The sequence below is a fragment of the Camelus ferus genome, chromosome 28, assembly GCF_009834535.1.
Source record: "Camelus ferus isolate YT-003-E chromosome 28, BCGSAC_Cfer_1.0, whole genome shotgun sequence".
Lineage (NCBI taxonomy): Eukaryota > Metazoa > Chordata > Mammalia > Artiodactyla > Camelidae > Camelus > Camelus ferus.
Window position 1 is genome coordinate 7,011,111 of NC_045723.1, and position 103,057 is coordinate 7,114,167.

The 103,057-nt window shown below is 47.4% G+C and overlaps 1 protein-coding gene and 2 long non-coding RNA genes across 9 annotated transcripts; all 3 read left to right on the top strand.

Moving 5' to 3' along the window:
• The first annotated feature begins 2,545 nt into the window (after positions 1–2,545).
• On the top strand, positions 2,546–15,491 carry LOC116660371. Of its 6 annotated transcripts, XR_004315846.1 has the most exons (6): positions 2,599–2,842; positions 10,734–10,813; positions 11,207–11,358; positions 11,528–11,609; positions 13,023–13,093; positions 13,211–15,491. It is a non-coding gene; the product is annotated as an uncharacterized LOC116660371 (long non-coding RNA). The 6 variants fall into 6 exon arrangements; XR_004315845.1 differs by having other exon boundaries at positions 2,546–2,618; positions 2,721–2,842; positions 11,207–13,093; XR_004315843.1 differs by having other exon boundaries at positions 11,528–13,093.
• A 16,826-nt stretch (positions 15,492–32,317) lies between these two features.
• ST3GAL5 (ST3 beta-galactoside alpha-2,3-sialyltransferase 5) lies at positions 32,318–75,989 on the top strand. Of its 2 annotated transcripts, none has more exons than XM_032469504.1 (8): positions 32,318–32,482; positions 50,772–50,895; positions 51,511–51,622; positions 60,789–61,132; positions 63,031–63,217; positions 64,372–64,530; positions 68,215–68,541; positions 74,895–75,989. In XM_032469504.1, the coding sequence occupies exons 1-7, from the start codon at positions 32,380–32,382 to the stop codon at positions 68,461–68,463; spliced, it is 1,278 nt and encodes a 425-aa protein (XP_032325395.1). In that variant the 5' UTR covers positions 32,318–32,379; the 3' UTR covers positions 68,464–68,541; positions 74,895–75,989. The 2 variants fall into 2 exon arrangements, with proteins under 2 accessions (XP_032325395.1, XP_032325396.1); XM_032469505.1 differs by lacking the exon at positions 32,318–32,482 and adding an exon at positions 32,687–33,045.
• A 15,596-nt stretch (positions 75,990–91,585) lies between these two features.
• On the top strand, positions 91,586–97,808 carry LOC116660396. The gene is made up of 2 exons (XR_004315900.1): positions 91,586–91,620; positions 97,716–97,808. It is a non-coding gene; the product is annotated as an uncharacterized LOC116660396 (long non-coding RNA).
• Positions 97,809–103,057: the final 5,249 nt, after the last annotated feature.

Consider the following 103,057-nt stretch of genomic DNA (forward strand, 5'->3'; position numbering starts at 1 on the left):
CAATGTGAATTGAGTCTAAGGAGAAAGGCAGGCTGGAAGGGGCCCTCAAATTTAAACAAAAGAAAAAATAATTTACACAGAGGACATTAATTATGGTGGCTCCAGGAAGTCTGAAAGCCAGAGCTTTATTCTAGGGTAAAGGGAGCCCTGGAATTTAACTTGGGGACAGTAATGAGGGTTACAATTCTACTTTAGACCTGAAATTATGTTGAAAAACCAGAACTTACCCTTCTGCAAGTCCTTCACTGTGTATAAATGGAACAATTGTTTACTTTGACTTTTTATTCTTCATGCACACGTTTGCTGGTTAATTAAACACTTCAGAACAGGAGTTCCATAAACTCCCCGCGGCAGGGATAGGGCACCCAGGCCCCACCACCCTGTTCCTCCGCTTTGCCCTGTGCCGGGAGTACCTCAGCCTCACTTCCGCCTCCCCTGCCTCTTTCCAGGATGGAGGATGGACAACTCGTACAGGGGCTGCCTTGAGTCTCCTTGCCGAGAGCTCAAGGCCAGTGAGTCTTGTGCCAGCAGGATGGCAAGCACGTGCTGATCTGTCCAGGAGGGAGGGAGAGGGGGCACCACTGGGAATGAGTGAGTGAGGAGAGAGCCCCAGACGTTCCCACCCCTGCTGACCCCGACGTGGTCCAGTCTGTGTGCAAAGAGCACTGGACCAGGAGCACAGAGGCCACTCCTGTGGTGTTGGACAAGCCCCCAGCCTCTCCAAACCCCTTTCTTCACTCTTAAAATGGTGGCCATGCTCTCTCAGGGGGCAGCCCTGGGAAGTGGGAGGAACCCTCTACGGACCTGCTGCGATCTACAGCACAGTGCCGCTGTGCGGCAGCCTCGTGAGGCTTGTAGATTTGAACCACCACTGGCAACTCTGATCTCAACCCTCACAGAGAACTCTCTGGAGAATATGCAGGGCATCTCCTTTAGATTTGACCAAGCCAGATGATCAAAGGCTGTACACTTGGACTCCTTTTTTTTCTGAACACTGACTTTCCCTCAAAGCATCCCCCTCGCTTTCAGGATCATTGCCCCTGGGTGCTGGGCCCTCAGCTGTGTATTTGCGATGATTGGGTTTGTCGTGGGCATGAGGTGATGGATGCCCTGAATGTGACTCAGTTTCCCTTACATGAGGATCTTACTGTAGAGCACAGGAAAATATATTCACTATCCTGTAGTAACTTACAATGAAAAAAAAATATGAAAAGAAATATATGTATGTACACGTATGGCTGAAACATTATGGTGTAAACCAGCAATTGATGTGACATTGTAAACTTACTACTTCAATTAAACCTTTTTTAAAGTAATACATACTTGCATAACTGAATCACTATGCTGTACACTAGAAACTAACACAACATTGTAAATCAGTTATACTTCAATGATATATGCTTAAAATAATTTAAATCTTTTAAAATTTGAGACTTCCTTTATGGCCTACCATGTAAGCTATCCTGAAGAATACTCCATACACACTTGAAATGAATGTGTTTTCTTTTGGCTTTAGTAGACTGTTCTTTGTATATATACCTATTAATTCTACTGGGCTAATTTGTCATTTAAGGCCGGTTATTCCTTATTGATTTTCTGTCTAGATGATCTGTGCATTGATTTAAGTGAGGTGCTTCGTTCCCTACTAGTATAGTTACTTTCAATTTCTCCCTTTATGTTTGTTAAACTTTATGTATTTAGGTGTTCCTATTTTCGGTGCATGTGTGTTTCCAATTGTTACATCTTCTGGTTGGATTAATCCCTTTAGCACATGTAGTGTTTTTCTTTGTCTTTCATTACAGTCTTTGTTTTAAGCTTAATTTTTTTTCTGATATAAATATCGTTCACCCAGGAGTAACTTCTCCTGTCCCCCTACTTTCAGTCTGTGTGTGTCTTTAGAGCTGAAGTGAGAATCTTGGAAGCAGCACGTATATGGGTCTTGTTTCTGTGTCAAATACAGAGACTGTGTCCTACCAGTCTCTGTGATTAGAGCATTTAGTCCATTTACACTCAAAATAATCCTTTGTACCTGTGTACTTACCACCATTTTGTTCATTGTTTTGGGTTTTTTAAATACTACTTTTTTGTTCCTTTCTTTTCTTTTTCTCCCTTCACTGTGATTTACTGACTGACTATAATATAATATTATGTTTGGATTCCTTTCTCTTTCCTGTGTGTGTGTCTATTATAGGCTCTGGGTTTGTAATTACAATGATGTTGTTATATACGATTATTTTAAGTTGATGATCCCTTTTTCTAAATTATTTTTTCTATTTTGAGGGGAGGAAGTAATTCGGTTTATTTATTTTTAGAGGAGGTACTGGGGATCGAACCTAGGACCTTGTGCCTGCTAAGCATGCGCTCTATACTGAGCAACACCCTCCCCCGGAAGCTGCAGGTCTGTTTGGGGGCAGGGAAGGGCAGTGTGGTAGGCCTTTCATCTGATTGGCTGTGCAGCCCAGGGGTTGTAGGAGGCTGCTGCCAGCCTGCTGGAGGGCAGGGCCAGGTACCTACGTGGCTGACAGCCCAGGCCAGAGGGCTAGGGTCTCCTGCCAGCCTGCTGGAGTTTTAAGTTTGCTGTTGCATAAGGCGTGTGAATTCCAGCCCCCAGAACAAGGGTAAATAGGCTTATGATTAGGAACTATTAGAAGAAATATTTTTCCATTTCACTCAGTCCCAAGGTCTGGACATAACTTTGAGGGTTAAATGTTACATTTCAGAGGCACTGGCTGGAGGTCTCTAATCCTACCTCCCAGCCCACGTGGATCCCAGAGTTTGCTCCTATTCCCAGGACATAAGCCTCATCACAGCACACAAGCTCGAAGCCCCCGGGGACTGGCAGGTAACTTCTGGGTGAATTCTGACTTCAGCGTTTGATTACTTCTGTGTTTAGGTTTTCTCATCTTGGAACTCTGAGGGTTTTCCTTACTTTTCCACTGCTTTAATCTTACTTTTAAAAAGGTGGTTTAAAAAGTATTGTATCCAGTGTTTGTGAGTGTTTTACCTTGGCAGGGCTTCTCTGGCACCTCTGCTGGGAACGACCACTTCTGGACGGCTGCCTGTTGACAGATTCAGCTCCAGGCTGAACTGTGCGTGTCCAAACCTATCGGGTGACCGGAGCGGAACAAAAAAGCATAACAGATTTTCTTCCCTATAAGGCAGTTGTGGTTAGTCATAGAATTTGTTTCCTTCTGTTATCGTTCATACAGAGGATTTGAAAATGATCAGTTTGCTCTTAACCAGGGTCAGTTTTGCACCTTCCTTCCCCACAGGGGACATTTGGCAGCATCTGAAGATATTTTTATTTATTTATTTTAATGGAGGCACTGGGGACTGAACCCAGGACCTTGTGCATGTGAAGTGTGCACTCTACCACTTGAGCTATACCCTCCTCCCGAAGACAGTTTTGGTTGTCACAACTGAGAAGGGGGTGCTACCATCATCTAGTGGGTAGAGGCTAGGGATTTTGCTAAACAACCTATGGTACCCAGGACGGCTCCCTGTCCCCTGCTCCACCCCGCAATAAAGACAATCGGGCCCCAAATGTCAATAGTTCCAAGATTAAGAAACTTTGGACAATAATTACAATGTCTTTTAAAAATCTTCCTACAGGAATCTCAAGTACAAGTGTGACTGCTAACTACTTCTTCTAACTCCTTTGGCGTAGATATAAAATTTGAAAATGTTTGTCAAAAAGAATAATGAAGGAGAATGGACATTGCTACCATCTGCTGACCACCTTTTCTGCTGCAGACATGGTGCTAAGTGTGTTAATAAAGATAGTACCATTCAGGGGGGCAGGCATAGCTCAAATGGTAGAGTGCATGGTTAGCATGCACAAGGTCCTGGGTTCAATCCCTGACATCTCCTCTAAAAATAAATAAAACCTACTTACCTGTCCCTACACACCAGCAAAATAAAATAAATAGTACAATAAATAAAATATTTTTTAAAAAGATAGTACCATTCATTTCATCATTTTCTCTAGAACTTCAGTACTCTGGGTCAAGGGTTAACATATGGCTTTTGGACCAAATGATAGGTAAACTGAAATTTTAAAGTAAATTATGCAATTCAAAGCAGAATCAATTTTGGCTGAGTTTCCAGGCATGAAAAACATGTGGCATTTCAAAGTTAAATTTTAGTCAGATCAACAGATCATAGTGTGATTGATAGTCCCACAGTGACTTTTCCTCTGAGTTTCAGAAAAGCTAGAGATGCGAACACAAGCCTGACATTTTCTTTGCAGCGCTGAGTCAGGCTGCGGGTAAGAAACTCTCCTAGGATCTCTCCCTTGACCTCCGTCACAGACTCCACCTGTCTCAGCCTGTGAGGGCATCCCTTTCAGGGAAGAGGGGGTTGAATAATGACTTAAAAACTTGCTCAGCAGCATCAGGTCCCTTGAATGATTGGAAAGAGGGAAAAAATAGGTAGTAAGTACCCTCACCAACATGGCGCCATTTGACTTGAGGAGTCCCACGCGATTGTCAAGGACCAGGGCCGTAGGCAGGGATGGAGCAAGCAGCTGCAAAGCAGAAATGGAATAAGGGTTTTATCTCGATTAAGTGCTGAGAATGATTCTGAGGCAGTGTCCGTGTCCAGGCCCAAGGGGAAGACTACAGCTATCAACTCACGAAGATCGGTTTACGCTGCGTTCGCTATGTCTGCTCTAATGTCCTGAGTTCATTGAGAAAGGCATGACTAATCAGGAAAAGTTACTGGCTGTCTCAGTTATGTCATTTATATGGGGTTAGAAGAGCGGTCGCCCCACTCTTGTCACTGTCCACAGTAGAAAGGGTACAAATTCTGCTGAGTGTTGACTTGAGTCATCAAGTCCATCCACACTTCCCCTTTGTCCTGGAACAGTGATGGCTCCCATCTTTCCTCGTTCTCCCATTCTGGTCGGCTCAGGAGGTCAGCTCCTCATTCTCCCTTGAAGTGCCCTGTATCATTTTCCTGAACACTTTGAGGTACAAGCTTCAGCTCTTTGGACATTCCCATTTGGACTTCACCCTGACAGTGAGCCATTGGTCCTGTACATGGGACTGAGGGTAAATGACAGTCAGTGTCCCTTATCCTGCCTCAGGGCAAGTCACACACTGACACTTCCGGTTGTCTTTTATCAGTCGGAGAAGTTTGTGTTGCATATTATCAAGATTCCTTGCTCTGACCTGGGACACAAGATCCAGTGGGAGCTAGGAGCTCCCAGGCCCTGAGCCGGACCACCTGGATTAGCCCTGGAGTCTAGAGGCAAGGAGAGGGCCCCTTCCTCTTCCCCCAGCCCGCTGGTCACTCAGCAGGAAGCCTGAGAGGGGTCAGGGCGGGCGGGGCCCACCCTCTGAAAGGGACTCTCCTGCCGCTGGGCCTCATCGTCTGCCCACGTGGCTGCTGAGTTTATTTCACCGACTTTATTACTGCAGCTGGAACGCGCACACCTAGTGTGTTGATCTTGGTTTCTAATCCCATTTTCTAGTGAAAGGAACTGAGGCTCCTTGGGGGAAAGACTGGTTCTAGGACTGGGGCAGGGAATTTATAAGATGAGCCTGGAGCATCTTGCAGTGCCAGAAAGTGCTTCAAAAAACAAACAAAAAGAGGGTACAGGTGCGCTCGAGGAGGATTTGTCCAAGGGGCTCCCACGGGGCCGTATCCTGCTGGCCCCTCAGGATGGCCCCATTCACAGAGAAGGGCTTACTCCTTATGAAGACAGCATGCTTGTTTGAATGAAGACAACATGTATGTTTGGCAATCATAAAAGACCTGAAAGCAGGCAAAGCTACCTTTCGCCCTTTCCCTGAGGACAGGAATGACAGTTAAAATACGAGTAACAGACACATCACGGACTCTAGCTGATCACAACCGAGGGACCAGGATCTGGGGCTCCCTTAATGCACAAAGCGTTAATGCTTTAGTTGCTGAGTCTGGGGAGGCCCAGGAGAGGGGCCAGAGCTGCCGAGGGCTTAGGACAGCAGGAGTTTACCGACTGGCACAGAATTACGTCACTGCTTAACAAGCAGTAATACCACCGTGGTGCGCTCTAGCTGTGCGCCTTGTTTATCCCACCAGTGACTTCCCTGAAGTGACCAGAGACCGCGGTCAAAGGCAGGATGGCACAGAACTGGAGGCACTGGGCTGAACGAGTGGAAAGACAGCTTGCTTGCTGTTGCCTAAAACAGCGTCATCCGTGGGTGTCAGCAAATTATTCATGGTCAAGATGGGGAGACGGGCAGTCAGCCCTTGGTGACGTTTCCCCGTGACCTGGGCTTTGAGAAGCACTGGAGGCTATGGGAGGACCGGTGCTGACTCAGGTCCTGTCCAGAACAATAGTTGACAATAGTTGAGTGTGTGTGTGTTTGGTGTCTAGATACGCACTGTGTGTGTATGATGTGTATTTAAGGGTGGTCTGTATGTGTGTGTGGTGAGTGGCGTGTTTGTGTCTCTATGCTGTGTGTCACAGACGTGATGTGGAGCTGTGGTTGTGTGTACATGCTTTTGTGTGTGCATGTATTATGAGGGTACTCAGGCAAGCGTTCTGGAGGAGACCAAGAAGACGGTGGCAGGGAGAGAAAAGAATGAAGGGCGCTCTCCCTTAGCCAAGCCCTTGAAGCTCATTATACGCCATCACCCCAGGAGGCTGAGTGAACAGGAGACTGGCTGCGACCACCTGGCAACCAACAGCGACCGTCCCCCTGACTGGGAGGGCTCCCTACCTCTGCAGGGCAGGAAGGGAAACACAGTCCAAAGACAATGTGACAAAAAAAAAAAAAAAAGAGAGCAAGGGCTTTCCAGCTTCCTTTGCAGCTTATACACTGGTTTTTCTTAGAATGTTGTTTTCTCAGTATAGCTCTGTGCTAAAGGAATTTGCCCTATTGAGCACATGGGAGAAAACTCCTGGCCTGAGTCAGTCTCAGGCCCCATCAAGCAAAGCAAGGCGCTCAGCCCAGGGGAGATTTGCGCCTTTCCTGGCAGTGACACTAGCATACGGATTATAAAGGATTTTGGTCAAGGGAGCGTCATAACGAACATCCTGTTCTAGGAGCCCGAGGCCTTGGAAAGATCGGAGGAGAGCTGACAAATGCTTTAGTCAAGGGCACAGCACTGTTTCTCTTCGATCGAGTGTCGACAGAGTCCCAGACGGATTTATTGGTCAGTGCAAGTTACTGGAAGAGAAAAGTCTCACTCCAGGCATCTTGACCCCCAATCCAGAGCTCTTTGCACCGCCCCAGCTGATGGGCCTCCAGCTCTGTGGCACCTTCAGAAACTCATGGTTCATGAGCAAGGCTGAAATAAATCCACAGATTAGGCACAAAACAAGAAAGAAAGAAAGAGAGGGAGGGAGGGAGGAAGGAAGGAAGGAAGAGAGAAAGAGAAAGAAAGAAAGAAAGAAAGAAAGAAAGAAAGAAAGAAAGAAAGAAAGAAAGAAAGAAAGAAAGAAAGAAAGAAAGAAAGAAAGAAAGAAAGAAAGAAAGAAGGAAGGAAAGGAAGAAGGAAAGAAAGGAAGAAAGAAGGAAAGGAAGAAAGAAGGAAAGGAAGAAAGAAGGAAAGGAAGAAAAGGCAGGAAGGCAGGCAGGCAGGCAGGAAGGAAGGAAGGAAGAAAGAAAGAAGCTCATGGTTCTCCCAGGGCTGTTTCTTCAGACCCCAGGTCTGAGTGGTCTTGGACAAGCCCCACTCCTCAGTAAGGGAGCATCAGGGAACCTTGACATAACAGTCAGCAGTAATGCCATTTTGAGTTTACCGAGCAGAACATGAGATCCTCTTGCAAAATTATTTTGAGAACCTAACTGGATGGGCCTCATCCCCATTTTCAGAAAATCCTTTCATAAAGGATTAACTGATGATCCAAAATGGAAATGTTGCCAGTTGGCTGCCGACCATGTGTTCCCAACCCACCTCTCTAGCTGGAAGATCATTGGTGTCCTCCAGGAACATTCAGGACGCAGATCTCCTAAGTTTGCTCTTAGACCATTTGAGGAAGTAGCTTGATTTTTAAGAAATGCTTTTATTGAAGCATAATTTATATACAGTAAAATGCTCACATCAAACCTATAGAGTTTGATGAGTTTTGACAAATATATACAAGGTGGAATCACTACACAATCAAGACATAAAACATCTCTCTCTCTTTCTATCACCTGGAAAGTGCCTTCTTGCTCTTTCCCAATCAGTCCCAGCTCTTCTGACTTCTATCGCTGTAGATTGGTTTTGTCTTGTTTCGAGTGTCTGTTATGGAGTGAATGTGTCCCTCCAAAATTTGTATGTTGAAACCTTAACCTCCTACCCTTCCCCAGTGTGATGGTATTAGGAGATGGGCATTTGGGAAGTGATCAGGTCATGAGGTTGGAGCCCTCGTGAATGGGATTAGTGCCCTTCTAAAAGGGATCCCAGAGAGTTCCCTCCCCCCTCCCTCTCAGTCCACAAGGTGAGACACAGTGAGGTGATGGCACTCCACAAACCAGGAAGGAAGCCCTCACCAGCCACTGAATCTGCTGGTGTCTTGATCTTGGACTTCCCAACCTCCAGAACTGAAAGAAATAAATTTCTGTTGTTTGTAAGTCTCCCAGTTATAACTGCCCAAATGAACTGAGATGGTCATATGAATGGATCATACAGTATATAGTTTTTTGTGTCTGTCTTCCTTCACTCAGCATAATATCTGTCTGTGAGATTCATCTGATGTGCTGTGTATTGGTAATCCCTTCCTTGTTACTGCAAAAGAGTTTTCCATTGTATGTATATTCCACAGTTTGTTTATCCTTTCATCTGTTGATGGACGGTTGGGTTCATCAACTCTTGGCTACTAAGAATAAAGCTGCTACAAATGTTTATGTAGATGTCTTTGTGGGGGTTGGATATAAGTTTGATTTGTCTAGGGTGAAAGTACTTAGGAGTAGAATTTCTGGGTCATAAAAATAAGTGGATGTTTAATTTTATAAGAAATGCGTGGCTTGTTTTTTATGTTACTTTCCTGAAAGGATGTTCAGAGATCAGCTTGCAAAGTCCACACCAAAATAACCTCCAAGGGGAGGAGATGGTAACAGAGAGGTCACAGCTCTTACTGAAAATGGTTGGTTCAGCCAGCTCCCAAGCAGGTGTTCTAACTGGTGCTAACCTCGGGCTGCACTCAAGAAAATGCTTATTCGCGTTACAAATGGCAATACTGAAATACACAGAAGGTCATTTATGCCAAAATGTTGACCAAATCTTTCGGGATTTTGCCTTAAGCGCAACCAATGACAATTTAGCAGGTTGATTTATTGAGAATGTAAACTCTGGAAAGGTCACCCTTTGAAAAGCGAATCTGCATGTTGAATTTTCATTTCTGTAGATTCCGTCTTACCCTAGGAAAGATAAACAGGCTTTTCTGTGATTTGAGGGCCTGGCTAACTGGGCCTTCACTCTCTGCCAGTTGTACCATCAACCCATACTGCATGAGAAAGCTTTTGTGTTTGGGGGACTGAACGGGAGAAAGGGATCTGACCTTGGCTGGACCCCTGGGAACTGGAGCAAAGGAAAATGGTGGCTGGTCTCACATGGAGGAGTCCTGAACCCTGTGGTGACCCTGCTTCTCTTGGCAAGACTTCAGAGGAAATGGCTGCAGGCCGGGAACTAGGGATTGTGGCCTAGAAAGCTTATGTGAGAGGCTGGACTAGCCTTGTTCCCCTGCCTGAAAAGGAAGGCCATTAGAGGTGAGACGCTTGAGCAAAAGGCTGCAGTCATAGAAATGGGAACATCGCGTGGTGCCAGGGAGGTCCCGGGGGACCCAAACCACGGATACTGCATTTCCTGGCAATGCTGACGGTCCTCTGTCATAGGCTGAATCACTGTTTACCATTTTTCAGACCCTGCCTGTATTAGAATTTTACACTCACACCCTTTGACAGGTGACTCACGCATTAGCATGAATGCAGTATGCCTCCACCTCTGATGTTGGTGTGGCCACGTGACTTGCTTTTTAATCAGTGATGTGTGAGCAGGAGGGACTCAAGAGGCCGCAAGAGGTACCACCTGTCTCTGCCCAACTTCTTAGGCTCCTGCCATTTGCCATGCAAAGAGCATGCCCTAGTAGGGCTGGTCCAAGGAAAATATGGAGGAAAGTAGATGTGAGCCAACTTGAAGCCTTAATCCTAGCCCAGGAGACTTGTAGCCTCAGACAGAGCTTCCCCAGCCAAACTACAGAACTGAGAGCAGGAAAAACCAATGCTCATTGTTGTATGCCGTTGAGTTTTGGTGTGGTTTGTTATGCAGAATTATTATAGCATTGGCTGACTGATACACACACTAATACTGTTCTCCTCTTCTTTCATAATAATGCAAATTCCAGTTTTCACTGGCTGCTTGGAATAAGGCTAAATACCCTAGCCTCCCTTGCAGCTAAATGTGGCCAGGTAACTGAGTTCTGGTCAATGAGATGTTAGTAGAAGTGTTGAGTCATAACTTCCGAGACTTTTCGTTAAAGGCCAACAGCATGCAAGAGTCATCACTTTCTGCATCCTGCTATCTGGAATAAGGATGTGATGGCTAGAGCTCTAGCTGACATTTTGTGTCCTGAGGAAGAAGGCCGTATTCCAGGGATGATGGACAGTGAGCTACCTGGAGCTACCTGGGCTGTTCTATGAGAGAGGAATAAACTGTGTTCTTTAAGCCTTTTTAGCTTTCAATTCCCCTGCTGAGTTTACTCCTGACACAGTTCTTAATGCAGTTTTTACTAAATCTTAAATATTTGTGATATTACCTAGAAGCAGACTATTGTGCAGCAAGGACCAACTGTTACTTCCAACCAACTTGGGAGAAAGCGTAGGGAGTGACTGATAACAAGGTATGGGTTCCTTAGGGGTGATAAACATGTTCTAAGATTAGATAGTGGTGATGGTTGCTCAATTCTGTGAATATACAAAAGACAATGAAAGCGTACATTTTCAAAGGGTGAATTTTATGCTACTTGAATTATAACTCCATAACCTGTTATGAAAATCACTCGCTTGTTCACTCTGCCCCTGTGAGGCACATACTGTCATTTCCTCGCATGACTCAGTACATGAAACTAAGGCTTGGAGAAGTTAAGTGACCCTCCCAATTTGTCCACTTCATAAATGTCACAGACAAGACCGGAAGTTAGGTTTCCGGACACCAGATTGGCGAGATAGAAACTCTCCTGCAAAACTAACATCACATAACATCACCTGTAATATGTTGCCTTCTTTCAAAAAAGGTTGTAGGTAGCTGGATCCTGGACCCTCTGCTTGCAATGAGGCCACTGCTGCCCTGGGTACCACCAATGCCACAAGACCCTGGATGCCTTAGCCATCAACCCCATCAGGAGGAATTCTAATAACATTGTTCAGTCTGGATTGAAATTCCCAGGTGAGGAGCTGATTGGCTGTACTTAGTTCATACGTCTGTGCTCCGGCAGCTGGAAGTCACGGGAGGACATTCACCTTCTCGTCCTCACTCAAGGGCAGGCTCCCCACAATCAGGAAGCAGGCTCAGAGGCCATATAAACTTTTAATTGCTGCTGTATAATTCTCTCCAGCACCAGATGTCTGGGACAAACCACCGAGGACAAATCACTGCCAGCTTCCCCTGCTGCGGGTGAGCCTTTGCAAAGCTCTGAGGTCAGTCCATTGAAAGCTGCCATCTTTTCCACATTTTTGTTTGCTAGGCTGGTTTGCACTTTATGTAACTGGTTTTAAATCAGCTTTTCCTGTTGCCTAGGAATAGTGGCAGAAGTAAGTGAGAAATCAAGTGAGGAGGTGCTGAAGATGGATGGGCTGGGAGCAAAACCAGTTCACCGGTCATGGTGGATTTGCCATGACAGAACCTGGCAGGAGACAAGCCTTTAATCTTCAGGTTTCCATTTATTCTTGGAACCAGACCCCACCTCCCACCCTGGCCCAGTGGTGAGGAAGGAAAGATTGGTTTTACGCTCAAAGATGTTAGAACTGGAAGGGACCATAGAATGACCTAGTCCAGTTGTTTTCAAGCATTTTTAAAGCCATGGAATCCAGGCTTTAAAGGAATCTTCACGAAAGCCCAAATTCTAAAAATAGATCAAACCAGAGCAGCTCTTACTAAACAGAGGCTGGGGGCCCTAGAGCAGTCTGCGAATCGCTGAGTCCAGCCCCTGGGCTCCAGGTGAGGAAACTAGGCCTGCAAAGAGAATGCCTGGTTCAAGGCACCTGGTCATTTAGTGGCAGAGCCAGCCCTCCCAGGACTCCTCCTCCAGCCTCACGCAGGTCAACCCAAAAGAGCTATTTCAACTCAAAATTCTCGAAGACGCTGGAGCACAGGCAGTGCAGCGCTGAGACCCCACTAACAGAGCGAAATGGAGCTGGGAGAGATGTTCCCTCCCCCCGCCACAGTCACCATGTCGGCACTGCATTGATGGGACCCGGTATAAACACTGGCGCTGCCTACGCCCTGGGTGTGGTGGCGCGAGGATGTGTATCCAGTGGAAACTGCAGTGGTGTCTGTGTGGTCAGGGTCCCAACAGGACGCAAGTGGCATCGCAAACTGAGTTTGAAGAAGGGTCATTTACAAAGATGTGGGGGGTGTGAAGGGCAACCTACAAAGGGGAGCATCGAGGGGCTAACGGCAGGGAGACTTCACCTCTTCCTAGATCTGAGGGCACAATCAAGGAAGTGGTTTGGATATGGGCCACATGATAAGAGCTGCAGCCTCTGTTAGCAGGATCAGCCAACTCACTGCAAGAGGGAGCAGGCAGTAAACACTCCACCCTCAGCTCCTACCAACAGCTGAACCTGACCCAGGAGCCAAGGGCAAAGTAGCCCGGGTGAGGCAATTCACAGCATTGCAGGACACAGGGCATGGCTGGGGGTGGAGAGGGAATCTGGAGGGGCAGACAGAAGATGTCTGCCACACCTTTTGTTTTGTTTAATTTTGGGTGGGAGGTAATTAAGTTTGTTCGTGTGTTTGTTTTTGAATGGAGGTACTGGGGATTGAACCCAGGACCTCGTGCATGCTAAGCATGTGCTCTACCACTGAGCTATACCCTCCCCATATCACAGTGCTGTTCGGCGGAAGCAGCAGTGTCCAGCAGACCTCGGAAACGGCGGACTCCACGTGTTCATGAGCACACGTGAGCCACCCCCAGCACTCTCAGAAATTCTCACGGGGCACAGGCACTTTGCAGAGGTGGAGGCAGGGAAGAACTGGAGAGACGAGGTCATGAATATGACGTTATTCATCCCTACAGGGCCTGGGGAAACTGGCGTCCTTCCTGACTGAAGCCCAGCTCCTCTGGTGCAGGCAGAAGGGAAGTGTCCCAGTTACAAGGACGGGTGAGGTCTGCGAAGGTCCCCTTTGCCCTTGGAGACTTCCCCATCTCCAGCACTTGCTACCATGGCAACCTCAAGGGGGTACGGCTTCCTCTTGGCCTTTCAGTTCTGCAGTCCCACAGTGCGTTCCTGATCCTAGCTGCCTAAGGTTCATGCAGACGCCACAGGTTAAGGTCAGAGTCTGCAACAAGACTGCCTTCGTACCACATGATGGCCACGAGTCCAAATGTCCCCAAGCCACCTAGACTTCTGACCAACTGGCTATAAATTGGGGAGTTTCCTGCTACCCTGCCATATTGGTGATTCACTGGAATGAGTAACAGAGCTCAGCAAAGCACTATACTTAACAGTTTTAGTTTTATTATAATGGATACCAATCAGGACCAGCCAAGCAAAGAGGACCATAGGGAAAATTCTGGGAGCTTCCATGTCCTCCGCACATGGAATCTCCCAGCACATTTATGTGTTCACCAGCCAGGAAATTCACCCAAGCCTCAGGGTCTGGAGTTTTTCTTGGGGTTTCATTACACCAGCTTGATTACTTGAATCGCTAGCCATGTGACTGAACTGAATCCACGGCCCTCCCCACCAACTCCCCCAGACTGTAGTCAGATGGTTGGTCTGTCTGGCACGGCCAGCCCCTATCCTGAAACTCTCTGGGGCCCACAGGGAGTCACCTTATTAGCATAAACTCAGGTGTGATGCCGGGGGCCCATTGTGAATGACAAAAACGCTCCTACCATTCAGGAAATCCCAAGGGTTTAGAAGCTCCATCCCAGGAATATAGGGTATGATGCAATATCCTGTAGCGTGGCTGTCACGGGCTGAAACATTTAAGCTGGTCCTGACTGCAGTGAGCACTGGGATGGCTAAGATTTTCCTTGGGTTCCAACCTACAGTGATTTTAGTGACTGCCCAGAGGGCTGTGTGGGGCATCCTGAGGTCACACGGACGATCCACTGGAAGGAGCGAGATGATTAACCAGCCATGACAGCCTTGGCTTAGAAGTGGATTAGAAGGGGCGCGTGAGAGCATGCGTGCTGGGTACTTGCTACCCCTGTGCCAAAGGGTACATTTTTAAAAAGGGAATAACCACAGAGTAATACAAATGATAATGCTGTTTGCAAATAAGTCTTGGTTTTTAGAACATGTAAGACCCATTCCACTTTTGTTCCTGCCCTAGTGCTATGTAGCGGGAACCATGTTTAACCCCCACCACTCAGGAAGTCAGGTCTTTTTATTTCTCTTGCTCAAAATCTAGACTTATGAAAAGGAGACTCAGAGAGCGATGGGAGTGCCTCACCTGCCCTCTGAAATCTGGTTTCTAAGCTAAGGAATCACTTCTACTCCAAATGATTGTCTTAGCGAATGTGGCCCTTTTTAGGGAATATCACATCAACCGACATCTGAGCTGATACCGACCAGTTGCTACATTAGAGGTTAAGTTAATTGAAACGCTTCATACTGGTTGGTAATAAATTGCTGCTCCCTATTTCTGGAATGTCCTTCTTCCATTCTGGCTTTCCTGGCCCCTCCCCTGGGACCAGAATAGCTACAGACAATAATTTTCAGAGCCTTGTGCAAAATAACAATGCAGGGTTCCTTGTTCAAAAATTATGAAGAATTTCAAGACGGTGACGACAGAGCATTAAATCAAGGACAGGACCCTTCTGAGCACACGAGCATCTGTACCAGTCACACAGCCGCGAAGCCACCACTGCCTGGGCTCCTCCACACCCCCTCACGGTCTAAGGAGAGGGCTGATCCTGGCACAGCCCGGGCCTCCAGGACCCCATCCAGCTCCCTGGCCAGTGTCCCTCTGATGAAGTGTGGTTGGCAGAACACTCCTCCTGCAGTACCACCAGTGCAGGAGGAGCGGGGAGTGCGAGCAAGAAAGAGGGAAAGCTGACTGTTACTGCAGCATAACTCGGTCCATCCTGAGTAATGCGCCCCAGGGCCCCACAAGTTCTCACACACTCTGACAGTCACCCTGCCGTGAGGTTGTCTCCCGGATGCCCAAGCAGGACGGGCAGAGTTGTTTTCTTGGATGGAACATGACTTGACTCTATTATCAGAAACCCTCAGAATTATACAAGGCACAAAAGGACTCAACACTGTTTTTCAAAATTATTATTTATTTAAAAAATTTTTAATTGAAGTGCAGTTACAATGTGTCAATCTCTGGTGTACAGCACAATGTCCCAGTCATGCATATACATACATATATTCATTTTCATGTTCTTTAATTTTTTTTAAAATATCTTACTTTCAGTAGTCATCTGTGACTCTGTTTTGTTTGTTTGTTTGTTTTGGGGAGGTGGGTAATTGGATTTATTTATTTATTTATTTTTAGAGGAGGTGCTGGGGATTGAACCCAGGACCTCGTGCATGCTAAGCATGTGCTCCACCGCTTGAGCTATACCCTCCCCGCCAACACTATTTTTAGCATGAAAACTTTTGTCAGTAAAGTGAAACAGGTGCTTTCTACCAAGGTTCTGAGAAAAGAGTACAATGTAGATGTATCAACTTGTTTTAATACGTTACTGCAAAATAAAAGGACTTATGTTTTCACTGGATGTTTATCTTAGCTGAGGGCCAACTTCCTCTCACTTCTGGATCTGAGGTGAAGCTGCTCAAGGAGGAGGAAGAGAAGACAGGGAGACAGGGGTGGCCTTTATGGATTTGTGGAGATAACCTCCGTCCTGGAGGGGTACTGGGTGAGCAGAGGAAAACAGCAAAGCACCAAGGAATGCTGGCCTCCCAGGGGGCTCCCGGCCCCTTCAACGCCCTCCCCACCCCGACTGCTCCCCAGTGAGGAGGAGCACTGAGATGGGTACCTCAGCTTTTGTGTTCATAGGCAGTGGAGCGTTCAGGATTTAAAACTAAACATAGCCAGAGGTTCAGGACACGAGAGGCAGGAAGGGATGACAGCTGGAGCACAGGGGATTTTTAGGGCGGTGAAACCATTCTGTAGGACACTATTACAGTGAATTTATATCATTACACACTTGTCAAAACCCATAGAATGTACAACACAAAGAGTGAGTCCTAATATAAACCATGGACTTTAATGAATAACAATGTAATAATATTGATTCATCAATTGTAACTAATGTACCACACTATTGCCAGATGTTGATAATGAGGGAAACTTGCTGGGGGTCAGGGTGTATATAGGACTGCTGTATTTTCCACTCAATTTTTCTGTAAACCTAAAGCTGCTAAAAAAAAAAGTCTATTAATTTAAAAAATAATAATAAATGTGTATTAAGAGAAAATGCTCTCATTCCTGCGTGTCTCTACCTGTTTCTACTTTTTCTCAGTCAGGCTTCTCCTAACCAACAGAATGGAAAGATAAAGAAAGAGAAGATTTTGTTGTGAGCTCAGGAGAAAGGCCAAAAGAGACCCTTGAACAGCTGTGACTTTGGATCCAAGGCCACCATGTACATCTGCTCAGGTGGTGCACTGCACAAGGGCACCACATCACAGAAGGAACATTGTCCTTGCAGACATCAGAGCTTTGTGTATTTATTATGCAAAATCCAAGAGCTACCTTTCCCAGATTTGCTCAAAGACTAGGGGTAGTCCTGCCTAGGTCCTAAGCCTTTCCAAGGTGAGGAGGTCTCTCTGGGGCCCAACCTTGTCTACCTACCTGCAGGTATCTTTGGGTTTGGGGTGGAAAAGACCGTCTCTGCATTTACCCTTCTTCAGAACCTTGAGGTGTGGCACACCTACTCATGGAAAAGCCCAGTAATGGACATAAGTGGAAAATCTGAAGCCCTGTCACCCAGGTGCAGAGGAGGAAAGATGGCCCAGGGCTGGCTCAGCCACAGGTTCAGGGCTCAGAATGCACACATGGAGCTGAGTAGTGTTGCTTCCTGAATGGCAGAACTATCAGATATGAGAGCAGAAGTGGTTTGGCTGATGAGGTTGCGGGTCTAAAAGGCTGAGAGCCTGCAGCTCTCGGCTCCTCCAACAGGGCTGCCAAGACCACTGAGGTCTGTGCCTGCCTACATGAGATACAAGGGGGAGTTGCATCTATCCATTCGTCACCACCTTTCACACTGATTATTTGCTGCTTCAAGAGCAAGCCCAGGTAGGTGCCCTGAACGCACACAAGCCCATTCTTGCATCTGGACCTGATTCATGGTGTGGCCTCGTGCAGGAGGCAGGCGTGGGGAGCTGGCTGTAGCAGATCCGGTGCTTGGATAGCACTCTCTCCGTATAGATTAACATCTCTTAGCCCGCTAGCACACTTACAGTGATGCTTTGTAAGAAAGAATTTTAGGAGGAGACAAGAACAATAACATTTTGGAAGAGGAAAGCAACCAAGGAGGAATAACTGGTCAAGCAGTCTTTTGAGCCCAACCCCAAGTTGGAAAAAGATAGGGCAAATGTTTCATATCATAGACTCTTCCAAAGGAGGCAGTGGGAGCCCCAGGAACTCCCGGACCTGGCAGGCAGGTGATGCATGGTTAGGTGGAGGAGACTAGGAGGATCACTGTTTAAGCAGCAGTCGGTGTATGTAAATATATGTTTATATATGCAAATAAACCTAGTGTTTGTAAATTACCTTGGACTTACAATAAGCAATGTTGCACTTGGTAAGCAATCAATGAGTGTCTGCTGTTACTCTCCGACTCCATTCCACTGGGAGCCTACCCATCTCTCGCCACACACACTCTGGAGAGGATAACAGAGTGGGCTTCTGGACTGAGGACCAAGGGACAGTGCAGTGAGAGGTGCAGAACAGAAGGAGCAAGGACTCTTGCCATTAGTTTCTAAACTCAGAGATTCCCAGTCCTTCTTGCCACTTGCAGTCCAGAACATGCCGGTAGCCTGGCCGTACCTTGCAGGAAGGAGCCCTGAAGATTTCTCTCTGAGGAGTCTGAGCAGTAAACGGCCCACCGAGGTCCCCTGCAGTATGATCAGGCTCCACGCACACATGCTTGAATGATGAGGAAGTGCCACCTGAGTTGGGCCTTGGGAGGCTTTAAGAAGGCAGTTAAAGACTTTCGGGTGGAACGGAGCAGGGCAGGGGGAAGGGGAGGTAGGAGATGAAGTTTGAAAGGGTGTCAGAGACCAACAGGTTTCTGACAAAGGCACTGGGTGAGCAGGCACAGACGGGCAACCTGCAGGTCAAATGCCCCTCTCTGAGCCGCACACCCTGACCTGGGGCTGCATCCGCCAGTGGAAACCCTGGGTCTGGCTTTGGGTCTGTGCTGGCTGTCACCCTGAGGACCAGATGGATGAAAGCCTCTAGGGCTGAGCTCAGAGATGGACGTTAATTCAGGAGATAATGAGGAGCCTGATGAGAGTTTGGAGATAGGAGAGTGACGTAGGGAATTGAGTTACACTTGAAGGCCGAATTAATTTACGAGCCAGACGCTGAGAAAGGCGATGCGGGGCTACTGGGAAACCGTCAGATGAACCAGGGTCCATATTGACAGGAAGAGGAGGAGATCAGAGACTAGAAAACAGAAATTGCTCACAAAGGAATTGAGCCCTTTGGATGGGAACCAAGAACTCCGATGGAATGCAGGAGGAAGGATTGAGCAAGAGAGAAATTGAGCAGCTGCCAGCCTATCTGAATGAAAGCAAATACCTTGAACTCGACAGGGGACATCAAACATTAGTGACCTTTTTGGCCAGTTTCTTCCCCATCACCAGCCTAAACACAAGAATGCAAATAAAGAATTCTTTCCCTATCCCACTGCTGTGGTGTTTTCAGCTTTCTAGCTGAAAACGGCCTCATGGAAGCATCAGCTTGCTAGTGAGCCAAGAGGCTGACAAGTGGAGGAAGTCTGGGGAGTTGGGCTTCCCAGCGAGTGTTTTGGCCTTGAAAAGTCTTTCCCTCACAGCCTTCTGCACAAGGACTTCCCTGACGCGGATAACAGGAGCCATCCTTCCATGAGAACAGATGGCAGTGCCAGCCAAGCAGCCAGGAAGGGAGCAGGAACTTTGACTCAGAAATCTCTCTTCCCCACCTGCCTGCAGACTCGGAATTGATCCCTTACTTTTTTCTCTGATAAAGGCATGGAAGGTCTTGCTTACAAGTGCGAAGGGTTGTCCAGAAAGGGAAACAAAAAGTCTACCACCAACCATTCATACCTTGGTTCATTTAGCAGGGCCCAAAGGAAAGAAGGGGTTCCAGGGTAAATGGTAATACACTATCACATTTTAGAGTAAATTGAAGAAGTTCACACTCATTATCCTGATCCTCAAAAGAACACCGAGGGCCTTCCAGGATTATTAGCTTCCTCCAAGAGCTGAGGGAGTCAAGGCCCAGAGAAGCTAAGTGACTTGCTCAACAATACACAGTAGTTAAATGATCAATAGACACATGAAAAAATGCTCAATATCACTAATTATCAGAGAAATGCAAATCAAAACTACAACGAGGTATCACCTCACACCAGTCAGAATGGCCGTCATTCAAAAATCCACAAATGACAAATGCTGGAGAGGCTGTGGAGAAAAGGGAACCCTCCTACACTGCTGGTGGGAATGCAGTTTGGTGCAGCCACTGTGGAAAACAGTATGGAGATTCCTCAAAAGACTAGGAATAGACTTACCATATGACCCAGGAATCCCACTCCTGGGCATATATCCAGAAGGAACCCTACTTCAGGATGACACCTGCATCCCAATGTTCATAGCAGCATTATTTACAATAGCCAAGACATGGAAACAGCCTAAATGTCCATCAACAGATGACTGGATAAAGAAGATGTGGTATATTTATACAATGGAATACTACTCAGCCTTAAAAACTGACAACATAACGCCATTTGCAGCAACATGGATGCTCCTGGAGAATGTCATTCTAAGTGAAGTAAGCCAGAAAGAGAAAGAAAAATACCATATGAGATTGCTCATATGTGGAATCTAAAAACAAGCAAACTAAAAAAACAAAAACAAACAAACAAACAAACAAAGCATAAATACAAAACAGAAATAGACTCACAGACATAGAATACAAACTTGCAGTTGCCAAGGGAGCAGGGGGTGGGAAGAGATAGATGGGATTTCAAAATTGTAGAATAGATAAACAAGATTATACTGTATAGCACAGGGAAATATATACAAGATCTTATGGTAGCTCACAGAGAAAAAAATGTGACAATGAATACATATATGTTCATGTATAATTGAAAAATTGTGCTCTACACTGGAATTTGACACAACATTGTAAAATGATTATAAATCAATAAAAAAATGTTAAAAAAAAAAAAAAAGAATACACAGTAGTTGGTGTTGGCAGAAATGGGACTTGAACCCAGGGCTCCTGATGTCCAGTTTGGTGCCCTCTCCCAGGTGTGGAGGTGGTGGGAGCTGTGACAGTCTGGGGTGCTGGGTTTTGTGTAGTGGGAGGGCCCAAGGGCATAAGAGCTGGGGTGCTCCATGGGAGCACCCCCATCTGCTGGAGTCAAAGCCATAGTCAGTCTCCCCTAAATGTCACCCCCTGCCAAGTCCTCTTCCCTCAGCTCTGAGTGAGACAGAATAAAGAGCAGAGAAGGGTGGGTGGCGAATCCCAGGCCACCCATCAGCCCCCAAACCCAAACCTCCATCCCAGGTCTTTGCTCCGCTGGGGGAGTTTGTCCTGGAGACCCGACCCCTCCAACCCCACAAGCCGCAGAAATCCCTACCAGAGGTAAGATTGCCGTCTAAGAGCTTGGCTCCTTTGGGGGAAATCTGTCCCCTCGACATGTGACCACTCCAGCCCACAGTCCAAGGTCCCGGAGGTGCTCAGAGCTGGGAGCTGACTACCTGTGAGTCAGCCCACGGTCAGTGGCAAACACGGAGCCTGCTCTGGGCTTTGGGGCAGGACGCTCTCCACAAAGGACTTTGCTCCCCAAGCTCAGGCCCTGGGCAGACGCTTAGAGGAGCTACGTCTGAAAGAGGCAAAGACATGGCATGACTCTGGATTCAAACACCTAGATCCCAGACAATCTGCCTTTGAGGCCCCATGGGAGGCTCATGCCCAGAGGAAAAGCCCAGAAAGAACAGTTGGTAACTTGTGGGGCTTTGACCCAATTTCAGGTTGGAGCTCATCCAGGCCTCCTTTATTGTCAAGTCCGAAGGAAGGAAGGAAGGAGGGAGCTGAAGTGTTCTCTGGAACTGAGCCACTCTGGGAATTCAAGGAGAGATCTGAGGCTCCTCCCTGTCCCTCCTCCACACCCCGCCCCCAAGGTGCACACTCACTCAACTGTTTGCCCATGACCACTGGGGTTCCCAGGGCCAAGCTGTTCCATCTAAGGACCTTCTGCTAGAGGACCTCAGATCCATCATGGAAGGGGATGGCTGCTTCCGTGCCCTTACCCCGCAGGCCTTGCAGAGGAAGAAAAAGAGACTGGGAGGAGGGCCCCCTTTCCCTTGACTCAGACCGTTTCATCAAAGCATCATTTCAAAATAAATAATCATTAAAAAGGACCAGGAGAGGAATTCATGCGTGACCTGTTAGAGCATCTTTCACGCTTTAACATTCTTGATGGGCCCAGGGAACGCAGCTGAAGTCAACACAGCACGATGAGGGGCTCATCTCAGTCTGAAAGAGGACTCCAGCGCAGTCATTCACAGAAGTAGTCACAGTGTTGTCAAGAAAACACGTGCACAGCTAGTCGCCATTCGGGCCAGGGCCAAGTGAGAGTTATGGAGGACCAGGGGAGGCAATGATTATTTCCGGGTAGAGGAGAAAAGTGAGGCAGCGGGCTTACAGGGGAAGAGATGCTTGGGTCAGGCCCTTGAGCCTTTCCTGGGAAAGATTCATGATCAAAGGAGAGAAGCCGAGTACAAGTATATCTCAGAAAAGGCAAGTGCTCTCAGAAGGCAGACGCATGGCAGATGTGCTGGGTTAGTGGTGGGAAGAAGTGAGTCACCCAGTTAGGGCTGGGGCCCAGCCAAAAACAGACTAGGTCAGGGGACTTGCAATATTGAACACTTGGGCGCTGCTCTCAGAACTGACCCGTTTCTCCCTCAAGGAGTAACAGCTACAATGAGGGATGCGTTGAATCAGGAGACCATTCCTAGCTCTGGCACGCACCACTGGGGGACCTTGGAGAAGCGGGGTCCTTCCCGGGTATCAGCTGGCACCTGGACAGGTGTAAGGAATAGATGCCTGGCGTTGGGGATGTTTGCCATCACATTCCTTCTAGCAGGAAGCAGACAGCCCCGTGAAAGGGGGAAGCTGATGGGACTGTTTTCAAAGGGAAGGGCACAATAAAAGGAGCAACAGGAAATGGTAAAATGCCAGGGACTTGTGAAATCTGGAAGCCATTATCACCCCTTGACCCGAAGGGATGTGCTGAGAAGCTGGAGCTGGTGCACTAAATTTAAGAATATGCAGATTGTGACCTGCTGGATGAGGCACAAGCCACTCACACGGGGGCCTGGCACAAGCTCCCACTTAGATGAAGTGAAACTTATGGGGTCATGTTGATTGAAGGCATAATTTCAATACACCCACACAAAGGAAGTACAGTCACAAGATTCATTACTTAGAAGATTCTAGAAGCTGGGGAAAGGGAGGGGTAGGGAGCAATGAGCCAGGGCAGGGGGGTGGAGGGCAGTCCTCCATCCCAGGTCATGAACAAGCAGGAGAGACAGAGCAGGACAGCAAGCCCCTATGACTTACAAGATGGTTGGGGTGGAGGTCATTACATTTTCCAGGACTTAGCTCTAATTGGTTATTTTAAAGCTGCCCCGTAAAACAAGAACTCAGGGCGGGCATCCTAAACTCAAGTCCACACCTAAGTGCCAGGATGTTGGGTGAGAGCAAGGTATCATACTGTAAAATGCCTAGGCAGCAACTCAGAGAAACAAAAGTTGTTTGTCTCATCTCAAGGGGCTAAGAGGATGAAACTATGAGCTGTGAGTGAGGGTCTGCCTGACCAGACCTGCAGCCCTTCGACAGAGAATGTGGCCACTGCCACCTGCGGTAGGGCAGGGCAGAGGCCAGGGGCATCGATGCCTTGACTTCTAGCTACCCGCCCAGCACCTCTCAGCTGAACACACACAAAAGCCAGAGGGCAAGGGAGCTGGCTGAGGCTGTCTGCAGAGGCCAGCTTCCCAGACAGAGCAGGGCGGAGGAGGCACAGAGTATCTCACATGTGGTAGCAGGATGACACATTTATTTGAATAGTTACGTGTTTATTTTATTTACTTATTTATTTATGTATTTATAATTGAAGTTTAGTCCATTACCATGTGTCAATTTCTGGTGTACAGCACAATGTCCCAGTCATGCATAAATATATACATTTATTCGTTTTCATATTCTTTTTCATTAAAGGTTATTACAAGTTATTGAATATAGTTCCCTGTGCTACACAGAAGAAACTTGCTTAGCTATTTTTATATAGAGTGGTTCACTTTTGCAAGTCTTCTGTGTTTGTTTTAACGTGTCATGGAAAGAAGAAGGCCAGCACGTCAAAGCTCTCAGCTCACAGCTGTCATTGCTCAGGAGAAGGCTGAACAAGATCTTTAAATGACACCAAGTTAGACAATTGAAAGAAAAATACTGAGTGATAATATGGTGGTACGAGAATACGGCAAAAGTCCCACAGGTGGCATTTGTACCACTGAAGTTTGGGAAATTCTGGGATGGATGATGTGTAAGATTTCTTCCATCTCTGACTCTCCTTGAGTTTCTAAGTGTCGACATGTAGCTAGGATGAGTGCAAGAGCTATCTCAGTTCACCTAGGTTCGGTAAAATGTTATGATCACGAGTGATAGGTGATCTGACCACGGGACTCCTAGTCACTCCAACCCAAATGTCGATCAAGAAGATAAAATAATTGTGATATATCCACATACCAGGCAGCAATGAAAATGAACAAATTTAAGCTGCATGCGGCAACGTAGATGAAACACACTAACCCAACACTGAGTGAAAGGAACCAGACACACCGAGACCACACGGTGGGATTTCTTCTGTGTAACGTTCAAAACAGACTAAACAAATCTACGTGGTAGAAATCAGAAGAGGCGCTGCCATCGCAGGGAGGAGGGTGGAGATGGCGACCGGAAGGAGACGTGCCCAGGCTTTCGGAATATAGGCAACATTCTGTTTTGTGATGTGGTACTTTCACTGAGACATAAATTCATTGAACTGTAAGGTTGTGATTTTTGAACTTCTTGGTCGGTCTCTGATATTTCAGTAAAATTTTTAAATTTCAAGTGTATAGAAAATGGAAAAGCTGTGATTTGTCCTTGTTGACCCTAGTCAAACGGCCACAAAGGATGAATTGCGCCACTGAGATGATGTGTCCCTGATGGTTGGAGGAATGTTGTGGAAACTGTCTTAAGCTTGGGTCCAAAATGCACATCTCTAGAGGTGATTTACTTCTTACAGGCGTCTGGGAGAACTACCAACCTAGGACCACTTTAAAAGGTTTTAGGTTCCAAAAGTGACACGAAGTCCAGTGCCAAACCTACATGAGTACAGACTTTTGGTTGGGAATTCTCAGGGGAAGACTGTCTCTTTATTTTGAATCCAATCTGAACTAAAATTAGGTATCTCAAGGCAAGTAATTATCTATGGTGGGGATCCCACCCTTCCCCTTGGGGAGCAAGATCCAACTACACCCATTGAAATATCCACCCTTCGAGGGTTCTGGGTACCCACAAGGCTCTCCAGTCTAAGCTCACATTCTGCTTGCGCCTAGGTTTTGTCTCTCACCTGCAGTCCAGTTGGCCAGAATGAACAGATGGCTCCAAGACAAATTCTGCTCCTGCTCATCTCTCTGTATTCAGCCTTTTTCATTGTTTCCATCTCAGAGAGGCAGTTCAGCCTTCCTGCAAACACAGCCTTTAAAAAAAAAAGGGAAGTATAGTTGATTTACAGTGTTGTATTAATTTCTGGTGTACAGCATAGTGATTCAGTTGTACATATGTAACTATCGTTTTTCATACTGTTTTTCATTATAGGCTATTACAAGGTAGTGAATAGAGTCCCCTTTGCCAGACAGTAGAAACTTGTTGTTTATCTAAAAACATGCTTTTAATAGTTTCCCCAGCGTCTTAGGGATTTTTGACTTGGCAGGTTTCTCCAGAACCTAGTCTGCTGTGTTGCTGGAAACACAACACTGACTTTCCTATCTTCATTTTCCAATAGTCTCTCGGAATCCTTTGCTCATCAAATTTCCTCTTCCTGGATTGATCTTCCTCATCTTCTGCATTGGCTAAATCTGACTGTGGGAGGCAGAATTCTAAGACGGCTCCCCAGATCTCTAGCCTCCTGTGCATGCACACTTTCTCCTGGTTATTCAATCAAACAGTAACCTTGGTGTTGCTATGAACAGATTTTTCCAGATGTTATTAACATCCCAAATCAGTTGATCTTAAAATAAGATTTTTTTTCTGCATGGGCCTGAATTAATCACATGAAGTTTTTAAAAGCAAAGACTTTTTCGTCCAGCAGGTAGCAGAAGGGAATGTCATGGAGCTATGCTCTGGCTGGCCCAGGAGAAAGCAAACATCCGCGTTGTGAACTTCCTATGGGCAGCCTCTAGGAGCCGAGGGTTGTCCTTGGCCGACAGCTAGCAAAAGAACACGTAGACCTCAATCCTGTAACTGCAAGGAAATAAATTCTGCCCAGACCAGTAAGCCTGAGTAAGAATCCGGAGCTAACGTGAGAATTGCAGCCCTGGCCAATTCCTTGATTAGCATAATACCTGGCACAGAATAAGCACTTGGCAAATGTTTGTGCAATGAATATATGAGTGGAGGATGGATGGAATGAGAGCCTGCAGACGTGCTTGAATCTACGTGTGTGAAGATGTGTCCTTTTAAAGGATGCAGTCTGTGCAGAACTGTGTCCTTAATCTGAGCCATCCTTTGTCCATTGATAGCCGCCCCTGATGCTTTTGTAACAATTCTTTTCCTCCCTTTATTGCTCTCAGGGAACATTCCTACAAAAACCTCAAGGGATCGACTTCCTCTGTGCTTCGGGGCAGCAGATGGGGTATGTGTTCTGTTGGCTACAGCTGTGCTCCAGCCCCTGGGGACTGAGGGAGACACAGCACCTCAGGAGGACCGGGGTGGGAGTCAAACAGAAGGTGAAGCCCACCAGGGGGAAAAGACAAAGACAGTGCCTGGGCTGGAACCCCCATGAGGTGGTGATGGTGGTGCAGGTCCAGGGATTCCCGACCCCCCACCTCATACACATCCTCAGTCTCAGCTGCTACAACTTCCTTCTCTCCTTTCCTTCCGGCCACTTACAAAATAGTCACATCAGCGTCACCCCTAACAGCTCCAAAGATGCCAGGCCCTGGGGAAGGCAGAACGTCTGTCTTGGTGTCAGATGAGAACCATTTGGCAGGCGAAAAGAAACAGGCCATCTGGAGAAGCCTCTGAGACCGTGGTAATTTGAACCAAGGACTTCCTGCATTTTTATTTATTGTAAAAAACAACATTTAGCAACATGGAAGTACATTTCTTAAAAGGGAAGAAAAGATGACTCATGGTCCCACCACCCTAACACCACAACTGGTTTCTTCTTCCAAGTTCTCTTCCAGTTTTTGACCATGTACTGGAAATTCGCATCCAATCTGTATCCTCTTTTTTTTGTTTTCACTTAATGTTACATCTGAAGCCTTTTCCAGTGTTTACATAATCTTCACACTGGTCTTACTCTCTCTCTCTGTTTTTTAACTGCAAATATTCCAGCCAGTTTGCTTAAAGCATAATTAACGATTCCTTAACCCTTGGGGATGTTGTTCATCCCCTTGATTCTTTGAAGTTGGCTCTTGGCAAAGCTAGAAATGAAAGGAAGTTTATTTACTGGGCCCATCTGTATACCTTACAGATCTTCTTTCTTCCCTGCTAGCAATTTTAGCCCAAGAGCTCTCTCACCATAAGAGCAATCTGCTCTCCAATCCCAACCTGCTCTCTAAGCTGAAGCCTGCATTCAGTGGGGTATTAAAAAAATGATAGTATAGTACTATTTTTTTTTCTTAATGTATCAGCAGTACATGCGCATGTTGTCCAATTTGGGAAAACATAAAAGCAAAAGAAAATAAAAATATGCTATAACCTTGCTATTCAAGATCAGATGCCACTGGTCCTTATTGCCCTCAAAATTGTTGATGGCACTTTTGATGCCACTCAGCTGTGCTAGGTTTCCTTCCTCCTTCCAACTTCACTTTAGAAACTATTTTGTGTTGCAATGATGATGGCTGAAGGAGTAAGCCCTAGAAGGGATATTATCCTGAGGCCTTAGCACCTACTGTGGGGAAAAATATGCCCGAACAGTACATAGTGCATCAACTGGGGCACCTGAAGTTGGCTAGCTTACCCACAGTGGAATTCATAAAACTGGAACATACAGAGGTAAGATGGATTAAAGACTTAAATGTAAAACCTAAAACCATAAAACGCCTAGAAGAAAATCTAGGCAGAATACTCTCTGACATCAGTCTTAGTAACGTTTTGGGGGGATATGTCTCCTCAGGCAAGGGAAACAAAAGCAAAAACAAATGCATGGGACTAGTGCAAACTAAAAAGCTTGTGCATGGTGAAGGAAAGTACCAAGAAAACAAAAAGGTCACCTACTGAAAGGGAGGAGATACTTGCAAATGATACAGTCAATAAGGGGTTAACATCTGAACTATACACAGACAACTCAACATCAAGAAGACAAATAATCCAATTAAAAAGTGGGCAGAGGATCTGAATAGACATTTTTCCAAAGAAGACATACAGATGGCCAATGGGCACATGAAAAGATGCTCAGTCTCACTAATCATCCGGGAAATGCAGATCAAAACCTCAATGAGATATCACATCACACGTGCCAGAAAGGCTGGCATCAAAAAAGACAACAAATTATAGGTGTGAACAAGGATCTGGAGAAAAGGGAACCCTCGTGCACTGCTGGTGAGACTGTAAATTGGTCCAGACACTATGGAAAACAGTATGGAGATGCCTCAGAAAACTAAAAATAGAACTATCATGTGCTAGCAATTCCACTCCTTGGTGTTCACACGAATAAAATGAAAACGTTAATTCTAAAAGATATATGCACCTCTATGTTCACTGAAGCATTATCTACAATAGCCAAGATATGGAAGCAACTTAAGTGCTCCATCAATACATGAATAGGTAAAGGATGTAAGACACATATATGGGACTTACATGTGGAATCTAAAAAACAAAACAAAGGAGCAAACATAACAAAACAGAAACAGAGTTACATATACAGAGAACAAACTGGTGGCTGTCAGAGGGGAAAACATTGAGGGAGAAAGGAAATAGGTCAGGGTGATTAAGAGATACAGATTTCCAGTTGCAAAATAAAGGAGTCACCAGTATGAAACGTACAGTGTAGGGAATATAGTCAATAATTATGTGATGGCTTTGGGACAGATTATAACAGGACTTACCATGGTGATCATTTTGAAATGTATAGAAATATCAAACCACTATGTTGTGTAACAGTATTGTAGGTTCATTATACTTTAAAAACAAACAAACTCATAGAAAAAGAGACCAGATTTGTGGCTACCAAAGGTGGAGGATGGAGAGAGGGGAATTGGATGGAGGAAGTCAAAAGGTGCAAAGCAGTTGTAAAATAAGTGCCAGGAATGTAATGTACAACATGATAAATATAATCAACAATGCTGTACGTTATATATGAGCATTGTTAAGAGAATAAATCCTGAAAATTCTCATCATGAGGGAATACTTTTTCTCTATTTCTTATGTATAATCTAATTTTTTCTATTTCTTATCTATAATCTAATTTTATATCTATATGAGATGATGGATGCTAACTTACCTCACTGAGAAAATCATTTCATGATGTATGTAAGTCAGATCATTATGTTGTACATCATGAATTTATACAGTGCTGTGTGTCAAGTGTATCTCAATAAAACTGGAAGAAAATTTAAATTTATTAAAAATAATACAATTATTCATTAAAAAAATAAAATTACATGTTAACATAACATGTTGACCAAAAAGCCTATGTTTTCCAAAACAAAAAGATGGTGAGAATAATGGCTTTTTTAAAAATAACATATTTGCAAGTCTCTTTAAGTCTGGCTTAACAGAAGACAGCTGGATTTTCATATCTGCTTCTGCATGCAATCTGTTGCAAATTGTTTTAGTTAAAGAATATGAAGAAAGTCTGCTTCACATTGATATGTAATTGGAAAAGAGAGTAGTGTTTTCATAGTCTTTTAGGATAATTGTCGATATTCTTTGATACTACACCAAAACTCTACAAGAGGTAATTTCTTAAAAGCTTGTTGCACTGTGGAATCTGAAACCTTATCTATAAACTTTTCATATTGTTAAATTAATATCCATTGTCTGCCTTGCATTTAAAATGTATCTTTTACCCATGTATGATTTTGTAACATCATGCATCAGCCACTTGGAAATTTTGGTTCACTGAGTAAATGCAGGTCTTCCAAATGTTGGCACACAACACATTACCCAACTTCCAAAAATCACATTCATTTATATCACCACTGAGCTGATCAGAAAAGTCCTTAAATATTGAGAAGCTGTCAAGCTGATGGCAATGCAAGCTTCCAAAATTCCAAGAAAGTTGAAATTGGTCATCATTAGCAACAAACAGTCGATTGTTTTCCTTGAAGAGACAAGCTCACTTAGTTCATTTTCAAGAAAATGTCTACCAAATACCCAGGTTGAAATAACCATAATTTGTCAGTTGTTTTCTCAAGTAAAAATGGTATTCCATGAAAACAAACAAACAAAAACAACCAGCTAGCTCAGCTTACAACTCAAATGATTGCATGAGTGCTTCTCCTTAGACAACCATCATATTTTGGTTTGCAGCAAGAGTATTTTACGTGCAGTTTCCATTTTGTCATATAAAATTTTTTAGAAAGATTTTAAAATCTTAGGGGTTGAGATTTTAATTAGTTGATCACATTTTTGCCGCTCCATCAGAAACATTCTTAAATGCAACCGCATTTTTTTCCACCATGAGTTTGTGGTGGTGCAAACACTAGCACAGTCGGGTGCCATTCCCTTGATTTGGGAAAGCATCAGCACATCTTTTACATACTTTTGCTTTTGGCACCATCAGTGAGAAAAGTAAATAATGTCTTATATTATAATGAAATAATTTTGACTCCAGAGATTCTCTGAAAGGTCCTCAGGGACCCCCCCCACCACCAGGGGTCTTCAGACCATACTTTAAGAACCACTGACTTAGACCAATCAGAGCCCAGTCATAGAGCTAAGAGCGGTGGAGACTTGAGTTGCATCCAAGAGCGGGGAACTGGGATGGATGTTGGGGACAACCACAATGCCTGCTATGAGAATGATCAAAGTAATGAGCACAAGTCAGCCTCTCTCGTTACCAAATGTGAGTGAGGTTGTGGGCAGGGTGAATTTAACAGCTGTCCTATTAGGCTCAGATGCAGCTTCAAGCTCCCTTTCTTCCTCACTCCTACCATACACCCACTCTTCCAAGCCAGGACACCGCCGACCCCCACGCCAGCCATAAAGGGTGTCTGGGCTTTGCCTGTCTCCGGGCTGGCTGAAGTGTGGTGGTGGATGGATGGGGCCCTGCTCAGGAAAGGAAGACAGTGGTGCTCAGGTCTCACCATGGTTCTGCTAGTGGTGGAGTAACTGGAAGTTTAAGTGTTTCTGTTCTAAATAAATACTTTCAAATAAGGCCTGGCTTTATGGACAAGGAGTAACTGGGAGAAAAGGCGAAGAAGAGCTGAGGCAAGCAAAGATTGGCTGATCAAGCAGGCAGGTCTCGGGCTGGTCTCCAAGTGAGAGGGGGTATGAGGTCCTCAGCTGTCACTGATCCCACTGAGCCAGCCACTGCTCTGCTGGCCAGCCTTGGCCAACACACTGGATTTAGATCTCCTAGTGACAGGGTTTCCTCCAATAGTTTCAAAATGCTCAGGTGTCCTCACCTTAGAATAATCCAGAAACATTTTTATGGCAAGATCCCTTTGGGAGGTGTGAAGGCAGAGTCCTTCCACCCTTTCCTTTCCAGGATCTCCCCTCTGATCTTTGTTACCCAGACACCACATTTTTCCCCCAGCACCCCTGCCTTCACGGGCGGAAGAACACAGACAACGTCAAAACTTGTTTGCAAACCCTGTGAAGATGTTGCAAAAAAAGTGACAAGACTGTCAGTTTATGCGAATATATTTTGCTCAGTGTCTAGGATTTTCCTTTTCAAATTGGAAAGGGTACGGACATCACAGGCACATGACTGCGATGCTCTGTATTCGTCAACCCGGAAGGACATTCTGGGAGCAGACCAACTTTACTAAAGAGTCAACAAGTCCAACGGCGCAGAAATGTCGCAGGTAAATCAGACACACTCAGCTGTGTTAACGAAATAGCGTATCTGTGCTTTCAACTCTTTTTCATTCCTGAATTCTGGGATTCACTAATATTCATGCTTTTAAAAACTGTGTGACATTTTCTCTCCGGAATCACGGGGGACTCAGGAGGTATGGAATTAGGCGCTCCAGGCGCAGGTTCTGATCCTGGCTCCACTCAGTGCTCCAATGATGTAGGGTAACTGCTCTCTGGGTCTCAATTACCGATCTATGCAATTAGTGCTATCTCGCTTTTCTCTGACATGTGGAACAACATAAAGCTGTTCTGCAAATCTCAGACACACTTAGGCTGCCCCTGAGCTGGTCTCGAGGCCTCTGGGAACACCGAAACAGCGTCGCCTGGGGGGGGTTCTTCCTTGAGAATGAAGCACGTGACTACGTAAAGCCCGTTCATTCAGCGGCTCCGCATCGACGAGTGCTCTGCGCAGTAAAAAGCCTATAGCGAGTCTAAATACATCTTTTGTTCCTTCCACCATCCAACCGCACGCAGAGCTCCCAGGGGCAGTGGGTGTCCGGGACCCCTGCCCCGGCCGTCCGGCTGAGGGCGCCCGGCTCCCCTAACCCCGCGGGGTGGAGGTTGCGCGTCCAGGGAGCGGGGCCGCAGCGGGAGCCCTCGCGCGCTCCGATTGGCCTCTCTTGTCCCCGTGACGCCAGGCCCCGCCCACATCCCGCCTCCGCATCCGCGCCGGGGAGCAGACGGTCCCGGACTGAATGGGCGCGAGCGCGGCGCCCCCTCCCTAGTATGCGGACGAAGGCGGCGGGCGGCGCCGAGCGGCGGCCCCTGCAGCCGCGACCCGAGGCGGCGGCGGCGGCGGCGGCGGCGGCGGCGGCACCTGCCGGCCGAGGTACGTGGCGCAGCCCCCTCCTTGGCTTAGCCGGGCCCGCGGGCCGGGGGCGGCGGCGGCGGCGGCGATCCGTCCCTGCCCCCGCGTGGCTGGGCCCGGCGGCTCCGCCCCAGCCCCCGCGGGCCGCGGCCAGGGCTCGGCTCCCCCAGATGCGCCTCGCGGGGTCGCCGGCGGAGAGCCGTGGCCTCGCGCCGAGTGGACTGGCGGGGGACGCCGCGGCCCGGGCAAGTGTAGACACGGTGGAGGCGGAGGGGTGAACGGCCGGGATGTGGGGTCCAGCCGCAGTGGCCCTTTCCCCTCAGCCTGCCGCAGCGGCTTGGGTTTTAATTCATTGCTGGAAGCTTCCGAGCCAGGAGAGCCGACTTAATTCATTTCCCTGGGACAGGATTGGGGACTTTTCGCGGTGTGGCTAGCAGATCCCGAAACTGCCCTTTGCACCTAGCGGGAAGGCGTGATGTGCGGTGTCTGCAGATGGAAATTCGCCCTTGACCTTCCCTGCCCCCTCTCTGCGGCCAGCCCTGCGGAAGAGACAAGTTTTGGTGACTTTTAGTTTCTCCTGAATTGTAAGCAGTGCCTTGACGTGGGCAGGCATTCATTTGCGCCTTTGGGATGTAAATAAGGCAAGGTTTTCGGAGAGCTGCTTCGGGGAGCAAGTGAATAGGAAGAGGCCAGTGACTTTGGCTGACACTGATCCCCCTGTGGGGCTCTGTCTCCTGGTCTGCACAGGGAGGCTTGACCTACTGATGGCCGAGGACCCTTTTAGGCCCCTGGTTCAGTGGTTCTAACTGCAGAATGCGTTTACCAGTGAAGAGGGTCCTGCAGAATCACTAGCTGACTTGAAAGACAAATTTTACGTCCTAGTGTCTTAATTCATGTATGTGGCCTTTGCTTAAGTAGGTATCGGTCCTTTAAAGGGGGAATTGGTTTTACCTGCTGGGCTGCATCTGGCACCCTTGTGTTGCCTGCCCGTTGGGCCAAGCACTGTGCTGAGTGTTGGGATTACAAAGAGGAAGGAGACGCATCTCCTGCCCTCTGGTGTTAAACCGAGCCCTCCTCTGGGCTGATGACTGGTAATCCTCTTCCACAGAAGGATGAGTCCTGAAACTGGAAGAGGAACCCACGGCTGCTGAGTGAAGGGGCGCAGACTGAAAAACGGCCAGGATAGATTGGGGTTTCACTTGTATAATCTTGAATGCTTGACAGTTTAGAAGAATAGCTTACATTTCTAGTCGTGGAGCCAAGGATCACCTAAAGTCCAGCCTGTGCTTGGACGAGGAGAGACTGATGTGAACTAGGAGAGTCCAGGCATCAGAATGCCAGGGACTTTTTCGCATGTCTGTCCATTGTTCGAGTGCTGCTGGTCCTGTAAGATGAAATGAACCTTGCTTTGTTCCTCCAGGCAAGAAAAGAAATGGGTGGGAAGACAGCAAGGTGTTTATGGAAGAGAGAGGGAGAGGACTAAAAGACCCAAGTTCTAAAAATGAGCTTTTATGACTGCCTTATTTGGAAATGCTTATAATTTTGGCACAAACTGCTAAATTGTCCCATACAATAAAAATAGATTAGTATTGGTTTTAAAACTATATTCAAGGTGGAATAAGAACAAACCCTTTGTTCTTTGATGTGCCTCCTCTGGTCCTTCCCTGCCTTCTCCAACAAGACTGTTTGGCAGGAGTCTCTTGGAAGGTGAACGGGCAATAAAAAAGGTTCCGGGTCCTCAGTGGGCATCCATCCAGGTGCTGGGGACAGGCGGGAGTGTTTTGGAAGAACAGTTAAGGCTCACTTTCCACACCTTTCTAGCTCCCAAGGAGCAATTTAATCGATTTAATCGGAGCTGACCGTGGAGACGTATTGAGATCACTCCCAGAGGGCGATCTCTGTTTTTGGTCTAGCTGGGAAGCCTTGGCGGAATTAAAGCAACTGGGATTATGCGCATATTAATGATGGTATGAACTCCCTAACAGCTGAGGAAGGAGAAGCAAGGGCCGGATGGATATGCGTGGTGTAGGTTAGTGGAGGCATCCGAAAGTGGGTGAATCTCTGGCCTGGTGTGGGAGGAAGCCATGAATGTGGCGGTGACGCATGGGCTCTCCGGAGAGAGACCAGCTTAAGCACACGGGCAGAGACGGAGTGAGGAAGATGTTTCAGGGAGCAGGAAAAAACGAGGTTAGAGTGGGTACGAGGGAGGACACTGCCAGGCTTGTCCTACCTGGAGAGCTGTCTCTTTTTCTTTTTTCCCTAAGTATATCATACATACTAGAAAAGCAGGCACACCGTAAGTGTGCTGTTCAGCACATTTTCCACACTCAGCATACCATGCCCTCAGATCAAGAAGCAGAAGGCTCCCTTCTTGTCCCTACCTCCTCAAAGATAACCCCTGCTGGCTTCCTATGTGGAGTCCTGCACTGTCCATCTTCTTTCCTTATGAGTTGAGTTTCTGAGCTTCACGCCTGCCCTTGTAAGGTGCTCACTCTCATTGCTGATTTGGCCAGTTGCGTGGATTATATACCGTATATTTGTGTGTGCCCTGTTGATGGCCATTTGGTGACTGCTTTTGCATCTGTCTTTGATATCCATGCATACGCATTTCTGATAGGGGTCTATGGAAGGGAGTGGTTCCTGGGTCACAGAATCCAGCGTGTGTACTCAGCTTTGGGAACCACGGGCAGAGCTATTTCATTCCAGTTTTGGAATAACTGCATTGGTAGTTCTTCACTACCAGCTGATGATTGTGACATTGACTTTCAGTGGAGGAGACTGAGGCAGGAGTTGTACCAGGAGCCGCGGTCAGTCTGTGCTTGGCTGTGCCCTGTGTGTTCTCAGCATGTGAAGTCATCCCCCGATCCCAGGGACAGGGCGAGCTGTGGGGAGCCCTTTGGTTTCATGAGCCATCGTGGTGAGGGGATGGTGTCTCTGGCCAAACTGCTGCAAACGCTCCGGGGACCTCTCCTCGCTCAGGTTTCCTGACGCCGCACTTTCCCTACTTTGTTTTTGCTTATGTGGCTTCCCTGTACCTGTGGATTCCTACGTAAGAACTCTGGTGTGTCCTAGAAGAAGGACCTATTTCTTGTTTTGTCTTTCGAGACCATACAAGACATGTTTGTGGAAAAATATCCAGCATTAATTTATTGGATGGTTCACCAACTCTTAAACAGCCATGAATTCTTCCCCCTTTCAAGTTTTTAATATCTGGAATGAATGGTTCAGTATCATGGGATATGATCTGATTAACTTAAAGAGAGAAACATTGATACAGATAACAAATTTGAAAAAAGGTCTTCTTTGATGGAATAGTAGGTCTGTGTTTTGAACATGAAGGCTGTCTTTGAGGCTGGGGCTCATTGTCATATTTAAAGACTTCTATGTATTGGGTTCAGAGCAGGAGCAGTTTTTCTGTTATGCAGAGTTCCTTCTTCCACAGCCTTCTTCTCTCCTCAGCTTCTCCTTTTTCTTTCTCTTCTGCCTCGTTCTTCACCTCCTTTCTGCTTTTCACAAACCTCTTGTTCTCATTTCTAATCTAGATCCCAGCAGCAAGAGAGGAGGAGAGAGTTGGGGTACTTTTACAAGGCCACTGACACCCTCTTCTCTTTGCTTGTCATTTTCTGCAATCAAGTCCTTTGTCCCCCAGGATTTGTGGCTGGTTCAGGCTTCTTGCTTATTCTTCTTCTGGGCAATCTCTGTCCAGTGGAAATATAAGCCAAGCCATATATATATAATTAAAATTTTTCTAGTAGCTACATTTTAAAAGTTAAAAGGAAACAGGTGGATCAGCATTTCAATTTCCCAGGAAGATTAAAAACTTCTGAACTCCGATGTGCCTAATAATACAACTTCAAACTGTATAAAGTAAAAAGTGACAGAATGACAAAAAAAAGTTGACAAATCTGCCAGCATAGTGAGAGATTTTAGCATACCTCTTTCAGTAACAAAACAAGCTAACTAAAAACCAATAAGGGATTGATCCAACAAACAGCACAGTTAACACATTTGATCAAACTGATTAAATAGAAAGTATAGTTTCAGCAAGTGAAGATTATACTTTTACAAAAGTTGAACATACACCAGGTCATAAAGTAAGTCCTAACATGTTTAAAATAATCAGTGCCATATAACCCAAGTTCTCTGAACATAATGAAGTTAAATCATGTATCAATTAAAAAATATAATTAAAAAAACATATTTGAAAATTTGAATTAGAAAAATTTAGATTTGCTTACAAAAAAGAGACAAATTTATTTACAAAACAAAAACAGACTCAAAGAAAACAAACTTATGGTTACCCAGTGGGGATGGGGGTGGGAAGGGGTAAATTGGGAGTTTGAGATTTGCAGATACTGACTAATATATATATAAGATAACCAACAAGTTTATACTATGTAGCACAGAGAACTATATTCAGTATCTTGTAACTTAGGGTGAAGAAGAATATGAAAATGAATGTATGTATGTTCATGTATGACTGGAGCATTGGGCTGTCACCAGAAATTGACACAGCATTGGAAACTGACTATACTTCAATAAAAATATATGAAAAAGGAAATATTTATATTTGAATGATTAAGAACTAGTAACAATGAAATATATATCAAAACTTGTAGAATGAATTGTACACTTAAAGCTTGTGGGATGTAACTAAATCATTATTTAGAGGGAAATGTGTGGCCTTAATTACTCCTATTAGCAAGAAAATAGGCAAAAATTAAATGAGCTAATTGGCTAAATCAAGAACATAGCAATTAAAATAGATCCACGGAATCAGAAGGAAGTTTTTTTTAAAAAAAGGTGAATTAATTTTAATAATATATTTTAGTTAATCCACTATGTGCAATATATTATGAAATCAATATAAATATAAAAATTATTAGCAAGCTATTGTACATTTTCTGGTCACACTGTCTCCAAAGCCTGGTGTGCATCTTACACTTGTGTTAGAGCACATCTCAGTTTGGTCTGGCCATGTTTGAATCACTCAGCAGCTGCACGTGGCTGGTGGCATCCTAGCCTATAAACGCTGAGGAGATCTATCTGGATAAAGGGGACAATTCAGAGCTAGCGGGTGGGATTTAGTTATTTGCCAAGTGAATTGAGGGTCATGGGAACCTAACAGTGTTTTGTGGTTGGCAGAGAGAGAGTGGACTCTTGGTGAAACTCTTATACTACCCCACCGCCCAAACAAACCCACATGCTACAAAACAAGAGACAGGACAGAACTGAGGATAAATACTGTACAGACTCACTTTATCCTTACCTGCTTTAGACACTTCTATCTATCAGTTCATGAAGTTTTCACAAAAGCCTTATGAGTGTGGGACCATTATTATCCCCGTTTTACAAATGAGGATATTGAGGCTCAGAGAGGTTAAGAAACTCAGAAACTGTGGTACAGAGACAGTGGGGGTTCAGACTCAGGCCGTCTGGCCTGGGGGTGATGGATGAGGCAAACACATCCCTGTCTTTGCGGGATACAGTGCGTTCCCACGCTACCCCTCAGAAGGGCTCCTATTGAATTCCTGGTTGGATTATCTGAAGTGGCTGACGTGGTTGTGTTCCCTGGTCCATGTTCCTGCGCTCCCAGGCACCATCATCACTCTGCTGAGTCTCCATGGCAACCTCCTCACTGGTCCTGCCTCACAGAAGGACTTCCCCATCTCCAGTCTTGCCTCAAGAAAAGTCTCTCCAAAATCCAATTCCAGTTTAAATCCACCCCCTCCCCGACAGTTGCTTCTTTTCTCTTAGGATAATATTCCAGCCCCCCATGGCGTGGCCTGCTTCCTTTCCCCGCCTCTCGTTCATTGTTCCCCTGCTGTCCGTTGTTCCCTGCGGGGCAGGACCTTCAGACACTCCCCTCAATGCCTGCTGTCCCTGCTCAGGCGGTACCTGCCTCTCCAACCCCTCCCTGCCCAGCCCTACCCATTCCTTCCTGGAGTCAGGAGCCTTTTCTGAGCCGCCTCCCAAACACCCACATACACAGATGTACCCCAAATGTATCTCCTAACACTGACCTCAGGTCCCATGTAGAATAAGTTAAAAAGAAAAACGAGGAAAATAATTGCATTGGTGATAGAGCTACTTGTCTGATTTTTAAAATGAGAAGAGAGCTTTCTGCAGAAGAGGCTGTCTGTATTGCTTCTTCCTCCATCCCCCGGCACCTACTCCATGCTTGACTAAAACCCAGTTACAGGAGTCATGGTACGCCTGTTTGGGAGCCTGCCCAGGGGCTGGCTCTCACATTCTTGGAGCAGAGAGTAAAATGGATGTGCGTGATCGGGATGTAAAAGGAAATTGGGTGTTTCCACCATGCCCCTTACAGACTGAAGTACCTGCTGTCGGTTTTACGAATTCAAATGTGCTTAACTTGTTCTGAGCTTGAAGTGACCCAAACACAACTTTCCTTTGTCTCCTGTGATTGCCGGTTCTCCTTCGGTCTCTCAGCTGCCAGGGCCTGTCTACTTCCAGATCGTTCCCTGTCACTGTCCCCCTCAGTTCCATCTCTAGGGTCATGAACACTTTCTGATTTGGGGTTTTGTATGACTAGTTTTGTTCTTCTGTTCCTAGAGGACAAATAGAATTATGGAATACAGTCAGCCCTCCATATCAGCCAACTGCAGATCAAAAGTATTCCAAAAGGATCATTTCCTGAAAGTGCCAAAAAACAAAACTTGAATTTGCCGCATGGCAGCAACTATGGACGTAGCATTTACATTGTAGCAGGTGTCACAAGTAACCAAGAGATGATTTAAAGTATACAGGAGGTTGTGCATAGGTTATACGCAAATACTACACCATTTAATAAGGGATTTGAACTTCTGTGGATTTTGATATCCGAGGAGGGTCCTGGAACCAATCCTCTCTGGGTACCAAGGGACCACTGTACCAGATTATTGCCTAAACTGCCCAGCAAATCCTTCACCTTTCCTTCCTCATCCACCAGCCAGCTGCTCCCCGAGGAATATTTCTAAGATCTTGTTTGGTGATGTCACTTCATGATCCCACTTCTTAAGAACCCGTACCCTCACCCTTTCTTTTGGGGGGTGGGGTCTTGGTTACTTTTAGAGTTTTCACACACTTTCCCATCATCTCATACATGGTGTTTCCCGTTATCATCTGGTTTGGGGGAAGGTCCCTGTGCTAGAGCTTGTTTATGTTGGGTCCCAGAGTTGCTTTTATGTTAATGTTAGTTCTACTGACTTTCACTTTCTATTAAGCTCTATTTCTTCAGCTCATCTCCTCGTATGTCCTTTAGCTAAGGGGGAAATCTTCCATGAAAGAGCTGGCTTCTAGATTTCGCTTTATTTGTGGCGCTTGTGGGGGTGCCACAGACGTGTTCTGCTGTAGCGCATGCTGCGTGTATAACCTGTCACATGAGGGCCCACCACCGGAGAGCTGCTACGGAAGGAGTTTTGTTAGAGCTTGGAGGAGCCCACGGAGGACAGGCAGTTGCACAGGCAGCTTCCTCAGTTTACCCCAGTGTCCTGTCATTTCTCTGGCCTCCTCCTCTTTGACAAATGCCCCTACCTCGGCCGTTAAATCATCTCAGAGGATGGTGGGATGGTGGCAGCTGATGGTGCCTTCTTGCAGGCTTTGCTTTGCTTCTTTTTTAAAAATTTTCCCCCATTAGCAGCTTGAATTAGTTATGCAGGCCAGATCTCCACTGGCTGGTGCTAAAAGAACAGCCCCTGGCAGCCCAGTCACCAAGTTCTGTGTCACCTTCTTCCTTCACAGCTATTGTCAGCTTCCCTCCTTGCTGTCCCTGCTGCGACCCGGCTGCCCCATCAGCCCTGGCTGTGGTGGTCACAGCAGCCCCCTGACCACGCCCTCCCACGGCCTCCCCACTGGTGTGAGCTCTTCACCTTCCTGCTTAAGAACCACTTGGGGGGGAAGGCTATAGCTCAAGTGGTAGAGCACGTGCTTAGCGTGCACAAGGTCCTGGGTTCAATCTCCAGTGCCTCCTCTGAAAAAAGATAAATAAACCTAATTACCTCCCTGCCCAAAAAAAGGGAACCACTGAAGGTTGCCTGATGCCACCTCCTCTTGGTCCAGTTTGGAGGGCCTGGTTCCTTCTTTGTCACATCTTCTGCCACTTTCCGCCAGATTCCCTGTCACCTGGCCTCAGCAGTCCTCTCTGAGCATCTTGGCATGCCCTTCCTTCCATCCAGAATGCCTGCTCTCTCTTCTTTTTGTCTCTGAGCTCTTGCCCATCCTTCAAGGACCCATTTACACATCACCTCCTCAGGGAGGCCTCCCTGACTTCATCTGATGGAGCTGGTGGTCCCTTGCCCAGGGCACTCCAGGTATCCTATGGCTCCTCTGTTATTTGGCTTGTTGAGTATTTAGGTATTTTTGCTTTCCCTGGCTGGATTTTTCATTTCAAGAGAAAGGCTGTGTCTTATGTTTTTTGATAGTCGCAGTGCCTGGTATGTACTTATTAAATGTTTGTTTAAAGGATTATTAGGTGAACAAAGCAAATTACACAACAGCACAGACCAGCCTTCCTTGACTGGGGCTCTGCAAGAGAATTAAGCCCTAATGCTCAAAGGCCACCATTGTATGTTATGAATGAACTTCTCTCCTCTGCTTCCGGAGTGATTCTAATTATAGACCATCGTTGGGAGAATTGAGAAAATAGAGTCTCAAATCCTCTTCCATAGGGCTTAATCTCTGGTGGAACCCAACCTGAAGAAGGCTGGTATAGATACTATGATCCCAATCCTGATAAAATATACATGTGCAAAGAGGAAAGGCAGACGGAACACAGACCAGAACGTTAGCAGTGGCTGTCACTGTGTGGTAGTGTAACAACCAGCGTGTGACTTCAAAATATTCTTTCTGAAGTTATGTGATAACAGAATTTTTTAAAAACATATTTCTTGAATAAGCCAAATCGAAGTTCCTAAACCTGGCTGTGCCTCGTATAAGGCAATGGAGAGCTGGAGTTTTGTTTTTAAGTATAGCTCCCTGAACCGTGCTGCAGCGGATCAGAAGTCACCCAGCTGAGCCCATCGGCATTGCCCCGGGAAACCCGGGCCTCTGTGCGGGGGACTAGCTGTCAGCCCTCTGAGCCTGGGTGTCACCGCTGGACACCTTGTAAATTGAAGGGCTGAGCTTCCAGCAGACGTGGCTCGCCGTAAGGGAGGCTAGTATAGTCGTGAGGACTCACCGATGCTCTGCAAAGGAAATCCAGAGTCTAGTTTTTTCCTTAATGACTAAGAGTGGACATTCCCTGGGGTTATTTGAATTAAGTCTGTTAGAGGCGACTCAGTGCTAGTTGCTGCTCACCTGCTTCAACGAGCCCTGGCTTTTTCTGGAAGTTTGACCTTGCTTGACCTCACACAGAACTTAATCCTTATCCTGGGTGCTGAAACGAGTCGGATGAGGAACAGGATAATTACTTAGTCTCTAAGTATCTCCCATCAAGTTTAATTACCAAGGGAAAGTAGTAACTTGACAGTAGATAAACTTGCCTTACACGACTTTAACCATCACCCGGCACTGGGACAAAGCACCATCAGGTGCCTCCTGGGAAAATGCATCGAGAAAGGCCAGCACCGCTTCTGTGATATTCCTGCCCCAAATGTAGGACTTGGATCTGATCATGAAGAAACAGACAAATCTCAATGGAGGGCCATTCTACAAAACAGCTGGCCTGTTCTGTTCAAAAAATGCCGAGGTCATGAAAGACACAGGAACTGTTTCAGATTAAAGGAGGCTGAAGAGACAGGACAGCTGAATGCCACATGTGATCCTGGACATGTGATCCTGTTTTTGTGCTAAGCCCATTATCAGGACTGCTAAAGAAATTTGTCTGAGGTCTTTAGATTAGATAATAGTATTAAAGCAACCGTAATTTCCTGATTTGTATCATCATGCTGTGGTTGTGTCTGGCAATGGCCTTGTATTTAGGAGATACTAAAATATTTAGGGGTAAATGGCATTGTGTCTTCAGTTTACTTTCAAATGGTTAAAAAAGCAGTACGTGCATCGTCCAATGGAGTGACCAAGCCAGTGGGATGGGCGGGTAACAGGTGGGTAGTCTGGGGGAGGGCAATTCTTTGTGCTCCTCTTGCAGTCTCTCTACGTTTGAGATCATGTCAAAAAATAAAGCTTAAAAACCCGGAAGCCTCCAGGTCACGGTGCTGCGGCCAGTCTAGCACTGGAAGTCAGGGCTCGATGTAGATCCCTTTCCGTGGTCAGTACTGAAGTCATTTCTGGCAGTGCTGAGCTCTCTTCAGAATTGATTTTGCAGAAAATCAGTTGATTTTGCAGAAATCAATTGATTGATTTCCCAGAGTGTGGCTTCACCTGACCGGGTGGTTCTTCCGTTTGGTGTTGCTGTCACTGCTGCTCCTGTCCCAGAAGGCGAAGGCGTCACTCCTGCTGGGCGTCCTGGGGTATCTGGTCAACCAGCTCCGAGCTACCCATTTGCCTGGTTCAGACTAAACCTACAGCTGCCCTGCAAGAGAGGCTCCCCAGGAAGCGTGCAACTTAATTATCACCCAACCTGTTTCTTACATGTTAACAAACAGCCTCAGAAACATGAAACAGCCAACAGCCAAGCAGTTAAGTATTATTATGTCTCTTTCCTCTTCTCTTAAAAAACAAAACAGATCCCAGTTGCTCTTTTATTTTCCCATGGTGGTGGGTGGGACAGTTGTTTGATTTTGTTTATCTCCCTTCCTTGCCACACAGACATACACAGTGATTCTTGTTTGAGAAGGGATTCCCGTCCCTGTTTTGCACGTGCCAGATGTGCTCCGGACACGTCACAAACGCCCAGCGATGTCTGGACTCCTGGAAGGGTCCAGTCTTCACGTCTGCCTCTCGTTAGGACCTTGCTGGGTTTGGTTTAGCTTTTCTGTGGGGCTCTGGGTGCAGGCTGTTGATCAGTGCATTCATTTATTCATTGAATCATTCATTCCATAAGTATTTAAGCGTCTCTTTCCTGCCAGGCACTGTTTGAGTTTCCGAGGTTACAGCAGTGAACAAAGTCGACAGTCCCTCCTCTCGGAATTTTGTATTTTAGTGGGGAGAGCAGACAGTAGACAAATTTGTGTGAGTACTAATGAGTGTATGTGGTAAAATAAAGCAAGAAAGTAAGTAACGGGGCCCGGGGTGGGAGTGCTGTGTGACAGAGGGTGGTCAAGGAAGGCGACTTGTGAACAGAGACCAAAGGATAAGGGTAAGGATGGTACGGGGGAACTGGAGGCGGGTGCGAAGGGCGGGGAGGGGACTCGGGACTTGACCCTGTACGAGTCACTGCCCTCTTAATATCTTCTTCATTCCAGTAAAACCTTGGAGAAATACCATCTCTAGTTGCCAGGCATGTTCTCGTTTTGGAGAATGTTTATGAATTCCAAGGGCTCAGGTTAATTGCCTTTAACACTTTTAAACATACAAAAAGCAGGCAATTGAATGATAATACTGATGTATTCTCCACGTTAGAGGAATACCTGTTGATTAGACGTAATTTAAAAAGCACACCTCAGAATCACTGAAGTGCGTGCTTGTTGGTAAGTGGTCAAAATTAGTAGAGTGTAGACTATGTATTTAAAGAGCAACGCTTTTATTTATCCAGGAAGGCACGTCCTCATAACTCTGTGCAGTTTGTAGGAGGATCTGAAAATCTTTAGGCTAAAATCCATTGTTAATTACAACGGTGAGAAGCTGGCTGGAGAGCAGGGTTTCTCAAAGGGCCGCACCCACAGAACTCGGGGGAGCTTGTTCAAAATCACATTTGGTGTCCTCACCTGGTCCTGCCAGGTGGGACATTCAGGGGACGAGGTCTGGGAGTCTGCAGCAGTAAGTGGTTCTTGTGCGTGGTCAGGTTGGAGAAACGCAGGCCAAGTCGGGGATGGAGGTGTTGCTCGTTTAAACTAAACAAATAATAGAAGATACGGGGAGATAGCCGGCATGGTCTCACCAGCACGTTTGTTGTGGTTTTGACATCGTATGTAAAATTTCACATTCCTAAAATAGAAATGAGACACTGCCTACCCAGTGAAAACAGGAAGGTACCCTATAGTGGAGGTCTGCACCCTTTGCTGATGGGAGTGGCATGAGATATTCAAAGTGATTTGCTCGAGTTGTGTGGATCCAGGAGCAAAAGCTGTCCTTCCCCCGCCTCCCCGCCGTGTGCACCTGTGAACCTTGCAGACGGGTGTGTGAATGCAGCCTGTGCCTGCCTGTTGGTTCCTGTCCCATTGTACAGGTGAGAATGCGGCCACGTATCTTGGTGAATCAAGATTTCTCGAGATTATGCAACCCAAACCTAGAAAAAGATTAGAAACTGAAGCTCAGGGATCATCCATCCATTTTAACCCACAGTCTTTGATTTTCAGTTTTTGCATTGTTTAATTACCCAAAATCCTTTCAAAATACAGCAGTCTTGGGATTTTAATACATACAGTGACTTTATCCCAATGGGTAAAGTCGGGGACAGTTTTGTCCACCAGTGGATGATTGGCAAGGTCTGGAGATATTTTTGGTTGTCACAACTGGGAGAGAGGGGGAGGACCAGAGATGCTCATAGCATACGGTGGCTAGAGGCCAGGGATGCTCTGAAACACTCCTCAATGCACGGGACAGCCTCCTGCCACAAAGAGTGACCCAGCCCCAAGTGTCAGTCATGCAGAGGTGGTGAGAGAAACCTTGCAAAAGATCAACTGAATGCCTCTTATCCGTGTTATATGTTAGGATTCTCAATGGATATTCATGTTAAAAAAAAAAAAAAGTTCCACAGCTAAAGCTGATTTGAAATTAGCTACCGCGATTGTTCGAGGATGGTGGTCTGCGTGGGTGGACAGGCAGCACAGGTCGAAGGAACCCCGTGAGCCCCAGGTCCGACCCCGGCAGGTGTCTCCTGAGGATTCTCAGCTAAGTCATGCTCCCCCGCCCGCCACTTCCCCTCCCTGTTGCTGCTTCTCAGCTGCTGGGCCCCGGCCCCGCGGCTTCTGTAACAGTGCCCCTGGGTGGGCTTTGGTGAGAAGGCCTGGGGGTCACCTCTGACCACGTAGTGGCCGCAACTGTGCTGGGTGTCAGACGCCACGCTTCTGAGCAGCCTCCTTTCTTCGGCAGCCCTCCCCACATCATTGTAGTTACTTTCTGATGTCATTTCCCTGGACCTTGGGCTTCTAGAAAGCAGGGACTCAGCCTGTCACTCTGCATCCCCACAGAGCATGTGGGAGGACTCAGTGACATTAACTTCCAGAAGCCTTTCTTGTGTGTACAGTGGGGGCACCCAAGTTACTTTTTTAGGTTAAAACACTTCAAAATGCATTTTGTTTAGGAACTACTGTGCTCTGTTCTTAAATAATTGAACTTCAGAATGTTAGGGAACCGTTCTAGGCTTGGAATTGTCACGTCAGAGTCACAGATTTCACTTAAGATTTCCTTTGCTGATTTCCAGCAGTATCTCCTGTCCTACCGCCTCTTCTCCCCCAGCTCTTGAAGGCTCTGTCTTTTTTTCTTCCCCTTGGAGATCGTATCTCTTCAGAGCAGACATAAACTGTCCCTTTATCCACATAGCCCCAGGCCCTTAGCTCGGCTGCAGCTGGCCCTCACTGTTGCTTCTTAAAGGTTCCCTCTCTCCTCCTTCCTTACCGGCAGACCCTAATTCTGTGTGGGGAAGTAGGCTGCCCTGCGTGTGCAAAGTTCCTGGCTCACTTTGCAGCCGCAGGTACTCATGGGATGTGGTCCTGGCCAGAGAGAGAGAATTGGAAGTCTGTCAGGGATTTCCAGGAAAGCTTTTCCTCTCCTGATGTGGAAGCCTCACCTTCCTTTCCATCTCATCCTTCTTCTTGTTTGGAGTTTGGAGCAGTGGCTGGCCGCGTGCTAAGCTGGGGAGCAGAAGCTGGTGGGAGCCAGAGACACCAATGGCTCTGCAGAGCCGCTGCGCCATCCCTGATCGGCTTGTCCCCAGACTTCCTGTACTGTGAGAATAAAAACACCCCCACTTCGCTGAAAGCCTTGGCTGGTCCCCAGGTTTCTGTTACATGCGGCCAAGCGCACCCCTGACTGATATTCCAGCTCAGATCCCTCCCCAGGGCTCCAAGCCTGGGATTTATCAGCCCGATGGCCCACAGGCGTTTGGAACTCAGCAAGGCCACATGTCCTTCTTGTGGCTGCAAAGGGCTCCAGCATCATCCCTGACACTTGACTTCTCTTCCTTCCTGCCTGCCTGCTCGCCACCCTCGACCTGTCTCAAGCCCTGTGGGTTCTTGCAGCCGGAGCCCTCCCTGCCCACCTGGCCAGCATGCCAGCAGCCAGGGCACAGGGTCTGCTGCTGGGTGCCGAGACAAAGCACCCCCAGCCCCGTCTCAGGCTCACCACCACCTCCATGGCCCTGCTGCTTCCCCAGGGACTCTCCTCCACGCCTCATGACCCCCCAAATCAAATCCTCGGGGACTTCTGATCGTCCATGACCTTCTGCCATCACCTGTATGTTGACCCTGCTGACCTGATGGCCTGTCTTAGTTCAGATTTCCTAGAAGGAGAGCCGAAAACAGGAGTTCAAGGGCTCAGCTGTCAGGAGGTAGGGAGTAAGAGAGGAGGGGGCAGAGAAGGAGCAGAGGCCTGGTCTCAGCAGCTCCCCAAGGGAGCCCTGTGGCTTGAGCCACTCTCCCAGGGTGATCCCACCCAGAGGCCAGAGGGCCAGTCTTTGGTCCCTGTCAGTCGGTTGTTGGCTGGGGACAGAGGGCAGATCCTCTGAGAAGGGGGCAGCTGTGGGCTGTTAGCAGTCCACACTCACAGCCGAGGTAGGGCCCCAGCCCTGGGTGTCCAACAAGACCACAGTATTGCCTTTAGCTTCTCCACACCCCCGCAGCCCAGGCCATTCTTTCTCAGCCACACCCGGTCATTCACTGCTCCCCGAATTTGCCAGGCCTCTGCTTTGCTCCTCTGTTCCGTCTCCCCACGGTGGGGTCTTGCCTCGTCGCCCAGTCCCTCTGGCGCTCCCTTTTCCTGCTGTCCTTGGCCCTGTGAGGTGTTTAATTGCTGTGTGCCCCGAAGCCATCTTCCCCTGCCGAGGCAGGCCTTCTGTCTTGCTCTCTGCTCTCCTTTCCCAAGTAGAATTCTTCATGTAAAACCCCAAACGCAAACATGACTTGAGCGACTCTCTCCTCCACTTTCCCGTGGAGGGTGTGTGTCTTGTACAGTCCAGGTTGACAGGAGGGAGGTTAATGTGTTCCATGCTTCACTCGCTGGGGCTGAGAAAGGCTGGCTGGAGGGGTGGCTGTTCCGGGGAGCCCCAGGCTGCATTTCCAGCCGCTTCCTGGGTGCCTCTGTCTAGTTATTTACCATCTCCAGTTCATCACGTCACCATCCGTAAACTACAAAACTGACTTCCATTTCTGTGTCTTCCCATAACGGGGACCACATTCATCTCAGCCTGCTTCTCCTCATCACCAGTCTTCTTTTCATCGTTTCTCGATAGATCTCTGTCTTGTCCCTTCTCCCTCCCCAGGATGGGCCTCCGGCTCCTCTTCTGCCTGAGCATCCAGTGCCCTGTTTCGCCATCCCAGGGCAGCTGAGCCCTGACACTGCCTCTCCTGAGAGCCTCCCCAGTGTGATTAGAAAAACAAAACAAAACAAACACAAAAGTTTCTTTTCCTTCTTTTCTTTTTTTTCCCCTGTGCATTTGAATGATGTGTGAGCGTGTCGTGTCGCGTGGCAGCGGTGGTGGGAAGAGGGAGGGCTCCAGGACTGCAGACCCTCCTCTCACCCCCAGAACCCCTCTTTTCCTTGTTCGGTTCCACTTTCCTAAAAGCAGTAGAAGAGAGTTGGCTGATGTCCCACTCGGTGTCCAGCAGGAAACCAGAGAGCACGGAGATGCTTGAGGCAGAGAGGCCTTTCATGCGGGGCATCGACTGCAGGGCTCGTCAGCAGAGCACAGCGAGAGAGAAGTGTTAGCCAGGGACCAGGAGCCCCTGTCACGCCGGGCCGAAGCTCGTCCTTGTCACAGAGCTCCTGGAGGTGCCATCACCTCTGTCGGGTAGAAACCCGGGATGCTGGAGGCCCCTCGCCCCTGCTGGAGGGCACCTCCCTCCCCTCCTCTCCTGTTGCATCGAATCAAGGGAATGAAAGGCTGCCGCCTCCCCCTGCCTTCCAGTCTCCCCCCCACCCCCGGACGTCCCACGGTCACAGCTCAGCAGGAGGCCAGCTGGCACAGGAGAGGGTCCGGGAAATGCAATCTGCAGACCTGCAGCCTGAGGGGCAGAGCAGACGAGAAAGAGGGCAGAGTAGAGCCGAGGGCCCCCAGGACCGTCCATCAGGCCGGCTGGCGGCAGGGGTGGGAGCCCGGTTCTAATGCTCCCCGCCTGCTGTGCTCTCAGGAGGTCCGCTCAGGTGTGAAGTGAGTGTCATTCTGCTCATAAAAGCACAGGCCTCGTAGAAGCTTCCTTTTCGTAGCTGCCCTGGTTCCAGGCAGCCCGCTGGGACCTGCCACTTGGCTGACTGTGCATCCTAGTAACCACAAAGTTGTGGTGTTTGAAAACCTTCCAGGGTTATTGGTTCTCACTTCCCATTTGAGAATTCAGTAGATTCTTCAGCAAAGGTTTACTAGCGAGGCCCTGGGCACTATTTTTTGAGACGATGAAAATGGAATGATGCACATCTATAAAAGTTCTCACACTCTGGTGCTCTGTCTGTGGTTAGACTTGGAATTGAGAGAGAGAGCAAAAAAAAAAAAAAAAATCAAATACTTGAATGTCAGTTTGATGAAAGATATTTTTCAAAGAAAATGGCATGACCCTAATGGGGGCAATGAAGTGAATAGTGACATATAACTTCCTCCTGGCTGCAAGTTGAAGTATAGTAAAGACATTGTTTCCTAAATCAGTATATAACTGTATCATAATGCAATAGGTGCCTACATTAGTTGAGATTTAATTAACAATTGCTTAAACGAGGTGGAAGTTTATTTCTCCGTCATGCAAGAGTTCAGAGGCAGACCGTCAGGGATGGGAAGGAGGCTCTGTCCTTGAGGTGGTCCAGGGACCCAAGCCCTTTGTCCCGTTGCTCCTCCATCCCTTGGGTGATGTGCTGTGTGGTCCAAAGTGGCTCATCATGTGTCGGTATTTCAGCCAATAGGAAAGAGGGGATAAAGGATAAAGGGGAGTATGCCGAGGAATGCACCCTGAAAGCTGTACACTTTTGCTCGTAGCCCGTGGGCTAGAACTTAGTCACAAAGCTATGCCTAGCTCCAAAGCCATGTGCCCAGATAAAAATTCGGAGTTCTTTTCAATTGAGAGAAAGGGGGAAATTGACGTGGGACGAGATGTATCGATTTCTACTACGATACCCCTTGGAATGTTATTTAGAAATTGGAAATTTGAGAATTAAACTAATTTAAAAGAATAAATGAGCAAGCATACCCAAGAGCATATATATTTTTTAAATTTCTTTTAAAATTGCCATTTTTTTTCTTTTTTCTTAGTATAATTCTCTTTTTCTGTTTAAAAAAATTTTTTTTTAAATTTTTATTTATTTATTTTTTAATGAAGTTACCGGGGAATTGAACCCAGGACCTCACACATGCTAAGCACATACTTTACCACTGAGCTCTACCCCCATCCCCACCTCTTCTGTTTTTAATGTAACAGCTTTAACCTTTTTTATTGTAGAAAATTTCAAATAGTATTAAGAATTGTAAAAATGAGCCCCATGCACTGATTGCCCAGATTCGACAGTAGTTTAAAGCTCACCTTGTCTCAACTGTTTCTCCCACACACTTTTTTTTTTTAAGCAGTTTTCATTTCTCCTGTTTCATCTGTAAGTAGTTCCGTATGTATCTGTAAAAGGTAAAGACTCAAAAAAAAAAATCTGACTTTTAATTCGGGGATAATTGTAGAGTGTAGGAACACAGATTACTCACTTCCCCCAATGGCAGCATCTTGCAAAACCACCGTAGAATCTCACAACCGGGATATTGACAGGGATACAGTCAAGATACAGGATCTTTCCATTACCACAGGGACCCCTCATGTTGCCCTTCCACAGCCACACCCACCACTCCCTCCCTAACCCCTGACGACTGATGATCTGTTCTCCACTTCTGTACCTTTGTCATTTCAAGAATGTTGTATAAGTGGAATCATATAGTGTGTAACCTGTTAGTATTGGCTCAGCTTCACTGCCTCGGGATTCATCGAGGGGCTGCGTGTATCAGTTGGCCGTTCCTTTTTATCGCTGAGTAGTATTCCACGGTACCACTGTACCACACTGAGGCTCTTTAAAAACGTAATCTGCCAAACTCACTTCCTTCTTTCCCTCCTCCTGCCCTCTCCTCTTGTCCCAGCAATGCCCAGTGAGTACAACTGTGTGAAGCTGAGAAGCGACTGCTCGAGGCCCTCCCTGCAATGGTATACCCGAGCTCAGAACAAGATGAGAAGACCTAGCTTGTTGCTGAAGGACATCCTCAAGTAAGCACCAGCTCTCGGGCCACAAGACACCCCTGGTTTGGGTCTGGGAGGAACTGGGAGAAACTGGGAGAAGAGTTCAGCGAGAGCCCTGAGGATGGCGCTCACCCTTGGTCCCTCTCGGTCAAGGATCTCTGTAGAGGCACATCCGAGGAGAGGTGCAGAGCATCCCCGTCCCGGATTCCGGCGTGGCTCCAGCTAGGGAGCCGCCCAGGCTCTGCACCTTGTGCACAGCCCTTCCAGCTGCGGTCTAATAAAAGAGGGCTTTCCCTTTCTCTATTTTTAGTGAACCTACAAATATGGTCAATTAAAGTCCCCTGTAGGCGTTTGAATAACACTGAATACTAAAAAGGTTGACAGGTGTTTCAGCCCGGTCACCTTTACAACTTACTAAGTGCGAGAACTGTTTAAAGGCGGGACTTGTCAGTTTCATTTGGTAACAAAGACAGTCATAAATGACTAATTTATCTTGTCATGAAAATAAGAAATGGTGCCATAAAAGGTCAGCTTAGACTGTACTTCTATGCCGAGTGGGTTCAGTTTTCACTTATTTCACGTGGTCTTTCTTGATTATCACTTGGATGCATCATTATAGCACATCCTTTTTTTTTTTTCCAGGTGTACTTTGCTTGTGTTTGGAGTGTGGATCCTTTACATCCTCAAGTTAAATTATACTACTGAAGAATGCGACATGAAAAAAATGCATTATGTGGACCCCGACCGCATAAAGGTTAGATATTCCATCAGTGTGGGTTAAATTAGAATATTCCCAAGTGTACACCTTAAAGTTAATATGGTCTCTAAAGTGTTGTAAATGAATGTTCGTGAACAGCGTAAACAGAAAGGAAAACACTTAACACTTAGCGCTTCGAAACACATGCCTCACTGTTCTCCCCCGTTTACTGAAGTTGCGGGGTGAGGTGAGTTCCGTTTGACCCTGTCGGACACCTTTCACGGAGTTAATATACTGTGATGCTGTCGGTGTACATGTTCTTAAAACAAATCAGGAAGAAATTCTTTTAGTATCATTTGTCACTTCTGTGTTTTATTTTTCGTTTTAGTGATTTCCCGTTGTAGTTCAAGATTTTTCCTTCAGTGTGTATTTACTTTTTAAATCAGTTGACATATAAAATGCTCATTTCACTGATTATCTGATAACGTTCAGCCCTGGACAAGAGACAAAATGATTTTAAATAAGGTAGCATGGTAGTAATGATGACCGACACATATACGTGCTTCACGTCAGTTATCTCATTTAATTATCATCAAGACTAGGAGGCAGCCCAGTGTTCTCTGCATCTTGCAGATGACCACCTGAGAGGTGAAGCTGCTTACCCAAGTTCACATCTAGTTTAGTTAAATCATTTAGTTAATGTAGCTTAGTATATACTATGTAGCTTTTCTGAAAATGCTTTAGCAGTATAAACTCATTCAACCCTTGTAATAGTCTTGAGGATATAGGCACTCTTGTAACCCCCATCTCATAGCTGAGGAAAGGGAGGGGCAGGGAGATTAAAAACTGTCTGGGGTCTCAGCTAGTAAGTGGTGGAGTCAGGGCTTAGACCCAGCAGTGTGGCTTCAGAGTCCAGGCTCCTGAGGCCTCTGCTCTCTGCCTGGGTAGGGAGCGTCCGCAGAGAGGCCAGGAGTTACAGGCAGCATGATGCAGAGAGGAGAGGGCTTAAACTTCTGACCCAGATTCACATCTTGGGCAGGTTACTTAATTGTTCCGAGTCCCAGGTTTCTCAGCTGTGAAACGTAAACATCAGTGTGATGGAGTGTTCATTAAATTCGAGTAAGCAGATACACACAAAGCTCCTTTGCTAGTCCCTGATTGTTATTCACATGTCCCTAATCTGTATATGCTTTGAAGTGCCTCCAATTTTTTGTAGCACAGGCAGGTATAAACACGAAAATAAAAAAGAGCATAGTTAATAAATGCACAGCTTGGCCTGTGCAGAACCCGGTGTCTCAGGGCTTTTGCGATCACGGAGCCTTCCTTTCTTGCTATGTCTGTCCTCCGATGGTCGCCGACCCAGTGCATTTCATCAGCATTAGCACCTCTGCTCTGCTGGAGCAGGATGTGTCCTGTGTCCTCTGCTCAGCCTTCCCCTCTCTTCCCAAATGGCTGGCTTTGCAGACATCCCCAAATCCATTTCCATTCCAAGGCCCTCCACAGTTTGCTTGGATCAAGTTTTTCAGACATCCTGTCTCTGTTTTTTTTTATCTCCTGGGAAAGGCCTGAAATGATGGCACATGACATGATTGCTGGTATCTGTGAACTTGTCCCTGTGTCCCTTTGCCACAATTCTCCACATGCTCTGAGCATGCTCTGTGTCCTGTCCATTTCTTTCATCATGCCACTGACCATCTGACCAGTAGTAAAAGTAATTGCTCTCCAGTCTGGGTTAATTGAAGAGAAATGTGAGCTGTCTCTGCGAGAGCACGCCATGTCACAAGCATGGGGTGGAGAAGATGCGGTTTAGCAACGCCGTAGGGGAAACCGACTTAGTGCTCTCGTGCCTGGCCAGCGCCGTCTGCATCGACGTGCGCTGAGGCTGCTACAGCTGTTTCTCTTTAGCTACGTGAACAGACCAGGGATGGTCTGCTCATCCCTGCAATGTTCAGGCAAGTGCTCTGGTCACTATGGCTCTTTAAGGTTCCCCAAAGGAATCCTAGTGACTTCTGAGAATGAGCAGAGAAGAGACTCAAGACCATGTCCCTGAGGAACCTTTGAAGGGACGGGAACATTTATATCGAGAAGACCAGGTACAGGACACATGGCAGCTGCTGGGGAAGGGTCAGCCTGCCCAGGTGACCCCACCGGCAGAGCTGCAGATCCAGGGATGGCAGCCAAGCTGAAAGGAGAAGGATTTGATGGTCCACGTCATCCAGAGATGGAAAAGATGAGCTGCCTTGGTGGCGAAGCTCTGGAGGTCTTTGAGCAAAGCCAGGGTAACTATTTTGGGTCCTGCAGTAGAACTCAGGCATTGCACAGTTGGTGGCTCCAGGTCCTTCTGATCGCTCCCCGTGCTGGGATTTCCATGGTTCTCTGCAGTTGTACTAGCACCTGGCTGGAAAGCATAACCTGCTCTGAATGCAGGCACATGGCTCCCCAGTCCCCAGCTCAGTAGTGTTCAAACTGAACCTCAGTAGTGTTTGAAACCCCTCTGAAACCTACCAGATTCCATCTGGTATTATGATAATTTGTGTAAGCTTTTCATTGTCCATCTAAAGTGTAAGTTATTTGAGAACAGGGGCTGTATAAAAATACATAGTTTCTGGAATTCTGGAAAAGGAATCGTGATCGAATGGTTGCCCTTTGGAATCCTCTGTCCTCACTGTTGCCGCAGTTCGGTGTCTCCTCACCTGCCTTTCTGCGTCCTCTGTGGCTGTCGTAGTATTTCCATAAAGATAAATTAGTAAACCTAACTACCTCTCCCCCCACAAAAAAAATTTTTTTAACATTTTTTATTGAGTTATAGTCAATTTACAATGTTGTGTCAAATTCCAGTGTAGAGCACAATTTTTCAGTTATACATGAACATACACATATTCATTGTCACATTTTTTTCTCTGTGGGCCACCACAAAATCTTGTATATATTTCCCTGTGCTATACAGTATAATCTTGTTTATCTATTCTGCATTATGCCTGTCAGTATTGATAAATTTTGAACTCCCAGTCTATCCCTTCCCAGTCTATCCCTTCCCACCCACCTCCCCCTTGGCAACCACAAGTTTGTAGTCTGTGTCTATGAGTCTGTTTCTGTTTTGCATTTATGTTCTTTTTTTTTTCAAAAACATTTTTTAAAGATTTTAAAAAAAGATATTGTGTGTAAATATATATATTATATATATATAATGGAATACTATTCAGCCATTAAAAAGAATGAAATAATGCTATTTGCAGCAACATGGATGGACCTGGAGATTATCCTCCTAAGTGAAGTAAGTCAGACAGAGAAAGACAAATATCATATGATATCACTTATGTGTGTAATCTTTAAAAAATGATACAAGTGAACTTATGTATTTCAGAACAGAAACAGACTCACAGACATAGAAAACAAACTTATGGTTACCAGAGGGGAAAGTAGGGAGTGGGGGTGTAATAAATTAGGAGTTTGAGATTAGCGTGTACAAACTACTATATATAAAATAAACAACAAGCTTCCACTGTACGGCACAGGGAACTATATTCAATATCTTATAATAACCTGTAATGGAGAATAATATGAAGAGGAATATATACACGTATAACTGAATCACTATGCAGTACACCAGAAACGAACACAACATTGTAAATCAACTAATCTTCAATTTTCAAAAAAAAAAAGTCCCCTGTAATTGGGTGGAAAGAAGGAGGAATAGGGGCAGTTGTGCAAGTCAAACATGGCTATGCAAGTCCCAGTTCAGAAACTAATAAAGTAGAAAGTGGAAGTCTGCTCTGACCATGGTGGAGTTAGGGGTGTCTTTAATTCTGTTACTTGAGACATTTTTTTTTTTTTAGTGTAGCTTTTTAGCACTGTTGACTCTGTCAAAATGCCCTACTTTTCACAAAGCAATTTTTTACAAAGTACTTCTGCAGAAAAGGACGTGTCTCAGCAGGCTTTGCAAAGTAGAGGAAGAACAGAAGTTAGACACTGCTGAGGATTTGGGGTGGGGGATATAGCAGGATGTGAGGCTGAAAATGAGACCGGACCACAGCATGAAAGGCCAACTTGAATGCCGCCCTGAGCAGCCCCTAAATTTGGTATCTGGTCCCGTGTCACAAAACAAGAAGAGAAATCCTCTCTCAAGTCCCAAGAGTAAAGGCTATGGCTGGGGAGGCCGACAGGTGTGGTCCTGGGGTTCTGAATGGCCAGGAGATGGTGTTCAGCGTGAGCTCTCCACAAAGAAAACTCGGTCTCCAGGCTGTTGATGGAGGTCGGTTCTTACTACCAAGAGCATTTGGACGAATCTGAATTACTGTGGCTGGATATTAGCAGAAGAGGGTCTCAAAACCATGAGGACGGGGCCCTGTTAGCTTTGCTGACAATGTTTAGCAGCTTGCAAGCTCAGCAAGCCTGCTGGACTCCGAGCGTCTGGTTGCATTCTGCCCGCATGAATACATCAGAAGTGTGGCCGTGGTGGTTGTGGGTTTCATATTTTCTATTTAAAGATGTCCCTTAACGTGCCATTTGTGAACAGAGCCTAGCAGTGGTCTCTGCAAGGATGCTTAGACGCTCTGAGTGTGGTGCGGATGTGAAACTGCACGTAAAAGATGTTTGAGGCGAGACGGGGCACAGCACATTAATTTAGGTTCCGGCTGTGGGGTTGCAGCGATTTGAACTTGGCCCTCTCTCCTCCCGGGAGCTGACGACCACGTGTCACCCTGAGGACAGCATTCTGGGCTGCGTAGTTCATCATGGCCAAGTTTACGTCTCCCCTCTGACTGTATACACCTACACGCACGTCTGTAAAGTAAGCAGAGGAACCCGGGGCTCGGTGATTAAATCAGTGCCGGCATTCGCACTTCCAAACCGATTCCTTTCTCTCCTCAAGGCTACCCTGGATTTTCCCCAGATCATCCTTGGATGTCACGGAGGTGAGAAACCTGAAGCCTTGACCTCAGGTTAATGCTTTAACCAAGTTTACACGACCGATGAAGGGACCTTAAACAGGGTCTAGATCCCGATCGTCTGATTTTTTTTCTTCCTAACAGCGCACTGTGATAAAATACACATACCGTAAGATTTACTCCTTTTAAGCATAATGTTGGAAGAGTATTAGTCAATTTATACAGTTATACCACCATCACCACAGCACCACCCTGGGCATTTCATCACACAAGTTCATTTCCACTCACCCCTTCTGTGGGCAGCCCCTACCCTCAAGTACCAGCCTCAGGCAACCACTGACTGGTTGAGATTTTACTATGCTCATCTCTCTGTGACTTGGTTATTCAGATTTTTTCTGCTTTTAACCAGGTCAGAGTTATAGACAGCTAACTTCCATGGGACTTAAACATGGCTGTAGCCAGTGCAGAGGTTAGTAACGTGGAAATGAAAGTTTCATAATGTGACTCACGCCCTCAGTTCACGTGGTCCGTGGCTGAGGCTGCTCCTCCCCAGGTCTGGTCAGTCCAGACCCAAAAGTCTCCTTCAGCCTGAGGGCTGCGCCCTGCCCTGGATAAATAAATAAAAGAGAACGTTGCCTTTTACTCAGAATTATGCCACTCATCTGTATTTCTGAGAAGGATTGTCCTAAAAATTATAGAGTAGAGGTGGAGATTTTACTGAGGGAAATGCAGTTTTTTAACACCCCTCAGTGAATTCTCACGTTGTGGTTTTTCATGGCAAGTCGGCACGTCATTGACAACTGGAACTGTCAGATGTCTGCTCATTCTCGACTGTAGGCAGCCAGCGAGCTCAGCCTGGAGGACTTTCAAAAACTGGAGCCCTCGTTTCCAGGCCTCATTTTGAGAGAAGAGGGGGTTCCTGTATCTTTGATGAGAGCGTCACCGGCCCTCTGCTTCCCGGTGGTCCTCACCCTGGGTGGACGCCATCTAGACCTCGCCGCATCCTCCTCACCAGCCCAAGCTGGCTCCCGGTCCTGGCGCTGTCGGTAGCAGAGAAGAGGAAGGTCTCAACGATTCCTGTCTTGATCACAGCTCCGCAAGGCGAGCTCTCCTCCCGGCATTTTTCTTCTGAGCTTTGAAGCCTGGAAGGGGAAGGAGAGAGGTGGAGGCACTTCTGGGTGGAAGAAATGATCCTGAGGGCTTTCTCAGGGTGTGTGACATCTTTAAACCAGTTGAGACAACAGAAGACGAGGAATTGCTGCGGCTTCAGACATTTCCAGGGGCATTTAGAACATTGTCACTTGGGATCGATTGACTGCACCTGCTGTGAAGGAGGGACAGGAAGCGGGGGTCACAGTCAGAAGCTGCTTTGCTCATCGTCTGGAGAGTTACATGTGAAGCCTGAGTTGGATCCCTTTGCCAGAATGGAAATGGAATGAAATTTCACTCCTCGCAAGTGAGACTTCCAAAGAGAAACTTTGGCAGCCCGGGAGAGTCGTGCGCGGGTTTCGGCTCCGTCACCCACCCCTTTCTGCTCCTGAGTCAGTCCCTAAGCTCCTGTCCCGGGCGATTAGTAAAACCAGATGCTTGGGATGTCATCCTACAGTGGAGAATTAGACCCTTTGTTCCCTTAAAAACTCTTACTTATAACCCTCGGGCCTGGGGTCTAGAGACAAGGGTGTCTGGTACACGTGGCCCCACTGCGTGCCCTGCCCCGCGTCCACACAACCAGGCTTACGTGCCCATGGGTGCGGGGGGTCACCGGCTTGGAGGCCCCGTCAGGGCGAGCTCTCCATTCGGGGGCTGCTCTAGGTCATCACTAGTTCCTGGCTTGGCTTTCCCGCCGATTGCGCACGGAGACGCCAATTCAAACGCTCATTCTGAGCGGTGATGCTTGTCAGCTGCGCCGTGTGTGCGGAGGCTGGGGTGGTAGGAGTTTGGGAGGCGATCAGACCAGGTGGGCCTGCCAGCTCAGCCCTCTTCCTGGGTGTGCCACGTTGAGCCCACAGAGTGAAGGCACTCAGGACTGTCTCGCAGGGCGTCGTAGGTGTCGTGCCGTGACCTGAGACAGTGACGGTGCACTCCTCTTCTTCAGACACAGGGCCAGACCCTTAAGATGTCGACGGTGTGCTCTTCCCAGTACTAATAACTCTTTGAAGTTATAATTTAAAGAAAAAGGGTGTTCTGCTATAGTAAGATACTGTTTCTACAAAAATTTTACTATACAAGACTTTGAGGAAAACAACCATATATGGCAATAATAGTGCTCATGGTAGTACTGACACAGTTCACAAGACATTCAATCCTGAAAATAAATACCCTGCAAACATAGGACTACACACACACACGCACACACACACACGCACACACGACGGCCAAGACTGCTGGATGGGGCGATGGGAACACAAAGCACAGTGATGAGGGAGAACTTCCTCCCAGGGGGTCCTGAGGCATCGTGTGTCCAGACTGAGCCGAGGGGAAGACTGGAGCGAGTGGGCGTCTGTTCCACGCTCATCTGTGTCTTGCTGCGTTCTGCTGGGCTAGCGTACTTGGCCTTCAACGGTCATTTCTTGTTGATGCAAAACAGTAACGTGCAGGGGAAATTGTATACAAACCCAGGGCAACTTCCTTGTTGACATGGCATTGTTCCAGATCACGCTTAATTTCCATCCCAGACCGTGTGAAGCTCATTACCCCAACTGGTACATAAGCCCTTTCTCATCCTACTAGAAATGAACCCGAAATAAGAAGTCTTTGCTTTTTAATTGCGGGGAAAAGACACATGAAATTTGCCATCTGAATTGTTTTAAACGTGTAGTTCAGCCCTGGTAAGCATATTCACATTGTTGTGAAACAGATTTCTGGAATGTTTTCATGTTGCAAAACTGAAATTTGACCCGTTAAACAGCAGCTCCCCACTTCCCCTCTCCCTAGCCCCCGGTGACCACAATTCCACTTTCTGTTTCTATGAATTTGACTACTCTAGCTGCCGTCTATCAATGGAGGTCATACAGTGTTTGTCTTTTTGTGACTGACTGACTTCACTGCGTATAATATCCCCAAGGTTCATCCACGTTGTCACACGTGTCAGGATTTTATGAAACATGAAATCTGAAACATAACCCCAAGTTTATTTCAACAAGTTTCAGCGGGATGGGGGGTAGTAGGTGGGGGTCCTTCCTGCTTTACTTGTGCGGTGAAATAAATATTCTTGTTGAGTTTCTCTCTTTGTCATGTGATTCTCCCAGGTTTTTCCTTCAAGTTTTTATCATAACAGCTTTTTTGGTATATGTATATTTTTACTGAAGTATAGTCAATTTACAATGCTGTGTTAGTTTCCAATGTACAGCACAGTGCTTCAGTCATACATGAACATACATATATTCGTTTCATATTCTTTTTCACCATAAGTTACTACAAGATACTGAATATAGTTCCCTGTGCTGTACAGCATGAACTTGTTGTTTATCTATTCTATGTGTGTGTGTGTGTGTGTGTGTATATAATATATATATATAATATATATATTATATATATATATATATATATCAATTAGTATCTGAAAATCTCTACCCATAATTTATCCCCTCCCACCCCTCTCCCCGACTGGTAACCACAAGTTTGTTCTCTATATCTGAGAGTCCGTTTCTGTTTTGCAAATAAGTTCGTTTGTCTTTTTTTAAGATTCCACATGTAAGTGTTATCGCATGGTGGTATTTTTCTTTCTCTTTCTGGCTTATTTCACTTAGAATGACAATCTCCAGGTCCATCCATGTTGCTGCAAATGGCATTGTTTTATTATTTTTTATGGCTGAGTAGTATTCCATTGTATAAATATACCACAACTTCTTTATCCAGTCATCTGTCGATGGACATTTAGGTTGTTTCCATGTCTTGACTATTGTAGATAGTGCTGCTGTGAACATTGGGGTGCATGTATCTTTCTGAATTAAGGCTCCCTCTAGATAAATGCCCAGGAGTGGGATTGCTGGATCATAGGGTAAGTCTGTTTTTAGTCTTTCGAGGTATCTCCATACTGTTTCCCATAACAGCTGCACCAAACTACATTCCCGCCAACAATGTAAATTAACTCTTAAAAGCAGATGTTTCAGGAGGAGGGAAATAGCTCAGGGGTAGAGCACATGCTTAGCATGCACGAGGTCCTGGGCTCAATCCCCAGCACCTCCACTGAAAAAAAGAAAAGCAGATACTTTGTGTTAAAAGACAGTCGTCAGTGAGGAAGCTGTGTCAGACATCGCAGGACAGGGTGTCGTCTGTGCGAGTGTGTTTCAGCGCCTGTGACCCTTTTAAGCTCAGATCTGTGTGATTCGTTCCAGAGAGCCCAGAAGTACGCCCAGCAGGTGCTGCAGAGGGAATGCAGGCCCCACTTTGCCAAGAGGTCAATGGCACAGCTCTTCGGGCCCAGGTACAGCACGGACTTACCGCCCTTCGTGAGGAAGGGCCCCAAAGGGACCGAGGCCGAGTACAAGTACGACCCTCCTTTTGGATTCCGCAAGTTCTCCAGTAAAGTCCAGACCCTCTTGGAAATCTTGCCTGAGCACGACTTCCCTGAACACTTGAAAGCCAAGAGCTGCAGGCGCTGTGTGGTGATTGGCAGCGGCGGGATCCTGCACGGCCTGGAGCTGGGCCATGCCCTCAACCAGTTCGACGTTGTGATAAGGTGCGTTGGTGTTAAACCAGCCTTTGTCCTCTAAGAGTTGAGTTCACGGCTGTGGGTCAGGGCCGCTCCAGGAACAGGGAGGGACCCACGCAACGCTCCGTGTCCCTGCCTTCAGGGGACTGACTGTTGAAATTGAAACAAAAATGTGAAGTGACTGGATGCCCCAAACAGTGCAGTGCTGACCTGAATTTGGTAAAGACCTTTTCAGAGGAGGTGAGGGATGGAAGGATGGGTAGATTCAGGTAAACCAGGAAAGGAAGAAGGCGGTGCTGTCAGGGCCCAGAGGAGGACGCAGTGTGGGGAGAGTGAGTCAGTGGGGTACCCGGCTTCCGGGAGCAGGGCTTGGTGGGTGGGTGAGCCCTGGAAGGCAGCACAGCCTGGGACTGGGAAGCACACAGAGGGCTTTGAACGCCACACAACGAGCACTAGGCAATCATCCTTGGCTCTTTTTGGTTTAGCTGGCTAAAAATTATTTTTCTGATTATAAAAGTTAAAATGTATTCATTCTTGAAGATTAAAAAAAAATTCAGAAAACTATAAGGAAAAAAATACCACTCACAGCACAAATAGCCAGCCACTGTTAATTTTGCTGTATTTTTCCCACTTTGGTTCTATACACATGACTGATGAGGGCATTTATATTCTTGTAAAGTATTTTGCTTTTTTGACTTGATACGTTGAACAGTTTCTGAGATCATTAAATATTCTTTGGAAAGCTAACTTTACTACGTGCTGAATATTCCCTTCAGCAAGGGTATCGCAAGTCCCTCAGCTGCCCTCCTCCTGGGGGATGTTTAGCATGTTCCCAGTTTCTTTGCTTTTGTGGAAATGCTTCGTGTGTTCTCAATATACATGTCTTTATGTACATCTCTACTTATTTCTTTGGATGTAATTCCAAGAATTCTTAGAATTGTTGGCTTTAAAGGTATTTGAATGTTTTTAAGGATTTTGTTACCTGTTAGTAAATGGTCCCTATCGTAAGGGTGTGCAGAACCAAGAGCATGTTGAAAGTTGGGTCCTAATTAAGTTTGTTCAGCAGCGGTACAGGAGTTTGGTTGAAGGCAGGAGAGAACATGGACGAGAGCCTGGGTTTAGAGCTTACAGCCAGGGCACGTCATAACTGGTCCAGGACCATGCCTTGCATTCAGCTGTCACATCTAAGAATATCTTTTAATAATCCAGGGGTTAGGTATCTGAGGTCTAGAAGAGGAAGTGGCAGTGGAATGGAAAGGAAACATAATACAGGGAAAGGACCAAACAGACTGCTTTTGAGATTTCAGAACTGTGTAACTGGGTGAGTGGTATTGCTTCAGGAAGAATTCTTAGCATTTTTCCCCAAAGCAACCACCCTGGCAAAGCCTTTCTTGATATAACAGTTAAGTAAGTGCCCCAAATTCCTGCTTTAATTTCAGGCCAGGTTGCACTCGGGCCCAGTGCCCTCCTGGGTCCCAACTCTGTCCATGTAACTGGTTTGTGTCTACCCTGCCCTGGTTTCTAGGTTTTCTTTCTGATTACTTTTTTGAAACTCTGGCAAGAACCACTAACATCCAAGCACAATGGGAAGCTCTCAAGGAAACATTATAAGTGCCCAGAGGAGGCTCCCAGTGTGGTATGTTTGGATTGGCTTAAAATGGCAGGACTAGATGGAATCGCTCGTCATTCAGAGATCAGATATGGGCGTCCCTAGTGGACTGAAAACTGCATTCTTCAAGCACCTGGAAAGGGCAGAAGGGAGGGATGGCGAGGCGGCTGGGAGGGACAGCCTACCCCCAACCACACACCGGTTCCCAGTCCTAAAAAAGTGTGGACAACGTGATGCAGGAATTTTGCATGATGTGATAGAGTGGTTGGTTAATGGCTTACTAGTCAGTTTATCTTTGTCTTGTTTATTTGAATAGGTTAAACAGTGCACCAGTTGAAGGATATTCCGAGCACGTGGGCAATAAAACTACTATAAGGATGACTTATCCAGAGGGTGCACCACTGTCTGACCTTGAGTATTATTCCAATGACTTGTTTGTTGCTGTTTTATTTAAGAGTGTTGACTTCAACTGGCTTCAGGCGATGGTCAAAAATGAAACCCTGGTAAGCACCAGAAATTCAGTTATCAAACATGGCTTCGTAAAAAGTGATCCAATTCTAATTCTAGAATTACCCCCAGGAAATCTTGCATCCAGAACTTGATTGAACCACAGGTGGAAACTGTGATCGTAACTTAATGGAAATAACAAATTTGGGACTAAAATTGCCCTTAGAGAAGTTGATTACCCACCTTATTCACCAGACTTGAACTTAACATGGCTGTTGACTATTGCCAGAAATTAGATTTATATGAATGAATATAAGCCATTATTGAGGATATTCAGAAGAATATACATAAACTCTCTGAGTATTCTCGACGAGATTCTCCAAAAATGCTTTGATTGGTGGTGTTCTTGCTGGAGTCAATTCACAGCGTTCCAGAGAGGCAGATGTGGAGGAGATGGCTTTTACTTGGTCACATTCCTTATGTTTGTCTTTATAACAATCAATTGCCTTACTTTATAGTCCCACCCAATAAGTTGAAACAAATTTCAGAACACAACTTTTGAGTATGTGTGCATTTATATTCACCTGAACAACCTAGCTGGCTGTAAAATTACTGCAACGTGTCAAACGTCTCACATGAGCCTCACTGTGATAGAGAATTTGTTTCTCCCAAGCCTGATTCTGAACAGGCCATTGTGGTCTTCGGGATTTTCTGTTGGGGGTGGTTCCAGGCGAAAGAGGAAGCCCTGTGGAATGACTTGCAGTCAGTTACCAAGAGGCTTCACAGGACTAGGAAACGCAGTAAGTGGAGAGGGTGCAGGCTGAGGACCTGATCAGAGCAGGGTGTGCATAGCACTTAATGGCCTTGAAGTGGTCTTTCCTGGGCAAAATGGTGGCTTTGGATCCTAAAAAGCCTCACTATCTGAGGTCATTCCCTGAGGAATTTCTTCCCCAAACCAACAAGAGCTGCTTCTGCAGTTCCTGTCCTTGTCCAGAGCCACCTTCATAAATCAGATCCTTAGAGCTGCTTGTCTGAGATGGGGTCCTGGGGTTGCAGCGATCTGTGACTTTGCTGCAGAACGCAGCATACGAACCCCCACGAGGTCACACCCACGGCCATTGGCCCAGCCGGCAGGGGATGCATCCTCACCCTCCACTGAGAAGATGACTCTGTTCAGTACCCCTAATGATTGCTTGCTTTCTTTCCTTAGCCTTTTTGGGTGCGACTCTTCTTTTGGAAGCAGGTGGCGGAAAAAATCCCACTACAGCCAAAACATTTCAGGATTTTGAATCCAGTGATTATCAAAGAGACTGCCTTTGACATCCTTCAGTACTCAGAGCCTCAGTCAAGGTTCTGGGGCCGAGATAAGGTATTTCTGTTCCTACTGAAAGTTGACTGTTCTCTTCTATGTTGGAAAGGACACATTTGTACGACTTTCACTTAGGCTCAGCTGTAAGCCAGGAAGCATCTTCCAGTGGCGAAACCGAGTCATTGATCAGATGTTCCACGTGGGTTTCCCCCTTTGTCACTCTACTTCGGGGCTCCTCACTGTTTAATTGGCTTTCCCCACCCCCCACCCCCCGCCCCCCTTCCACCCCACCATGCCTCATCTCTTTAGTATAGTCAGCACATTAGCACTTAGGTCACTGAGATATTATTTAAGGTCTCCTTACTCCGGGACTCCACATCATTAGCTGCAGGACGCTGAAAGGCACTTCAGTGGTCAGAAAAGTTCTTTCCATTTTAACTCTACAGGCCCCTTAGGTGGAAATTGACCCTTGTCCTCACTGTATAGGTGACGGTGAATAGCCAGTCCTCTAGAGCAGTACTTTCCAGATGATGCTCGGGTCCCACCCCAGATATTCTGATTTAATCTGTGCTGTGGTCTGTATGTTGGGGCTTTGAAGGTTCCCTGGGTGATTGGATTTTGCAGGCTGATTTGAGAACCTCTGTGTTGGAGGCTGCTCACTGCGGTTGACTCTTTACCTGAAGTTAGCCTGTGTTACTGCCTGGGCAGATGCCTTTATTACGTGTTTCTTCATGATCTGAATAGCTAAACCTATGTCTTTATAAAAAAGCAGTGGAGATCATTTTTAAACAAAATTTTAAGCAAAACCTTTATATCTAAAGGAAAGCCAGGAATTTGAAATGTGGGGGCTGCTACCCACACGGGGGGCCTGAGGTACCTCCTAGGAGGTGGGGCTGGCCCAGGAGGCAATTTGCAAACACTGAGCTGGACTCAGATGTCCTCAACCAACAGGCAGATTAGCAGGTGCTCCTGTTTGCCCTTTGAATCAAGTTCTAATTTAAAAGATTCTTTAATACCACTCTGTAAATTTTAAAGGAGGAATTCTGTGGTTATTCAGGAAAACACATACCTAAATAGTCTCTTTGAAAACAAACACCTAGTTCTTCACTGTGATCTGTAAGAGCTGAATCCAACTCTGGCTGCAGCCTCAGGCTTGGATACCCGGCTCGGGTGAAAGTTCCAGCTCGAGGGAAACGCTTCACATAGTAGAAGCTGCTCCCTTCGCAGGCCGCCATTTTCTTCCGGGCTCTGGCCTCTCCATCCTCGGGGAGCCCTCGTGGGCCGTGTTGTTTCTGCCCATTGCAGAAGCCTGTCCAGGACCAGTGGTACATGTTCCCTCTCAGAGGCGAGCAGCCCTCCCCCTCACCAGTGACTGTCAGGTCTGTGACTGGCTTTAGCTTCTCTCTCCCACACGAAGCACGTGAGGTCCCCCAGAACGTGGGCTAATAACGTGTAACCTGTTCGCATCACTTTTAACAAAGCATTTAATTTTTTGAAGACTTAAACATACTTTGGCAAGATTCTTAAACTAAGTTATAAAGAGGTTTCACCATAAATATACTTGAGTATCTTTCAACATCTTTAGATTTCTGTATTTTTTAAACTGTCCTGTTTCTTTATTAAATTTCATAGGATTTTTTTTAAACACAGGCAAATGCTCATTTGTTGGTTTGCAGGTCGATTTTATTTAAAAAGTAGCCTTTAAAACAATGGGCAGGTTTAACTGCATAAAAGATGAAACTGCTGAATGGCAGAAGGTATCAGAAACAAAGTTAGTGGGAGGAAATGTACCATGTATAAGACAAAGTAAATGCTCTCAAAGCATTAAGAGATCTTACTAAATGAAAAAGAAAAAGATGAGCCAGTAAAAAATGGGGAAACGATATGACCAGATGTTTCACAGAGGAAATTAACGCAGCCAAGGAACACATGATTAAGTGTTCAACTTCTCCAGTAATCAAGTAAAAGTGAATTAGAGCCACGATGACATTTTTCACCTGTTTTTTTTTAGCACAGATTTAAAAGCTTGATCATGTCCTTGTTTGGCAGGAATGTGGGTAGAATTATAAGTTGGCCCCTTTTCTGGATGGTAATTTGGCAATATATATCAATTTTAAAAATGATTCTTTGACCCAGCCGTTTGACTCTAAACATTTTATTATAAGGCAGTCAGAGAAAATTTGCACGGCTTCTGTAAGATGGTCCCATCGCATTAATAAAGGACTGAAAACAGCCTAACCATTCATTGTTAGAGGATTGTATAAACATATTATGGCATCGTTGATGCAATATTGTGTGACTGTTAAGGATGAAAAAAAAAATTAATGGATAGGAAAACACCTCCACAATATATTAAGCAAGAAAATCAAGTTAAAGAACATTTGTATAATTCCATTTTTATTAAAAGAATAAAAATGTATAGACAGATGTGAAGGAAAAAGCTTGGAAAGAAACACACAGCCATGGAGAATGCTCTTCTCTGGGGAGTGAGTCTGCAGGAGACTTTTACTTTCTACTTTATAATCCATTTCTTTATCATTTGAGTTGAATATTTGCTTATTTTTATTACTGTCAAATGGTATTTTTCCTTTGGATAAAAACAGTAACTCGAAAGATGATGTCTGATGTAAAACTACATGCGCAGAAGCTTCCTCACGCGTATGCCCTCCCCGCAGAGAGAGAAGACTGTTGGATGATGAAGGGGGATCTTAGGGGGTGTGTTCTGGAGATAACAAGCTTTGGGTGGTTTTTAATAGTTCCTGAGTTTCTCGCCATACAATTACCCCGCTACACTCCTCCGCAAACACTGATGGGCTGTCCCTACACTGGGTGCTGGGCTGGCCACAGTGGAGAAGACGGAACCCTGCCTTAGAGTCTGGAGACTCTGTGTCTATTTCCAAACATGCAGAATGACTGTTGAGTTCCTTTTTAACAAGGGAGGTTGGCTTTGAGAGGTAGAAGCGATGCACTGGGGAGCAGGGAGCAGGTTTTAATGAGTGGTGGGTTCAGTGGGTGTTCCTTAATCCAGGAACTCTGAAGGCTTCACTGTCGGTCCACTTTACAGAGAAAGAGAGTTTGGACATTTGGTATTCTAGGCCAAAGTCAATAAGGGTACATTTTGGAAAAAACAAATGTGAAAGCCCCTAGTTTGGGCCTGAAAATACACTTCCCTGAGCAGAGAGTGAGCAGAAACTGGCTGAGCAGCTGTGCATTGCAAATGGCCTGGACGTGTTATTTGCCAGAAAGGCAGGTGGGGGCTTTAGGCTGCAGGTAAGCAGTGGACAGTCTTCACCGGCGGGAGCGGAGTCTGCTCGGGTCTCAGCCAGAGCCTGAACAGGAGCCAGCCAGGAAGGGTCGGGCTCCAAAACCGTGTCCCGAAAAGGGCTGTGGCCACTTGTCCCAGAGCAGACCTTGTGGACGTTTGTCACGTAAGAGAGGAAATGGGCGAGTTTCGCTATCACGGTCATCATATGTAGGACCAGTGGGTAGAAGCTTTAGAAAGAACACCTTTCAGCTTGGTGCAGGAGGACCTGCCAGGCTGCGTCTTGCTGGTGTGTTAAAAGAATTCACACGACACTAGGTTTCAGAGGCTAGATTCCTGACTTGGCTGGAATTCTGTGATGTATGACATTGTGTGGTGTAAAACTGCAGCCCCAAGGCAGCCTTCATTGCTTTGCATGGCACGTGGGGCGCTTGTAAGCAGTGACTTGTGCTTAGCCCTTTTTGGTCTTTTCTCCTTTCCAGAATGTCCCCACGATTGGTGTCATGGCTGTTGTCTTAGCCACGCATCTGTGTGACGAAGTCAGTTTGGCAGGCTTTGGCTATGACCTCAACCAGCCCAGAACACCTTTGCACTACTTTGACAATCTCTGCATGGCCGCCATGAACTTTCAGACCATGCACAACGTGACGACGGAGACCAGGTTCCTCCTGCAGCTGGTCAGAGAGGGCGTGGTGCCGGATCTCAGCGGAGGCATCCATTGTGAATTTTGAACCCAGGAAACCTCACTTGAAAATGCAGCTCTGACCCGGAGGGCTGTTTCTCACAGCCTTCTAGATGCATTTCATCCCGTGAGTACTTTGAAATGCAGCTGGTGTTTTTAACTTTTAATTTAAAAAACAAATCAACAGAAAAAGTTCAGCCTCTCCCACTTTTTTCCCCTATTTATTTGAAGTCAGTGTTTTTGCATAAAATTTTGTAAGTTAATTTTGAGAATCCGGAAGACTTTCCAGGAGAATTGTGTAAAATGATGTTTTATTGTATTTTAAGAAAGTTATTTAATTGGTAAAAAGTCTGTCCATGTCGACGGCACACAGAATCCCAGGTAATTAAGTGGAAAGAGAAGGGAGGTCACTCCTTTGGTGACAGCCCCGAATGCCTGATGCTGGTTCTCTCTTAGTGTGTTCTGTGGGACAGATTGCGGAGGCACTTTGAGGATGACGTGCTCAGTAGCTCAACCACTGGTGTTAGGTTTGGCCCTGCTGCTGTGTGAGGCCGGGGCAGGTGGGAGAAGTTCCCGGTCCTCTCTGTTGGTCTGCCTCCTGCGCAAAGACTTGCAGGAATCAAGACTTGCAGGGAAGCTGTCCTGCAGGTCTCTGGCCGAGGAGGGACCCAAAGACATTTTCTGCGTCCCCTGAGCATTGCAAAGATGCCCTGGGCTGCAGACGCCACGGTCTTCCCCGCAGCTAAGACAACTCTTGGATTTCCCCTTAAGAGTTTTGTACTTTCCAAACCCTTAAATGTTACTTCAACTTATTCCACTGTCTGTCTGAGGTGGCTTATGAAAATTAGGACAGAGCCTCTGTTACCAGAGTCATAGAGGAATAAACTCTTTCTAAGAATAATCATGTTTTCTGAAACACTGAAATGAAGTCCTCCCTGTGTTATAAATTGCCTATTTGAAAATATATATTTTTGAATGCCTACTTGGCGGTGTGTGCCAGGCAGTGAGCTGGCTACACACACAAAAAAGGAATAAAACCTTTTGAGGAACTCTTACAGTCTAGTTAATTTGAGTGCTTTTTTTTTTTTAAGAACATAAGTTTACAAGTCTAGCTAACATGTCCTTGGATGCCACGGCCGAGGCAGGACCTCACCGTGGGTACCAGTAGCGAGGGATGGAGGATGAAGGAGCCTGGTTTCTGCCGCTCCCCTGCTCCCTCTCTGCTGTCTCTGCTCCAGCTCCCTGACCGCTGCTGCCTCCCGCTCTCTCAGTTCTCACTTTCCAGCGGCCCCGGTGCAGCTCTGACTCCCAGCCCGGGGCTGATCCTCCAGGCTTCTGGGGTCGGGCTCAGCGCAGCCGGTGTAGGTAGCCAAATAGGATTTCTCTAGTTTTATGTCTTTTCTTAAAATTTACTGTGGATTTTGTTTTCTCCTCCAGAAGATACTGTTTGTTTAGGAGAAAATGCTTTAAAATTCTTACCAGTTAAAGGGTGAGACTTAGCTTTGAAAATGGAGACTCAGGAAGGTGGTCCACGGCTGTGCTGTGGTTCAGGTAGGGCCAGGCCTGCACCACACGCCTCCACCCCCTTATCCACCCCTCATCCCTCAGGGGCTAGTTAGAGAAGCCCAAATATTTATTTAAAAAGACAGGATGCAGCCAGGGTCTATAACACTCAGACAGCTTTCCCGGTGTCACGCACATCTCACAGGTGTGTGTGGACCCGTGTTCCCCTGCCTTGCATGGCAGCTGGGAAGTGGCCAGTCCAGCATTTTCTCAGCTTTCAGCAGGTCTCAAGCCCGGCCCCATCCCACCCCTCCTCCTCTATGTGTCATTTTTGCATCTTTGCATTGCTTTCAACATCAAATTACACACAGGCAGTAAGTGCCCTAAATGAATAACAAGGTGTATATTTTTCAAAGACCTTTTATGGAGTCCACCAGCCAATTGGAGTTGACCAGAGACCATCTTTGAGAACTTTGAGAACTTTGGCAATTTTTGTTAGAAGTTACTTCTTTGCTTCAGGGTTGTTTCTCCCTTACCCCAGCCCAGCCCAGCCCAGCCCAGCCCACCTCACCTGCTCTTCTTAAACAGACCTCCAGGAGCCTCGGGTGTCATAAGATTGGTCTCCAATAAGCAGGATTCCACCATCACATTTCCGATTTTGGACAGCTTTGTAGGCACACAGGCAAATCCTATTACGTGGATGTCATCGCTGGTTTTGAGGCAACTTAGAATGACTTAGACATGTTCTGTTTTTTAACACACTTCTCACTGGAACTTGGAGCCACAGAAAAATGTCAGTGAGTTTTAGTTTTTTGTTTTCTCCCACCAAGAGCTTGTTCTCGCCAGAAATCTCGGCTGGCCTTGGAAAAATGTTTCGGGGACTTGGAAGCATAGCTCCTCATGACAGGCCTCATGTTTTTAGGCAAAGCTGTAAATGGGGATCTTCTGAACAACATCACCCTTGCCTTCTGCACTGCTGCTTCTGTGTCACGCTGGTTTTTTAAAAAATTTCCCAACATGTACTAATAAGGCATTGGCCATGTCTTCCCACAAATTAGGGGGCGTGGGGGGAGGGGTCTCATCATTTGTTGGACCCATTAATTAAAATAAATTTTCAGACCAGCTTTTTGGGCTGCTTTTGTTGAGTTACGACCTCTCAGCTGGTATCAATCAATCTGGTTTGTGTGGCAGACGTGGGCTTCGCTGTAAAATGAAAAAAGCCATGGTGACACCCTAGTCTCCCTGGGTTATTGGAAGATTTCTGTAACCAAGGACCACTTTGTTTTAACCGCATTCTGAGCCCACTGCTTTGGGACTTGATGTCAGACGGACTGTTGAATTTGCCTTATTTCTGTCTGAGACAAACCTTTCAGACCAGTGTCCTGGGAAGATTTAGAAATGGGGTTTATTCTCCTTGGCAGATGTGTAACATCCAAGTGTGAGTTATTTTTTCATCCTTTCCTGGGGATGCTCCAGTTAATCCATTGAGAAAGAAGGGAAGGACCAGCTCCGTGATGTAGCAGAAGTCCCCTTAGAATGAGGTCAGCTGTTAGAAGACTTGTGTAAGGAGCAGGGCTGTGTGATGCCCAGGCCCGCCTCCCATTCACACACTTGGTGACATAATGCTTTCCTCATACAAAGGACTCTGAATTTACTGCCCATGGGACCCACACCCTCATCCCAGGTGCTCACGCTCCACGAAGGCCACTCAGATGACCACGCCCCCGGCTCTCAGACTAGAGAGCAGACAACAGGAGTAGCAGGTCCAGGACCCAGCGCACCCGAAAACGCGTCTCACCCCCTGCCCTTTCCTGGCCCAGCCTCCTCAGTCTTTTCCTCTCCTGTGTCCCCAGGCCATCTTAGCCTGGATTTGTGTTCGCAGAACAAGGTATTTATATTTACCTACCACCGACAGGCAACATAAGACCAACATAAACTGGGAAGGAGAACCATTCATTAACACACACGCTCAAATGTTATTGACAAGAAATTAATGTTCCCCCCAAAGGAAATTACAGTCCTGGTAGTTAGACTTTCATTATCGAAATGATTAGATTTGAGTAACTACCAATATTAAATTTCAGCCCACTAGCAGACAGAAACGGTAGCCACGTTGGCGGGCCGTGGTTAAACAAGAGTAAATGACATGCTAGGAAATTCAGTTGTGTTTTTTTAAAAGCGGCTTTCCCCAATGAGCTGTGTCAATAAAATACATAGAAAGAACAACAAGTTTAGACATTTCCTTCTGTCTGGAAGGAGTCAGATGTCAAGGTCTGCTCTGGTGTCAGGCAGCCATCCACGACTGGGCAGACGATGCCATTACAACTTTTGTGTAGCTGGAAATGGTAACGGTGAATTTTCAGAAAATGTAAACATTCAGAAACCGACTATTCGGTAGATCTGTCATAGCAGCAGTACTTTTTACTGAAAATTTCTAACTTCTAAAGGAGCAATATATTTCCACCCTGTTCTCAGTTATCTGGCTTTTTTTTTTTTTTTTTTTTGCCTTATCAAAGAAAATTAGTTTCAAGAAAAATGATGTTAAAGACAATGAATTTATTTAAAATGTTGATTAGGTCCTTGATATGAAAGACTGTGCCAAGTTACCAGACGGTGATAGATGAGTAAGGACAGAGAGTGCGCAGTGAGGGCTAGTTAAGCCTGATTAAGGACAGTAGTCAGCGGGGAGGGTAGAGCTCAGTGCTGGAGTACATACCTGCCATGCACAGGGTCCTGGGTTCAATCCCCAGCACCTCCATTAAAAATAAATATATAAAATACACCTAACTTCCTCCCCCTCAACAACAAAAAAATTTTTAAAAAAAGAACAACAGTCAAACTCAAAAGTAATTTCACTTTGACTGTTACTCATAACATATCAAGATGCCCTATCAGGCTGACTCATTCGGGGTGGGACTGTTTTTGGGCTATTAGTCCAAAAGCAATGAGAATTTGAGAGCACATCTGTAATTAAGTTATAAACTCTCTAAGTGATAGAATTTTAAACACTTTATTCCATCTATAGCACGCATAAGAAGACCTTGCCAACTGTAGGCATTCCATAAATACGTTTGATTTTATTTGCTATCTTTGATGGAATTTAAAGATGGGCAGCGGATGGTTTAAGATTGAATATAATGGAGAACTCTTGGGTGTAGAGGCTGGGTTAAGGGACTCTTTTATGCTAAGGAAGGGAATACAGGTAACTAAAGCAAGAAATGAAAAGTCATTTTTTCTATATATAATTGTCTTAGTGATTTAAATGATAAAGGATGTGTCAAAAGCTTATCGAGTCTGTTCAATGACTGTAGACATATCCATACATTATGGAAAACCAACTTATTGCTGAAGTTCTAAAATAGACACTTATCTGTGTCCCTTATCTTTTCAAAGACCTGCCAGGGGATATTATGGCATAAGTCGGGGTTTCAGACTGCTACAGGGGGCTCCTGCCTCAAAGGCTCTATGTTCTGTATTTAAGGCAGTCTCAGGGAGTTTATTATATGGAAGTTGGAAACCAAGATAATATATCTCTATTTTATCTACACATTGCTCTGCTTTTCTTTTCTTTTCTTTTCTTTTTTTTTTTTTTTTGTCTATACATTGTTTACTTGAGAAAGATTATTTTTTTAAAGATGGTAATACTAAAGATCCCATCATTTTGAACGGGACAGCCCTGTCTTTAAAATGACAGTGGACAAAACAGCTTCTGACTCGGAGGTTTGGTTCTGGAGCTGCTTCCTCTTCCAGGGTGATATTCAGCATGAAAAGTGAGTGAGATTCAAAATACATGTACACACAAACACACTCCAAACAAGGGAAACTGTAGATTCCAGTGTAAACCAAGAGTCTTGTCCTAAAATGAAAGGTTGAGTGGACTGTCACCGCAGTGGCCTTTTCCTCCCCGTCTTTTGCCTGTGGCTCATCTCTGTCCCTTTTTTCTTCAAACTTGACCTGAATTTAAGAACGCAGCGTGCACTGTGATCCCAGGGGGTGAGCTGAGACGTTAGAGGGACAGACCCTCTGTCCTCTTACTAACCTCTCCTACTCTCCCAACACAGCCACTCATCACCTGGGAGCCGGACCAGGAATGAGGAACCATCTGGTCGAACTCTTGCTTCGCTGTCGAGCATCAGGGTTCACATGTACCATGCTGGCAGAGCAGGAGAGGAGCTGGTGCCAGGAGCCACAGGGCAGTATCTCTAGAACAGCCCTGCTGAGTACTAAGATACAGCCAAGAGCATCTGTCCAGAACCATGGGCAGAGCATCAACTGTTTTCAACATTTAAACAAATGATGTTCAGAACAGCCTGGTCTGCCAGAATGGTTAGGCAGAGCCGCAGGATGGGGTAGGCAGAAGGGCCCCTCACCGTCAGTCTCACTTCCATATTCTAGGAGCTGGTATATTTTAGGGTGTTTAAAAATAAAACAATCACAGTTCCGAGTTTTGGAGAATGTGGGGCTGCGTTTGGAGCAGGGCAGACTCAGCCTGGCCTTTGTTCTGGCCTGGTCAGAGCTCTCCCAGAGCTGGGGGCCAACAGACGCTTGAGCCAGACAACGACAACAGCATGGGGGCCCCCACAAAGCTGAGGGGTGGACAGGTGCCCCGCCATGCATCACTGTGGGCACAGCGACGTTGAGCTGTTGGTTTGTAGGACCAACACTTCAGAGTGTTTCCTTCTCTTTTCTCTCTTGCAACAAAGCTGCATCAGTGGGTATTAACAGAGGTTTGGGATTTCCCCAGTGCAGAGGCCAGTGGGAGGGCTGCTTACACACAAGGTTGTTATGCCAAGGAGGTCTTCTACTGTTTACTGACACAGAGACTTCAAAAAGGCTTAAAGAAATGAAAAATGATCTAAGTAAGCATTTCTCCTATTTCATATCTCAATGTTAAATGATATTTAAAATGCTGTTACATTTTTTTCAGGGGTATTCAAAATTGAATTCTAGAAATTGAATAGTCCTTTGTTTCTGCAGGAAGTTTTGGCATCTGACACAGAAACAAGGCTGTCGTTTTTGAATCTGGCTCCCTGCTCCAGGCCAGAATCTCCTCAATCATCAGCCCAATTGTGCCAACGTCCTGACGAGAGAAGCTAAATCAATGTTCAATACAGGATGTGAGCAGGGGGTCGGATGAGCCGAGAGGGGAAGAAAATCAGGACTGGCTCTTTATGGACAGAGGTCTGGGGAAAATTCTGGAGAGACTCTGAAGCAGCTGCATGCTGAGATGCAAGCGGTCAGGAGAACCCCTTCTGAAAGTTACTCCAAATGTCTCGGTATAAACACTTTTTAAAAAAACACAAAATAGGTCACTGGGAATAAGTCTGTAAAGCAATGAGTATGATGATTATACTGTTCAAAGTCAAAATCAGGATATTTGACCTGCTAACTGGACAGCGTAATTGGAACTGAGACTGCCCACCCCTTCCCTTAGTCCTGAAAGACTTCTGAACCCTAATGGACAGGCTGCAAACAAAACGGACCCTGCCCTACTGCCCTGGAGCTCAGCCTAGGAGGGGGAAAGGTAAGAAAGGCGTGAACAAGACAATGCAGGCGTTAGAGCACAGAGCATGGAGCATGGCATGAAGGGGAGGTCAGGGACGTCAGCCTGAGACCAAAGAGGTGGTTAGAGGCTCGGGGAGGAGCAGGGAATCGGAGCAAACAGGTGGGTGGAGGTGATACATTCAGTACGACAAACTTTATCAGAGCAAACCCAAAAGGCAAGTTCAGATAGGCTCAGGGTGAATCCCCGCGGGCCAGGCTAAAATGAACGTACGGGGAAAGAGTCATTTGGAGCCACTAAGGAGGTGTTAACGGGAGAGTGACTTGATTCAACGCATACTGAAACACATCTTTGTGGCTGCAGGTGGAAGGAGAATGCGGGTGGCGGGGGAACCGGGGACGGTGATTTCACCGCGGGCAAGACTGAAAAGTGGGCGGTGCTGGAGGGCGGGACCTGGTGGGCAAGGAGGTAGCCCTGCCTCGGCTGTGGTAGCCCTGTATGCTTTGGGTATCCCTCTCTGGGGTTCACATCTGTTAATAAACAGGGCACTGGCGGGGCCCCAGCGCACATTCATGTCTCTTTAATAAAGAAGCCGCGGGGAGAAAAGGAGTGGCTGTTAGAATGGGCCACGGCGCCACCTAGTGTCCATGCAGTGTGTGCACAGCCCTCAGGGCACCGGGCCCCAAAGCAGCCCGTGTGGGACCCACCGCTCTGCAGGCCAGGCGTCCTCAGCCGCTAGGGCACTTTCCTCCTTTCTGCACTATCTCTGACCACTTCTCAGGCCGCCTTGCTCCTCCCAACCCCCGGCCTTTGATCCCTTTTCTTTCCCCTTCTCACCACCCGCCCCGTACTCCTCCTGGGAGATTACTCGCCCCGTGGGTTACACTTTGATACTGTCTCTTTATTCCCATACCCAGGTCTGCAGTGGAGCAGAAGGAAGGGATTTGGACGGGGTCCTGAGTCTGTGGCCCCAGGACCAGGGACAGAAGGCAGCCTGGTGTTCCCGTAGGGCATCCAGAAGGAGAGTTTAGAAACTCAGAGAGACCAGAGGAGCATAAGCATGAGGGAGGGCTGAGGGCGCCTTATTTTCAATGTGCAGGTTGGACGGCAGCCAGTCAGAATATCCAGAGCATTTCAGTGCTTTACAGAGCCAAGCAGACAGAATCTTCAGTCTCAAAACTGTCTACCGGTCACCAATCTTCTCCAGACCCTGTGCCAGGCACTTTGCAAACATTATCCCTAAACCTTACGATAAAACTAGAAAGGTGATGATACCCCACTACACAGATGGGAAAACTAAGGCCCCGAGGGAAAGATGACTTACCCAAGCCACCCAACTGATGGGCTTCAAGGTCAGGATTCATTTTACAGACGAAGCAACAGAGGTTGAGAGAGGTGACAGTTCTTGCACAAGATCACACAGACGCCAGAGCTTCGGGATTTGAATCAATGCTATCCCTTCATGCCATGCATGATGTATAGATGTTCCACTGCCTGACCAGAGACTGGGACTCTGTCTCATCCACCCCAGAGCTCAGGAAGGCCCTGCAGAAATTGGGGAACCACAGGAAGGGTACAACCAGCTACTGACCTTGATCTTATAGCAGTGGGCAGGCAGCGGGGAGAGATCTGTGACTCTAAAGAGATCCAGCTATCCCAAGCCAAAATGTTGCTAGACCCAAGCTGGTATCTGCTGCCAGAGCGCCAGTGCAGCAGTCAGACAGTCTGAGAATCCCAAACTTTAATGGTAAATTTAATTCTATATGATTTTTGCGATAATAATGATAATAATAAAAGAATATTGAACTTCATTGCAGCATTGTTGAGAAACAGCCAAAAAATTGGAAATTACCTAAATGTCCAACAATAATAGCCAATATCAGTATTCTGAGTACTTTATTACCTTATCTCACCTAATTCTCATAACCTCCTAATGAGGTAGGTAATATTATTATCTGCATTTTACAGCTGGGTAAACTGAGGCACTGGGAGTTTAAGCAACTGCCCCAAAGTCTGCATGCCCAAGCTGGGATTTGCAGTCTCCTTCCAGAAGCTGGATCCTAAATACTGTTTCAGTTGTTTCAGTAGGAGTTGATTATAATTTGCACCTTAAATTTAAAAAAATCTTTCCCCAGTTGGAACTATTTGAATTTTTTCTGACTTAAAGTGGGAGAAATCCAATTACAGAATATTATATGTAGCATTAACATATATTTTGGGGGATGTGTGGCTATTCGGGAACACAATCTTATAATACTTCGTCAGATGCAGTGTGGACATACCTACGATCTATGACAAAGCAGTTTCAGTCATGGGTATATATTTCTACTGCAGAGAAATTCTCACACAGGTTTTAAAAGGGGACCATGTATAAGGATATTTTTCACAGCATGTCAGGTGGCAATCTGGGTGTCCACCCTGGAGGAGGAGGTAGGTACAGTGCAGTTGATGCACAGCCCACGAAACACTGTGCAGCAGCAAGAGGCGACAGACCTGGGGGAGAAGCTACAAGATGAATTTAGCTTAAAATCAAAGAGCTGAGCCCAAGAAGCAAATGAGAGAATGAGATCTGTGTCAGTCCCATCGGCAAAATGGAAAGCACCATAAACATTTTAAACAGAGGGGATTGAACACAGAGCCTTAGTGATAAAGGGGTTGGAACTGCTGTAGGAACGAGAGTGGAAATTCAGGCTACCTCCAGATTTGTACCTGCAAGAAGCAAAAGGGCAGCGTGTCACCGGGAGCCCCCACTCCCCAGCTGCTGCTGTCACTACTGCCACCACTGCTACTGCTGCTACTGGAAGAGCTGCTTGCAGAAGCCCCCACCCCCAAAAAGGCTTTCCCCATCTCCCCCTTCCAGTCTCCCACCACTGCCTCTCATCGGCAGAACCTAACAGGTAGAAAGGAAAGAGAATCAGGGAATACGGTTTTCTGATTTCCAAACCCCGCAGTGGAGAGGACGGTGTAGACAAGCAAGTGGGAGACAAAGGACGTGACCCAGCCCAGCCCACCCCTTTCCCCTCAGCATCCCTACAAGCCGTGTGTAAACTTCCGAGTGACAGCGATCACGGCGCCCCCTGCTGCCGCCTCGCAGGATGCAAGCGCCACTCACGCTCTCCACAAAACATTAGACCCCAAGTCCCTCTGGTCACTGCCTCCATCTCTGGGTGATGTTAATCCGTCTTCTAGTCCAGTCACCAAGTCCCGCCTGCATTTTCTGTGACCTAGAAATGATACTGGAATGTTAAACCCCACTGACATTTCTTGTGTACATCACTAGGGGAAAGACAGCGAGGGAAAAGGAGCGATGCAGACAGCACGGGCAAAAGTACCGCAAGGCTCCCGTGGTTCATGCCTGGAACTGGTCACCAGGCCGTGGCTAGTACCAGAAGCTCTGTGTTTGCAGGGCACAAGTATGTGGGAGTTCCCAAGTGGTCCTCTGGGGTTCTGGTCAGGCCACTCAGAAGTCCCTTTCCTGTTTCTGCTGAGCATCAAAGCGGCCGGGCAGGTGGGGGTGCTAACAAGGTCACATTCACCGGTAGAAGTTTGGGAAGAGTGAGCCTTTCTGCAGGGACCTCACTGCTGACCATGGGCACGCAGGCCCCAAAGAGTACCCAGCACGGCGGCCACCAGTGCGGTTTCTGGAATGGGAGAGCCAGCTGAATTCGGGCGCGCGCTGCCTCCTAGGTGTGTGGTCTGGAGCGAGTTCCTGACCTCCCAGGGGCTCGTCTGTGATGGAAGAGTGAATGAGATCATCGAGTAAAGCACTACATCAGTGTTAGCTATTCGCTTCATAGCGGTCACTGCAAACTTTTTTTTTTTTAACAGCTGAAGGCAGTCCAGAAAAGACTATTTACAATCACTTAGATTTAAAATGAATGCTCCTTTCATTAAAATAGAAATAACCTAGTTATCCTTAAGCTGTTATGCTCAGTTTACAAATCTTTTTATTCTGCTTATAAATATGGCAAGATAAGAATTTTTGACGTTCAGTTTTCTTTGATTAATGATCTGTTAACTCCACTTGAATACCCTAAGCTCCTTTTAAAAATCATTTGCAAGGGGAAGGGCATTTGCAGGGGTAGAGTGTGTGCTTGGCATGCACGAGGTCCTGGGTTCAATCCCCAGTACCTCCATTAATAAACAAATAACTAAACCTAATTACCTCTCCACTCCCTCCCCCCCAAAAAAATCTAAAAAAAAAAAAAAAAGAAGTAAAAAGAAAATCGTCTGCAAACCTAATTAATTAAATTTCCCTAAACACTTTGAACTGCTTTTATAAATTACATTTCCTTTGTAAGCACTTCAGTTGCCCAACCAAGCAAACCTACGGCTCCAACAAGCAAAATATCTCCAAGTAATAAACTCTTATAAGCCTAGGAAATAAAATGTATTAATATAGTGAAGCCCTCGTTTTCTTTAAAATCTCATAATATTCACAAAAATGGAGTCAAATTTTCTTTTCTCTTCCAGCTTAAAATCCCAGTTCTAAATTCTATGACATATTTAAAATGCATCAGGCTAAACTGTCCGTCTTTAATGTGTTAGATGCTCTTAACTATTACAGCATTTTATTTATTTTTTTATTTCAGTTTTTTTTGGGGGGGGTAATTAGGTTTCTTTATTTTCATTTATTTATTTTTAATGGAGGTACTAGGGATTGAACCCAGGACCTCGTGCATGCTAAGCATACACTCTACCACTGAGGTATGCCCTCCCCACTTATTACAGTATTTTTAAGAAACAGCTACACACAGGCTACTCCTAAACTTCACATGATCCCTAGGGAAGTTTGATCCCTAGGGCTGAATTTGTTTTATCATCTTCATGTTTAAAACTAAACTCTCCCAAGTTGGAAGACAGTTCTTGAAGAAGCTGAGGCACCATCTCCAGCAGCCCAAGAGCGCCACCCTCAGGGAATAGGTGACACTAGGCTGGCAGCTTACAGCCCAGCTGTGGATGTTTTGTGGTCAGAACTTAAAAACACTGCTGTGGATCTGGGAGCTGCTGAGTCCAGAGGGCCACAGTTGGACCCGCCAGGTCCTTCGTATACCGAGATGACAGCAGGGACCTCAAGTCCGTTCCTCTCAGGTAGGATCGGCTTTGTCATCCAGGCTCCCTGGGCATTTATCCCCTTACCCAGTTTTCCATAACCTGTTTTTAACTTTTATCAGTTTAGTTGGAACATGAGTTGACCTGTTCCGTTCCTCATGACCCACCCCTTTCCCCCAGGTGTCTTCAGTTGGATTCAGCCAACCTGCTCCCTGTCAGAGCCACGTCTTGTTGGCTTCAGCTGCAGCGCGAAGGTCACTCCAAGGACGCAGCATTTTCCCACAGGCACAAGTGGCTGCCAGGCGGAGTTGGAGCTACAGGAACTTTTCCTGAGATTATCATTTACCACTTGTTCTTGATCAATTTTCCTCCTCTGATTCAACCTACCTTTCTTGCTTTTATTTTCAGGACCCTGAGCAATGCAAGGGGACGGGGCTGGGGGTTTGGGGAGAGGAAAAGAGGTGCTTTGGGGAGAACTGGGTGGCCTGGAGTAGCTGTGCCCACCAAGGAAGGGACGGGACTTCAGGTGGCAGGGCTGGGCCGTGGGGGGCGTCAGGGGAGCACACAGGCACAGACCAGGCCCGAGGGCTGCCGGTCTTGGCAAGGAAGCCCAGGGCCTCCCTGAGGCTTAGACACTGAAGCTCTCACGGTGGTCCCGACACACTGAAGGTCTGCCGTCCCTCCACACCCTGCCCCCTTTTCTGGAATCATGTTAGGCTTCTGCGTCCTTGCAGGGGCCAAGGGAAGAAGCGCCCCCTCCCGCCTCCAAGAGCAAGTAACAGTGACTTTTCCTGCGGCCCTGGCAAGGTGGGGTCCCATCTGACTTGTTCGTAATGAAATAAAGAAGGACACTATTTCTAGTGTGCCTGAGTTCTGTTATATTTGCATAAAATGCTCCTATCTGCAGTAGGAGGAAGAGCCCTGCAGGGTGGGCCTGGCTCGGGCATCCTTACCTACTTCACTTCTCCAATCCTTCGCTTTCTCATTTGTAAAGTGGGAGTGGGCTTCCCACCTACCAGAGTCCCTCCCGGGCCGGGGCCTGGCTCCCCTGCCCAGGCTAGGGCTGTGAGGTGCCGCCCGTGGGTACTCGGGTCTCCCTTGCCCTGTCCCAAGGCGCAGCCAGTGCCACCGCTGCCTGGCCAGCAGAGGGCGCTGTCACACCGTGCAGGCTGTTCCTGCCTCAGCCTGCTGGAAGGGACCAGCGGCTCAAGACCACTGGTTCCCAGGGCTGCAGGAGCAGGATGTGGCGTCCAGCATCCACTCTCTTTTCAGTGGAGCAATCTTACAGCTGAGACCGGGACAGCTCCCAGAGTATCTGGAGGGTCCATGTCACCCCCACTGTGTGTCCACTTAAACACAACAACACTCCAACTCCCACTGTGCGCCAGGTCCTCTCACACCTCTTAATCTCAGGGAAATGAAATAGAGACTGTCACCTACATGGAGACAGTTAAGTGACTTGCCCAAGACCTCACGAAACTGCAGGGCTGGCCCTGAAACGCAGACTCCAGATTCCAAAAGCCATATGATTTCCACAACACTGCTGGGTCTTGAGTGTGGCCACTGGAGGGGTGGGCTGTTTGGAGGGGGCAGGATGGGGCTGTTGCGGCCCAGGGGGGCTCTGGAGGATGCACTGTGCAGGTACAGGCTGGCTTGGCTCCAGGGCAGGCTGGTGTCACGTGGAGCACAGACAGGCCTGGAGAATAGATGCCTTTGCAGGCCGCTTGCTTGGGGCAGCCCAGCCAGAAGGAGCTCAGAGCCCTGGGGGGGGGTGTCTGTGCCTACCTGAGACTGAGCAGGGCTCCTGGGAGGCCCTGAGGACAGGACAACTATGGGGAAAGCAGAGGCAGAGGTGGGCAGCGGGATGCAGGCCACACTCTTCACTGTCCTGGCTGTTTCCTGGGCTGGCAGCAGATGTCAGGAACATGGGGCAGGTGCCCACCTGGTCCCCCATTTCCTTAAAGGAAGCTGGCTCGGGCCCCTCTCCTGCCTCCCTCGCACAGGTCACCAGCATGATGTCACCAATCAGCCCAGATTTGCTATCAGTGAAAATTCAGTTCCCCCAAAAGGGAGACCCAGCTCTGCATGTGAGCCGGTTAAACCTACAAGGGTCTTGATGAGGGACCAGAATAAGGGAGATGAACACATCCCCCCCCCCCCGATCACGGTGGCCCAAGGCCAAGGGGATGGGAGACCTGAAGGTGGGGGGAGGGGAGTGTCAGGGCAGCTCAGGGAAGGAGTGAGTGTCTCCAGGAGGGGGGGGGGGTGGCCCTGAAGGACGTAAAGCAAAGATGACCAGCGAATGGAGCTTTGTGCTAAGAGAGGGGCTGAGCCAGGCCGAGAGGTGGGAGAGGGAGCACCGGTTCAGATCCAGGGAGATGCCTGGCGGCTCAGGGGCACTCGGCCGGGACAAAACCGGGAAGGTGGGCAGGGGCCAAGTATGGGGAGCTGAGGACGCCATGGCACACACAGCTGGCCAGCCATTCAGACCGGCAGCAGAGCACCTAAGACTGAAGCCAACTGCCTGGGTGCAAATCCCAACCCAGCCAGTCACCATCTGTGTGACCTCGGGTAAGTCATTCAGTTCCTTGGTGTTCTAGTTTCTCACCTCAAATACGATGAAATGAATTAAATCGTACGCAGCACTTAACGTGTGCCAGGCTCATAATGGTGGTGTTACCATTATTTCCCATAAATAATAACAATGGCTACCGTCTGGTGAGCACGCAGGATGTGCCAGGCTCTGAGCTGTTTCCCTCTCTACATCATCTCTTTAATCTTCAAGGCAAACCTCTGAGGTACCATTATCTTACCACTAACGTACCCATTTTACAGATGGGGAAAGGGAGGCCCTTGCCCACAGGCACAGAGCTGCAAAGTGGTGAGCCGGGTTCCTCCAGCCCCCCAACCCCCCAACGCCCCCTCACCCAACAGTCCCCTACCCGGGCCTGCCTGACTCTAAGCACCTCTAAACCATCTCCTCCGGTTGCATCCTTCTGCCAGAGAAAGGCGCCTGGGCCGTGCACTCTGTGGTTCATGGATCCTGGGGATTCTGAACCCAGCTCTGTGTGCCTGGATGTGGAGGTGGGAGAGAAGTTCAGTTCCCCACCCCCAACCCAAGCTCGCCGGCTCTGCAGACCCCTCCCCAGACCCACGCCCAGGAGTCGCGGTTTTAGGCAACACATCAGTGCTGCCTGTTAAAAGCAGGGGGTGGGGGGCGTGGAGCCCTTAAAACAGCACAAATGTGTCCCTCGCCGCCGCGCCTGATTCTCCTGGAGCCCCCGGAGCGCGCAGACAGAAGTTGTGTACACAGGATTTTAGTATTTCCTCTCCGGCTCCAGCTCCAATTTGAGGGCCTGTAAAAGTTTGAATGGCGTCCAGTGCGGCGTGGTTTGCCTAAGCTGGGCTCCCGGCGCGGAGTCAAAGCAGCCCACACAGCGATGGGGCGCCTGTGGGGGGCCCTGGGAGGCAGGAGGGGACCCACGCCTCTGCCGACATCCAGGCCGCCCAGCCTCGGCCCAGCAACCCCCGCCCCCAGCCTGGGTGCCCTGAGTGGGGAGGCAGGGCCGGACTGTGTGACCCGCTTCTCCCCCTGGCCTGGAGGGCAGAAGGGCGCGCTGGAAACCTCCCACGCGTCCTGGGGCGGGGGCGGCCGGCCCTAGGGCTGGGGGGCGGGTCCAGGCATCTTTTCTGAGGTCTGCATGAGGGGATGGGGTGGGAGGCTCGTCTAGTGCCCCCTTTAAACTTGCCCCCAGCTCCTCCCCACGCCCCTGTCTGAAATCACCCAGTCCCCTTCTGACTAGCTGTGTGAGCCTTCCCAACTCACTCACCCTCTCTGAGCTTCAGTCCCCTCATCTGTAAAAGGGACCGGTGGGCTCCATCTCAGACCCCAGCCAGCTCTGACCCCGGCCCCAGCTCCAGCCTCTAAGGAGATTGTGAGCAGCCCAGGCAGCAGGCAAGGTGCGCTCTGAGGTTGGGGAGGCCTGAGCTCCTCTTCCAGGGGCTGTCCCCTGCACAACCAGTCGGTCAGGGGACGGGTGTGTTTCAGGTCCAGGAAGAGACACTCCAGGACCCTCCACACTCGGGGCACTGGCCCCAGGCCTTCCGGGGGTCACTCACACCTGAGCACAGTGGCCTGTGTGGTGTGCCCAGGGCTCCGCACACACAATCACTGCTCTGCAGCTCCCAGACACAAGAGCTCGGCCGAACGTGTGTGCCCCTGTGCACGTGTGTCACATCCGGGGCCGCACCTGATCTGAACAGATCTCACTCAGCAACTTGAACTGACACGACAATTTTAGCCCGTGTTTATCCCATTTCCTGCGAATATTCATACGATGCATTAGTGAACATTAATATTAATGAGTTTGATGATGGGGGCTGCCCTGGCCCCAGCTGGTGGGGAGGGGGTCAGAGAATAAACACCATAGCACTGTATTACTTTTCTAACACCCCTCAAAAAATAAAAGCCTTAAAAACGTCCTGGCCCCAAGGGGTTTCAGACAGAAAGCTGGGGACCAGTGCAAACCACAAAAGTAAGGGACAGAGTGAGAGAGAAGCTGCCGTGGCAGTGATGCAGGCGGCTCTCCCGGCGTTCCACACAATGGCAGGCGCGGGTCTGATCCCGGAGGCATCGTGATGGGAGCATCTTGCAGATGAAAGAGTGACTTTCGTGTTTAAATACACGGACAGTGTGGCCCTACAGCACACTTCTTTATGGCTGGCTGAAGAGGCTTTTGTGGTTTTGGGGGGGAGGTTATTAAGTTTCTTTCTTTCTCTTAGTGGAGGTACAGGGGATTGACCCCAGGACCCCGTACATGCTAAGCACGTGCTCTACCACCCAGCTATACCTTCCCTGCTAGGAGATTTTTTTAAAGTCTTATTTTGAAATAATTATAGATTCACGGGAATGTGCAAAGAAATACACCTGGAGGTCCCTGGCCCCCTTCCTCCAGCCTCCCCCAGTGGCAACATCTTACATTACATCGTATGATATCAAAACCAGGAAACCCACATTGCTACGATCTTCAGCACGTACTCAGCTTTTACCAAACAGGCTCACACTTACTTGTGTGTGTAGCTCTTCGAAGTTTTATCACATACGCAGCTTTGTGCAATTTGCCTTTGAGGCTCTTAACACAGACTTTGGCCAAGAAAACCTTTTCATTTGAATGAGGCCCTGTTTATCTATTTTTCCTGCCTAGGTTTACATCCCAAAGATTTTCTCTTATGCTTTTCCAAGTTTCACAGTTTTGTGGTTAAGACCACTGAAGTCTATGAGCCATCTAGAGTTAGTCTTTGTATACATTGTGTGGTTAAGTTGAGGTTCATTTTTGGCCTGTCAGTAACCAACGGCTGAAAGGATGATAAGAGCCGTTTTGACCATACCCGGTTCCTGTCTTAGGAGCCCCACGTTTACATGACGTAGATGAGAGATTAGATGACTTTCCCCAACTTACTATGGCCATGCTGAGGGCTGCTCACTCAACCTGTCCCACTCTCTCCTCTGGGCACATGGCAGGATCACACTGTGGGGCCCCTGTGTGGTTGGGTGGGGCCAGGTGACTGGTGAGTGGTGAGTAGAAATTATGTGAGTCTCTCCCAAATTGGGGCATTTAAATGCAATTTCGTGACCCTCCAGATCTTTTCCTTCCCTCTGTCTTGGCAATCAGCCAGTTCAAAATGGTGGTCATCCATCAGCCTGCATCCCAGAGTTGGGAGAAATGGAACCGAGCCCCAGTGGACTCATGATGGACATTTAGAATGAACAAGAAATTAACTTTGTCTTTAAGGCATTATGCTTTTAAGGCTACTTGTTACCACAGCATGACTCAGCCTATCCTGACTGATACAGCCACCAAGCTGGACTTTGGAAGAATCCAGAGCCTTTCACTCCAGGGTAGGTAGACCACGTACTTGCCAGGAGAGGAGACAAACTATAGTGTTATATGGACAACATGGCCCCTAAAGCATATGGCTGCTATTATTCTCTGCTGCTGGAACACCAGACTCCAAGCAAGAGCTTCCGCCAGACCCCCTGTACCAACTCAGCTTGGAAAAGACCCACAGGTATTCAACAACCGTGCTTGTGTCAAAGGACCCAGGGGGACCTCCCTTCTCTGCTTAGCGCTAATCACTCCCCCAACACAGGGGCTGGGTCTACTTCTAAGGGCCCCTCTGAGGGACACAGGGACAGACTAGGACCCACTGAGGCAAGTGCCTGGAGTAGAAGGGGGGACACACAGTGGACTTCAGTGTCAAGTCCAGAAGATGGAATTTCAGAATTCTTGCCCTGTCACCAGGGGCTTCATTTCAGAAAAATGAAACACAAACAAAACAAATTACCCTTCTAGGCTCTGCCTGGGACCTGCCTGGGTCCCTGCTGCAGACACTGCTTTTGCCTACCATGTTTGTTTCTCCTTTTTCCTTGTTGACAAACTCAGTTTGTTTGAGCTCGAAAAGCACTGAGCACCAAGTACATGATTGGTGCTGGTCTAAACCAAGCATGGAGAGCCGATTCCTCCATTCTCAGTACATCCAGGATTGGACCATCATAAGATGGTCTGCAGTGTGTGTGTGTGTGTGTGTGAAGTAGAGTTTCTGCTTTCCTGATAAAAGGGGACAGATTCAGCTGGTGTGGCCCTTCTCTTTTCATCTTTGTGTCTCTGTTTTCTCTTGAATGTGGGTATGACACCTAGAGTTGGACCAACCGTGGGGAAAGGCCCAAAAGAAATCTCAGAGTTGTTGGCTAGGACAGCAATGTTGTAGCCACCACCTCTTTTTGTTATGAGAAAAACTGGTACAGTTCCAAGCAGGGGAGTTGGAAGAAAGGACTTTTTCTGGTTATCAACTCCTGTGTGTCTCCCCTTTCCTTACCTGGGGTCAGATGGCTCCCAGATCAGTTTTGTCACCAGAAGTTGTCCCCTGATCTATTCTGACCTGCAGCAGGAGGTAAGATTTCCTGGGCTCTGCAGCAGAAGATTTTTGCACCTTTCACATCAAATCCGGAATTATCTCCCCAAAGCACAGATCTGAACATGGCCCTCCTCTACCCTCAAATCCTACCAGCTTCTCTCAGACCCTAAGAATGACATTTAGATTCCCTTCCCAAACCCTCAAGGCCCCTCCCACCCCAAATCAGCTTACCTTTGCAGCTCTAAATCCCTCCCTCCCTCCCCGGGCCCCATCCCTTCTAAGCCATCCCTGTCACCCCACATCCACCATGGGCTGATGTGCTTAGTCCCTCCTTTGCAGTCTTTGTCCCCACCTTTGTTTCAGTAAGTGCACTTCACCTTGTTTGTGAATCTTTCCTTCCAGAGATTGTGCGTTCTGTGGACAGGGGCCGCCACTTATTCTATTATTATGGGCTTTAGCTTCCAGAAGAGCTAGCATTCAAAACACAGCCCGCTGAATAAATAAAACCCCAGTGGTTTGGTTATTCTTTGGATATTAACTCTGAGCTTTCTCTTTGGGCCCAATACGTAGCCACTCTTCAGGTAACCTGTGAAGTTTCCCATTATAAGGAAAGGGCTTGCTCAATTTCCTATTAAGCAGTATCTCTTGAGCACCTACTATGTGCTTATATAAGTTAGCTATGAACTCAATCATGCTGTGTAACAAACACCCGCAAAATCCCAGTGGCATATAATCATAAGCACTCATTTCTCACCTGTCTTTGGATTGGCTGTGGGTATCACGAGGTGTTACTACAAGCCCCACTTTTCAGATTAGAAGACCAGAGGTATAGAGAGGTCAAGTAACAGTCTAAGTTTGCACAGCTGAGCAGAAGCAGAGCCAGAATGAAGACCTAGGGAGCCTGGCTGGAGTCCGGATTCTCAACCATTATGTTGCACTGCCTCTCTGCTATAGACGGAACGTTTGTGCCCCAAATTTAATTGTTCAAACCTAATCCCCAATGCGATGGTATTCAGAGGTGGGGCCTTTGTGGGGTGATTAGATCATGAGAGTGGCGTCCTCGTGAATGGGATTAGTGACTTTATAGAAGAGCCCCAGAGAGCGCTCTAGTCCCTTCTGCCTTGCGGGAACACAGGGAAAAGGCGGCCATCTAGGAGCCAGGAAGCAGGCTCTCAACAGACCGCGAATCCGCCTGCTTCTTGATCTTGAACTTCTCAGCCTCGAGAGCTGTGAGAAGTAAATTTCTGTTGTTCATAATCTACCCAGTTTGTGGTATCTTGTACCAGCCGCAACGGACTAAGACACTCTCCATCCTGGACAGCATCCCACCTCTGTGCATAAAGAGTTTGCTGGATTTAAAATCAGAGCCTGATATTCCAATAAATGAAGGGCAACATGCATAATGGTTTAGCCAGTCCCTACTGATGTGTGTTTAAGTTGATTCCAAACTTTTGCTGTTAACAGCAAGGCTACATGAATAATTTGTGCCCAAGTCATTCAGCCTTTGTGAATTATACCTGCAGGGGAAGTTTCTGTGAGTGGAATTGCGGGGTCAGAGTTATGTGCCTTTATAATTTTGAATGGTATTACCAAATTGCCTGCCAACAATCTGTGGACGGTCGATTTCCCCACACCCTTCCCCACATGGTGTGCTAGCAAGCTTTTTGATCTGTAACAGCAAGATGAATGAAAAATACTGTCTCAGGGTTGTTTTAATATGCATGGTTTTCATTATAAGTCGGGTTGAAAAAATAATAATGTTACCTCCTGGGGTTAGTGTGAGGATTAAATGAATTAAGACAATTAACAGAGATCAAGTTCTTAGAACAGTACCCAGTACGTGGTAAGCACTTGATAAGTGTTTATTGCTATTACTATTACATATTGTAGGGGTGGGGAGGAGAGCAAGGCACAGAGCAGTATGTATAATATGCTATTATTTGTGAAAAAGCAAGAAGCAAGAATATATATATGTGTGTGTGCGCACGCACCCCCCTTACATACGTATATATGAATGATACGTATGTACATATATGTACTTGCATGTATACATAACCTTTCTCAGAAAAGATATATGAAAGTGGAAAGTATTGATGCTTCTAAGGAAGGAACTGGGTGCTGGTGACAGGAGTAAGGAGAAATTTTTCACTGCATTCTCTTTGTATCACATCATATTTGAACCGTGTGCATGAAACATTTATTCTCAAAACAGACTGCATTCACTGGCACTTCTGGTAGGAAGGCTGCCCAGGTAGGGAGAAGGCTCCCCAGCCCATGGCGTTAGCCCTGAGTCCCCAGGAGGTGACACAGTCCCTTTTGCCACCTTCCTACCCTTGCCTCTTGGGGGCGCCAGACTCAGCCCTAATGACAGCATAAAAGTTGTGTTTGCCGCAAGCTGAGGCATGGAAAGGGCTGCTGTTCATTCTTCTCCATTTCTCCATGTGCTCGGAACCCTAGCACTCCATGCAGCCCCATCAAGGCAGGAGGAAGAAGGACAAGCCTGGAGACTTTGCTGCCTTCAGGACGCCACAGGAGCCAATAGAAGAATTCCTGGACTTGAGTGCCCTCATCCAGTCTCCGCTATGCCATTGACCTCCTGGGGAGGCAAGAGGCAAGACCCATCCCCTTGCTGGACCTGAGTTTCCTCGGAGTGGAAAGGGGTTATGACACCTAGCCTACACCACGGGGTTTGGGTCAAGTCCAAGAAGACACATGACACCACGTTGAAAAAACCAAAATGTGTTGTTAGCCAGGCTTACAGAACACGGGAGGGAGCAGCATGTAACAGGGTCCCTGAGCCGTCACCAAAGAGAGAGGCTTCTCGTGGGTTCTACTGGTGCCACTTCACCGGGCATCTGTTCCCAGCACAGACCTCCAGCCTGAGGGCCCTCTTCTCATCTGGGAGAGCAAAATGAAACACCTTGAACTACCAGATGTCAGACGCCGCGTAGAGGATGAGGAAAGCAAAGGTGGAAGAAAAAGAAAAGCTGATCCCAGGTTTAATAAATGTCAGCAGGGATTTGGCAGAATGTATTGGCAATGTCGATCCTTGATGAAAATCTGTTGATTAAAAACTTGACCCTCAGCCTTAAGGAGGAATGAGACTCTGACACGGGCAACAGTGTGGATGAACCTTGAAGACATTCAGCTAAGGGACAGAAGCCAGACACAAAGGATGAATAACGTACGAGCCCACATATCTGAGGTACCTAAATCAGCAAAGCCAAGGAGACAGAATTTAGGGTCACCAGGGGCTGGGGGAGGAGAAGTGGGGAGTTACTGTATTTATTTGTTCTTTTTTTATTCAGTGACTATTTATTTATTTATAAAATATATTTTTATTGAAGTATAGTCAGTTTACAATGTTGTGTCAATTTCTGGTGTACAGCATCATACTTCAGTCACATAGGAACATACATAGATTGGTTAGTAGTTAGTATTCGCAAATCTCGAACTCCCAGTTTATCCCCTCCCATCCCTTCCCCTACCCTCCTCAGTAACCGTAAGTTTGTTCTCTATGTCTGTGAGTCTGTTTCTGTTTTGTAAATAAGTTCACTTGTGTCGTTTTTGTTTTTTTGGTTTTTTTAGATTCCACATATGAGTGATATCGTATGATATTTTTTCTCTGGCTTATTTCACTTAGCATGACAGTCTCCTCCATAGGGCTTCTTGATTGTCCTCATGACATGGCAATTGGCTTCCCCATTGTGCTCATTACAAGAGAGGGCCAAGAGGAAGCCAACTGCCTCTTCTGTGCTCATCTTTCACGTAACACAGGATGCCTTCTGCTATGTTCTATTCATTAGAAGCAAGTCATCAATTTACAAAGACACATGCACCCTAATGTTCACAGCAGCATTATTTACAATTGCTAAGGTATGGAGGCAACCCAAGTGTCCATCAACAGATGAATAGATAAAGAAGATATATATACACACACATACTCACATACACACAGTGGAATACTACTCAGCCATAAAAAGAACAATATTTTGCCATTTGCAGCAACACAGATGGACTTGGAGGGCATTACGCTAAGTGAAATTAGTCAGACACAGAGAGACAAATACTGTATGATATCACCTGTGTGTGGATCACTTGTATGTTGTATGTAAAAAAATACAACAATCTAGTGGATATAACAAAAAAGAAGCAGACTCACAGACATAGAGAACAAACTAGTGGTTAGCAGAGGGCAGGGGGAAGGACAATATGGGGGTAGGGGAAAAAAGGGTTATTATGAGATCATGTGAAATCATGTGTGTGAAACTTTGGAAAATTGTAAAGTACTACAGAATTTAAAGAATCTTTCATTCAATAAAAAGAATCAGAAAAAAAAGAGAAGCAAGTCACTAAGTACAGTGTACACTTAAGGGGAGAGAAATTAGGCTTCACTCTAATAAAAGGAGTATCAGAGAATTTGTGAGCACACGTGAAACCAACACAGGACACATTTAAAAAGTTGTACATAAACCTCTTTTGCTTGCCACCCGCCATCGGTTAGAACTCAGTCACATGAGCACACACAGCCCAAAGAGAACTGGGATATGGCACTTTTGTTGTTGTGGCTGGGCACCCAACTAAAAATCAGTGGTCTATTACTATGGGAGAGAAATGGGACATGAGTAAATTTCCTGCCTCCAAGGAAGGAAACATGCAGATTTGCTGGGTGGAAAAAAAAAAAAAAAGAACCCTTAAGAATATAATTTACATTCTAGGAAAGGGAAACATGTTTCTCATCAGGGATATCCTTTAAAATGCTCCATGACATATGGATGAGTGAAAAATGCCAGCTGAATAACAGCATGATCCCATTGAAGACAATTTATATATGCAGATCTGAATGGGTGTGGTGGCTGAGAGGTGGCTGGAGGGATGTTCGCCAAAACAATAAGTGTGGTTATCTCCAGGTGGCTGAATTACAGGCAATTTTTTGCATACATTGCTGTCATTTTTCTGTATCATAAAAAAAGACATAAACAATATTTCTCCCTGTCCTTTCCAATCAACCCACGTCCCCAAGCTGGTCTGGAAAAAGGATGACAGTGAGGAATTCCTGAGTGTCCTGAGATGAGTCTTGCTGGTGCGTCCATCAGCTTTGAGGCAAGCCAAGTGCAAGCCAGGCAGGAAGGGTGGGGCCGGGGTCTGGTTAGACAGGCAGGTTGTGCCAGTGTGCATTGTGCCAGGGCACGGAATCACAGCCGAGACCACGGGGTAGGGGGCTGGGGCAAGACAGGAGAGCAGAAATCAGAACAGAGAGTCAGGCCAAAGGTGGGAGACGCTGACAGGTGGTGCCCAAGGAGATGCGCCAGGGTCTGGGCAAAATCTCAGTCTGAGTATCCAGGTTGAGGACAGGGTTCCCAGCTCCAATGAGCCGTAGGGAACAGAAGGAAAAGAGATTCCAGAAAGTGATGCTCAGTGTCAGTGATGGGAGCCAGTGCAAGTTGAAAAGACCCCAGGAACCTCAGCCAGAGCACTTCTGGGGGGGAGCAGCCAACTGGACGGCAGCCCCAGTGCAGCCAGGAGGCCGCCAGGGAGCACATCACTGACCCAGCAAGAGAGGCCTCCGTGGGGCTGGTGCTGGCCGCACGGCCTGAGCCAGGATGGGAGAGTGGGTTTACTCTTGCCCGTCAGCTCTGATCTATGACTAGTGGCCCCCAGACCCCTGGGTTGAGAAGGGCTCTAAGGCTGAGTCTTGGCTTAGGAGGAATCACTGAAGCGATTGATTAGTGATGTCTGCCAAGGCCCAGAGGAGGGTGTTGTAGGCCAAGTGTTGATTCCAACAGCTTCTCCTCTCCTGGGAATTCACCAGTGCCTTCTCTTCCCACACTGGCCTGTCTCCTATAGCAGGGAGAAATTATCCATAATCCTCCCCCCTTTTCACTTGGACTGATTCACTGCAAGAGTTTCTGTACACAGAGATCTTTTTTTATGTAGCTGTCATCAAAAAGTGCATCCTAATCGTAAATGTTTTTTCCACTTGGCATTCTAAAGCAAGGATTTTCCTATGATTCTTTCTTAATATCTTTTTTTCTAAACGAACACAAGTACATTGTAGAATATATAGAGAACCAACAAGAAAAAAAGAAAAAAACCCTTAAAACCTCTTTAATTCCAAAATGCAGGGGGTACCCCAGAGCGTGTCAGGCGGTGGCAAACCAGGAGGATGTTTTCTCTGAAGCAGTAACTTCAGAACTTCTGTAAGTATCAGAGTTACCTGGGATGGTTTTCTTTTAAGAAATGAAGGTAAACTTCTCCCCCACCCAAAAAAAAAAAAAAAAAAAAAAAAAAGCAAAGGCGATAAATAAGATAATTCACAGAAATAAGAAAACTTCAAGTGATCAATAAATAAGCATGTTCTTCTCTAATCAGTCAGGAAAATGAAAATGAAAACAACGGGATACCTTCCCCCTCCCCCAGCACGTCCACAAGAATTCAAGTGTGAGAGCGTCCTGCACAGGCAGGGAAATGGGCATGAACTGTCGCAACTTCTTGGGCAAGTCACCTAGAGTTGTGGGTGGAAATTTAAAATACTCTATATGTATGTTAGACAGGACAACCTCACTTCCAGGATCTCCTCTACAGAGGTTAAAAAAAAAAGACCATGAAGATATAGATGTACAAGGACATCTGCTGAAACACCCGTTTGTTGATTGACTCTTATGTGCCAGGCACTGTTCTAGACACGAGGAATACAGTGAGCAAAACAAACATCCTTCATCCCATGGAGTTTACCTTCCAGAGGAAGGAGATAATCACTAGAAAAACAGATACGTTTAGAAGACATCGCAGGGAGGAAAATAAAACAGGGAAGAAAGATGGAGAGAATTCCAAAGGAAATGGAGGGGCGGGGGGGGGGGCGCGGGAGGAGTAATCAGGGAGGGTCTCATGGAGAAGGTGGCACTTGATTAAAGAACTGAAGAAGGGGAGGGGACAAGTCGTGGGGATGTTCAGGAGCGGGCCACTGCAGGTGAAGGAACAGCTGATGGAAAGGCCGAGAGGAAGGCTGGGTCTGCTGTGGTCGAAGGGCCACAGAGAGGACAGGAGTAATGGGCGATGAGGTCAGGGAGGTAACAGGGGCAAGGGATGCAGGTCTTGGAGGTCACTGCAAGGACGTGGCTTTTCTCTGAGCGGGATCTAGCCATCTCTGGGATGCAGATAGGAAGTTGGAAGTCAACAGCCTACAACAACAGCATGCAGCCCAGAGAGGGGAGACAGGAGTGGCTGAGGACGGGGTCCCAGGGCATCCCGAAGGAGGCTGAGAAGGAGCAGCCAGGGAGGTAGGGGGCAACCCAGGGAGACTGGGCTCTGTTTCAAGGAGGGTGACGGGCTGTATCAGATGTGCTGGCTGACAGGTTAAGTCTAATGAGGACGGAGGACCAACATTTCCGAAGGAGATAGACTGGGAGATGCCAGCCCTGGTGGAGGGCTTCCGTCATCGAGGAGGGGCACTCCACAAGCCCCTCAGGAAGGGAAGTGGAAAGGACCGAGAAAACAGGGAGGATCAAGGGGGTGGCAGCTGAGGAGCCGGACACCGTGGCAGGAGCAGCTGGCCAGCTGTCTCCGGAGAACAAAGCGGCGCTGTGTGTCCTTGAGCTCCGAGGAGGGCACCTTTCACCCAGGGCCGAGGAAAGCGAAGTCCCTGTTAATTAGGTCTCATCAGCTGCAAGTCGGTGCTCGCCAAGCTGCCGGGCGGGGCCCGATCCAGGTCCTGCCTCTGAGGAAGCGTCCAGGCAGCCGGCACAGGCGCTGGCTCCTTGGGAAAGTGCTCGGGCCTGGAAGAGGAAATGAGTCCCTGACCGAGGGCCTGGCCAGAGGAAGGCCACAGCCCTGGGAGGGGCCAGGGGGTGCTGGGGTGAGGCCAGGCCTGAGTGAGAAAAGCAGATGGCGTGAGATCCGTCTTCCTTCCTGCTGTGGGTGATGCCTGGTGGGGCAGGGCAGGCTTAAAATGATAAATTTTGAATAGAAATGAAGTGGATTTTTCACTCAGCCTGGTGTCGAGTGATAGTTTCTAGAGAGAGAGAATTATGCACCTGAATGAGGTTTTAGTCCCCACGTCATCCAACCATATGTTTTGCAAATGGAGAAACTGAGGCTCAGAGAGGGGAGTGATTTCCCCTGGGTCACACAGCCAATGAGCTGCAGAGCTGAGAACCAGCATCAGAGCCTCTGGCCCCTGTGACAACCTGCATGCCGGGGGGTGCCTGGGAAATGTTGCCGCCATCTGAATCCATACACTGAGGAAATCAGGCTGGGAGCGGAAAGCAGGAGACAGCAGAAGCCAACTGGGCTCTGATAGGGGAGGGAGCAGAACAGAGAAGAACAGAGAGAGGCTAGGCTCCCGGCAGGGGAGAACGGGCAGGGCCAGCCCAGGTGGGAGGGGGGCTGGGTGAGAAGGAGGGTCTCAGCAGCCTCCAGACCCAGAGGGAGGGGCAGACAGGCCCTGGGAGGGGCAAACACCCCCAACCTCGGCCAGTGGGCGAGGCAATTTCCCGTGAATCTTCTGAACATCTTTGGGCTGGAGAAGCTCAGTGACTCACAGGCTTCCCCTCACTCTGACCCATCTGGCTCCCACTCCTTATTCATCTCATGCGGAGAACACTCATCCTGCTTCATTCTTTCTCCCCAGCCTGAATCTCTGCGGGGTTCTGCAGGACAACCCCATTGCTGGAGTGAGAGGGGCAGGACCCTCTGGCTCATCCTGCAGCCCCTCACCAGGGCCGGAATCCCCAGGAGCCCTTCCAGCCCAGGCTAGCAGCGCTGTACATCGAATCCTTGGGTCCTGAGGGCTGTCCCAGCTCTACCTACTCACTGCCCTCTTGGGAGCCCAGGAAGATGGATGGAGAGGCAGGTAACTGTGCTCCGAGGGGGAAAGGAGGTGTCCTGGGAGGCCCAAGGCACACAGAGTTTAGACAAAGGTTAAAAGGACCTTTTCTTGAAGGGACAGGTCTGGGATCTGGGGTCCCGGGAGGTGACCTGTAGCCAGATTAGAAGGATGACCCACTCATTTATTTGTAATTTCTCTAAAGATGTTCTGTTGTTTTTTGTTTCGTTTAACAACTCTAGAATGTCTTCACTCCTTTAAATAATTCTCTGGTTCAAAAGAGAATCCCTCGGGAGGAGAAATACACTGTTCCAGCAAGAAGGAGGCAGGACCTCAGGCTCCACGTGGTGGGAGCTGTAATCTGAGCCCTGAACTCAGGCATGCAGGCAGGACAAGGCAGTTTGGGGCCCAGGCTGGAAACTGGCTGTGAGGGACCTTGGAGGTCACGGAGCCACTGCCTACTTGTACTCAAGATGGGTCACAAGGGGAGGTGAAGGTCAGGCCAAGCTGGGCCCCAGGGCCCCAGGCTCCCAGGTCCCCAGGAGGGTCCGTGTTCTCCCCTAGCCATGGGAGGCTTGGCTCTGGGGTGTTTCCACACTTGCCTTTCCCAGATCCCTGCACCTGGGAGAAGAGAGGACAGCAGAGGGCCCTCTGAGAGGGCGTGAGCCTGGAGGGCATGCACCTTGCCCCACTCATCACCAGCAGGTCTGCTGACCGGGAAGGGGAGGGAGGGGCGGTGGTTCGGAACAGTCTGTCCAGCTCCCTGGAGGAGCAGGACAGGGCACACCTGTGAGGCTGCCAGAAGGGGGCTGGGGCCTCTCAGGCAACTGCTCCCCTCAAGCTTGGCTCTGGTCCAGTCCTGTCATCAAAGCCAAGGAAGGCAGCCCTGACAGATGTCACCAGCACGGAGCTGTCAGTCATCCCAGCAGGTCCCCACAGCACAGCCACTGTGCTGTGCAGCTTAGAGGACAAGGCTGTCCCTGGCTTCCTTCCAGCCCTGACCACTGAGCCCCCGTCCCGGGGGCTTCCCGGGCGGCTTCGCCTCTCGGGGCTTTGGCCTCTGCCTTCAGTTTGGAGACTGAGCCGATCAGAGCCGTAGAGACAGGAAGTAGAACAGAAGCTATCAGGGGCCAGGGCTGGGGCAGGTGGGAAGTGGGGCGTTACTGTTTAATGCGTGCAGAGCTTTTGTCGGAGATGGTGGAAAACTTTGGGGTATAGATAGTGGTGACGGTTACACAACATTACGAATGTATTTAATGCCAGAGAATTCTGTGCTTAAAGTGGTTTAAGTGATAACTATTGTGTTGTATATGTTTTACCACAATAAAAATTTTTCTTAGAGGTAAGTGCTCAGATAAGTTTGGGAGACACTGGTTTCTCAAATTTTAACGGAGGGGCAAATATAGGGGTAAGGGATTAAATTTTTTTTAATTAAACAAAATTTTAATTAAAATTTTTTTGAAAATTAAAAACTGTTGCAACTAAAATAAATAAATTTTAAAAGGGTTGTTATGGGATTATGTGAAATCATGTGTGTGCAACCTTTGAAAATTGTAAAGCACTATAGAATTTAAAGAATCTTTCATTCAATAAAAAATAAATTTAAAAAAATTTAAATGGGCTTTCCTACTGCAGGACATTACAAAGGGGAGGTGTTAGCTATGATTCCCAGTAGAGAAGATCATTGAACCCTTTGTTCTTAGAAAGCCTAGCCCTGTTCATCTTAGAGCTGTCCCCTGAATTACAACATTTAGCTTCCTAAGCTGCCTCCCACACCATGAAGAGACACTGAAATCTTTGTCAGACTTCTTGCCCTGATTTTTATTTAGAAAATAAAGGTCAGCATAGCTATCCCGAAGTGTACCAAAAACTGGCTTTTTTGTTCTATTTTCTTCTCCAAAAATGGAGATTTTATTTCCTGGGCCTTGGAGGATTTTGAGTTCTTTATTGAAAAAAAAAAAAGTCAGTGAGTTGCATGCATATGTGTGCCTGCAAGAGGAAAATTCTCTAGAAACTTCTGGTGGTAGAGCTGGAAATGAAATCCCGGAGGATGAATGCATGTCGTCTGTGGGCCAGATGGCTTTGAAGGTGGTTTGGGGCATGGGCTTAACACCAGGCTAAGCTCAAGGTTCTGCCTGTCCCTTGGGGAAAGGGACAGGCTCTGTCCTGTCCTCTCCTCCCCGTGGTATTGCCAGTCAGCTGCCTTTGGACAAGACTTGGTCATAGGAGAGTCTGGGGAGAGGAGCGTGGCTGGTCCAAGCCTTGCATCTCACCTCCCAGAGGCAAGACCCTGGATACCTGCTCAGCTGACGGTGGGTGAGAGATGCAGCCAGCTGTCATATTTGCTGTGACATTTCCACCGGGCATTGTATTTTATAGTCTCCTGTTTTCAGGCTGGGATTTGGTGGTGACCTGGGGTCGGGCAGGGAGATGTTAAATTGAAGAAAAAAGACTGGATTCAAGCCCCAGCTGTGGGACAACTCCGGTGAGTCACAGCCCAGAAATGTAGTGTCAGGGAGTGAAGCCAGAGGGGAAAATATTTATAACTGCCGGAAACATGATGAACCTGTCAAAAAATACATGAAACCAGCTAAATAAATTAGGAAGAAAGAGGGAAGGTCCTGTTTGGTTTACTGTGAGTGTAAACATTTTTTTAAATCATCCAGAAAGAGAAAAATAATTTCTCAATACACAACGCCTTGTGAGTGATGTTTTGGGGAAATCAAGGGAGCGTGGCTGTGTTCCCTTGAGCTGAAGCAGGGTAGAGAGAAGGCACAGGAGGTGATTGAGAGAGAGAGAGTTAGAGCGAAGCAGAGACAGCCGTGGGGCTGAAAGTCCCTCGAGAATCTCTGAGATCTGGGGCAACACTGGGAATTCTTCCCACTGAGGCTGGGGCGAGGTGATGTTCTTAGTTTTATATGAACAGGAAAGCCGAGCCCTTAGGATGGGAGGACGTAAACCTAGGCCATTGCTGTAGGGGTAAGTAGGGCCTCTCTGCCTGCCCAGGTTCTGAGACTGAAGAACTAGATTGCCCTAGGGGCCCAGGGGGCCTGGGTGGATGTGACACAGAGGAAAGTTAGATTTAAAAGGAACTGCTTCTTTTGCAGCAAACATGAGTGTCCAGAAAGAATCTTGTTTCCTGGGCAGCCAGAGGAAAAGGAACCGGGACATGACTGAGAAAGAGGGGCTGTTAACAGCGGGGGAAGGGATTTGGCCAGCATCCCTCAGTGACCAAACCGGGGGCCACTGAGTCTGAAGAGATACTGGAAACACTGGAGGAGAGGATGGGACCACCCATGACAAGTCCAATGGGCAGCTAAGGAGACTGGACTTTGCCTGGAGGCCACGGGCCCAGGGAAGGGAGTTCCGAAACACACCTCTATCAGCAGTAGTGGAGGAGGGTGGGCAGGGAACAGATTCAAGACAGGGAAGACAGCCAGGAGGCGACCACACAGACCCATGAGCATAAGGAAGGTGACTTCCTAACATGCCCTCAATCATATCATCCTGCTGGTGCCCCAGGAGGCTGGCCTGAGGGTGTTCCCACCTATCACTTAGTGTGGCCAGGAGACCAGGATGGCCAAGACAGCATGTCTTGTCAATTGATTAATAGTCCTAAACTCAGGCAGCTTCAGGGCCCTGGGAGACAAAGAGCCACCATTGATTAGTGATGTCTGAGGAGGGGCAGTAAGGGACGAGGCAGCTTTCATTCATTCATCCACACACCTTCAATGAAGTGCCTACTAGGCACCAGGCACTGTGTGCTGTAAGTTCTCCTCTTTGCAGGAGCGCAGTTTTCAAAGGCTCAGCCACAGAAAGAACAAAAAGCCCCAAGCCTGGGCTCTGCTCTGCTGCGAACCTTCTCCCTCTGAACAGCTTTGAGGTCTTGGAAAAGGCCCGGGTCCTCCTCTCTTAGGGTCTTGAACAAATTAGCTGCTTGGTAGTCATTTGTGGAAGGAAGAAAATAAATGCGTGAATTACCATATCGTTCATCTTTTATTCATTCATTCGACAAAGAAACCAATATATACATTTTGCAAGGCCTTTTGGAGGATTTGGAGATGAATTTGACCTAATCTTTGACCTCTAAGAATTCATAGCACCATCTGGATATTTGACACATGCCCAGATAGCTGTGAAACAAAGTCGTTGTTTGTAAATCCAAGTTCCCTGAGGCGCCTGTCTTCAGGGAGGCAGACATAGTTTGTCTAGGGTACAGGGGGCCAGCAGAGACCCATGGGAAGGTGAGGCTCCTGGGGCAAAGGGTGAAGCCAGCCGCCCCAACCCCACCAACCCCACCAACCCCACCATCCAGACAGGGCCACCCTCCTTGCCTCCCTGTCCTCCTAGATCTGATAGATGCTTGGAGAGGTCCGAGTCTTGCTTTGAGAAGTCCAGGCTATTTTGTAGCCCAGGAAGCGATGTGGAAGGAGGGAGGTGGATGCAGGCCCTGCTCCAGCCCCGTAGCGAGCCTGCCCTGGCTGCCCCACAGCACAGCCCCATCTCAGCCTGATTAGCAGTGCCCAGGTCTCTGCCCTGTGCCGCAGGGTACAAAGGAGCTCTCTGTACCTCCACTCCCTACGCAGGCCCTGCTCACGGCTCTGCTATGCAGCTCTCAAACCCTGGACCTGCCCGCTCCGGCTCCTCATTGGCTTGGGGAAGGGGAGATGGTGAGTGGGGTAATCAAGAAAAGAACCAGGACAGCACAGGACACGGTGAGGAAGGAGGTGGGGAAGGAGGAGGTCCAGGACAGAGTGGTGGGCCATGGGGACAGGAGGAAGTACAGTGTGGGGAGACGGAATCCACCAGGACCCTGGCCATGCAGAGAGCCCAGAAAGGGGCCCAGAGACTTGTGGAACCCCGTCCCCAGAATTTACACCTCTCTTCTGGGTTGTTCCAAGGCCAGAACCAGGAAGCAGCGTGCAGCCCATGTGCACGGAGTTTTTAAAGGGTCTTGTAGGGCTCAGCTTTGAGCTGGGGAGATCTGTGATTCCCGGAGCCGTTCTTTGTGGTCTTGTCTTCGGAGAGCAGGAAGCAAGCGCTGTGGGAACGTGGCACGCAGCAGATATGCACGCAGATACGTGTGTACACACGTGGCTTCCCACGTGGACACACTCCCTCTGCGGCTGCTGGCTGCCAAGCCGTCCCCGGTGCAGGGCCAGGACCCAGAACAAACAACAGAGCACGGACGGCATGTGCGTGCAAACAGATCTGCCGGGACCCTGTGACCACGGCCTCGGCTGGACCAGAACAGGCCCTCTCAAACGCCCACGGGGTGGCTCTTCATAATTTTTATTTGGGGAGGGCCTTCTTGTGTGGCTGCTTATGTAAACTGTTGAAAAGGCTGCTGATGAAATCTGCATCCACGTGAGATGGATTTCCCTTCCCTGGGAATGTACACGGTGCATGTGCCCACAAGGAGTGTGTGCGTGAGAGTGTGTGTGCGCACGCACGCGTGCACAAGAACACCAGCTGCTGCATGGGAAGCGAAGCTGGAAAACGGGAAAAGCACAGGCTTTTTTATGTATATCTTTCTTTATTTAATTTTTAAAAATTGGGGAGGGAGGCCATTAGGTCTATTTACTTATTATTAGGGTTTTTTTGACGGAGGTACTGGGGATTGAATCTGGGACCTCATTCTTGCTAAGCACGCACTCTACCATTTGAGCTACACCCTCCCCCACAAGCACGGACTTTTAATCAGTCATCTACGCACATACTTGTGTGTGTACATTCATACAGTCATCTGAGGGCATCACAACACTTTGCGTGTCTGTCTGTACACACACATACTCCTCCACAACTCTAGCACAGCCCGAATCCCATAGCAGGGATTCTAAATCACCTTTTTGTCAGAGACCTGAGCCCACTTAAACCAGCAGCTCTCAGCCTTGCCTGCACATTGTACTCACTTTGGGCGCTTTTAAAAATCCCAAATGCCCAGACCACCCTCCAGACCAATATAGCAGAACCTCTGGAGATGGAACTCTGGCATTAACACTTTATATCAATATTTAATAATCTCTTCAGGTGATTCCAATGTCTTGCCAGAACTAGATACTTCTCTGCATAGAAAGCTCTTCTCCCATTCCTCTGCTTAGAAAACTTCTATTCATCCTTCAAGATCCAACTCACATGGCTTCTTTCTAGGAAAGCCCTTCATGATACCTCCCCGGGGGGGTTCAGTGTTTCTTTCCTGAAGCTTCCAACAACACCTAGTCATCTGACTGCATCACAGTTATTTGCTTCTGTTCAGAACTCTGAGCTCTGTGAAGACAGGCACCATGTGGGCTCCATCTCCCTATTCCTCATACCCAGCTTGGATGCAGCTGATGAGCAGGGGAGGGGTGGGGAGTAGAGACCATGAGTTGCTGCTGGTAGAAAAGCCATGGGTCTGCTCCCCCGGCAGGATGGGGTACCCCCCCAATCCTTTAGTAACAGGAAGGGTCCTCTTACTAAGTCAGCACATTTGATGCTGGCTGGTCCATGGTTCCTGCTTCCCTGGGGACTGCCGCCAGCGTTACTCAGCGGTGCAGAGGGCCACTGGGGTGACTGCCTTTCCTAATCATCCCCGCTCAGCCCCCACGCCAAGCCCACTCTGCCTGACCTGCTTCCAGGGCACCGTTGCTCTGAGGCGTGCCATCGGCAGCCTGTGCCCCCTGCTTCTGTCCCAGACCCAGGACCAGCCGGTGCAGCTCAGTCCCTTGGCAAGAACCACGCCTGGAAACACTGGTGCAAGAGGAGGAGGCTCCTTACAGCCTGCTCTGCAGGCAGACACTTCAGCCCCAGTCCCGGAGCCTGGGGAGCAGACAAGAGAGGGCGCCGCTGGGCGGAACCACAGAACAG

Excerpts from the sequence above, each read along its gene's own strand:
- ST3GAL5 (XM_032469504.1), top strand. The coding sequence starts at position 32,380 with ATGCGGACGAAGGCGGCGGGCGGCGCCGAGCGGCGGCCCCTGCAGCCG. Across the intron at positions 32,483-50,771 it reads GGCGGCACCTGCCGGCCGAG|CAATGCCCAGTGAGTACAAC; the intron begins GTACGTGGCGCA and ends CTCTTGTCCCAG. Across the intron at positions 61,133-63,030 it reads CAGTTCGACGTTGTGATAAG|GTTAAACAGTGCACCAGTTG; the intron begins GTGCGTTGGTGT and ends TTATTTGAATAG.